This window comes from Ranitomeya variabilis, chromosome 1 (assembly GCF_051348905.1).
Source record: "Ranitomeya variabilis isolate aRanVar5 chromosome 1, aRanVar5.hap1, whole genome shotgun sequence".
Taxonomy (NCBI): domain Eukaryota; kingdom Metazoa; phylum Chordata; class Amphibia; order Anura; family Dendrobatidae; genus Ranitomeya; species Ranitomeya variabilis.
The window spans coordinates 942783469-942927647 of NC_135232.1; the positions used below are offsets into that span (position 1 = coordinate 942783469).

At 45.6% G+C, this 144179-nt stretch overlaps 3 protein-coding genes across 4 annotated transcripts in view; all 3 read right to left on the reverse strand.

Moving 5' to 3' along the window:
- Positions 1–11681: 11681 nt before the first annotated feature.
- Positions 11682–75517, reverse strand: LOC143790899 (uncharacterized). The gene is made up of 4 exons (XM_077279188.1): positions 74271–75517; positions 23838–24020; positions 18739–18787; positions 11682–12439 (listed from the first exon to the last, which is right to left on the reverse strand). Exons 1-3 carry the CDS (start codon positions 75253–75255, stop codon positions 18741–18743), a joined length of 1215 nt encoding a protein of 404 aa, XP_077135303.1. The 5' UTR covers positions 75256–75517; the 3' UTR covers positions 11682–12439; positions 18739–18740.
- A 14711-nt stretch (positions 75518–90228) lies between these two features.
- On the reverse strand, positions 90229–104961 carry MGARP (mitochondria localized glutamic acid rich protein). 2 transcript variants are annotated; one of them, XM_077279189.1, is made up of 4 exons: positions 104756–104961; positions 98386–98486; positions 93523–93613; positions 90229–91164 (listed from the first exon to the last, which is right to left on the reverse strand). In XM_077279189.1, the coding sequence occupies exons 1-4, from the start codon at positions 104829–104831 to the stop codon at positions 91148–91150; spliced, it is 285 nt and encodes a 94-aa protein (XP_077135304.1). In that variant the 5' UTR covers positions 104832–104961; the 3' UTR covers positions 90229–91147. The 2 variants fall into 2 exon arrangements, with proteins under 2 accessions (XP_077135304.1, XP_077135305.1); XM_077279190.1 differs by lacking the exon at positions 90229–91164 and adding an exon at positions 93255–93277.
- Positions 104962–143814: 38853 nt separating this feature from the next.
- The window catches only part of LOC143799621 (uncharacterized), a 6523-nt gene continuing 6158 nt past the window's right edge, over positions 143815–144179 (reverse strand). Inside the window, exon 3 of the mRNA XM_077281156.1 lies at positions 143815–143934. Coding sequence (XP_077137271.1) covers positions 143815–143934 — 120 coding nt within the window. The remainder of the gene's footprint in view (positions 143935–144179) is intronic.

Sequence of the window (144179 nt, forward strand, 5' to 3'; positions counted from 1 at the left end):
AAATATTTTTCTACCTACTGGCTAACACGGTACCAAGATATATATCTTTGCTGTATCAATACAGTAGATGGATTCACTGCTGTTCAGAAATTTTACCACTAGGTGGAAGTATGCTGCTAGTTTCTTTTACAACATTCACCCTAAGGCCGCCATCACACATGCGTGTTTTACGGACGTAAGAGCGCAGAAACTACGTCCGTAAAACTCGCATAACATACGGCACAATTATTCTCAATGGGGCTGCTCCTATCAGCCGTATATTACGGATCCGTAATATACGGCTTTCTACGGCCGTACAAAATCGCAGCATGCTGCGTTTGTCAGCGTATTGCGCAAAAAAATCGCCAATGAAAGTCTATGGGGGCGAGAAAAATACGGATTCCACACGGACCAGCAGTGTGAATTGCGAGAAATACACAGCGGTGTTAGTGAAAAGTCGGTAATTCAATTGCCGGCTTTTCATTTCTCCTGCACATACCCGACAGGATATGAGACATGGTTTACATATAGTAAACCATCTCATATCCCCATTTTTTTGCATATTCCACACTACTAATGTTAGTAGTGTGTATGTGCAAAATTTCAGCGCTGTAGCTGCTAAAATAAAGGGTTAAATGGCGGAAAAAATTGGCGTGGGCTCCCGCGCAATTTTCTCCGCCAGAGTGGTAAAGCCAGTGACTGAGGGCAGATATTAATAGCCAGGAGAGGGTCCATGGTTATTGGCCCCCCCATGGCTAAAAACATCTGCCCCCAGCCACCCCAGAAAAGGCACATCTGGAAGATGCGCCTATTCTGGCACTTGGCCACTCTCTTCCCACTCCCTGCGCAGGTTTTAGGGTGCCAACCTGCGCTGGCAGGTAGGAACAGTACAGCTTTTGGATAGGTACAGGCACCTCCTGGTTTTCATCACTTTTTAATTGTGGTAGTGGTCTCTTTTTGTATCACTAATTTTTTGCGTTAAGGCATTAATAAAAATTATATTTATGAGTACAGTATTTTTCACTCGGTGATTCAATTGTTTCAGTCTATCTGTACAAAGAATAATTTTAGCTGTGATTCATTTCGTTTGATTTTCTATATCGCAGGCTTTCTCACAGACCCAATTAATAGGGACACATGGACACTAGATGCTATTGATGTATTTGGTGAAAGAGTCATAGCAGCCAAACCTCTGACGGATATGTCTAGGAAGAGGAAGGACTTTTCCAAGTGGTCCAGTCCAGTCAGGGAGGCATTCGATACCTTGAAGAAGTGTTTTGCATCTGCGCCGATCCTCATACAGCCTGACATCACTCAGCCTTTTATCGTCGAGGATGATGCGTCTGAGGTGGTGTTGGGGTCTGTATTGTCGCACAATAGTAAATGGCGTCCATGTGCATATTTTTCGAAAAAAACAGTCATCTGCAGAGAAAAATGATGAAATAGGTAAAAGTGAACTCTTGGCAATCAAGTGGGCCTTTGAAAAGTGGCATCATTTTTTGGAGGGAACAGTTCATCTGGTTACGGTAATTACGACTCGACAGGCAATATGGGCATTGTTCTTCTCCAGGTTTAACTTTTTTGTCACCTATTGGCCGTGGAACAAAAACATTAAGGCAGATTTCTAATCTTGTTGTTTTCCTGGGGGTGAAAATAATTGTGAACTGGTAGCTATTTTACAAAAAAGGGTCGTTATGGCATCTATATGCTCCGATATTGAAAGAGAGGTGGTTAATGCTCAGGGGGGCTCCCCTGCTGCCTGTCCGTTAGGTAAACTGTTTGTGCCTGTGAATCTTCGTCTGAGAGTCTTTAGCGAATATGACGATTCAGTCTTGGCCGGACATCCTGGTAATAAAGCCATCAGGTGTTCATCAGGATGTCTGCAAGTATATAGCCGAATGCAGTGTCTGTTCGCATTCTAAGACCTCTCATACTTGTCCGTCGGGGTCTATCCAACCATTGGAGATTCCCAGTAGACCTTGGAATCACTTGTCAGTCGATTTTATCACGGATCTACCCGTGTCAGCCGGGGAATACTGTAATTTTGAGGTGGATAGATTCAGTAAGATTCATTTTCTTGCATTACCAGCTTTAAATAAGGCGCTTTAAATAAGGCCAAGACCTTTGCACAAATTTTCATCTGGGAAATTGTAAAATGACATGAGATCCTGACCGATATTGTTTCTTACCGGGGGTGCGGTTTATTTCCAAGTTTTGGAGGCGTTTTGCACCCGTTTGGGATCCATCTGCCGTTCCTTCTGTATTTCACCCGCAGTCTAATGGGCAAACTAAACAGGTTAACTAGAATCCGGAGACTTAGGTGTTTTGTGTCTGAGAATCAGAAGGATTGGGTTACCTACTTACCGCCAGATAAATTCACATTAAATAATCTTTGTTATGAGTCTACTGGTAAGTCCCTGTTCTTCGGGGCGTATGGGTTTCATTCCCAGCTCAGCTTATTTAATAAGAATCGTTCTTCTGAATTACCTGAAGTAGAACGGTTTTCATCATCTATTATGTTCTTGTGGCAGGGGGTCATTGATAATTTGAGGAAGATGGTGTCCAAATATAAGAGTGTGGTTGATCGGAGATGTTTGGTGGGCCCGGACCTGTGTGTTGCTGACTTGGTGTGGTTGTCCTGTAGGAACATTAAGTTGAAGTAGTGATGAGCGAGTGTGAGCGTTACTTGAGTTTCTTTGAGCATACTCGAGTGGTCTCCCAGTATTTCGTTGTGCTCGGAGATTTAGTTTGTGTCGACACGCAGCTGCATGATTTGCGGCTGCTAGACAGCTTGAATATGTGTGGGGATTTTCTAACAAACAGGCAACCCCCACATGTATTCAAGCTGTCTAGCAGCCGCAAATCATGCAGCTGCCTCGACATAAACTAAATCTCCAAGCACAAGGAAATACTTGGAGACCACCCGAGCATGCTCAGAGAAACCCGAGTAAAGAGCATACTCACTCATCACTAAGTTGAAGGTTCCATCTTGGAAACTGGGTCTCAGGTTTATCGGTCCTTAGAAAATTGTAGCTGTCATTAATCCCATAGCATTTCACCTTGCTTTGCCACCTACCTATGGGATCTATAATGTGTTTCATTGATCTCTCCTCAAAAAATATGTTGCATCATCTGTACCATCACCGCTACCACCAGTTCCTGTCATTGTGGATGGAAACTTAGAATTTCAGATAGCAAAAACTATGAATTCTCATTAGTTCGTTGGTTGCCTCAGTATCTGGTATATTGGAAGGGATACGGACCTGATGAGAGGATGTGGGTACCAGCATCTGACGTCCATGCAGCCAGACCGATCCAGTCTTTTCACGTGCCACACCCTGATAAACTCAGTTCTGAGGTTCCGGAGATCTCTTATAGAAGGGGCGGTAATGTCACGGGGTTACCGTGACAGAGAGGAGTCAGATGATTGCAGCATCTGGCTGGATGGGAGGGTAGCAGTTGGTGGTTATAATTCCCTTTCCTTCTCCTACTTTGGTTTTACTTCATCCTCCACTTCCCCATGCATACCTCTGTTATATGTGACTGAATATTTGTATGCCTGGTATTTTCCCTGTTCGTGTTACCTTGTTCGTCTGGTTGATGTGCTATGGTGCACAACTACACCCCTCTTCCATGGGTGTGAGAAGGGTATTGACAAAGAGCGGATTCAGGAGATAAGGCAAGGTACGTGGCCCCGGCATTTTCACCTTCAAAAGTAACCCTGGGAACAGGGTGAGCTAGGGCGCCCCCTAGTGTTAGGGATAGGGAAGGAGCCCCTGGTCCCGGGTCACCCAACAACAGATTTTTGACAGCAGGCCGGCACCTTCAAGGAATGAAGGGTAAGCTCAGGACATGTGTCCAATTTGGAGACCCAGAGGCTAAATGGGGCAGACCCTTCACTCAGTATGTGGAGATGTGTGGCCACATACTCTTCCACCATGTTACTGAAATGCTGTCTCTTGTTAACATGGAAAAATATTAGATGGTGGTGTTGGATGTTGTGGTATGCTGAGAAAGGTTTTCCACATTTCGGCCAGGCAAAGTGATCACTCCCTTCAGAGATAGTACCATTGGCAACTTCCTCCTCCTCTGCCTTGTGCTTCCAATGAGCTACCACTGTCAGGTGCGTCTATCAACCTATGGTTGTATTCCCACATTTTCCGATCATGCTCCAGTAACAGTAGTAAGGATAGCACTTTGTCCTTGATCCAGTAGGGTGGCCACCTAGTAATCAGCACTGGTAACAATCCGACCAACTTGTCGATCATTACACAGGCACTGCAGCATGTATTCACTCATATCTGCCTGGCTGTCCAGAGGCAATGACAAGCTATCTGGGGGAGAAGTATATCACCTGTTTTCTGTATCCCCCCAGCCACGCTCCAGTGATGCCCGTGAGCTGCTTTGAATGCCACCATACTGTGAGCACGGTTCCTCCTCATCCTCCAAAACTGTTACCTGGCTGGACAGTTGTATACGTGGCTGATGTTGGTACAGGAACCCACCCTCCGAGCCATGTGTGGACGATTGGCATGATAATGGTCTAAATGGTCTCTGTTCCTCCTCTTTTTCCTCCTGTGCCACTGCCTCCACCGCAACATCGCCTGAAGTATTTATCAAAAAGGCAAGTGGGATAGTTACTCTGATCATGGTATCATCAGCGCTGGCCATGTTCGTGGAGTAGTCAAAGCAGCGTAGCAAGGCACATACATCCCTCATGGAGGCTCACTCATTGGTCGTGAAGTGGTGTTGCTTGCAGAGCGAAACTCCACTATTGCCTGCTGCTGCTCAAACAGTCTCTCCTGCATATGCAAGGAGGAGGCAGAGAGCGGGAAGCCAGAAGTGGCGCAGACAGGCGAGCAGCAGCAGGGTGAGAACGCCGTAAGAGCGCACCGACGGACGGCACTTTCTGCAGCAGTTCTGATATCTCTGGGTAATTTTTAAGGAAGCTCTGCACCAATAAATTCAGCATATGTACCAAACAAGGGATGTGCATCAAACTGACTAGGCCCAGAGCTATTCCGAGAGTTTTCCCGTTATCACACACCACCAGGCCAAGCTTGAGGTTCACCAACCACTCATCGGTCTGTTGTTTGATCCCTGTTCACAACTCCTTGTTTCTTGTTTAAACACATCTTGTTTAAAAGACACCCTCCCTAATAGGTGAGGTGGTCTCCCAGTGAGTTATGAGGTCCCCTGGTCCTGGTGTGGCCTGTGCCATGAACCCATAGTCCCTGGTCTTTGTGTCGCCAGTCCCGAACCCGAAATCCCTGGTCCTTGTGCGGCCAGTGCCTGAATCTCATCCTCCACTCTGTGTGTGGCCAGAGAGACAGTATCCACGACCTGTAATACTGAACATGGGCCTATCCAAGTACCCCGTATATCCAGACAGCTACAACCAGTCTCTGAGTCGGTCCTGTCTGAGTCTGTGTGACAGTAACAGTTCTACCCATGCATCCTGAACCTATTAGTCTGAATGGAGCCTGAGTCCATTTCAGTATCCGTTCTACCGAAGTGTCATGTCGGACGCTATTCACACTAGGGCGTCCAAGAGACAGCGGTAATTCCACATTCGTCCACTATACGTTCTGTGGCGCCGGCTAGACTTTATCCAGGTTGTCTGGGGTTAATCTAGCTGGTAATCGGGTTGGAGGCTGGGTCACGCCCGTGGCCTTTAAATAGTCATTCTGGACTTTGGGCGTCGCCGATTATAGCTTGTGTCTTGTGCCTGGTGATCTCGGTCTGGAGTGGTGGTCTAGGAGAAGAAATATCGTATCTGGTGGTGTATTATCCTTTGTCATATTTCTCCTTCCTATATTTGTATTTGTTTTGCCCTGTGCACATTTTAGTATTTTCCTGTGTGTCTGCGGCGTGGTGCGTTTTTAGTTTTCCCTGTCTGTGCTTTCTGTAGGGGTTGGTGTGTGGTCTAATCACTGGGTGGCAGGTGGAGGTTTCAGCATAGGACTGAAACAGGAGTCAGCGTCAGGCCTGGCGGCCCAGACAAGCACACCATCAGTGTAAATTCTGGGAGAGGGACAGACAGGGTTTTCCCTAGTCTGAGGGATATCGCAGGGGCCCGGGTAATCAGCTGTAGTCTACCCAGTACCCGCATGACACGAAGATCCAGAATCTAGTAGTCTGAATGGAGTCCTAGTCCTATCTATGTATGCGTATCTGACCTTGGGGTCAGCAGCTGTAGTCCCAGGGGCTGCCTAGGAGTGGTACCTGGCAGCTACCTGCAGCCAAGCTTGACTCCACCATCAGGAGCTCCAGTGAACACCTGGTAGCCGCCTAGGTACGGCCCTCCTAGGTAAGCCCAGCTGTGTGGCACAGTGGGTTTACTAAACCTGCATGCATAACACCTTGACTTCCCCTGCTTGTCTGCAGTCTCCTGATGCCTTCCGCCCACCTGCGGTTTCCTACGCTTCGCCTGCCTACATCCTCCTGGATCTTCTATCTGCCTGCGGTCTCTTGGATGTCTTCCACCTGACTGTGGTTTCCGTCATTCCACCTACCTGCGGTTTCCTGGATGTCTTTCGCCTGCCTGGGGTTTCTTCCATTACACCTCCCTGTCTGTGGACTTCTGTCCCTTGACTATCCTTGTCCCGTGTGCCCCACCTATGTGTTGCACAGACACCCGTCTGCCCACCCTGACCTTGGGCTTGGAGGATGCACATCACCTTTTAAGTCTAACCTATTATAGACATCAGATAGGTATTAGTGATATTATCTTAATCTATTTTACTTTTTTTTTGTAGTGGCATGAATTTGGTACCTTCCATAGAGATGAGAGCTCACCCTTTTTAGAATGTGTGCTGAACAATAAAGAAACAACAAAACAAAAAGTTACAAAAAATCATACCATGCAGATAAATAGATAAAGAGGCATTTATTTTCCAGTTTGAGTTCCATAGTGGTTTGGTAGAGAAAATATACAGAAGACTAGTGTAACATATAGCACAAACACTGAACCATCCTACAGCTTCTATCCAGGGCGTGTATATCTGTAGTGCTCACATAGAAACGTAACATGGAATGATGTGTAGTGTGGTGAGGTAGGAGACGGTACATTGCCATTCACAGTGGGTTAGGGTCACTAATACTATTGCTTGGTGCACTGGTGACATTGTCAGTGAAAGAGGTTTGCAGCATAAGACCAGAATAATAAAGCACCAATTCCAGTATACAAATCCCATTAAATAGACTCAATCACATTCATTCTTACATCGATGAACAATCATTCAACTAAAATTCTGACAGATAACGGGCTTATCACTGGTACCTTAAGCGAAAAATTAGTAAAATGTAATAAGGTGTATTCTACATCTGGATACTTATAAATCATTAAGAATGACATTTACATCTCGGCTGCTATCATCTGTTCAAACCATCAACCATTATTGTCTCTTAGGTACGGGCTAAACGTGGGACCTAGATCAAGGGTTAACAAGTTATCTCCAAAGTTAAATGAGAGTCGGAAGGTATTGAGTCGCACACGTGTTTATAACCACAGTCACTTCGAAAAAGAAAAGTGTTTCCAACTCCTTCAAGAATGATATTGGTTGACCAATAGGCATACACGTTCCAAGGGAATCAATTACCAATGTCCACAATGTTGAATTGAGGAAAATCTAGTTTATTTAGTAAACAACAACAGAAAATACGTTTCGGAGCGCAGTTGGGGTCTCAAGGCCAGAGATTAAGCTGCTTAGTCTCTGTGCTTAAGAAAGGCGTGCTCGCTCCAAGGCATGTTGGCATTGAAGATCTTGTTCACTAAATAAACTGGATTTCCCTTAATTCAACATTGTGGACATTTGGCATTTTTTGGTAAGTGTTCCTCCATCTATTTTTCCACTAATCATTGATCCACCATGCCTTATTACATAGCCTAAGAGTACTGGGAGCATGAACCTGTCAAAATATTGGTTAGATATGGCATATATTTCTCCACAAATGCTGAGTCTTGTAGAAATAGAACAAATTGTGTGAAACATGTTGTATATAATATAATTGATTAATGATCATAAACTTCCTATATTCTGTCCTTATTTGTATATATTACTTTATATGTACATGTATGTGGTTTTTATGTATGTATATCTATAATATAGATATACAGTGGGTACAGAAAGTATTCAGACCTCTTTAAACTTTTCACTCTTTGTTTCATTGCAGCCATTTGGTAAATTCAAAAAAGTTAATTTTTTTCTCATTAATGTACACTCTACACCCCGTCTTGACTAAAAAACAAACAGAAATGTAGAAATTTTTGCAAATTTATTACAAAATAAAAACTGAAATATCACGTGGTCATAAGTATTCAGACCCTTTGCTCAGTATTGAGTAGAAGCACCCTTTTGAGATAGTACAGCCATGAGTCTTCTTGGGAATGATGCAGCAAGTTTTTCACACCTGGATTTGGGGATCCTCTGCCATTCTTCATTGCAGATGCTCTCCACCTCCGTCAGGTTGGATGGTGAACATTGGTGGACAGCCATTTTCAGGTCTTTCCAGAGATGCCTAATTGGGTTTAGGTCAGGGCTCTGGCTGGGCCAGTCAATAACTCCTTTGTTATTTTAGCTGTGTGCTTAGGGTCATTGTCTTGTTGAAAGGTGAACCTTCGGCCAAGTCTGAGGTCCAGAGCACTCTGGAAGAGGTTTTTCATTCAGGATATCTCTGTACTTGGCCGCATTCATGTTTCCTTCAATGACAACCAGTCATCCTGTCCCTGCAGGTGAAAAATACCCCCATAGCATCATGCTGCCACCACCATGTTTCACTGTTGGGATTGCATTGGGCAGGTGATGAGCAGTGCCTGGTTTTCTCCTCACATACCGCTTAGAATTATCACCTAAAAGATCTATCTTCATTTCATCAGACCAGATAATCTTATTTCTCATAGTCTGGGAGTCCTTCATGTGTGTTTTTTTAACTCTATGGGAACTTTCACAAGTCTTGCACTGAGGAGAGGCTTCCGTCAGGCCACACTGCCATAAAGGCCCGACTGGTGGAGGGCTGCAGTGATATTTGACTTGGTGGAACTTTCTCCCATCTCTCTATTGCATCTCTGGAGCTCAGCCACAGTGATCTTCGGGTTCTTCTTTACTTCTCTCACCAAGGCTCTTCTCCCACGATTGCTCAGTTTGGCTGGATAGCCAGGTCTAGGAAGACTTCAGGTGGTCCCAAACTTCTTCCATTTAAGGATTATGGAGGCCACTGTGCTTTTAGGAACCTTGAGTACTGCAGAAATTCTGTTGTAACCTTGGCCAGATCTGTGCCTTGCCACAATTCTGTCTCTGAGCTCCTTGGCCTTTTCATTTGACCTCATGATTCTCATTTGGTCTGACATGCACTGTGAGCTGTGAGATCTTATATAGACAGTGTGTGCCTTTCCAAATCAAGTCCTATCAGTTTAATTAAACACAGCTAGTCTCCAATGGAGGAGTATAACCACGTCAAGAAGGATCACAAGGAAATGGACAGCACGTGACTTAAATATGAGTGTCTGAGCAAAGGGTCTGAATACTTATGACCATGTGATATTTCTTTTTTATTACATTTGCAAAAATTACTACATTTCTGAGGTTTTTTTTAGTAAACATGGGGTGAAGAGTGTACATTAATGTGAAAAAAATCAACTTTTGTGAATTTACCAAATGGCTACAATGAAACAAAGAGTAAAAAATTTAAAGGGATCTGAATAGTTTCCGAACCCACTGTATATATATACTTTTATCACGATGGCTTAAAGTCCATCCATGACCACAAAGTGAATGCCAATCAGTGCATGAAAGGGATTTTCTGCTTTCGAGTTCCTTCAGCCATAGGATTGCGGATATTGAAAATAACAAGTGCAGTAATACTCCCCCTTCCCAAGTGTAGAGATGCTTTTCTGCCACCAGTTTTTGTTGACAGGCTGCAGGGGTGACATCATGACTACTGCGCATGTGACTGCTGCAGCTAATCATTAAACTCAGCTGCTCTGCCAATGTAGACAACACTAGCCGGTGAGGTGCGCTGTAACCTAGACACCACCTCTGGAGATTGTCAACAAAGACTGGTGGCACAGAGTCATCTTTAGACCTGAGGAGGACAAGTATTGCTGTATTTGTTACTTTCAATAGCCCCAAACCAATGGGCTGAAAAAAGTTGAAACAGGAAAATCCATTTAACTTACTGTCACACCCTGAGCGATCCGTGCACCATGTTTACACACCCACAATATTTCCATCTGCATTATGCCATCACGGTTACAGCAAGTGGTTGACATGCACTGATACACATCTATGTAGTTCATCACAATACCATCGCAGATGCTTCAAGCAGCAAGCAAAGGATTGCAGATATTAAATGGTATGTGAAAACCTGTTTGAAGAGGTGTCCTCAAGTTATTACAATACTTTAGCTAATTACACAGCATGAAAATAAATAAGTTTGCAATTGACTTGCGTTTTCTGTCTACTGTCCTTCTCGTGCTGTGGGAGATTTTATTTTGCGTGGTGTACAGCTGGTTTCCATGAAGCTCTAGTGCTTCCCAAGGCGAGTGTACACATCAGTTACATTGCAGAAGAGGGGTTAACTCCTAACATGCCAGCCATTTCTCTCCAGCTATTGATGCTGCTTTTACAAATCTTGCAAATTCACCAGCCCGCAGCAGTAGCAACTCGAGGTACATTGCAAATAAAACCATTGATACCTGAATGTGTTAGAGCAGAACTTGTGCTGGGATTTATAGTTTCACTAATACTACCAGAACTATCACTCAAGGAGGAGTGCCCACCATGCCAGAAACCAGAAAGTAAGCAGCTCTGAGCTGCTCAAGACACAAGTTGAGTATAACCCTTTAAGGTTACGTCCACATTAGCAGAGATTCCTTTAAACAATACAATGGAGACGTTGTGATCTGATTCCGTCACGTTTCCTTTTTTTTTTCTTATGAGGCAAAATAGCACAGAACGCTCCAGAAAAGAATGAATGGAAATGTGAACAGAACCTGACATGAGGCAATGATCACTTTAGGCATCTGTCACCAGGCAATGATTATTCCATAATGGGTTTCAGCAGGGTGGCCTTATGTACTATTTAGGGTGCTTTCACACTGTGTTTTGGAACCTGTTCGCTGGTAGCGGTGGGGCTCATGTCCGAAACTCCCCCCGGGATTCGGGCGTATGTGCTGATGAGGTCATAGACTATAATGGTGCCGACACAGCGCGTCTACTCTGATACTCAGAGGCAGTCTACTACGCCTGGGCATCTGCCTCCGGTAGGAGTACATGCCTGAAATTAATGCATGGCATAGCTTAAGTTCAGTTGGCAACATTATAGTCTATAGCCTTGTCAGATCATATGCCTGAATCACGTTTTGCAGGGGCGGGAAGGGGTTTCGGATGTAAGCCTGGACAGGACCATCAAACTGGTGCCAAAACGCAGTGTGAAAGCACCCATACAAGCAACACTTAGGTATGAGCCACATCTTTTGTTTCCTTTTTCAGATTGTCAAGCAATAGCAGCATGTTTAGAGCTGGTAGGATTCACTTTACGAGTTTCTCTGAGTCTAAGGCCGGGGTCCCACTTGCGAGTGTGATGCTAGAAACTCGCGTCGGTCTCTCACATCAACACCCGGCACTGCCGCTGGCACTCGGGACTGGAGTGTGCGGCTGCATGTAGTTATATGCAGCTGAACGCTCCGGTCCCGAGTGCCGGCGGCAGTGCCGGGTATTGAGGCGAGAGACCTGCTCGAGTTTCTCACATTACACTCGCAAGTGGGACCCCGGCCTAAGGCTTTATTCACACACGTGTGTCACAGTCCATAATCCACAGAATGGCCGTGTGTCTCCAGATCCAAAATCAATAGACTCCGAGGCTGTAAAGTTGGGATCAGGAGAACCATGGCCAGTACATATGGTCCTTAGTCAGAACACGGCATATGGATGTGGGAATCGGGCCCCAGTAGGCTATGCAGTGTTTGATGCTGAGTGGCCCATCCCGTAGCCAGATCCCCCTATTACAGGGAAGAGTCACTGCGTGAAGCTCAATTTGTAATATACCTAGATAATACATGCACATGGCTCACTGTGTTCATGTGTTATACTCAAAGTAAACGTGACTTTATGAAATGTGCATATCTGAATAATGACAGGAGACATTTCTGAAAACCAGCACACACCAAAATGTCCAAACAAAGACATCATAGAATCAGATTTCATAAATCTCCCCCTTATGTTCTGTCCCAGCCTGAAATCCTCACTTTCCCACTGGCCAGCTCGCAATTCTAAGGAGTGAAATCTTCCATTAGGACACAGTATAAATGAACAGTAATGCTTTGTAGAATAGCAGGTGAGCACTGTTTGGCGGTTCCATTAGCAGAAGCAGGATCTCTGGGATCTGGGATTAGTACAATGTCAGGAGTACTAATGCTTGTGAAGGAAGATATGAGACTCGTCTGATGATCATTCAATGCCTGCAGAAAAGAGAAGGATTTTATTACAAAGCATGCAGCATTCTTAATATTTGACAGAATAAAAGCAGCCAAGATTGAAGAGCAGTTTTTAGGAACTTTAACATTGTTTACCTATCCTTAGGATTAGGATACTACTGCAATGTCTTGCACATGAGGTAAGCGACATAGGTTATCAGGAGAACTATACTACATTTCTTTTCGGAGGTATTTGCTAATATTATTATTATTACACCTACCTCATATTGGATTTGAATCTTGGAGATGGGAATACCCCTTTAACAATAAACCCATTCGCTACCCAGACTACCAGTGAAGTTAACTTTAAAGGGAATCTGTCATCAGATTTTTGCCACCTAATTTGAGAGCAGCATCAGAGACCCTGATTCCAGAGATGTGTCACCTACCGGACTGCTTGCTGCAGTTTTGCTAAAATTATGGTTTTATCAACAGGAGATTATCACTAGAAGACTAGTAAACCTGCTCCAGGTAGCCCTCCATATTCATGATCTCTGTGTAACACCTCCACCACCAATGATTGGCAGCTTTATGCCTATGCACAGTTTACACAAAAAGCTGCCAATCAGTGGTGTGGATGGGGTTATACAGCTCAGCATTCAGAGAACTGCTAGATCAGCAGCAGATAAAACAGTGATTTTATCAAAACTTCCGTAAGCAGCCCAGTAAGTGACGTATCGCTGGAATCAGGGTTTCTGACACCATATCATGCTGCTCTCAGATGGGATAGCAAAAATCTAGTGACAGATTCCCTTTAACTTTTTCACTTGCACTAGATCACAATAGATATTATGATTTTCCACTTTACTTTGCTAGACTATGAAAGATTTCATTTAAAGAGGTGCTACTAGGACTGGACAATTAATTAAATTAATTTGATTAATTTGCTTTCACATGATAGTCATGAAATACGGCTGGAGTCACACTAGCATATAAAAAATCGGTCCAGTGTTGATCCAGGAAAGTAGGACGAGTGTCATGAGAGTACAATGCAATCCTTCTAAACTGGCATCTGTATGAAATCCGTATGGCATGGGTATGAAATCCGTATGCAATGCGCTTTTAAAGGGAACCTGTCAGCAGGATTGTGCATAGTAACCTACAGACAGTGTCAGGTCAACACCGTTATACTGATTAAAATGATAACTTGAGTGATGAAATCCATCTTGTGGTTCGGTAATCTTTATTTTCAGTTTGTAGTTAATGATATTCTCGTGCCCTAAGGGGGGGTTCCTGTATGTGGTGCTCTGATTAAATATTCATATTGCAGACTGCTGACAGGTCACTGATCCATCACTAACCTGCCCCCTAATTTTCATAATGAATATCCAACATACTGAAGAAAGACACACAAACGCCTCTGCAGGCGTTTAGTGTGGCAGTAACACATTTCCCGTGACTACCTCTTGAAGCTCATCAAGAGAATGCCAAGAGTGTGCAAAGCAGTCATCAAAGCAAAAGGTGGCTACTTTGAAGAACCTAGAATATAAGACATATTTTCAGTTGTTTCACACTTTTTTGTTAAGTATATAATTCCACACGTGTTAATTCATAGTTTTGATGCCTTCAGTGTGAATGTACAGTTTTCATAGCCATGAAAATACAGAAAAATCTGTAAATGAGAAGGTGTGTCCAAACTTTTGGTCTGTACTGTATATCCTCCATCCCATAGTCCAGTGCCCATATACCCATCACACATCCTTCATCCCATAGTCCTGTGCCCATATACCCATCTTATATATCCTCCATCCCATAGTCCCATACCCATATACCCATCACACATCCTCCATCCCATATTCCCGAGCTGGGTGGCGCTGAGCAGGGAGTTCCTGGAGATGTGCTGTTATGTAACTTGGCAGTGCGGCTCTGTGTGCGGCCGCTGATGATGCAATTTTCTACGGTGGTAACAATAGAGCGTGGCAGTCTGAGGGGCAGACAATGGCTGGGAGCTTATGTTCCTGGGGATGATAGATTTCTCCCACCCGCTCAGTGTCTGCTGAGGTGTTGTGGAGTGGGAAAACTGGTGCTCATAACAACCATTCACAGCTCAGCTTTGGTGAAATTAAAGCTGCTTAGTGATTGGTTGGGGCTATGTGGAGTGGGCGTGGCTGATACACACACACATACACTCTATTAGGATTCGGAAGAGAGAAACCCGAGAAGTGGACCTCTGGGTCACGGCTACAGAGCCTCCGAGGACTAGCGGACCAGATAGAGCCACCCCCTATACAGGGAGTGTTTGGAACAGGCCCAAGGAGGATGAAGCCGCAACTGCTGGAGCCAAAGGGGCGACTAAGGACTAGACTAAGGGAGAGGAGTAGACGGGATGAAGTCAGGGCCTCAAAGGTGACAGAAACAGCAGAGACACAGGACCGACAGGGATGGCAGAGAACACAGAGGTGGCAGGAGAAGGAAGAGACACTGGACTGGCTGGGACGGCAGAGACACTGGACTGGCAGGGACGGCAGAGACACAGGACTGGCAGGGACGGCAGAGACACTGGACTGGCAGGGACGGCAGAGACACAGGACTGGCAGGGACAGCAGAGACACTGGACTGGCAGGGATAGCAGAGACACTGGACTGGCAGGGACGGCAGAGACACAGGACTGGCAGGGATGGCAGGGACACAGGACTGGCAGGGATGGTCAGAAACACAGGACTGGCAGGGATGTCAGAGACACAGGACTGGCAGGGACGGCAGAGACACAGGACTGGCAGGGACAGCAGAACACTGGACTGGCAGGGATGTCAGAGACACAGGACTGGCAGGGACAGCAGAGACACTTTAGAAGTAACATGGGGCCACTCCCGGTCATGTCTCACACTTGATGATGTTAGTAACTCAGTAGTGTCATTGTGCTTGAGAAATAATTGTGAGTAACCTATGAAGCGTTGTTCTCAGAACAATGCTCCATAGGTTGCGTGGCTGATACACACACACATACACTCTATTAGGATTTGGAAGAGAGAAACCCGAGAAGTGGACCTCTGGGTCACGGCTACAGAGCCTCCGAGGACTAGCGGACCAGATAGAGCCACCCCCTATACAGGAAGTGTTTGGAACAGGCCCAAGGAGGATGAAGCTGCAACTGCTGGAGCCAAAGGGGTGACTAAGGACTAGACTAAGGGAGAGGAGTAGACGGGATGAAGTCAGGGCCTCAAAGGTGACAGAAACAGCAGAGACACAGAACCGACAGGGATGGCAGAGAACACAGAGGTGGCAGGAGAAGGAAGAGACACTGGACTGGCAGGGATGGCAGAGACACAGGACTGGCAGGGACGGCAGAGACACAGGACTGGCAGGGACAACAGAGACACTGGACTGGCAGGGACAGCAGAGACACTGGACTGGCAGGGATGGCAGAGACAGGACTGGCAGGGACGGCAGAGACACAGGACTGGCAGGGATGGCAGGGACACAGGACTGGCAGGGACAGCAGAGACACTGGACTGGCAGGGACGGCAGAGACACAGGACTGGCAGGGACGGCAGAGACACATGACTGGCAGGGACAGCAGAGACACTGGACTGGCAGGGATGTCAGAGACACAGGACTGGCAGGGACAGCAGACACTTTAGAAGTAACATGGGGCCACTCCCGGTCATGTCTCACGCTTGATGATGTTAGTAACTCAGTAGCGTCATTGTGCTTGAGAAATAATTGTGAGTAACCTATGAAGCGTTGTTCTCAGAACAATGCTCCATAGGTTGCAGTAGACATTCAAAGTTGCCAGCTCCCTCCAGGCTCTGAGCAGCGGTGACATCAGTAATAACGACACCAATCATCAGAGTCGCCGAATCTCATAGAGGCCAGAGAGACTCAGTGACTCTGATGAGTTGATGAGTGGTGTAGTTAATCATGTCACCACTGTACAGAGCAGCCAGGTCTTGCAGGAGCTGGCAGCTCTGATTCTATACTGCAACCATAGGTCACTCCCAGTCATGTCTCACGAGCGATGACGTTACTGAGTTACTGACCTCATCACTAATGATACATGACCAGAAGCGACCTATGAAGCATCATTTTCAGAACAATGCTCTGTAAGCTGGAGTGGACATCGTGATAACGCCATGGATTATGTCGGAGCTGCGCTTGATGCCAGTGAACATTTTAAAGTTGACATCAATCCCATAAACCATTACCTCAATTGCCACCACATCAGGAAAATTAGAAAAAGCCACGCCATGCACCAGAATTGGCACACCTCATGTGATGCCCCAATTCTGGGGTGGCTGCGGGCTTGTATTTTTAGGCTGGGAAGGGTACAATAAACAGGGACCTTCCCAGCATGAAAATATCAGCCAACGGCTGTCTGATTTACCTTGGCTGGTTATCAAAAATAGGGGGGACTCTACATTTTTTAAATTATTTTTTAATTTAATTTAAGTTATATAAGGCTAAAAAACACTCTTAGAGACACATGAAAGGCACTAAAGGGTCGTAATAAAATATGTAGGGGGCTTGTGACATTAAATATCTACAGGATATCTATCTATTGTACAGATCTATTCTTTCTCTCTATTCTATCTGTTTATCTATTCTATATATTATATTCTATTTATATAATCTGTCAATCTTCATATATTATATCTATCTATTCCATCTAGTCTACTCTGATAGTTCAGGCTGTGAATTTACTGTACTTGGCTGATGAAATGTCAGGTTTCCTTTGAGATGTGTGCTTAACAATCGGATGGCACATGCATGGTCCGTGTGCCATCTGATTTTTTCTCTTGCACCCATTGACTTGTATTGGCGAGTGCTATCCGATTACTGCACCCACTCGCAGCATGATGCAGTTTTTTTCCTCAGTCCCATTACATCTGAGGAAAAACTCACAGATGAGCGCTGACTCATTTATTAACATTGGTCAGAGTGCGATGTTACATTTTGGCACAACTTGTAGTTACACAAAAAGTGTGAGACTTTTGGTGTTTTTATACAAGTCCTGAGCAGCTTTGGCAACATCCTAAGGGCTGTCCTACACGTCCAGATAATTCCGGTACCGGAATAAATCGGTACCGGAGATATCCGTGTCCGTGTGCCTGGGAACTCACGTAGGCCATACGTGCGGCACACGTGTGCCGCCCGTATGGCGAGTGGGTACCACACGGAGCATGTGGTACCCACGCGTGTGGTACCCTGCATCGTGCTGAAGCCGCGATTCATATGTTCCCTGCAGCAGCGTTTGCTGCAGAGAAAATATGAATAACAGTGTTTAAAATAAAGATCTATGTGTCCGCCGCCCTTCCACCCCCTGTGCGCCCCCCCGCTGTTCTGAAAATACTTACCTGCCTCCCTCGCTGCTTCCTGGTCTGGCCGCGGCTTCTAGTGTATGCGGTCACGTGGGGCCGATCATTTACAGTCATGAATATGTGGCTCCACCTCCCATAGGGGCGGAGCCGACTATTCATGATTGTAAATGAGCGGCCCCACGTGACCGCATACAGTAGGAGGCGCGGGGCAGAGAGGAAGGAGTGACAGCCAACGTGGGAGCGGGTGAGTATTTTCAGGACAGCGCGGGGGCGCACAGGGGGTGGGGGGGCGGCGGACACATAGATCTTTATTTTAAACACTATTATTCATATTTTCTCTGTAGCAAACGCTGCTGCAGGGAACATATGAATCGCGGCTTCAGCACCATGTGGGGGGGACAGCGCTTACTGTAGCGCTGTCTCCTGCACGCACACGGACCCCAGACGGAGAACGTCCGTGTGAGGTCCGTGTTTTACACGGACCCATTGACTCTATTGGGTCCATGTAATACGTGCGCTCCCACGAACACTGACATATCTCCGTGTTTGGCACACGGAGACACGGTCCGCAAAAAATCAATGACATCTGCACAGATGCATTGATTTTTATGGGTCTACGTGTGTCAGTGTCTCCGGTACGTGAGGAAACTGTCACCTCACGTACCGGAGCCACTGACGTGTGAAACCGGCCTAACAGCGGGAGGAGCCTCACCTTGAGGGGCATACAAGAGTGCGTCCAGAAAAGTCATCATAATTTATGCCACAAAAATGGCATAGTATACGAATATAATGCATGTACTCTAGTCTCTGACTGGAGTACATTTTTTTCTGGCGCCACACAGTAGCTGAAAGTTATTTTTCAGCCTCATAATGAATTTGACAAATCTTACTCCAGTGATTGTTCATCAACACTGAAAACACCGACTTGGGTCAATCAGTCCTGAACCTTTTGTTAAACCTATGTAGTAATGTAGTGAAAACTATGGAGATTTGCAGTAAACAGGTTAAAATAAGGGTGGGATGTACCTTTAGGAGCTTGCTGATGATAGCTCAGATACCACGGCCTCTTCACTATCTAAAATGAAGACAAAAAAACTCATATACTGCTTCAATGTATAAATATTAAAGGGATCATTTAAGGAAACTTAGTGTGCCTTGATATTGTTGTTACATAACTGTTATTGTAGTGCCCTTTACTAGTCTCTTGTTCATCTCAGAATGTCGGCCTAGCGTGACCAGTGTCAGAGATCGTACACACTCCAGCAGCCGTTCCTGTTCTTGTACATGCCAACAAGAATCCAAGCACTAGAGGCGGCATCTTTTCACCAGGACTGGCCGCATTAGGTGGGCACTCTGAGAGGGAAGCAAAAGAACACTAGAGGATGCCATAACAAGAATTTTACAGCAGTCTTTAGAACAATGGAGAATTATTTCTAAATGAATCCTAATGAAAACTTGCTATGTTTTGCTACTTAAGGCTTCTTTCACACTTCAGTTGTTTGGCGTCAGTCTGCTTCGACATAGTGACGGATCGACGGATCCGTCACAATTGTTGAGAAAACGATTCTAACGGATCCGGTTTTTTGACGGATCCGTTATTTGGGGGTTGTCTGGGAAAAGTATTTACTTTTTGGAGCATGCGCAATTGAAAAAGCGGATTGGGGCGACGGATCCGCCGAAATGACGGTCGCGACAGATCCGTCGCCCATAGGCGCCCATTCTATGGAATGGCGGACGCGACGGATCCGTCACGAACCGCCATTTCGGCGCAGACAAAAAACGTTATAATGTCCGTCTATGTGTAGATGACGTCCGCCCAATTTCGACGGATCCGTCACATGGCGGATGGAACGGACGACCATCCGTCACAATCCGTCGCTAATGCAAGTCTATGGGAAAATAGCGGATCCGACAAAAAAAAATGGCGGATCCGCTATTTGATGAAAACGGCGGATTCAAACTGACGCCAAACAACTGAAGTGTGAAAGAAGCCTTAGTAGTTGAAAGCATTTTTAATAATATAACAATTGTGGGGCACCTTTCCTACAACTCTGCATTGTGCCATTTCTCTATTATTGCTCTTCGAAATGTTTGAATACATTGAAAACTGGGTGTTACCAATTTGTGGTGTGTCCATACCCAAAGTCTGACACTGTCCCATCAATGCTGCCAGTGCTGGACTGTGTGGGGTCGCGCCTCTTTGACAAGACAATGGTACCTCCCAGTTGTCAATTTACATTCAGCAGGAATAACAGAGGAATGGAACAACATAGATTAATGATAAAAAAAAATATTCTAGAATAGTACCGTAAGTCCTTGGATATATCATGTTCTCTTTAATATCACAAACAAGATTCTACCAGATAGCTTTTCTTTAAGGGTATGTGCACACATTGCATTTTGGCGCAGTTTTTTCGGAGCTGTCTTGGCATAAAACCTGAAGGTTATCCTAGACCCAGAAAAGTGAATGACATTCTTGAAGTCTCAAGCACACATTGCTTATTTTTTTCTTGCAGATTTAAAGCACCACTCCAGTCCTCTGCCCCGTCTGATACTCACCTTCCGGTGTTTCCATCTGTTTTCACCACCGCTCTCATTGGTCCCCAGTCGAAAAGTGACCTGCCTGCAGATCCAGTGTTTCATGGAGCTGAGCGGAGGACACTTTTCAATACAAGTGAACCTCGTCCTGGCCTCGTTCTGGATCTCATACAGTAGGATTGAGAATCTGTGACGTAGATTCTGACTTCGGGCCAGCCATCAGCTACTGTCACCAGATGGCAGGGGGCGGGAGCGGGCAGGGGGGATCAGGGGGCTTACATTTAAACTGCTACTCCGGGGGTGTAAAAATAAACAATACTAGAGTGGTGATTTAAATCTGCACAATTCAGTGTTTTTACTGCAAATTTCACCCATTTTATGAAGGGAAAAATACAAGCATCCAAAATACATACAAAAAAGTGTAATAAACGCATGTATTTTAGGCCGGTTTCACACGTCAGTGGCTCCGGTACGTGAGGTGACAGTTTCCTCCCGTACCGGAGACACTGACACACGTAGACCCATAAAAATCAATGCATCTGTTCAGATGTCATTGATTTTGTGCGGACCGTGTGCGGACCGTGTCTCCGTGTGCCAAACACGGAGACATGTCAGTGTTCGTGGGAGCGCACGGATTACACGGACCCAATAGAGTCAATGGGTCCGTGTAAAACACGGACCTCACACGGACATTCTCCGTCTGGGGTCCGTGTGGCGTGCCGGAGACAGCGCTACAGTAAGCGCTGTCCCCCCCCACATGGTGCTGAAGCCGCCATTCATATGTTCCCTGTAGCAGCGTTTGCTACAGAGAAAATATGAATGATAGTGTTTAAAATAAAGATCCATGTGTCCGCCGCCCCCCCACCCCCTGTGCGCCCCCCCCGCTGGTCAGAAAATACTCACCCGGATCCCCCGTCGGCAGTCGCTCCTTCCTGGTCTGGCCGCGGCTTCTCTACTGTATGCGGCCGATTACACTCATGAATATGTGGCTCCACCTCCAATAGGGGCGGAGCCGCCTATTCATGAGTGTAAATGAGCGGCCCCACGTGACCGCATACAGTAAGCCGCGGCCAGACCAGGAAGGAGCGACTGCCGACGGGGGATCCGGGTGAGTATTTTCTGACCAGCGGGGGGGGCGCACAGGGGGTGGGGGGGCGGCGGACACATGGATCTTTATTTTAAACACTATTCTTCATATTTTCCCTGCAGCAAACGTTGCTGCAGGGATGATATGAATCGCAGCTTCAGCACCATGCAGAGTGGGTACCACACGCTCCGTGTGGTACCCACTCGCCATACGGGCGGCACACGTGTGCCGCAGGTATGGCCTCCGTGAGTTCCCAGGCACACGGACACGGATAACTCCGGTACCGATTTATTCCGGTACCGGAATTATCTGGACGTGTGGGACAGCCAAGGGCTGTCCCACACGTCCAGATAATTCCGGTACCGGAATAAATCGGTACCGGAGTTATCCGTGTCCGTGTGCCTGGGAACTCACGGAGGCCATACCTGCGGCACACGTGTGCCGCCCGTATGGCGAGTGGGTACCACACGGAGCGTGTGGTACCCACACTGCATGGTGCTGAAGCTGCGATTCATATCATCCCTGCAGCAACGTTTGCTGCAGGGAAAATATGAAGAATAGTGTTTAAAATAAAGATCCATGTGTCCGCCGCCCCCCCACCCCCTGTGCGCCCCCCCCGCTGGTCAGAAAATACTCACCCGGATCCCCCGTCGGCAGTCGCTCCTTCCTGGTCTGGCCGCGGCTTACTGTATGCGGTCACGTGGGGCCGCTCATTTACACTCATGAATAGGCGGCTCCGCCCCTATTGGAGGTGGAGCCACATATTCATGAGTGTAATCGGCCGCATACAGTAGAGAAGCCGCGGCCAGACCAGGAAGGAGCGACTGCCGACGGGGGATCCGGGTGAGTATTTTCTGACCAGCGGGGGGGGCGCACAGGGGGTGGGGGGGCGGCGGACACATGGATCTTTATTTTAAACACTATTCTTCATATTTTCTCTGTAGCAAACGCTGCTACAGGGAACATATGAATGGCGGCTTCAGCACCATGTGGGGGGGACAGCGCTTACTGTAGCGCTGTCTCCGGCACGCCACACGGACCCCAGACGGAGAATGTCCGTGTGAGGTGCGTGTTTTACACGGACCCATTGACTCTATTGGGTCCGTGTAATCCGTGCGCTCCCACGAACACTGACATGTCTCCGTGTTTGGCACACGGAGACACGGTCCGCACACGGTCCGCACAAAATCAATGACATCTGAACAGATGCATTGATTTTTATGGGTCTACGTGTGTCAGTGTCTCCGGTACGGGAGGAAACTGTCACCTCACGTACCGGAGCCACTGACGTGTGAAACCGGCCTTATTCTGTGTTTTTGCTGTTTTTCTACCAGATATTCAGCATATTTTTCTGCTGCAAAAACTGAACATGTGCACATAAAGTGCAACTATCAGCATAAAATGACTTATTGTATAAATCATGTTTTTACATGTATTTTGCTTAAACTTTTGGACAATGGTTTTTTTTTTCATATCCCTATTTTATTTACTTAAAAAAATAATTAGTAATCTTGCAATTTTCACCCTAGCCACTTGTGCTTTTTTGGGTATGTGCACACGTATTCTTGAGGTCTGCGGATTTCACAAATCCGCAGGTAAAAGGCACTGCGTTTTATCTGCAGATTTACTACGGATTTACAGCGGATTTTATGCGGATTTTGTGTGGATTCCACCTGCAGTTTTACTCCTGCGGATTCCTATTATGGAGCAGGTGTAAACCATGCAGAATCCGCACAAAGAGTTGACATGCTGCGGAATGTAAACCGCTACGTTTCTGTGCATTTTTTTCCGCAGCATGGGCACAGCGGTTTCTGTTTTCCATAGGTTTACATGGTACTGTAAACTCATGGAAAACTGCTGCGGATCCGCAGCAAAATCCGCAGCGTGTGCACATAGCCTTAGACTCTTGCAGCAAGAGTGTTCAGCAGGATTGTCATCAGCAGAGGAAGGATCACAATGGCAGGTAACACCTCTATACACATCTGCTAACACAAGATCCACCAATCACAATAGAAGAGGTCACTGCTGACCCTGTTTCAGCCTCTTCCGTCACACGCTCATTAGATGTTTCAATACAGGAGATAGTTCATTGCAGTTAATGTACATGTGATTTTCCTGAAACAACAGGAAATTAGGGGCTAAGAAATGCCCCAGTGATCAGTGTAAAAATTGCAAGATTTCTATATTTATTTATTTTTTTCATTTTTTTAATAGTTTGGTATGTGAAAAAAAATTACCAAAAATTGAAAAAAATAAATATACATTTAACACTAAAACTTGATTTAAGTCATTTTCTAATGACACATAAGGGCCTGTAACCCTACGTGTCTGTAACCATTCTACATTAAGGTCTGCAAATCTAAAAAGTCTATTAAGTAGGGTATTCTGACATTTCAATATCAATAAGCTAAATGGCAGAAATAGGTACATGGAAGCATTATTGATAGTTGTAGCCAGAAATGTGATGTCACTGACTGGGCACACATGTAAGGGTGCACACCTTGAGCTGCAGGCGCACTCTCTGCCTCCGCCTCAGCCTCCTCTGGTTGTCTGGCTGTTAGCTCAGACCAGTCTTCTGCTGCTGATGCCAGCTCCTCAGTAATGTTGTCTGAACTTGCTTCAAGCACAGGAGATGTCTCTTCCAAAGTTTCTCCGACAGATTCAATATTCTCAGGTTCCTCCGCTGGAGAGGTATAAGGTAGATGAACAATTAATATATATCACTATGTACTCATAACACTACAGTAAGATCATCCAACTTATGACAGCAATTGCACAGTCTTGGTATTTTATGATGACTTTTAAATATTTTTGCATGTAACTACCGTAAATATATATTAAGCATCTTAGCAAACATTCTTGGTTATAATTACTTTGGGGCTTTTTCACGTATTGCATGTTTGTCAAGTTTTTCAAGCTTTTTTTTTTCGCAGCATGGAAAGGTTAAGCATGTAGGGGACAAGATGGAGACTAGCAGTTTGTAGGGGAAAGTATGGAGAGGAGGAAGCATATGGAGGACAGTACAGACAGGGGAAGCATGTGAGGGCAAGTGTGGAGAGGGGCAGCATGGGTTGACAATGAACATTTAGGCAGTATGGAGGCCATAGTTCATAAGACAGACAGTGTGATAGTTAAAGTTCTTAAGGGCAGACAATGTGGAAGTTACAGTTCATAAGGAGGAGAGTTGTAGTAAATAAGGGCAGAAAGTGTGGAAGTTATAGTTCATAAGGAGAAGAGGTGTAGTAAATAAGGGCAGACAGTTTGGAAGTTATAGTTCATAATGAGGACAGTTGTAGTAAATAAGGGCAGATAGTGTGGAAGTTTTAGTTCATAATGAGGACAGTTGCAGTAAATAAGGGCAGACAGTGTGGAAGTTGTAGCTCATAAGGATGACATTTGTAGTAAATAAAGGCAGACAGTGTGGAAGTTATAGTTTATAAGGAGAATTGTAGCAAATAAGGGCAGACATTGTGGAAGTTATAGTTCATAAAGAGGAGAGTTGCAGTAAATAAGGGCAGACAGTGTGGAAGTTATAGTTCATAATGAGGACAGTTGTAGTAAATAAGGGCAGATAGTGTGGAAGTTTTAGTTCATAAGGAGGAGAATTGTAGTAAATAAGGGCAGACATTGTGGAAGTTATAGTTCATAATGAGGACAGTTGCAGTAAATAAGGGCAGACAGTGTGGAAGTTGTAGCTCATAAGGATGACATTTGTAGTAAATAAAGGCAGACAGTGTGGAAGTTATAGTTCATAAGGAGGAGAGTTGTAGTAAATAAGGGCAGATAGTCTGGAAGTTTTAGTTCATAATGAGGACAGTTGCAGTAAATAAGGGCAGACAGTGTGGAAGTTATAGTTCATAAGGAGGAGAGTTGTAGTAAATAAGGGCAGATAGTGTGGAAGTTATAGTTCATATGGAGGACAGTTGTAGTAAATAAGAGCAGACAGTGTGGAAGTTATAGTTCATATGGAGGACAGTTGTAGTAAATAAGAACAGACAGTTTGGAAGTTATAGTTCATAAGGAGGACAGTTGTAGTAAATAAGGGCAGTCAGTGTGTCAGTCAGGCTATGTTCCCAGTCAGGAAATAGCAGCATTTTGGATGCAGCATATTTTCTCTTCGTCCAATATGCTACTTTCTAACCATACAGACAGTTAAGTCCGCGCATGTCCATTGAACCATATGGATTTACAGCATCTATTGAATGCCTATTGGTGAAACTATGCAGCGGAGACCAGATAATTGACATGTTGTGGCTCGTAACGCTGTGAGTTTACATAGCGTTAAATAGAAGCACAGTGGGCATGGGTTTTCTGTAAATCCCATGGGTTTTCTGAAAATCCCATCCACTGTGCTTCTAATGTCCAAAATGCTGCTCTTCCTGATCGTGAGCATGCACCCTTATAGCTAATAAGGGTGAACAGTGTGGCGATTATAGCTCAAGGACAAACAGTGTGGAGGTTATAGCTTTTGAGGGGGCCAGGTAAAGACAATAAGATCAGACAGTCTGACAGTTACAGCATGAGTTTGTACATGTGTATATGCTATGACAAAATCTGATATTAGTATGTATGTATTAGCAAATGTTGGAAAAGTTGAAAATAAGGCTAATAATACATGTTTAAAGGTTTAGTTAAACCGAAGTTAAGTTTTGTTATACATATGTTTTATGTGATTCCTACTTATGTATTTGGAAGAAATGGTGCTCACAAGACAAAAGACGCATAGATTCTTTAGTTTCTTTTCCTTGTCTTTATTTTTATGTATCTTATAGTAAAACAAATAACATAAATTACTCAACAACATGCTGTAATCAAAATGTTTTATTTGCTGTGATTTACTTTTGTTTGAAACCTACTGCCTGTAGGTTACTCAGCACAATCCTGCTGACAGGTGCAAAATGATTGCGATCACGGACGGTGGGACCACGATCGGACCTGTGCTGGAGCACATACAGTACTTCTGCTGGATGTGCGTCGTTGCATTGAAATACACGCCGCTGGCCAATCAGAGGCCAGCAGCCACCGACTTTACCGTCACAGGCTGCGTATGGCAGTGACATCATACACTGCCCTTTGCTTGTACGTTGAAGCCAGCTTAAGAGGACGCCATGTGGCGTGGGAGCAGTGGAAAATTAACAAAGGCAGAATGTGGGACAGATATACCAGGATGGACAACATATACAACATATATACCAGGTTGGGCCCACGATGGGGGTATATACCAGGATGGGCTTAGGTTGGGTCATATATACACCAGAATGGGAGACATATATATCACAATGGGCCCAGGTTAGGACACATAAATACCAGGATGGGAGACATATATACTAGGATGGGACCAGATGGGGAGCATATATAACAGGATGGGCCAAGAATGGGAGACATATGTACCCGGAAGAGCCCATGTGGGAGACATATATACCAGGATGGGCTCAGATGGGGGACATATATGCATATGTACCAGGATGGGTCCTATATATCAGGATAGGGCCAGTTGAGAGTAATATATACCAGGATGGGCTCAGATGGGGGTCATATATGCATCTGTACCAGGATGGGTCCTATATATCAGGATAGGGCCAGTTGGGAGACATATATACTAGGATTGGCACAGAATGGGAGACATATGTACCAGGAAGAACCCACATGGGAGACATATATACCAAACTGGGACAGGGTAGAGGACGTATATACCAGGATAGGTCCAAGATAGGCAACATGTATACCAGAAGGGGCCCAGATGAAGAACATACAGTACAGACCAAAAAGTATGGACACACCTCATTTAAAGATTTTTCTGTATTTTCATGACTAGTACATTCACATTGAAGGCATCAAAACTATGAATAAACACATGTGGAATTATATAAGTAACAAAAAAGTGTTAAACAACTGAAATTATGTCTTACATTCTAGGTTCTTCAAAGTAGCCACCTTTTGCTTTGATGACTGCTTTGCACACTCTTGGCATTCTCTTGATGAGCTTCAAGAGGTAGTCACCGGGAATGGTTTTCAATTCACAGGTGTGCCTTGTCAGGTTTAATAAGTGGGATTTCATGCCTTATAAATGGTGTTGGGATCATCAGTTGTGTTGTGCAGAAGTCTGGTGGATACATAGCTGATAGTCCTTCTGAATAGACTGTTAGAATTTGTATTATGGCAAGAAAAAGCAGCTAAGTAAAGAAAAACGAGTGGCCATCATTACTTTAAGAAATGAAGGTCAGTCAGTCCGAAAAATTGGGAAAACTTTGAAAGCGTCCCCAAGTGCAGTGGCAAAAACCATCAAGCGCTACAAAGAACCGGGCTCACATGAGGACTGCCCTAGGAAAGAAAGCCCAAGAGTCACCTCTGCTTCTGAGGATAAGTTTATCCGAGTCACCAGCCTCAGAAATCGCAGGTTAACAGCAGCTCAGATTAGAGACCAGGTCAATGCCACACAGAGATCTAGCAGCAGACACATCTCTACAACAACTGTTAAAAGGAGAATTTGTGTAGCAGGCCTTCATGGTAAAATAGCTGCTAGGAAACAACTGCTAAGGACAGGCAACAAGCAGAAGAGACTTGTTTGGGCTAAAGAACACAAGGAATGGACAACAGACCAGTGGAAATCTGCACTTTGGTCTGATGAGTCCAAATTTGAGATCTTTGTTTCCAACCACTGTGTCTTTGTGCGACGCAGAAAAGGTGAACGGATGGACTCTACATGCCTGGTTCCCACCGTGAAGCATGGAGGAGAAGGAGGTGTGATGGTGTGGGGGTGTGTTATGGTTTCCAATGGCAAGGAAACATCAGAAGCATAGAATAAACGGACAAGCTCTCGGGTGATGGAAACTAGAGCTGACCGCGATGCTAAACCTAACACCACACTAGAAGTAGCCAGGGGGCATTCCTGCGTTGTCTCTAGATGCCGCGCGCCAGCCGGAGAACTAACTACCCCTGGTAGAAGAAAACACAGTCCTGGCTTGCCTCCAGAGAATGTCCCCACAGGAGATAGCAGCCCCCCACATATAATAACGGTGAGAGCAGATGAAAAGACACACGTAGTATGAAAGCAGATTTAGCACAGAGAGGCCCGCTAACTAAATAGCAGAAAGATACAACAGAGGACTTCGCGGTCAGCTGCAAAACCCTTCAAAACACCATCCTGAAATTACCTTAACTCATGTGACAACTCATGCCACTGGAGTGGTAATTTCAGCCCAACAAGAGCTTCCAGCTGCAGAGATTCACATAAGTGCAAACTGGACAAAACATACAAAAATAGACTTAAGGACTAAAGTGTCCAACTTAGCTGAGCAGAAAACTGGGAGCAGGAACATGCAACAGAATCACTCTGGATACATTGATGGCCAGCATTAGAATGACTGAGGAGCAAGGTTAAATAGGATACTCCCACATCCTGATAGGAACAGGTGAACTGAGAAGGCAAAGCTTGCAGGACACCAGTACCACAAGAGACCACCGGGGGAGCCCACGAACCGAATCACAACAGTACCCCCCCCTTAAGGAGGGGGCACCGAACCCTCACAAGAACCACCAGGGCGATCTGGATGAGCCCTATGAAAGGCACGGACCAAATCAGAAGCATGAACATCAGAAGCTGTAACCCAAGAATTATCCTCTTGACCATAGCCCTTCCATTTCACCAGATACTGAAGTCTCCGTCTGGAAACACGGGAGTCCAAGATTTTCTCCACCACGTACTCCAATTCACCCTCAACCAGCACAGGAGCAGGAGGCTCAACAAAAGGCACAAGTGGTACCTCATACCTCCGCAATAATGACCGATGGAAGACATTATGGATAGCAAAGGATGCTGGGAGGTCCAAACGAAAAGACACAGGGTTAAGAATTTCCAAAATCTTATAAGGACCGATGAACCGAGGCTTAAACTTAGGAGAAGAGACCCTCATAGGGACAAAACGGGAGGACAACCACACCAAGTCCCCAACACGAAGACGAGGACCAACACGACGATGGCGATTAGCAAAACGTTGAGTCTTCTCCTGGGACAACTCCAAATTGTCCACCACCTGCCCCCAAATACGATGCAACCTATCCACCATGGTATCCACTCCAGGACAATCCGAAGACTCCACCTGACCAGATGAAAAACGAGGATGGAACCCTGAATTGCAAAAGAAAGGGGAGACCAAAGTGGCAGAACTGGCCCGATTATTAAGGGCAAACTCAGCCAACGGCAAAAAGGAGACCCAGTCATCCTGATCAGCAGACACGAAACACCTCAAATAAGTCTCCAAGGTCTGATTAGTACGTTCCGTCTGGCCATTTGTCTGGGGATGAAATGCAGACGAAAAAGACAAATCAATGCCCATCCTGGCACAAAACGCCCGCCAAAATCTGGACACAAACTGGGATCCCCTGTCGGAAACGATATTCTCCGGAATACCATGCAGCCGAACCACATTCTGAAAAAACAGGGGCACCAACTCAGATGAGGAAGGCAGCTTGGGCAAGGGCACCAAATGAACCATCTTAGAAAAGTGGTCACACACCACCCAAATGACGGACATCTTCTGAGAAACAGGGAGATCAGAAATAAAATCCATAGAGATGTGTGTCCAAGGCCTCTTAGGAACAGGCAAGGGCAACAACAACCCACTAGCCCGAGAACAACAAGGCTTGGCCCGAGCACAAACATTGCAAGACTGCACAAAAGTACGCACGTCCCGAGACAGGGAAGGCCACCAGAAGGACCTAGCTACCAAATCTCTGGTACCAAAAATTCCCGGATGACCTGCCAACGCAGAAGAATGAACCTCCGAGATGACTCTATTGGTCCACTCATCCGGCACAAACAATCTACCAGGCGGACAACGATCAGGCCGATCCGCCTGAAACTCTTGTAAAGCACGTCGCAGGTCTGGGAAGACAGCAGCCCCCCACATATAATAACGGTGAGAGCAGATGAAAAGACACACGTAGTATGAAAGCAGATTTAGCACAGAGAGGCCCGCTAACTAAATAGCAGAAAGATACAACAGAGGACTTCGCGGTCAGCTGCAAAACCCTTCAAAACACCATCCTGAAATTACCTTAACTCATGTGACAACTCATGCCACTGGAGTGGTAATTTCAGCCCAACAAGAGCTTCCAGCTGCAGAGATTCACATAAGTGCAAACTGGACAAAACATACAAAACACCGGATTACGTACCGGTAATGCTCTTTTATAGAGCCACGACAGCACCCACTGAGAGAGGGGATCCGCCCCTAGGAACAGGAAACCCTACGGAGAGATAAAAGGGGCGGTCCCCCTCGCTCCCACAGTTTGGGTTACAGAGATTGCGAGGAACCGCCCACAAGTTTTAGTAGGTCATTCTATATTAACATTTCATCTTTGACTTAATCACGTATATTTACAAGAACCAATCACCCTTATCAGTGCTCATATGTAAACTAATATATAAGGGAGGGAAGTGAAGGGGTGCTGTCGTGGCTCTATAAAAGAGCATTACCGGTACGTAATCCGGTGTTTTCTCTTCGCCACGACAGCACCCACTGAGAGACTTTCAGAGATAGCTATTTAGGGGGGATTATCGTGTTAAGAACTGATCTACCGAAACACAAATCAGTGGAAGCAGATAGATCTAATCTATAGTGACTATAGAAGGTAATAGGCGAAGACCAGGTTGCGGCCTTACATATGAGTTCTATTGGAACCTCTGCTCGCTCTGCCCAGGATGATGCTATTGCCCGGGTTGAGTGTGCCTTTACAGTCTCGGGTGGATCTTCCCCTTTAGATGAATAGGCCAGGTATATCGTCTCCCGAATCCATCGAGATAATGTGCCTTTTGTGACACCAGCTCCTTTCCTTTGACCCTGGAAGGAAACAAAGAGAGCCCTGCTCTTCCTCCAGGCGCTAGTCCTGTCTAAGTAAGTCATTACAGCCCTTTTCACATCTAAGGTATGGTATTTCTCCTCTTCCTGATTTGTAGGATTATCATAAAAAGTAGGAAGAAGAATTTCTTGAGATCTATGAAACTTAGTACATCTCTTAGGTAGGTAGGAAGGGTCTGTTTTCAGGACGATTCTATCTGGAAATATTGACAGAAAGGGAGGATCCACTGATAGTGCCTGCATGTCACTTACCCTTCTTGCCGATACTAATGCGACAAGAAGAGTAGTTTTGAGAGTAACGTGTTTAATGTGAGCTGAGTGTAGTGGCTCAAATGGGTGACCTGTCAAGGCCTCAAGGACTAGATTAACATCCCAAGGCGGTATGCGGGGAATCTGAACTGGTTCTGACCTCTGGCAGGCTGAAATAAATCTAGTTATCCACCTATCACCCGCTACATTGTGACTATACAATGCCCCTAGAGCAGAGACTTGTACTTTTAAGGTATTAACTGAAAGACCTAAAGGTACCGTCACATTAAGCGACGCTGCAGCGATAGCGACAGCGATGCCGATCGCTGCAGCGTCGCTGTTTGGTCGCTGGAGAGCTGTCACACAGACCGCTCTCCAGCGACCAACGATGCCGAGATCCCCGGGTAACCAGGGTAAGCATCGGGTTGCTAAGCGCAGGGCCGCGCTTAGTAACCCGATGTTTACCCTGGTTACCAGCGTAAAAGTTAAAAAAACAAACAGCACATACTCACCAGCGCGTCCCCCAGCCTCTGCTTCCTGACACTGACTGAGCTCCGGCCCTAACAGCAGAGCGGTGACGTCACCGCTGTGCTTTCACTTTCAGTTTAGGGCCGGCGCTCAGTCAGTGTCAGGAAGCAGAGGCTGGGGGACGCGCTGGTGAGTATGTGCTGTTTGTTTTTTTAACTTTTACGCTGGTAACCAGGGTAAACATCGGGTTACTAAGCGCGGCCCTGCGCTTAGTAACCCGATGTTTACCCTGGTTACCAGTGTAAAATATCGCTGGTATCCTTGCTTTTGCTGTCAAACACGGCGATACACGGCGACCTAGCGACCAAATAAAGTGCAGACCTTCTAGCAGCGACCAGCAATTTCACAGCGGGATCCAGATCGCTGCTGCGTGTCAAATACAGCGATATCGCTATCCAGGTCGCTGCAACGTCACGGATCGCTGGCGATATCGCCTAGTGTGACGGTACCTTAAGTCACGTCCTTTCTGGAGAAATTCTAAAATGTTAAGTATAGGAATTTCGTTTGACAAGGCCAATGGATAAAGACTTAGAAACTTCCTCCATACTCTTACATATATAGAAGTAGTGGATCTTTTCCTACTTAATAATAGAGTATTAATTACTTGATCAGAGAAACCCCTTAATTTCAACAATTGCCTCTCAAATTCCAGGCTGTCAACCGTAGACCCTTCACATGAGGGTGGTTGAATGGCCCCTGGAAAAGAAGATCCTGATCCTCTGGGAGAATCCATGGATCTGCGATGGACATAGCTCTGAGCAGGGAGAACCATGGTCTCTTTGGCCAAAATGGGGCAATCAAGATTATATTGGCTTTGTCCTCTCTTATCTTCCTGTTTACTGTTGGTAGAAGTATCAGAGGAGGAAAGGCATACGCTTTCTGAAATGTCCAGGGTACCTGGAGAGCATCGAGAAAATCGGGTTTGTCGGATTGGAACATTGAAGCGAACTTTTTTAATTGCCTGTTGTCTCTTGTAGCGAAGAGATCTACCTCTGGTAAACCCCATTTTACGGTTATCATTTTGAAGATTCGATGATTTAAAACCCACTCCCCTTGGTGGAGGGTATGGCGACTGAGGAAGTCCGCTTTTGAATTGTTCACTCCTCTGACATGTAGTGCTGATAGAGACCGTAGATGTTTCTCGGCTATAGTTAGGATGTCTTCGGCTATAGACATGAGTGTTCCTGATCTTGTTCCTCCTTGATGATTGATATACGCTACTGATGTCATGTTGTCTGACAGAATCCTTGTATGTGTTCCGTGTAGCTGCGGAAGGAATTCACAAAGAGCGTGATGGATAGCTTTCAGCTCTCTTATATTAGACGAGTCGTCTGACTCCGTAACCGACCATAGACCTTGGGCTACCTGATCTCTCATATGTGCTCCCCAACCACTAGGACTGGCATCCGTGAATATTGTGTTTGAAGGTTTAACTACCCAGGGGACCCCACTAACCAAGTGATCTGGTTCTAGCCACCAGGATAGAGATTTAATTACGTCTTCAGAAAGGGAAATTTTACCGTCTAGATGACCTTGTAATTTTATTTCCTCATGTAAAATTGCATATTGTAAACACCTTGAATGAAATTGGGCCCATGGTACTGCTGGGATACATGACGTGAAGGAGCCAAGGAGGGACATGCCTTGTCTTAAAGATATTAGAGGTTTATCTATTACCGACTGTACCTTATTTCTTATTGTCAATTGCTTGGATTGTGGTAAGAAACATTTTTGGCTTATGGAGTCTATTATAATCCCCAAGAATGTTTGTCGAGTAGTTGGAAGAAGTCTAGACTTTTCCCAATTCACCAACCACCCTAGCCTCTGCAGGGACGAGACCATATTACACAATCGTTGGTGACATTGTGACGGGGAACTTCCTACCACTAAAAGATCATCAAGGTACGGAATTATGAGGGTATCTTTTACTCTTAGGTATGACATTACTTCCGACATTAACTTAGTGAATACCCTTGGAGCTATTGATAGTCCAAAGGGCATTGCTGTATACTGAAAGTGTCGTATACGTCCATTCAACACAATCGCCACGCGGAGATATTGTTGATGTTCTATAAAAATTGGCAGATGGTAATACGCATCTTTTAGGTCGAGTACCGTCATAAAACAATGGGGAGACAACAGTTTTATGGTGGATCGGATAGACTCCATTTTAAAGGTTTGATTCTGCAAAAAGGTGTTCAATTTTTTAAGGTTCAATATGGTTCTGAAAGATCCATCTGGCTTTGGGATTAAAAATAGAGGGGAATAGAACCCCTTTTTTTGCTGAAGAAATGGGACTTCCACCAAAACCCCTTTGGCTAGAAGGTTCAATACCTCCTGCTCCAAAGCCTCCTGCTGTAACTGGGTTTTTAAAGAAGTCAATAGAAATGAGTCCGGCGGGACTCGGGAAAATTTTAATTTTAGGCCGAAGGCGATGATACTATTTGCCCAAATGTTCGAAGTTATTTTCTGCCATTGATCTGAGAAGGAAGACAATCTACCTCCGACAGGCAGATCTGTTCTAACGGGGTTTTTCCTCAGTTTTGTAAGGGCGCTTCCCAAAAAGTGCTCCTCTCTGTCTGGTGTCTCTAGTGGCCCAGCGATCTTGGCTCTTGAAATCCTTCCTCTTGTTAAACATGGGCTTTCGGAACGCCCTCCTATAAGATGGAAGGTAATTATTATTAGGGAAGCCCTTTTTCCTCTCCCCTGCTTTGGTCAGGATCTCGTCCAGCTTAGTACCAAATAGGTACTCACCCTGACATGGAAGACCACACAATTTGGATTTTGTCTGGGGATCGCCTTTCCAGCCCTTAAGCCACAGGGCTCTACGTGCTGCATTAGTCAGCCCCGCCGACTTGGCCGCTAATCGTATTGAGTCAGCAGATGAGTCTGCCAGGAAGGCTGTAGCACCCCTAATTAAAGGTATAGAGGCTCTCAACTTGTCTCTAGAGAGACCGTTTTTAAGTCCTTCTTCCAAGTCATTTAGCCAGACTAGCATGGACCTAGCGGTGCATGTAGCTGACACAGCCGGTTTTAGGGCTCCCACACAAGATTCCCACGCTCTTTTAAGGAGAGAGTTGGCTTTGCGGTCCAAAGGATCTTGTAGTGAACCTGAATCCTCCACAGGTCGAGAATTCCTCATCATTAAAGGGATAACGTCTCTTTGAAGATGGTGGTAGTCCCCTCTGCCCCTGGCTTTCCCACTCTTTTTTAATTAAATTTTTAACTGCTGCTATTACCGGAAAGGAGGGTCTTTTCCTTTCGGACAGCCCAGCGAACATTATGTCCTGCTGTGTTTTAGGGGTCTTAGAATCCTCGATGCCCATAGTGTTACAGACGGATTTCACCAGGTTATCTATACTGTCGGTGGGGAAGCACGTATCTTGATCCTCATCCGAGGAAACATAATCCCTAGAAACATCCGAATCTGCATTCTCTAATTCGGAAGATTGGTCAGATATGGGTGAAACATACTCTCTTGTCCCCTTAGGACGCGTTTCTTTTCCCGAACTATGCAGGGCTTGTAGTTCTTCTCTAATCAACACTCTAATGTCCTCAGATTTAACCGAGGCCTCTTCCCGTAAGGTGGAATCAATGCATGGTTTACAAAGTTTCTTTGTGTAACTATCCGGAAGGGGCTGAAGACATATCGCACACTGTTTGTGTTTCGTTTTTTCAGTACATTTTGCCTAGAGTGTTAGAGAAGAGGGGACAGCAATCAGCTTAATAGGGTAGATGTACACTCACCCCAGTGAAGCGTCTGTGAAGGTACCGGCTGACGGGGAGGAGACTGCAGAGGCTTGCTCTTTTTAGAAGATCCACTCCGCTTGGAGCGGCTGCTGCTGCTGGCATGGCTGCGAGGAGTAGTTGCGGTGGCCTCAATAGAAGACATCGCAGGGTCCTGTGCCGAATCCATATTGGACGCCGGAGCGTTACCGCCGGCGTCCTTTTCACATGAGGGCCGCCATCTTCTTCCTGTTGAACCCGGAAGTGCTAATCACTTCCGGGTCGCGGCCATATTCCATATGCCCGCGCTGTCACCGGCACCAGCGCCGGCGCCGTCTCCTCCCTCTCCTCGGAAGCTTTTCAGCTTATACTTCCGGGGGGCATACTGGGGCTCCACGCCGTATAAGCGCTCGCCGAGGACGGCGCAGCGTTCCCCATTACAGCGCTAACTCCCCGCAGACGTTCCGGATGACTTTCTGTGAGCCAGCCACCTTCCAGCCCTGGCCTCACAGCGTCTGCCAGCAGAGGGGGGAAGCTGACACCAGGACCCCCGACGCTGCTTCCAGCTCTGGAGCCCTTGCCGTCCTCACAGGTAAACCGCGCAAGCGGCATCCAGGCTAGGCATCCTCTTCTCCGTGGATTTCCCATAGGAACAGGAAACCAAACTGTGGGAGCGAGGGGGACCGCCCCTTTTATCTCTCCGTAGGGTTTCCTGTTCCTAGGGGCGGATCCCCTCTCTCAGTGGGTGCTGTCGTGGCGAAGAGAAAAATAGACTTAAGGACTAAAGTGTCCAACTTAGCTGAGCAGAAAACTGGGAGCAGGAACATGCAACAGAATCACTCTGGATACATTGATGGCCAGCATTAGAATGACTGAGGAGCAAGGTTAAATAGGATACTCCCACATCCTGATAGGAACAGGTGAACTGAGAAGGCAAAGCTTGCAGGACACCAGTACCACAAGAGACCACCGGGGGAGCCCACGAACCAAATCACAACAGGGGTGCTTTGCTGGTGACACTGTTGGGGATTTATTCAAAATTGAAGGCATACTGAACCAGCATGGCTACCACAGCATCTTGCAGCAGCATGCTATTCCATCCGGTTTGCGTTTAGTTGGACCATCATTTATTTTTGAAAAAGACAATGACCCCAAACACACCTCCAGGCTGTGTAAGGGCTATTTGACCAAGGTGAGTGATGGGGTGCTACGCCAGATGACCTGGCCTCCAGAGTCACTAGACCTGAACCCAATCGAGATGGTTTGGGGTTAGCTGGACCGCAGAGTGAAGGCAAAAGGGCCAACAAGTGCTAAGCATCTCTGGGAACTCCTTCAAGATTGTTGGTTGACCATTCCCGGTGACTACCTCTTGAAGCTCATCATGAGAATGCCAAGAGTGTGCAAAGCAGTCATCAAAGCAAAAGGTGGCTACTTTGAAGAATCTAGAAGATAAGACATAATTTCAGTTGTTTCACACTTTTGTGTTAAGTATATAATTCCACATGTGTTAATTCATAGTTTTGATGCCTTCAGTGTGAATGTACTAGTCATGAAAATACAGAAAAATCTTTAAATGAGAAGGTGTGTCCAAACTTTTGGTCTGTACTGTATATACCAGGATGGGCTCAGATAGGGGACATATATACCAGGATTATACCATGATGGGAAACTTATATATCAATATGGGCCCAAGATGGGAGACATATATACCAGGATGGGACCAGGAAGCAAAACATATATTTCTGGATCGGCAATATTAATATCAGGATGGGCACAGGATGGAGGACATGTACACCAGGATGGGCCCAGAATGGGAGACTTATAAACCAGAATGTGCTCAGGATAGGAGACATATATACCAGGATGAACCCAGGATAGTAACATAGCAACATAGTAACATAGTTAGGAAGGCTGAAAAAAGACATTTGTCCTTCCAGTTCAGCCTATATTCCGTCAGAATAAATCCCTTGATCTACGTCCTTCTAAAGAACCTAATCACTGTAAGATACAATATTGCTATGCTCCAGGAAGACATCCAGGCCTCTCTTGAACCCCTCGTCTGAGTTCGCAATCACCATCTCCTCAGGCAAAGAATTCCAGATTCTCACTGGCCTAGCAGTAAAGAATCCTCTTCTATGCTGGTGGAAAAACCTTCTCTCCTCCAGACACAGAGAATGCCCCCTTGTGACTGTCACCTTCCTTGGTATAAACAGATCCTCGGAGCGATATTTGTATTGTCCCCTTATATAGTTATACATGGTTATTAGGTCGCCCCTCAGTCGTCTTTTTTCTAGACTAAATAATCCTAATTTTGCTAATTTCTCTGGGTATCGCCTTTACTAATTTTGTTGCCCTCCTTTGTACTCGTTCTAGTTCTATTATACCCTTCCTGAGCACCGGTGCTCAGGAAGGATATAATGGATGGGATGGGAGACATATATACGAGGATGGGCCCAGAATGAGTGACATATATACCAGGATGGGAGACTTATTTAGCAGGATGTGAGATATATATACCAGGATGGGTCTAGGCTGGGAGACATATATACCAAGATCGACCCAGATGGGGGACATGTATACAAGGTTGGGAGACATATATACCAGGATGGGCCCAGGATGGGAGACATATATACAGTACCAGGATGGGCCCAGGATGGCAGACATATATACAGTACCAGACCAAAAGTTTGGACACACCTTCTCATTTAAAGATTTTTCTGTATTTTCATGACTAGTACATTCACACTGAAGGCATCAAAACTATGAATTAACACATGTGGAATTATATACTTAATAAAAAAGTGTGAAACAACTGAAATTATGTCTTATCTTCTAGGTTCTTCAAAGTAGCCACCTTTTACTTTTATGACAGCTTTGCACACTCTTGGCATTCTCTTGATGAGCTTCAAGAGGTAGTCACCGGGAATGATCTTCCAACAATCTTGAAGGAGTTCCCAGAGATGTTTAGCACTTGTTGGCCCTTTTGCCTTCACTCTGCGGTCCAGCTCACCCCAAACCATCTCGATTGGGTTCAGGTCTGGTGACTGTGGAGGCCAAGTCATCTGGCGCAGCACCCCATCACTCTCCTTCTTGGTCAAATAGCCCTTACACAGCCTGGAGGTGTGTTTGGGGTCATTGTTCTGTTGAAAAATAAATGATGGTCCAACTAAACGCAAACCGGATGGAATAGCATGCCACTGCAAGATGCTGTGGTAGCCATGCTGGTTCAGTATGCTTTCAATTTTGAATAAATCCCCAACAGTGTCACCAGAAAAGCACCCCCACACCATCACACCTCCTCCATGCTTCCCGGTGGGAACCAGGCACGTAGAGTCCATCCATTCACCTTTTCTGCATCGCACAAAGGCACGGTGGTTGGAACCAAAGATCTCAAATTTTGACTCATCAGACCAAAGCACAGATTTCCACTGGTCTGTTGTCCATTCCTTGTGTTCTTTAGCCCAAACAAGTCTCTTCTGCTTGTTGCCTGTCCTTAGCAGTGGTTTCCTAGCAGCTATTTTACCATGACGGCCTGCTGCACAAAGTCTCCTCTTAACAGTTGTTGTAGAGATGTGTCTGCTGCTAGAACTCTGTGTGGCATTGACCTGGTCTCTAATTTGAGCTACTGTTAACCTGCGATTTCTGAGGCTGGTGACTCAGATAAACTTATCCTCAGAAGCAGAGGTGACTCTTGGTCTTCCTTTCCTGGGGCGGTCCTCATGTGAGCCAGTTTCTTTGTAGCGCTAGATGGTTTTTGCCACTGCACTTGAGGACACTTTCAAAGATTGCCTAATTTTTCGGACTGACTGACCTTCATTTCTTAAAGTAAGGATGGCCACTCGTTTTTCTAAACTTAGCTGCTTTTTTCTTGCCATAATACAAATTCTAACAGTCTATTCAGAAGGACTATCAGCTGTGTATCCACCAGACTTCTTCACAACACAACTGATGGTCCCAACCCCATTTATAAGGCAAGAAATCCCACTTATTAAACCTGACAGGGCACTCCTGTGAATTGAAAACGATTCCCGGTGATTACCTCTTGCAGCTCATCAAGAGAATGCCAAGAGTGTGCAAAGCAGTCATCAAAGCAAAAGGTGGCTACTTTGAAGAACCTAGAATATAAGACATAATTTCAGTTGTTTCACACTTTTTTGTTAAGTATATAATTCCACATGTGTTAATTCATAGTTTTGATGCCTTTAGTGTGAATGTACAATTTTCATAGTCATGAAAATACAGAAAAATCTTTAAATGAGGTGTGTCCAAACTTTTGGTCTGTACTGTATATACCAGGATAGGCCCAAATAGAGGACATCTATACAATGATGGGAGACATACTGTATAACAGGCTGGGCCCAGGATGAGAGTCATATATACTAGAATTATAGTCATATATACAAGGAGGGAGTCATATATACCAGGATGGGGGAGATCAATACTTGGATGGGCACAGATGGGGGACATATATACCTTGATGGGTCTAGGATGGGAAACTTATATACCAGATTGGGAGTCACATGCACCAGGAGAGGTGACATATATATTAAGCTGGGGACCAGGTGTGGGAGCTATATACCAGGATGGAGACATATATACCATTATGGGCCCAGATAGGGGACATATATACCAGAATGGGAGACATATATACCAGGAAGGGAGGAATATGTACTAGGATGGGCCCAGATGGGGGATATACAGTCATGGCCGAAAGTTTTGGCATCCTTGAAATTGTTCTAGAAAATGAAATATTTCTCCCAGAAAATTATTGCAATTACACATGTTTTGTTATATATATCTAATATATAAAGCTGAATGTGTGTGTGTGTGTGTGTGTGTGTGTGTGTGTGTGTGTGTGTGTGTGTGTGTGTGTGTGTGTGTGTGTGTGTGTGTGTGTGTGTGTGTGTGTGTGTGTGTGTGTGTGTCCGGGATTGGCATCTGCACCGTCGCAGCTACAGCCACAAAATTTTGCACAGTCACACATCTGGACCCCGAGAGCGTCATAGGCTGTGTTGTGAGGCGAAATTTTAACCCCGCGCTTTGCAATTCACCAAACAATTTTGCCCCTATCTACATAATGGGGAAAAAGTGAAAGGAAAAGTGTTGGAGGCAAATTGACAGCTGCCAGATGTGAACAAGGGGGACTTAAAGAGTGAGAGCGATGGCGCCAAAGAGTATATACCATACAGTTGCTAAGGTGGGGCTGTACTACACCTGTCACATGCAACTCGACACAGAAAAAGTTGCTACACGCATGTCGCCACACAAAACTCATCTCACAAAAGTCGATACATGCATGTCGCCACACTTAACTCAACACACACAACTTGACACATGAAACTCGCCCTAAAACACACACAAGTCTGGTATTTTCCTTCAAAAATAAAAATCCGATTAATAAGCAGCAAACTACAAGAACAACAAATGTACCATATAAGAAATCCGGCAGCTGTCAGTCACATGACCTGTCTATTATGTGTATGTGTGAGCTAATATATACTGCCAGGGGGTGGGCTTACTGTTGGCTGGGGATTTTTCAGGCTGCCAATTTAGCTTACAAATACTGAGGTAAAAATACGGACCAAATAACGTGTGAACGAGGTCTAATACAGGAGGAGATGACATACAGATATATACTATATACAGGGGAGATGACACACAGGTATATACTATATACAGGAGCAGATGATACACAGGTATATACTATATACAGGAGGAGATAACTTACAGGTATATACTATATACAGGAGATGACATACAGGTATATACTATATATAGGAGGAGATGACATACAGGTATATACTATATACAGGAGGAGATGACACACGTATATACTATATACAGGAGGAGATGACATACAGGTATATACTATATAAAAAAGGAGATGACACATAGGTATATAGAGGAGGAGATGACATACAGCTGGTATATACTATATACAGGGGAGATGACATACAGGTATATACTATATACAGGAGATGACATACAGGTATATACTATATATAGGAGTTGACATACAGGTATATACTATATACAGAAGAGATGACATACAGGTATATACTATATACAGGAGATGACACATAGGTATATACAATATACAGGAGGAGATGACATACAGCAGGTGTATACTATTTACTATTTACAGGGGAGATGACATACAGGTATATACTATATACAGGGGAGATGACATACAGGTACAGTTATATGAAAAAGTTTGGGCACCCCTATTAATCTTAAGCTTAATGTTTTATAAAAAATAGTTTTTTTTGCAACAGCTATTTCAGTTTCATATATCTAATAACTGTTGGACACAGTAATGTTTCTGCCTTGAAATGAGGTTTATTGTACTAACAGAAAATGTGCAATCTGCATTCAAACAAAATTTGACAGGTGCATAAGTATGGGCACCTCACCAGAAAAGTGACATTAATATTTAGTAGATGCTCCTTTTGCAAAAATAACAGCCTCTAGTCGCTTCCTGTAGCTTTTAATGAGTTCCTGGATCCTGGAAGAAGGTATTTTTGACCATTCCTCTTTACAAAACAATTCCAGTTCAGTTAAGTTTGATGGTCGCCGAGCATGGACAGCCCTCTTCAAATGATCCCACAGATGTTCAATGATATTCAGGTCTGGGGACTGGGATGGCCATTCCAGAACAGTGTAATTGTTCCTCTGCATGAATGCCTAAGTAGATTTGGAGCGGTGTTTTGGATCATTGTCTTGCTGAAAGATCCATCCCCTGCGTAACTTCAACTTTGTCACTGATTCATGAACATTATTGTCAAGAATCTGCTGATACTGAGAGGAATCCATGCGTCCCTCAACTTTAACAAGATTCCCAGTGCCGGCATTGGCCACACAGCCCCAAAGCATGATGGAACCTCCACCAAATTTTACTGTTGGTAGCAAGTGTTTTTCTTGGAATGCTGTGTTTTTTTGCCGCCATGCATAACGCCTTTTTGTATGACCAAACAACTCAATCTTGGTTTCATCAGTCCACAGGACCTTCTTCCAAAAAGAAATTGGCTTCTCCAAATGTGCTTTTGCATACCTCAGCCGACTGTTTGTGGCGTGCTTGCAGAAATGGCTTCTTTCGCATCACTCTCCCATACAGCTTCTCCTTGTGCAAAGTGCGTTGTATAGTTGACCGATGCACAGTGACACCATCTGCAGCAAGTTGATGCTGCAGCTCTCTGGAGGTGGTCTGAGGATTGTCCTTGACTGATCTCACCATTCTTCTTCTCTGCCTTTCGGATGTTTTTCTTGGCCTGCCACTTCTGGCCTTAACAGGAACTGTACCTGTGTTCTTCCATTTCCTTATTATGTTCCTCACAGTGGAAACTGACAGGTTAAATCTCTGAGACAGCTTTTTGTATCCTTCCCTTGAACAACTATGTTGAATAATCTTTGTTTTCAGATCATTTGACAGTTGTTTTGAGGAGCCCATGATGCCACTCTTCAGAGGAGATTCAAACAGGAGAACAACTTGCAAGTGGCCACTTTAAGTAGCTTTTCTCATGATTGCATATACCTTGCTATGAAGTTCAAAGCTCAATGAGGTTACAAAACCAAAAAAAGTGCTTTAGTAAAAAGTAGGTAGGAGTATTTAAAACAAGAAAATGATAAGGGTGCCCATACTTATGCACCTGTCAAATTTTGTTTGAATGCAGATTGCACATTTTCTGTTAGTACAATAAACCTCATTTCAAGGCAGAAACATTACTGTGTCCAACAGTTATTAGATATATGAAACTGAAATAGCTGTTGCAAAAAAAAACAATTTTTATAGAACATTAAGCTTAAGATCAATAGGGGTGCCCAAACTTTTTCATATAACTGTATATACTATATACAGGAGATGACATAAAGGTGTATACTATTTATAATGGAGATGACAAACATGTATATACAGAGGGAAAAATGAGAGCTGTGAGGTGAAAATGAGAGGTGTGAGGTGAAAATGAAAAGGTGTGAGTGCAAAATGAGAGGAGTGAGGGAAAATAGTGGAGTGATCGGAAAATGACAGATGTGAGGTCGAAATGACAAGTGTTAGGGGGGAATGAGAGGAGTGAGGGGGAAAATAAGAGGAGTGAGGGGGAAAATAAGAGGAGTGAGGGGGAAAATGAGAGGTGTGAGGGAGAAAATGAGAGATGTGAGGGGGAAAATGAAAGATGTGAGGGGGAAAATGAGAGGCGTGATGGGAAAATAAGAGAAGTGAGGTGCTATAACTAACCACAGATATTTACTATGCCCAGGCAATGCCAGACTCTTCAGCTAGTATATATATGTAAATATATATATATATATATATATATATATATATATATATATACATACACACACTGCTCAAAAAATGAAGGGAACACTAAAATCCCACATCCTAGATATCACTGAATGAAATATTCCAGTTGTAAATCTTTATTCATTACATAGTGGAATGTGTTGAGAACAATAAAACCTAAAAATTATCAATGTAAATCACAACTAATATCCCATGGAGGTCTGGAGTTGGAATAATGCTCAAAATCAAAGTGGAAAATGAAGTTACAGGCTGATCGAACTTCAGTGGAAATGCCTCAAGACAAGGAAATGATGGTCAGTGGTGTGTGTGGCCTTCACGTGCCTGTAAGACCTCCCTACAATGCCTGAGCATGCCCCTGAAGAGGCGGCGGATAGTCTCCTGAGGGATCTCCTCCCAGACCTGGACTAAAGCATCCGCCAACTCCTGGACAGTCTGTGGTGCAACGTGACGTTGGTGGATGGTGCGAGACATGATGTCCCAGATGTGTTCAATCGGATTCAGGTCTGGGCAGCGGGCGGGCCAGTCCATAGCTTCAATGCCTTCATCTTGCAGGAACTGCTGACACACTCCAGCCACATGAGGTCTGGCATTGTCCTGCATTAGGAGGAACCCAGGGCCAACCGCACCAGCATATGGTCTCACAAGGGGTCTGAGGATCTCTTCTCGGTACCTAATGGCAGTCAGGCTACCTCTGGCGAGCACATGGAGGGCTATGCGGCCCTCCAAAGAAATGACACCCCACACCATTGCTGATCCACTGCCAAACCGGTCATGCTGAAGGATGTTGCAGGCAGCAGATCGCTCTCCACGGCGTCTCCAGGCTCTGCCACGTCTGTCACTGTGCTCAGTATGAACCTTCTTTCCTCTGTGAAGAGCACAGGGCGCCAGTGGCGAATTTGCCAATCCTAGTGTTCTGTGGCAAATGCCAAGCGTCCTGCTTGGTGTTGGGCTGTGAACACAACCCCCATCTGTGGACGTCGGGCACTCAGACCATCCTCATGGAGTCGGTTTCTAACTGTGCAGACACATGCACATTTGTGGCCTACTGGAGGTCATTTTGCAGGGTTCTACCAGTGCTCCTCCTGTTCCTCCTTGCACAAAGGCTGAAGTAGCGGTCCTGCTGCTGGGTTGTTGCCCTCCTACGGCCCCCTCCACGTCTCCTGGTGTAATGGCCTGTCTCCTGGTAGCGCCTCCAGCCTCTGGACACTACACTGATAGACACAGCAAACCTTCTTGCCACAGCTCGCAATGATGTGCCATCCTGGATGAGCTGCACTACCTGAGCCACTTGTGTGGGTTGTAGAGTCCGTCTCATGCTACCACGAGTGTGAAAGTACAATCAACATTCAAAAGTGATCAAAACATCAGCCAGAAAGCATTGGTACTGAGATGTGGTCTGTGGTCCCCACCTGCAGAACCACTCCTTTATTGAATGTGTCTTGATAATTGCCAATAATTTCCATCTGTTGTCTATTCCATTTGCACAACAGCATGTGAAATTGATTGTCAAACAGTGCTGCTTCCTAAGTGAATAGTTTGATTTCACAGAAGTTTGATTTACTTGGAGTTATATTCTGTTGTTTAAGTGTTCCCTTTATTTTTTAAGTATTTATATATATATATATATATATATATATATATATATATACATATATATATATATATATATATATATATATATATATATATATATATATATATATATATATACTAGATGGTGGCCCGATTCTAATGCATCGGGTATTCTAGAATATGCATGACCACGTAGTATATTGCCCAGCCACGCAGTATATTGCCCAACCACGTAGTACAGGTCCTTCTCAAAAAATTAGCATATAGTGTTAAATTTCATTATTTACCATAATGTAATGATTACAATTAAACTTTCATATATTATAGATTCATTATCCACCAACTGAAATTTGTCAGGTCATTTATTGTTTTAATACTGATGATTTTGGCCTACAACTCCTGATAACCCAAAAAACCTGTCTCAATAAATTAGCATATCAAGAAAAGGTTCTCTAAACGACCTATTACCCTAATCTTCTGAATCAACTAATTAACTCTAAACACATGCAAAAGATACCTGAGGCTTTTAAAAACTCCCTGCCTGGTTCATTACTCAAAACCCCCATCATGGGTAAGACTAGCGACCTGACAGATGTCAAGGCCATCATTGACACCCTCAAGCAAGAGGGTAAGACCCAGAAAGAAATTTCTCAACAAATAGGCTGTTCCCAGAGTGCTGTATCAAGGCACCTCAATGGTAAGTCTGTTGGAAGGAAACAATGTGGCAGAAAACGCTGTACAACGAGAAGAGGTGACCGGACCCTGAGGAAGATTGTGGAGAAGGACCGATTCCAGACCTTGGGGAACCTGAGGAAGCAGTGGACTGAGTCTGGTGTGGAAACATCCAGAGCCACCGTGCACAGGCGTGTGCAGGAAATGGGCTACAGGTGCCGCATTCCCCAGGTAAAGCCACTTTTGAACCATAAACAGCGGCAGAAGCGCCTGACCTGGGCTACAGAGAAGCAGCACTGGACTGTTGCTAAGTGGTCCCAAGTACTTTTTTCTGATGAAAGCAAATTTTGCATGTCATTCGGAAATCAAGGTGCCAGAGTCTGGAGGAAGACTGGGGAGAAGGAAATGCCAAAATGCCTGAAGTCCAGTGTCAAGTACCCAGTCAGTGATGGTGTGGGGTGCCATGTCAGCTGCTGGTGTTGGTCCACTGTGTTTCATCAAGGGCAGGGTCAATGCAGCTAGCTATCAGGAGATTTTGGAGCACTTCATGCTTCCTGGCACCTGCTCACAGTGCCAAAACCACTGGTAAATGGTTTACTGACCATGGTATTACTGTGCTCAATTGGCCTGCCAACTCTCCTGACCTGAACCCCATAGAGAATCTGTGGGATATTGTGAAGAGAAAGTTGAGAGACGCAAGACCCAACACTCTGGATGAGCTTAAGGCCGCTATTGAAGCATCCTGGGCCTCCATAACATCTCAGCAGTGTCACAGGCTGATTGCCTCCATGCCACGCCGCATTGAAGCAGTCATTTCTGCCAAAGGATTCCCGACCAAGTATTGAGTGCATAACTGAACATTATTATTTGATGGTTTTTTTGTTTGTTATTAAAAAACACTTTTATTTGATTGGACGGTTGAAATATGCTAATTTATTGAGACAGGTTTTTTGGGTTATCAGGAGTTGTAGGCCAAAATCATCAGTATTAAAACAATAAAAGACCTGACAAATTTCAGTTGGTGGATAATGAATCTATAATATATGAAAGTTTAATTGTAATCATTACATTATGGTAAATAATGAAATTTAACACTATATGCTATTTTTTTGAGAAGGACCTGTATATTGCCCAGCCACATAGTATATTGCCCAGCCACGTAGTATATTGCCCAGCCACATAGTATAATGCCCAGTCACATAGTATACAGCACAGACACGTAGTATACAGCACAGACACGTAGTATATTGCCTAGCCACTTAGTATATTGCCCAGCCACGTTGTATATTTCCCAGCCATGTAGTATATTGCCCAGCCACGTAGTATATTGCTCAGCCACGTAGTATATTGCCCAGCCACGTAGTATATTGCCCAGCCACATAGTATATTGCCCAGCCACGTAGTATATTGCCCAGCCACATAGTATATTGCCCAGCCACGTAGTATATTGCCCAGCCACGTAGTATATTGCCCAGTCACATAGTATATTGCCCAGCCACATAGTATATTGCCCAGCCACATAGTATATTGCCCAGTCACGTAGTATACAGCACAGAGCCACGTAGTATACTGCCCAGTCACATAGTATATTGGCCAGTCACGTAGTATGCACCATATCCCTGTTAAAAAAAAGAATTAAAATAAAAAATAGTTACATACTCACCCCCCGGATCGAAGCGGCCACTTACCGATGCTCCTCACGCGCTCCGGTCTGAAGAGTGCATTGCAGTCTCGCGAGATGATGACGTAGCGGTCTCGCGAGACCGCACGTCATCATGTCGCGAGACCGCAATGCATGGAGCGGTCACCAGGGCGTCGCGAGGAGCGTCGGTAACCGGCCGCTTCGATCCGGGGGGTGAGTATGTAACTATTTTTTTTATTTTTAACATTAGATCTTTTTACTATTCATGCTGCATAGGCAGCATGAATAGTAAAAATTTGGTCACACAGGGTTAATAGCAGCGTTAACTGAGTGCGATACACCGCGGTTAACGCTGCCATTAACCCTGTGTGAGCGCTGACTGGAGGGGAGTACGGAGCGGGCACTGACTGCGGGGAGGAAGGAGCGTCCATTTTTCCGCCGGACTGTGCCCGTCGCTGATTGGTCGTGGCTGTTTTGCCACGACCAATCAGCGACTTGGATTTCCATGACAGAGGCCGCGACCAATGAATATCCGTGACAGACAGACAGACAGACAGACGGAAGTGACCCTTAGACAATTATATATATACTAGACTGTGGCCCGATTCTAATGCATCGGGTCCCTAAGCAGGACTTAGTCCCAGAAAAGCCTGTTCGCCGTAGATCAGTGCAGGGTACAATAGCAGAGCCTGGAGAGGCAGCAATAACCCTCTGCATTGAATCAGACTCAGTGAGACGCTGGGACCGACGTCTCCGCTGAGCAGGCTCCACTGCGGCCGATGGAGAATGGGAGACCGCAGCAGACACGGATCGAGATTCCCCCTGTGCAGCAGACGAAACTCGACTCCTAACAGTAATATTATTAAATGTTAAGTGGGCATTTATTGTTATAGGGGCACTCAGGTTATTCTAACTGTCAAATGGGTACACAGAGGGCAAAATGTGGGCAATGTTTTCCAGGGCATTAATATATTCTAGAGATTTGTTTTACCATCTAGAGGGCACACAGTACCACTCTAGGTGGAGTAATAGGGACACATACGGCAGCAGCGGCTCAGCATTGGGGTATTAGCAGGATAAGGAGCTTTTGCAGGTTGGGGAAAGATGGGGATGGTGCTGGAAATGTGAGAAGCCAATTGTGTCTTTACTGTTATCTCTGCAGTCGAGTCGTGGCTGGAGAAGTTGTCATGTCGGTGTGTGCCAGATGAAAAACACGGGAAACATGAATGACTCAATCAGAAAGAACATAAGCTGTAAGTTACTATTTATAACTGTACTGTAATCTCCTATATGTTCCGCAGGACTGGTATCTACAATTGTATGGTCACTATATGGCCGTAACCAGTGTTGGCCTATGTATAGAGATATTTAGTAGTAACAGTGTGGTTATCTGCTGAGTTTTTCCTACATCCACTATTAGGGTGCACCACCATAGTTGTAATCAGGGTTACCTGGTTAGAGGCCCACTCAGAAGTTTTGCCTCCCCTGAACCAAAACCCTAGCTACGCCTCTGTGTGAAATCATCGATCTATACTATCTCACAACCCCATCCAGAATATCACATTGTATGATGTCTACATAATTAATTTGCATTTTATTGCATGAAATTTGTATTTGCTACAATAGAAAAACAGAACTTAATATTTGGTACAGAAACCTTTGTTTGCAATTACAGAGGTCAAATTTCCTTTAGTTCTTGACCAAGTTTACACAAACCACAGCAAGTAATTTGGCCCACTCCTACATACAGATCTTTTCCAGATCTTTCAGGTTTCGGGACTGTCACTGGGCAACATTGGGTTTCAGCTCCCTCCTAAGACTTTCTATTAGGTTCAGGTCTAGCGACTGGCTATTCAACTCCAGGACCTTGAAATGCTTCTTATGGAGCCTCTTCTTAGTTTCCCTGGCTGTGTGTTTTGGGTCATTGTCATGCTGGAAGACCCAGCCACGACCCATCTTCAATACTCTTACTGAGGGAAGGAGGTTGTTGGCCAAAACCTTACATGACCTCATCTATTCTCCCTTCAATACGGTACAGTTGTCCTGTCCCCTTTGCATAAAAACACCTCCAAAGTATGATGTTTACCCCACCATGCTTCACAGCTGTGATGGTGTTCTTTGGGTTGTACTCATCCTTCTTCCTCCAAACACGGCAAGTGGATTTTATACCAAAAACTTCTATTTTGGTCCCATCTGACCACATGACCTTCTCCCATACCTCCTCTGGATCATCAAGATAGTCATTGGCGAACTTCAAATGGGTCTGGACATGTTCTGGTGTGAGCAGGGGGATCTTGCGTGTAACTATTATAAAAATTACACACCACTCCATTCTTTGTAGGTGGGAAAAAGTATCAAATACTTATTTTCCCCACCCATTGTATGAGAGGACACAGCAGGACATACATAGGTTAAATCATAGTTAAGGATCATAGTTAAGGAAGCATATTCAAGCACGACGCCAGGAGGACGCCACTGCTTACACAGAGACATAAAAACGCTAGAGCGTAGTTTGCCAAAATCCTTCTGGAAAAGTGCCTTATGGACAGATGAGACCAAGATAGAGTTTTTTGGTGCCCAATGTCAGAAAGCTGGGTTTGCGTCCTAGTTCATGGGTGTTCCAGCAGGACAATGACCCCAAACATACTTCAAAAAGCACCAGAAATGGATGGAAAAGCTCTGGAGAGTTCTGATTTGACCAGCAATGAATCTGGCCACTTAAATCCCATTGAACACCTGTGGAGAGATCTTAAAATTGCTGTTGGGAGAAGGCACCCTTACAATATGAGAGACCTGGAGGAGTTTGCAAGAGAAGAGTGGTCCAAAATTCCAGTTGAGAGGTGTAAGACGCTTGGATGGAGGACATACATATAACAGGATGGGCCCAGATAGGGGATATATATATCCGGAATGGGAGACACATACCAGGATAGACCCAGGATGACAGTCTTATATATCAGGATGGGAGTCATATATACCAGGATGAGACCAGGATGGGAGACATATATACCAGGATTGTAGATACAGTATCTATACAAGGATGGAATGAATGCATGTATTTCTTATGGATTTGGCTGGCGATTTCACGCTATTCTATTTTAAAATATTGAACAACATAAAATCATAAAGGAAAATCAGCACAAGAATCGGCATGCTGCAGATATGAAATCCGAACCATGCCCTCTTTTTTGCTGATAATTTTTTCCCCAAAATATGGGAATGGCAGTTTGAAACCCCCATTTACTTGTAATGCACTGTTAACGGCCGCTTATTTGCATTTCAGAATCCACACTAAATCCCAAATGTGTGAACTGAGCCTTAGGCTCTGTTTCCATGTCCTTTAAAATAAGTGACGACAGTAAGTGTGGACACACTGCACTGCCGGCCGGGCTTACCCTGGATGGGCATGATTAAGTGACTACCTAGTCTTTACTAGAGTTTCTGATTGTGAGGATTGGCTTGGGCCGTTAGGGTAGTCACCAGGTGCCACTCCAGGGCAGTCCCCGGATCTGCAGGAGAAGACCAACAGGTCAAGATAGGGATATGAGGCACAGAGGATGAAGGCAGAGATGAGGTAAGACAGTCCGATAGCAGGGCTGCCAGGACAGGTTCAGAATACATAGATGGGATCAGGACCAGAGACATTAGAGACAACAGGTAGACCAGCCAGGTTGGTGACAGGACAGTCAAACAGAAATGCACCTTGGCTCAGAACTAGAGGCAAACTGCTAAACAGAACAAAGCTCAGGCAGGGAGGAGCTTCCTGATATATTCACTGCTGGCAGGGCACAGACCAGGGAGGCCAAACTTTGCAACACAGAGTTGCTATTAATTCCTGCAGACTCTTACACTGCCTCCCTATAGCTGGGTGGGGATGCTCTATCAGTAACTCCAGAAGTATTTACAAAGGCAGCTCACCTAGATGGTCAGTGAGCAGGATGATGCTGAGGAGGCGTGAGAGTTACTAGAGTGACAGTACCCTTCCCCCTTACTCCCTTTCCTTTTTTGCCAGACAAAGAGAAACCTCTCAAGTATAGTAGGGATGCAGGTTCCCAATATCAATCCTCAGGACCAAACCCCTTCCAATCAACCAAATATAAAGTCCTTCCCTGAACTTTCTTAGAATCCTTCACTTCAAACACGCTCGAGGGACCCTCAGGATCAGAAGAAGAGGCAGGAGCATGGTTTTTAGAGAAGCGATTCAGGACCACCAGCTTCAGGAGCGAGACATGGAACGAATTTGGAAACTGTAAAATCACCAGGAAATGAAGACTGTAGGTCGCCGGTTTGATTTGTCTGAGGACTTTGAATAGCTCAAGGTACCAAGGAGTTAATTTATAATAAGGCATCTTGAGCCTAATATTTCGGGAAAATAACCAGACTTTATCTCCAGGTCGGTAGTGAGGCTGAGAAGTTTTTTTCTTGTCTGCATGAGACTTCATCCAAGACGTGGCCTTAAGGAGGAAGTCCTGAGTTTGCGGCCATATCTGGAAGAACTTGCCATAAGAGGAATTAGTTGCTGATACCCCAGATAAAGCAGACTTAGGAAAGGGCACTTGAGGATGCTGGGATTATTCAACGAAAAATGAAGATGCTCTGGAAGACTCTCCAATGTGGTTGTTGTAGGAAAACTCTGACAGGAAAGTAATTGCACCCATTCATCCTAGCGGACAGAGATAAAGTGGCATGATTAATTCTCGAGAACCTGACTGACCCGCTCCACTTGCCCATTTGTCTGAGGATGGTACGGGGAGGAGTAATCCAGCTGGACATTCAGCAGCTTGCAAAGAGCTCTCGAAAGTGCAATGTGAACTGGACCTCATGATCAGAGACAATGCGTAGAGGAACAATTACTGAAAGAATTGCAGTGCGGCCCTCTAGCTGGATGAAGGATCTCCAGCAACAGCAAAGCAGGAAGTGTTTGCAAAGGCAGCTCGGCGAGATGGTCATATACTGGGAGAAGCAGAGCGCCGCACACAGTGAGTAAGACGGTGCTGAGGAGGCATGTGAGTTACTGATGTGACAAACTATTCTAAATAGAACAGACAAACACAATTAGCATCCTGTGCAATTCTGTTTCAATTGGAAGCCAGGAGTCTCCATTAATTTTTATAGAGCCCATCTAATTTCCATTTGTTGTTTATTTTTGCAAATTGCCTCTTCAGAGAGAAAGAGGACTTAAACTCTAGTGCCACCTATTGAAAGTAGCTATTATAAAAGTCAATATCGATCCTTTAAAGAGCCTTGCCCTCTGACTTAGGATAAAATCCAAAACCATAATCTCAATTTGCAAACACGTGTTTCGAGGTGTTGTCGCTCCTCAGTTCAAAGCATCAGATCTGTTCTGGCTGTTTCTAAGGATTAATGTCTCTCCTTGTGGAGAGTGACATGCCTGACTTGGCAGTATAAGAAGTCTAATAGTCTAATTTAATTATTGTATTGTTAACGTTGTTACTTATGACTGTTGTGTTTGAAACTGTTAAACTGTAAAGAGCTGTGGAATATGTTGGCGGTATATAAATAAAGATTATTATTACTAGGCTCTGCAATACTCCTCTGATAAATTAAATTGCTTCTTGATAGAGGAAGAGTACTTGAACACTAGTGCCATCTATTAGAAGTAGCAATCCTAAAAGTTTATTTTCGGGAAAGAAGAAAAAGTTCTGCATTCAGGATTGTTTTCCATTCTAAAAACTGCCACTAAACAGAAACTCACCCCAAATAAATGAATGTGGCCCCTCTGATTTTGTATGAAACAGAACTACATAAAATGCTAATTCCATTTGATGGTTCTAAATGCAATAGAAAAATTGAACAGTTAAATGGAAATTTGAATAGAGTCTATAGCACGTACCAAACGCCAAAGGGCACCATGCCAAAACTCTGAAATATACATCCCAATTGACCCATAAGCACATGAAAAGCGTTTCCAATATGTTTCAAACCATATACAGAGGCATGTAAAATTTGGGTACAGTCAAGCAAGGTGAAGATGAAATGACCTCTAAAAGGCCTAAAGTTAAAGATGACACATTTACTTTGTATTTTTTTCCCCAAAAATATATATTTTTGACAGTTTTTCATTTTAAAAATAACAAAAAGGGAAATAGGCCAATGCAAAAGTTTGGGCACCCTTGGATATTTGTGTGCTCAGATAACTTTGACCAAGGTTTCAGATCTTAATTAACCTGTTAGGGTTGCGGCTTGTTCACTATCATTGTTAGGAAAGGCCAGGTGATGCAAATTTCCCAGCTTTATAAAAAAACAGCCTCCTCTAACCTTGTGCCAAAAAACTGCAGCCATGGGTTCGTCTAAGCAGCTGCGTAGAACACTGAAAGTGAAAATGGTGGAGGCCCATACAGCAGGAGAAGGCTATAAGAAGATAGCAAAGCGTTTTCAAGTTCAACTTTCCACAGTTCGAAATGTAGTTAAGAAATGGCAGTTAACAGGAACAGTGGAGGTCAAGATAAGGTCTGGAAGACTAAGCAAAATTTCAGTTAGAGCTGCTCATAGGATTGCTAGAGAGACAAATCAGGACCACTTGACTGCAAAAGACTTTCAAAAAGATTTAGCAGACTCTTGAGTTGTGGTACATTGTTCTACTGTTCAGAGACATCTTCACAATTATGGCCTTCACAGAAAAGTCATCAGAAGAAAACCTCTCATACGTCCTCATCAAAAAACTCAGGGTATGTATGAAAAAGAACATCTAAACAAGTCCTGTGGACCGATGAGGTTAAAATAAAACCCTTTAGCGAGGGGCGTGGCCTAGGTGCAAACAGGAGAGGTCGCATCTTGAATGAGCTACTGCTCTAGGGTCTAAAAAAGCTAATTTTCAGACTTTTAAGTCAAATCTAGCCACTCTAGCTCTCTTGCTGAGTTCCCCTGCTTGCAGGAGGAGTGAGAAGAAACCTGCTGTGACACTTGCAGTGGAGCAGAGGAGAAGTGGAGGACCAACAACATCTGGGGCCCACAGGAGACAGACAGACATTGCGGTCCCTGCATATCTATTCATTAAAGAGGAGAAGGCACCCTGGGACTGAACACAGGAGAGGAGGTAGGGGATTCCCAGCTACAGGAGCTGCACAGTAACCTCTGGGAAAGCCCCCTCAGCCTGCTTAAAGCTAACACAGGTAATCTGTAAACTACCAATGTCCTCTCTCGTTCAGCATCTATTATCATGCTTTATTTTTGTTGCTGGTGGAGGCAGGGCCGTATTTGCCACTAGGCACTTGAGGGCACGTGCCTAGGGCGGGGACAATGCAGGGGGCGGCACCTGAGCAAGGTTTGTTGTTGTTTTTTTTTTTTCCTGGGTCACCTCCCGACCGACCATGGGCCATGCATACAGGGGGGGAAAATGAGCCATGCATTCAGGGGGGGAATATGAGCCATGCATTCAGGGGGGGAATATGAGTCATGCATTCAGGGGGGGAATATGAGCCATGCATTCGGGGGGGGAATATGAGCCATGCATTCGGGGGGGGGGGGAATATGAGCCATGCATTCAGGGGGGGAATATGAGCCATGCATTCAGGGGGGGAATATGAGCCATGCATTCAGGGGGGGAATATGAGCCATGCATTCAGGGGGGGAATATGAGCCATGCATTCGGGGGGGGGGGAATATGAGCCATGCATTCAGGGGGGGAATATGAGCCATGCATTCAGGGGGGGGAATATGAGCCATGCATACGGGGGAGGGAATATGAGCCATGCATACGGGGGGGGGAATATGAGCCATGCATACGGGGGGGGGGGGGAATATGAGCCATGCATTCAGGGGGGAATGAGCCATGCATTCAGGGGGGGGGAATATGAGCCATGCATTCAGGGGGGAATATGAGCCATGCATTCAGGGGGGGAGGAATATGAGCTATGCATTCAAGGGGAAAATATGAGCCATACATTCAGGGGGGGGAATGTGAGCCAAGCACTCAGGGGGGGGATATGAGCCATGCATTCAGTGGGGAATATGAGCCATGCATACAGGAGGGGAAATATGAGCCATGCATACAGGAGGGGGAATATGAGCCATGCATACAGGGGGGGGGGAATATGAGCCATGCATACAGGGGGGGGAATATGAGCCATGCATAGAGGAGGGGGAATATGAGCCATGCATACAGGAGGGGGGGATATCAGCCATGTATATGGGATGGGAGGGAGATGAGCCATGCATACAGGAGGGGGGGTCATTATACAGTATTGAGCATCATGTGAGATCATTATACAGTATGGAGAACTGTGTGTGGCCATTATACAGTATTGAGCATCATGTGTGGCCGTTATACAGTATGGAGCATCATGTGTGGCTAATGGCCATTATACAGTATGGAGCATCATGTGTGGTCATTATACAGTATGGAGCATCATGTGTGGCCATTATACAGAATTGAGCATCATGTGGGATCATTATACAGTATGGAGAACTGTGTGTGGCCGTTATACAGTATGGAGCACTGTGTGGCCATTATACACTATGGAGCATCATGTGTGGCCATTATACACTATGGAGCATCATGTGTGGCCATTATACAGTATTGAGCATCATGTGGGATCATTATACAGTATGGAGAACTGTGTGTGGCCATTATACAGTATGGAGCACTGTGTGGCCATTATACACTATGGAGCATCATGTGTGGCCATTATACACTATGGAGCATCATGTGTGGCCATTATACAGTATTGAGCTTCATGTGTGGCCATTATACAGTATGGAGCACTGTGTGGCCATTATACAGTATGGAGAACTGTGTGTGGCCATTATACAGTATGGAGCATCATGTGTGGCCATTACACAGTATGGAGCATCATGTGTGGCCATTATACAGTATGGAGGACTGTGTGTGGCCATTATACAGTATGGAGGACTGTGTGTGGCCATTATACAGTATTGAGCATCATGTGTGGCCATTATACAGTATGGAGCATCATGTGTGGCCATTATACAGTATGGAGCACTGTGTGGCCATATTTTTTGTTTATAATTATTGTATATAAAACAGTGTGATCAGCAGTGCTAAATGGCTGTGGTTGCGACGTGGATATGGGTGTGACTAGTTGTGAAATGGGTGTGGTCAGAGGCGTGGCCTAAAATTTGCCACGGGCACTACGTCCGTCGCAAACTTTATACCTTCCCTTCTTCAAAAGTTGGGAGGTATGATACCGCATTTGCCAGATCATGCAAGTGCCGCAAATCCCATAGGGAATGAATGAGGCCGAACGCAGTGTTGCCGTAAGTGATCTGTTACGCGGCACATGCAGAAAAACTGCCGGATCTGCTGCAAAAGGTGACTTTCACATCAGCGATTCTTGCTAAAGTCACTGCCGATAGTGTCATACTCACCAAAGGGGGAGGCAGCACTAAATGTGCCTAGGGCAGCAGAAACTCTAAATACGGCCCTGGGTGGAGGCACATCTTCCATACCTGTTTTGGCACCAAAATCCACCATTTTGTTAAACACTGGAAGTGACTGCTGCACTGGTCCCTGCAGCTCCCCCTCCCACACTTTTCTATCTTACTGCCTATTTTGACCCTGATTCAACATGTTTTAGCACTAAAAAACCACAGTGCTCTGCAAAGTCTTTACTTCAACAAAGCATTAGTTTTGCTACTTTGCTAAATTTTGGTGCCATTTTGAGAGGAAGCACAGCTTGTAATACCTATAATTTCATTTCTCAAAGGAATTTACTTGTTCATATATTAATAACACATCAGAGACTATAAGTGTAAATCTTACACCAGACATTTGGGATATAAATTTCCTGTAATAGTCTCATTCTTTACTCGCCATTGCCACCTGCTGGTCATCTGATCTCACTGGAAATGAATATATTAATGACACTGGAACTCGCTCTTTTATGATTCATATTGACATACTGGTAAACATCAATCATTTACTGTGTTGGTTCAGGAGAGAGAGAAAGAGAGAGAGCGAGAGCGAGAGAGAGAGAGAGACCAGACTGGAAAATTCATGATTTCAATGGAAAATGCATGATTTGTGTGAAAAAAAACCAAGATTCGGCCCCCGGATTCAATCATTTCACCTCACATTTCATACGTTTTCTGCCGGATCCATCGCTGGCTGTTTTTTTGCCGGACAGAAAAACCATTCCTATGTTCATTTTCTCCGGCCGCCGGAAAAAGAATTTTCTACGGATCCGGCAAAAAACGGATGAAACGTGAGGCCATCCGTCGCAATCCGGCACTAATACAAGTCTATGAGAAAAAAAACAGATCCGGTGGCAACTTTTGCCGGATCCATTTTTTTCAAAATTCGCCAGATTGTGCCTGACGGCAAAAAACTGATGTGTGAAAGTAGCCTAAGATGCCAATTTAAAACTAAAATATGAAAAGGTGGCGATATTATTTCTCACTCCCTCATAATTGATATTTCAAAATGGTTAAAACAAATAAGGAGCTTGTTAAAGATCCTGAGAGCACTCTAGTTCCTTGCAAACAAGGTGAACTCGACAAGTTTCTAAAAAAAGAAGTTGTCTACTCCTCAAAAGTCTTCCCAGAAAACGGCTTCCCAGCAGTCAACTCAAGCCTCAGCAGCTGACACGGATTCTAATAATGTTGACTCAGATTCAGACTCCCACTTATCAGTCCCTGCACCGATTTCCAGATCGTTCTTAAAAAAACATTGGCGCAGGCAACCACTACTGCAGGAATTGGATAGACTTAGGTCAGATCTAAAACAAGTGGGTTACAGGGTTGAAACCCTCGCATCTGTGCAAACTGACCTACTAGACTTTTCGGAAACCTTGGAAGACCAAATGGACAAATAAAGACACCAACTGAACTCTGCTATGCTGGCAAAGACGATCAGGAGAGTAGGAGCAGGCGCAAAAATCTAAGATTAAAAGGGGTCCCAGAATCATATGCTCCAGATACTCTAAAGAAAATCACTACTGAAATATTCTCCTCCATAGTGGGTCCTGGAAGGGCTGAAAATATTATCATCGAAACAGTACATAGAGTCCTGAGGCCAAAACCTCAGACCCTCCAAGAGACATAGTATGTGATCTTCTGAGCTACGTGGACACCTCAGCCATTCTAACTAAAATGAGAGAAATTTCCCCAATATCTTACGACATTAATCCGATGCAGATTTTCCAAGACATAGCACCCTCCACTCTGGCGAAAAGGAGGAAAATCAAGCCGCTCCTGGATGCCTAGTGTGCAAACAAGCTGATGTATAGATTGCTCTATCCATTTGGCCTTGCAGTTACGAAAGAAGGCAAGCAAATCTTCAAACACACCCCAGAGGACCTCCAAGCGTCATGGGATTTACTAAGATTTCAACAAATTGATGTTTCTTCCTGGATGCCATTAGATGTCAACCTCACCTTTCCTCAACTACAGAAACCTGAAAAATGGTCATTGTAGGGAAAGAGAACTTCAACCAAGGCCAGAAGACAACTGCCAAGAAACCTCCCTCCATGAGAACCAGAGATTCCAAACCATTCTTCTCCTTGGGTCCTTAGCTAAGGACTAGTCCTGTTTTCCACTGAAGAACCTTGTTTTTCTGTTTGATAATTGTTCTCCCAAAGTTTCCCATGACAGTAATCTCTTATATCCGAGAAAACTTTGGTAGCAGGTTATATTAACCTTTATATATTTGTTTTGCTGTCTCTCACTTTTTCATTTATTGAAGGTATTAACACCTGGACTGACTTGTTTGCTACTATTTGGGATGATTCCCCTCACCCTGCTGCAGATAACTTATATATTGTTAATATTGATATGCTTGACATGCTGTTTTTGTACCTAGACTGATTGACATATATTCGTAGGACTTTTTCTTTCAAAAAAATTATATGGCTGGAAAAAACACTTTTGACTAGTGATGAGCAAGTGTACTTATTGCTCTGGTTTTCCCGAGCACGCTCGAGTGACCTCCGAGTATTTGTTATTGCTCGGAGATATACCGTATTTTTCGGACTATAAGACGCACTTTTTCCCCAAAAAAATTGTGAGGAAAATGGGGGGGTGCGTCTTATAGTTCGAATGCAGGCTTACCAGCAGTGGTGTTGCGGCGGCAGAGGTGTGGGGATGATGAGGCGCGGTAAGCGGTATGGCGTGAGCAGAGTCCCTTCCACAGGTGAAGTGACGCCGCTGCCCGGTATCCAAGGAGAGCAGCAGAGTCGGGTGAGTCACGGTTTTCTCAGTGGAGCCGGCCATCTTCCTGAGGCCGCACGTGCGCAGATTGAGTTCTCTGCTTCCCGGGGCTTCAGGAAAATGGCCGCGCGTGTGCAGATTTAGATCGCGGCAGCCATTTTCCTGAAGCCGAGTTCACAGATTTTGATCTCGGCTTCAGGAAAATGGCCGCCGCGATCTCCATCTGAGCACGCGCGGCCTCCCGCAGCCATTTTCCTGAAGCAGAGCACTCAATGTGCACACGCGCGGTCTCAGGAAGATGGCCGTCTGCCACCGAGAAACCGATGATTAACACAGCTCTGCTGCTCACCTTGGATACCGGGCCACGGCGTCACCTCACCTGAGGTGACCGCACGTCTGCCGCCGCCACAGCACTGCCTTAACCCCCCAATGGACACCAGGCCATGGCATCGCCCACCTAAGCAGGAAGGGACCCTGCTCAGGTGCACGCCGTACCGCCCACCGCGCCTCAGCATCACCGCACCTCTGCCGACACCATGCCTCCTGTGACCCTGCTCTGCCACCGCCAGCCCTCAGGTAGGATACCGCACCTTAAATTTGGACAATAAGACGGACCCCCATCTTATAAAAAAATCTTTTTTTCTGCAATTTTCACCCCTAATTTGGGGTGCGTCTTATGGTCCGGTGCGTCTTATAATCCGAAAAATACGGTAGTTTTCATCGCCTCAGTTGCATGATTTACGGCTTCCAGATATGCTGAATACATGTGAGGAATGCCTGTTTGTTAAGGGTATTTTTTGACAAGGAGAGAAAAGTTTTTAAAGATGGTCAACAATACCTGGCCAGTCAAACCGGTGTACTCTCTAATTCCTCTGCAACTTTCAACTATTAGGTCTCAAAGCTGGACAACGGCATGGGCACCTCCTCTTTGCCTTGGAGGTGTTGTGCTGCCTTGCTGCTAGCATCTTGTCTAAGCAGGATTTTAATGCCGCTGGGGGAGTCATAACATACAGGTACTTTTGCCTGTCAGTAGACACTCTCACTCTCATAAAAATGAACAAAGTATTAGCCCACACTTTTTAACACCTCCAGATGACAGCAGCACATAAAGTATTTGTAATATTCAATATTTTAATGAGACCCACCATATGTTGCCTTTCAGGGGTCTATGGATGACCTTCCTAATAATTTCTGTCTGGCTTTGCACTTTCTGCAAAGCCTTTATAATATCAACTACACTTTCAAAATATTTTAGTTCAATTTTTTTATGGATTCAATGATTCATACATACAGTTTAACATCGTTATTGTTGCATTACGGCGGCATGTAAAACTTACAAAAATAGAATAGAAAAATATTTCAGGATTAGATTATTCATCCATAGAGTATTACATGCTTTCTGTCTCATTTTGATGGTATATAACAGTACAAAAAAGCATTTGAAAATGTTGCTTGCTTGTTCACATTTCTTATCCATACACTTTGTGTGCTGGGATACATTTTTGTGAAATATAACACACAAAACAAAGTTTAAAATTTTTGCTGAGTTACATTTCTCAGCCATATAGTATTACGTGTTCATGAAGTACATTTCCTTGGTGTATAACCCTCAAAAAGCTTGTATTATACTGCTTATCCCTTGGGTGTTACATCTTTTGGGGTACATTTTGTTGCTATATAATCCTCAAACAACTTGTTCATAAATTTATTGGTATTATATTGCTCATCCTTAGACTATTCTATGGTTTGGAGTACATTTCGTTGATATACAACCCTCAAAAAACTTGTTCAAAAATTTATCTGTATTATATTGCTCATCCATAGACTATTCCGTGGTCTGGAGTACATTTCATTGGTATATAACCGTTAAAAAACTTGACAAAAAATTTAGGCTGTGTGCACGTTGCAGATTTGGTGCGTTTTTGTCACTTTTTTCTGTTTGGATTTGTGACAAAATCTGATGCCAACAAAGTGAACGGAAACCTGACATGTCATGCACACGTTGAATTCTTTTGACTTGCAGATTTGGTGCAGAAATCAATCTGCTGCATGTCAATTCTCTGTGGGTTTTTTACCATTGACTTCAATCAAAAACACAGGACAAAAAAACACCACCTGCCAAGAGATGAGGAAATGATGCAGAAATTTTACTTATCTTGTGCATATACCCTTATCTGTATTATATTGCTCACCCATAGACTATTCCATGGTCTGGAGAACATTTCCTTGGTATATAACCCGTAAAAGTGCATAGCCTTTATGAGTCTAGGAGACCAATACATGACAATTTGAACAGAATGTGTATGGTGCCCTCCTTTATGTCTAATACTAGGTGGATGTGAGTCCTTCATTTTTGGCGGTTCTTGATTCCTTCATAAATTACACTGAAATTTCCTATTTCTTTATTTAAAAACTGAATTTCAGTTTATGTAAATTATTATTTTTTTTACATCATTTTTTAAATTTTGCCTTATATACAAGAAAAATGTTTCTTAACATTTTTTTCCCCCTGTAAAACGCAATTTCTCATCGGTTTGGAATGTTTTATTGTCACTCCTTAAAGTGGAGTAAAAGTGTGACACCGTTGTTCTCAGCAGCGATCTGGGAGTTAAAGATGCTTCCAGGGGTCTTCCCCATTTTGCTCTCTTTCCATTCAGTACTTTTATTATCCATTTCAACATTTTCACTGCCCCCCAGACCTCTTTGTAGGGTCTGCCGGAAAAAAAACTCGGGTTTTCCATTGACTTCCATTATACTCGTTAATCAAAATAAGCATGCGAGTATTAGAATTGCTCGGTTCGAGCAGCGAGCACACGAGTATTTTAGTGTTCGCTAATCTCTACACAGAATTTCAGGAAAAGAACATCTCACCAATTATTAATCATGGGGGTGGATCAATCATGCTTTGGGATTGTATTGCAGCCAATGGCACAGAGAACATTTCACGGGTAGAGGGAAGAATGGATTCAATTCAATGAAATTTCAACAAATTCTTGATGCAAACACAAAACCATCTGTAAAAAAAAGCTGAAGCTGAACAGAGGATGGCTGCTACAAATGGATAATGATCCTAAATACCTGTCAAAATCCAAAATAGACGACCTCAAAAGGCGCAAGCTGAAGGTTTTACAATGGCCCTCACAATGCCCTGATCTGAACATCATCTCCACAGCATCTTTCTAGTCTCTGCAAGAGAAATTGACAAGCTGTGGTCCTAAAAGACGCGCCGCATGTCAATGTCTGCAGGTGATCGATTCACAGAGGCACGCATAGTGGACATGGGATTTACAGAAATCCCATCCATTATGCTGTAACATCTGGCTGCTGTGGTTTTGACGCTGTATAAATACGCAGCGCCAAAACCGCAGCAATTCTCGAAAGTGGGAATATACCCTCATGGTCCAGGCTTACTCACCACCTTTTTGTCTCATCTGTGTTTTTTCTCTTTTAATACATATACAATTATACTTTGATTTTAACTTGATTGTTTAAATAAAGTTTTGCAATTTTATTCTGGCCTCACAGTTAATTGCTCTACTTCACTATTTGCATTTCGTCTATGGCATAACTCATGGGATAACTTATGTAGGTGTATTTATATTTCTCCTTTCGGCTAAATGCACATAGTGTATATTTAGTATTTTTTTTATTTTTTGTGAGGGTTTGTGTGCAGAAAATCCACATTGTAATACAGTACCAGCAAAGTTAATCAGATTTTTTAAATCTCAACTACACTTTGCACAAATATTTGGCATATAAATTAGCTTGTGCGGATTTTAAAATTCACAGCATGTCAATTCTTTGTGCATAATACATTGCGAGCTTCTCCATTGCAATGCACTGGTTGAAATTCTCACCAAAATAGTATCCTTAGGTAACACATGCACATATTGATGCAGAAACACAGCAGAAATGTAGGGAAAAATCAGCATCAAATCCACAATGTGGATATGTTTTTTTCACTGACATGCTTTAGCGCTTCAGAGAAAATATAGGTTAAAGTGCTGCTCCCCATACCACTCTAGTTGATTAACAGGTATTTCCCATGTGTGGACCCGTAGAAGCGCTTGTGCGCGAAACGGCCGTCGTCCCGTCTCTTCACACTCCCGCTCCCTCGTTCATTCCTACCGATGCCGCGTAATGTCTGTGATGGCTTAAGTGCTAAATAAAGGACACATTTTAGCTGAAGACAGAGGGTGAGTGCTGCATTTCTTTCTTCTACCTGCATTATTTCCCATTTGTGTACCTGTCAATCACCTGGAGCGGAGCAAGGAGAAGCTGGCTAGGGACAACGTTGGATTAGTCACATCTGGTCCCCGGCCCAGCTCTTCAAACTATATTTACCTGGTGGCAATCTGTCAACCAGCCTCTGAGTCATACTGCTCATGGTTTGGGCAGCACCAACTGAGTGCCAGCTTCCCTTTAAAGTATGCTTGTTCATAGAACAGAGAGAAAGCACTTTTATAGGAGAACCTAACATACAATGTTTATGGGGATCCTGTCTGGTTCAGTAAATACTCATGGCATTTAATTGGGATATTTTTGTTCTGCCATATTGTACTACCATAGAGGAGAATTGTTCTACAATGGAGGAAAGATGTACGGTCATAGAGGAGAGATGTACGGTCATGGAGGGATGTTTTGCTATGGAGGAGAGTTTACAGTACTGCCATGGAGGAGAGTTGTATGCCCATAAAGGAGAGTTGTACTGCCTTGGATAAGAATTGTACTACAATGGAGGAGAGTTGTATGGCCATAGAGGAGAGTTGTACTACCATGGAAGAGAGTTGTATTACAATGGAGAAGGGTTGTACTGCCATGGAGAAGGGTTGTACTGCCATGGAGGAGGGTTGTACTGCCATGGAGGAGGGTTGTACTGCCATGGAGGAGAGTTGTACTACCATGGAGGAGAGTTGTATTACCATGGAGGAGAGTTGTATTACCATGGAGGAGTTGTATGGCCATGGAAGAGGGTTGTGCTGCCATGGAGGAGGGTTGTACTGCCATGGAGGAGAGTTGCTTTACCATGGAGGAGGGTTGTACTGCCATAGAGGAGAGTTGTACTACCATGGAGGAGCATTGTATTACCATGGAGGAGAGTTGTGCTGCCATGGAAGATCATTGAGAGGATAGGTATGTGATGTAAAAACGGACCAAAGGAAGATAATGCAGCAAACTCTTTATTCAGCCTGTATCATGATAAAGCATTGCAATCAACACGTACACTACCGTTCAAAAATTTAGGGTCACTTAGAAATGTCCTTATTTTTGAAAGAAAAGCACAGTTTTTTCCAATTAAGCCAACATTAAATGATACAGAAATACACTCTATACATTGTTAATGTGGTAAGTGACTATTTTAGCTGCAAATGTCTGGTTTGTAATGCAATATCTTCATAGGTGCATAGAGGCCCATTTCCAACAACCATCTCTCGTGTGTTCTTATGGTACTTTGTGTTTGCTAACTGTGTAAGAAGGCTAATGGATGGTTAGAATACCCTTGAAAACCCTTGTGCAAGTATGTTAGCACAGCTGAAAACAGTTTTGATGATTAGAGCACCTATAAATCTGGCCTTCTTTGAGCTAGTTGAGAATCTGGAGCATTACATTTGTTGGTTCCATTAAACTCTCAAAATGGCCAGAAAAAAAACTTGACAGTCTAGTCTTGTTCTGAGAAATGAAGGCTATTCCATGCGAGAAATTGCCAAGAAACTGAAGATTTCCTACAACGGTGTGTACTACTCCCTTCAGAGAAGAGCACAAACAGGCTCTAACCAGAGTAGAAAGAGAAGTGGGAGGCACTGCTGCACAACTGAGCAACAAGACAAGTACAATAGAGTCTGTAGTTAGAGAAATCGACGCCTCACAGGTCCTCAACTGGCAGCTTCATTAAATAGTACATGCAAAAGGCCAGTGTCAACGTCTACAGTGAAGAGGCGACTCCGGGATGCTGGCCTTCAGGGCAGAGTGGCAAAGAAAAAGCCATATCTGAGACTGGCTAATAAAAGGAAAAGATTAATATGGGCAAAATAACACAGACATTGGACAGAGGAAGATTGGAAAGAAAGTGTTATGGACAGACGAATCCAAGTTTGAGGTGTTTGGACCACACAGAAGAACATTTGTGAGATGCAGAACAACTGAAAAGATGTTGGAAGAGTGCCTGACGCCATCTGTCAAGCATGGTGGAGGTAATGTGATTATCTGGGGTTGCTTTGGTGCTGGTAAAGTGGGAGATTTGTACAAGGTAAAAGGGATATTGAATAAGGAAGGCTATCACTCCATTTTGCAATGCCATGCCATACCCTGTGGACAGCGCTTGATTGGAGCCAATTTCATCCTACAACAGGACAATGACCCAAAGCACACCCCCAATTTATGCAAGAACTATTTAGGGAAGAAGCAGGCAGCTGGTATTCTATCTGTAATAAAGTGGCCAGCGCAGTCACCAGATCTCAACCTCATTGAGCTGTTGTGGGAGCAGCTTGACGGTATGGTATGCAAAAAGTGCCCATCAAGCCAAACCAACTTGTGGGAGGGGCTTCTGGAAGCATGGGGTGAAATTTCTCCAGATTATGTCAGCAAAATAACTGCTAGAATGCCGAAGATGCCGCAATTGCTGCAAAGGGAGCATTCTTTGATGAAAGCAAAGTTTGAAGGAAAAAAATTATTTCAAATAAAAATCTTTTTTTCGAACCTTGTCAATATCTGGACTAGATTTTCAATTCATTTGGTAACTCATTTGATTAATAAAAGTATGAGTTTTCATGGAAAACACAAAATTGTCTGGGTGACCCCAAACTTTTGAACAGTAGTGTATTTCACTGTTATTTACTGCTGCAATAGTATTGTTAGGTCACTGTATGTCAGTATTATTCCGTCATGGTATGGCATAAGGCATAATGCTTAGCTATGATTATAAAATGTTCTATGGTTTATAGCTAGTAATATTGTATGGAGGGATAATAAAGTCATATTTACATTGTGTCATATATTATATAAGAACTACATATACTAATTAAGGCATTTGGGGACTGTTGTATTCGGGGAATAAGTGCTGAAGAAAGAAAGCCTTGATTGTTTTTAGAGCATCTTACAAATCGCTAGCAACATAGTACATGTACATTTACTACTGTTTTGTGGGCACTTCTTATTTATGGAGGAACAGACGTTGCCACTGCTTTGGAGGTGTCAAAATGTAAAGTGAAATATATATACCGGAATATCTGCAAGAAAATTCAATTTTGGCTCATTCACACTGGCTTATAGGTCTGGGATATGATTTCCTGTAAACTGTACTAATGACATCTTCATAAATCCCTTAGAACTTCAAAACACTGTCAGAGCCACCATACTATATAAAAGAAAAGATTTGGTATAAGTGATGAATATTATTTCAGTATAAATGACTTCAAACGGTAATTGGTGCAATGGTAACTGAGGATTTATGCTAGAAATCACATCACACCCCGATTCCTGCAGACAATGGGCTAGGACCTGTTAGCCTGCCAGAGGCAGATATTTAACTAATGCATGTTGTCGTGTCCAAAAGCTGACACAGGAAAGCTAAATGAAGCTGATATAATGTAATATGTTCGGTAATACTAGTGGAATGTTCCAGTAGTTGTTAGTCGTAACCCGACATTCTGACAACTGCTTATAAAGTAGCTGTGTGGTTATATATTTTTTTTCTATAATTTACCTTGTCACTAGCCCCCAATCTAATATGTAAAGCTGAATGTGTGTATGTATGTATGTCCGGGATTGGCATCTGAACCGTCGCAGCTACAGCCACAAAATTTTGCACAGTCACACGTCTGGACCCCGAGAGCGTCATAGGCTATGTTGTGAGGTGAAATTTTAACCCCGCGCTTTCCAATTCACCAAACAATTTTGCCCCTATCTACATAATGGGGAAAAAATGAAAGGAAAAGTGTTGGAGGCAAATTAACAGCTGCCAGATGTGAACAAGGGGGACTTAAAGAATGAGAGCGATGGCGCCAAAGAGTATATACTGTACAGTTGCTAAGGTGGGGCCCCGACATGGGATAATCACCACACCACCACGGGGATATGAACACACACACAAAATGCGCCACACACTACCACGTGCTCGAACACATATACCACCCTCAGCGCACATTTCACCACACATACACCAACCTCGCCACATAAAAGTCAAAACACAAAAGTCGCCGCTCAAAACTCGCCACGCGCAAAACTCTCCACATGCAAAACTCGCCACACGTGCAAAACTCACCTCATGGAAAACTCGCCACACGCAAAACTTGCACACGCGGAAAAATTGCCACATGCACAAAAGTTGCAACACATGCAAAAGTTGCCTCACACAAAACTTGCACATACTCAAAAGGCACCACACATAAAACTCGCCACGCGCAAAACTCGCCATGCGCAAAACTTGCTGCACACAACTTGCTACACTAACCTGTCACATGCAACTCGACACACAAAAAGTTGCTACACGCATGTCACCACACAAAACTCATCTCACAAAAGTCGCTACATGCATGTCGCCACACGCAACTCAACACACACAACTTGACACACGAAACTCGCCCTAAAACACACACAAGTCTGGTATTATCCTTCAAAAATAAAAATCTGATTAATAAGCAGACAAACTACAAGAGCAACAAATGTACCATATAGGAATCCGGCAGCTGTCAGTCACATGACCAGTCTATTATGTGTATGTGTGAGCTAATATATACTGCCAGGGGGTGGGCTTACTGTTGGCTGGGGATTTATCAGGCTGCCAATTTAGCTTACAAATACTGAGGTAAAAATACTGACCAAATAACGTGTGAATGAGGTCTAATACAAGAGGAGATGACATACAGATATATACTATATACAGGAGGAGATGACACACAGGTATATACTATTTACAGGAGGAGATGACATACAGGTATATACTATATACAGGAGGAGATGACACACAGGTATATACTATATACAGGAGCAGATTACCTACAGGTATATAGTATATACAGGAGGAGATGACATACAGGTATATGCTATGTATAGGAGGAGATGACATACAGGTATATACTATATACAGGAGGAGATGACACACAGATATATACTATATATAGGTGAGATGACACAGGTATATACTATATACAGGAGGAGATTACATACAGGTATATACTATATATAGGAGATGACATACAGGTATATACTATATACAGGGGAGATGACACACAGCAGGTATATACTATATACAGGGGAGATGACATACAGGTATATACTATATACAGGAGATGACATACAGGTGTATACTATATATAAGGGAGATGACAAACATGTATATACTGAGGTGAAAATGAGAGGTGTGAGGTGAAAATGAAAAGGTGTGAGTGCAAAATGAGAGGAGTGAGGGAAAATAGTGGAGTGATCGGAAAATGACAGATGTGAGGTCGAAATGACAAGTGTTAGGGGGGAATGAGAGGAGTGAGGGGGAAAATGAGAGGTGTGAGGGAGAAAATGAGAGATGTGAGGGGGAAAATGAAAGATGTGATGGGGAAAATGAGAGGCGTGATGGGAAAATAAGAGAAGTGAGGTGCTATAACTAACCACAGATATTTACTACGCCCAGGCAACGCCGGGCTCTTCAGCTAGTATATATATAATTCTGCCAGCATTACATTATTTGATTCTTTCTAGCTAAAACTAATTTGCTTGAGAAATGGCTGTACCCAGGACCGAAACGTCGCCACATGGGCTATTAAAAAGCAATTTATAACTTTGGATTTGGTGTGCTGCCTCAACTTTGTTGGAAAAGTATTTACTAGGACTGGTATGTACCTGTGAGGCGTCTGCACCCTACCTCTTAACTGTGCTGTTTTTTTCTATTTTTTTTTTTAAACTATGGTAATTGGCTACTTCTTATAGCTACCTCCTAGGAATTCATACATTTATGTTCTCTGAAGTGGGGAAACAAGAGGACCACCTCAAAAAAACAGAGTAGGAAGGGAAAAGGGCACCCTTGTAAAACCCTGTGCCGCGGAGGTTGGCACCCTAAAAATTACGTAATGGCGCCCCTGCTCAACCTAGGTCAAGCCCTACTATTCCAAAATAATACACTTAAAGGGAACCTGTCACCCCCAAAATTGAAGGTGAGCTAAGCCCACGGGCATCAGGGGCTTATCTACAGCATTCTGTAATGCTGTAGATAAGCCCCCGATGTATCCTGAAAGATGAGAAAAAGAGGTTAGATTATACTCACCCAGGGGTGGTCCAGTCCGATGGGCGTCGCGGTCCGGTTCGGGGCCTCCCATCTTCTTACGGTGACGTCCTCTTGTCTTCACGCTGCGGCTCCGGTGCAGGCGTACTTTTTCTGCCCTGGTGAGGGCAGAGCAAAGTACTGCAGTGCGCAGGTGCTGGGCCTCTCTGACCTTTCCCGGCGCCTGCACACTGCAGTACTTTGCTCTGCCCTCAACAGGGCAGAAAAAGTACGCCTGCACCGGAGCGTGAAGACAAGAAGAGGACATCATCGTAAGAAGATGGGAGGCCCCGGACCGGACCGCGACGCCCATCGGACCGGACCACCCCTGGGTGAGTATAATCTAACCTCTTTTTCTCATCTTTCAGGTTACATCGGGGGCTTATCTACAGCATTCCAGAATGCTGTAGATAAGCCCCTGATGCTGGTGGCTTAGCTCACCTTCGATTTTGGGGATGACAGGTTCCTTTTAAAGGCTAGAAAAGACAAAATAGCAATAAACATTTTCTAAGCCTATTGATAATGTTATGATAATAGCAAACAGGACAGTGTACAGTATAAAATGGAATATACCTCCAGAATATAAAAAGAAGTATTTTTCCAAAACCATGTTACCACCTCAATGCGTTTCCCCTGTGAGATATCAGGTTCATCAGGAGACCAAGAGATAAGTCTTCAGTCCTATATAGGACGATGTAGAGGGACGCCATATGAGAGGTTACCATATTATATTGATCAGGGGTTCCACTAGGCAAATTTTAGGGTGCCAACCTCCACGGATCAGATAGGGTCAACTAAGTATTAGGGTCTTACAGGGATACTGTAGATGTCCTCTCCTCTTTCCTATCTAGTTATATTTTGAGTGATCCTCTTGTTCCCTCTCTTTATATGTATAGTTTTCTGATGTTGTTTGGGTATTTTTAACCAGGTCATCTAATAAAGATTTACTAATTTTAAAAGGGGTAATCTTTCCGGTGCTATATATGTTTTTGATACCCTTATATCATTTATCTTATTTTCTCTGTGGATTTTTGTTCTCTGAAGCTGGGACAACCATCTTTGTTACTAAAACTGCCTGTATGAAGGCTGGTTTCACACTTGCATTGGGAAGAGTTGCGGAGGGCTGCGTAGTTCCTCCATTAAGCCCCACCCACTGTCGCACATCTCCAATTCAGCTCCGCCTACGTTGGCATGCGTCCTGCGTACCTATCTTTAACATTGGGTACGCAGGCCATGCGAATGTATGCTGATGCCTCCGCATGTGTCGTTTTGACGCTGCACCGACTGCAACAAAATGCAACATGTTGCGTTCGGCGCAGCGTCAAAATGACGCATGCGGAGGCATCAGCATACATTCGCATGGCCTGCGTACCCAATGTTAAAGATAGATACGCAAAATGCATGCCGACATAGGCGGAGCTGAATGGAAGAGGTGCAGCAGTGGGCGGGGCTTAACGGAGGAACTACACAGCCCTCCACAACTCTGCCCAATGTAAGTGTGAAACCAGCCGAAGACATTGCATCTACAGTGGGTAGTGGGGAGCTCCTATCACAGTTACTGATGATGAGTACACGGTGCCTGTCACACAGTTATAAGGATAATGACAATTCAACCTCCTGATAGTAAACTTAATCTTTAAGCTTCTTTCAAATATATAGAGAAGAATATCATACTGTTGCCACAGCAAATAGAGATAGTACTGACTTTAGCTGACCTTTTAAAGCTGTATTGACACATCATTGGACTGACAGCAGAGCATAGAGCAATACACTGCAGGATGAAATCTGGGAATTAACATGAGGGATGAAGAGAAAAAAGAGAAGGCTGAACTGTGTGGCTGTAAGTAGCCCATGTATAAGGCTGCCGTCACACTATCAGTATTTTGTCAGTATTTTACATCAGTATTTGTAAGCCAAAACCAGGAGTGGAACAATTAGAGAAAAAGTATAATAGAAAAACGTCACCACTTCTGCATTTATCACCCACTCCTGGTTTTGGCTTACAAATACTGATGTAAAATACTGACCAAATACTGCTAGTGTGGCAGCAGCCTAAAGGCCCCGTCACACTTAGTGACGCTGCAGCGATACAGACAACGATGCCGATCACTGCAGCGTCGCGGTGTGGTCGCTGGGGAGCTGTCACACAGACAGCTCTCCAGCGGCCAACGATGCCGAGGTCCCCGGGTAACCAGGGTAAACATCGGGTTGCTAAGCGCAGGGCCGCGCTTAGTAACCCGATGTTTACCCTGGTTACCAGTGTAAAATGTAAAAAAACAAACATTACATACTCACCTTCGCGTCCCCCGGCGTCCACTTCCTGCACTGACTGAGTGCCGGCCCTAACAGCAGAGCGGTGACGTCACCGCTGTGCTCTGCTTTCACTTTCCGGCCGGCAGTCAGTCAGTGCGGGAAGCAGACGGCAAGGGACCTGACGGACACCGGAATGTGAGTATGTAGTGTTTTTTTTTTTTTACATTTACGATGGTAACCAGGGTAAACATCAGGTTACTAAGCGCGGCCCTGCGCTTAGTAACCCGATGTTTACCCTGGTTACCAGTGAAGACATCGCTGAATCCGTGTCACACACACCGATTCAGCGATGTCAGCAAGACCTCAACGATCAAAAAAAGGTCCAGGCCATTCCGACACGAAACTTGTGACTCAGCAGCGATCTCGCTAGCGACCTCGCTAAGTGTGACGGGGGCTTAAGGTAAATGCAAAATGTGATAAACAATTGGTATCAGGGAGCTTTGTAAGAACTGACTTATATAGGACAATCTGTTAAAGGGAACCTGTCAACAGAAAAAGCTATATTAACCTGCAGATATGGGGTTAATCTGCAGGTTAATAGCGTTATTAACCTGCCCGGTGCCTGCACTTACCTGAACGCTGCGAGGTGAAAGTGAACTGTATTCTCCCCGCTAGCATTCCAGTTTTGGTGACCGCTCTGAGAATACAGAGCGGCGCTGTAACCGTGCCCCCGGCACTGACTGACAGCTGGACCCAATGCAGAGGGAGTGTCAGGGCCAGGGGCACATTTATTGTGGCCCATGCTACTGAACTCGTGCTGGCACTGCCCCAGTGACTGAAATCGAACCGCTGCTAGGAAGAATAGAGTTCATTTTCTCCCCACAGTGTTTGGGTAAGTGCTGTCACAGGGCAGGTTATTAACGCTGTTACCCTGCGATTAACCCCATATCTGCAGGTTAATAGCATTTTTTCTAGTGACAAGTTCTCTTTAAGATGTAATTTACTTTTTTAAAAAGGACATTTTTACTTTCTTACCCAGTATAGTATTGAACTTTGTTCACGCGCTCAGTTTTTGGTCAGTATTTTACCTCAGTATCTGTAAGCCAAAAGCAGGAGTGGAACAATCTGAGAAAAAGTATAATAGAAACATATGCACCACTTCTGTATTTATCACCCACTCCGGGTTTTGGCTTACAATTACTGATGTAAAATACTAACCAAATACTGACCGTGTGAATGGTGCCTTACGGTGAGTGTTTAATACGGAATCTTACATATCTATGGAAACCACGTGTAATTTTGGCATTTGTCCAGTTGTTATACGTTGGTGTGGCTTCTTTTTGCTGCACGAAATGGAGCAGTTTATACAGGAAACCTGTGTAACTATGCATCCGGCGACACGACACCGCTCATTGTGAAAGCATCCTAATTTATATGTTACTGCATAATTCCACTCTTTTATCAGTTAATTAGACATAATGCTTGCTGTAAGAAAAAAATATTGACCTACCTATAGCATTATTTTGGTATATACATTTGCCAATAAATTTTAACTAAAATCAATAGAAATCGAGGCTGTCAGCATTTCTACACTTTATAGGTATAATTTATGCTTACAAAAAATGCAGACTTTGAATGTGCCTTACTTTCTAAATATACTACTGTAATCTGCATCTACATTGTAGTAATTTTTCATATCGGAACATGATTAAAAACATTATTGCAGAAATGTTTGCTTTAACCTTGTTCTGTACCTGGCGCTGGCTCCTGTTCTGTTGGCGCTGATGTAACTTCATCTCCTGCTTGCTCTTGTTCCACAGTTGGGAAGGGGGTTGTCTCTTGCTCCACAGTTGCTGACTCTTGCTCTAGAGCTGCGGCCTGGGCTGACTCCTGCTCCAGAGCTGCGGCGGGGGCTGACTCTTGCTCTAGAGCTGCGGCGGGGGCTGACTCTTGCTCTAGAGCTGCGGCAGGGGCTGACTCTTGCTCTAGAGCTGCGGCGGGGGCTGACTCTTGCTCTAGAGCTGCGGCGGGGGCTGACTCCTGCTCCAGAGCCGGTTTGGGGGTTGACTCCTGCTCCAGAGCTGCGGCGGGGGCTGACTCTTGCTCTAGAGCTGCGGCGGGGGCTGACTCTTGCTCTAGAGCTGCGGCGGGGGCTGACTCTTGCTCCAGAGCTGCGGCGGGGGCTGACTCTTGCTCTAGAGCTGCGGCGGGGGCTGACTCCTTCTCCAGAGCTGAGTTAGGGGCTGACTCCTGCTCCAGAGCTGAGTTGGGGGCTGTCTCCTGTTCCAGAGCTGCGGCGGAGGCCGACTCCTGCTCCAGAGCCGGGTCGGGGGTTGACTCCTGCTCCAGAGCTGCGGCGGGGGCGGACTCCTGCTCCAGAGCTGAGTTGGGGGCTGTCTCCTGTTCCAGAGTTGCGGCGGAGGCTGACTCCTGCTCCAGAGCCGGGTTGGGGGTTGACTCCTGCTCCAGAGCTGTGTCGGGGGTTGACTCCTGCTCCAGAGCTGCAGCAGGGGCTGACTCCTGCTCAGAGACCTCTTCTGCAGCAACTTCCTCAATGCCTGCTTCTACAGCTTCTTTAATGGTTTCATGCACTGCATTGGCTTCCACTTTATCACCTTTCAAAGGAGGCGAGTAAAGATGACACAGCTCCAAGATCAGACAATTTATATAGGGGCACTCACACGCACTTATGCAAAATGAAGAAATGGTACGCATACTCGTGCTGGGTTGTGTATGCATAGGACTTGGATGGTTTCTCTACATTATACCTTTGGTTGCTGCAAGAATGACACTATGGCAGTATCCGTCATAACAATGGTGAATCTAGGGCCATTCTAGCTGCACAGATTATGGACATAAGCAATGAGCACTATTTGGTCACACTGCAAATATTCAGGGGTGTAACTACAACAGGTGCAGGGGTTGCAATCGCACCCGGGCCCTGGAGCCTAGAGGGCCCTAAAAGTCCCTTTGGCCTATAGAAAAAGACTATTGCTATTAAGCTATTAAAGATTTAAAATATTTGGGGGGCCCCCGTTGGAGCTTTCGCATCGGAGCCCAAGAGTTTCAAGTTACGCCACTGCAAATATTATAATATTCCCTATTACCTTGTGATTTATTTCAACCAATTTATTATTAAAAATTCCCACTGAATTCACTTTACTTGTCAGTAAAATAAAAAAAGGGCTATGTACCTGTAACTATAGAGGTAATCTGCAATTCAGTAATGCCATTGGCAATTTTTTTTATAATCTATATAAGAAAGTGCACCAGGAACTTTCCTATTAAGAGGGCTACTTAAAAAAAAAATCAAACCTGAAAAACAAGAAAGTATTTCATGTGATGTATAGAATTTGACAATGGGACCCTTATGGGCGACAGGAAATCTTCTGGGTGTATAACACCTGTAAAGGATCAGAAGTAATGTGCACTGCACCCTTCACTACTTTCTACTGTAGACATTAGAAATCACATTTTTAAATAATCTATTAGGGAAATCTGCAGTTATCAAGGTTGGTCACTGGTCTTGGATTCTAATTTATTTGCCAGAGCTGAAACGCTATTGCAAACAGCGAGTCTGTCTTCTAAATCGTTATCACGCATAACATGGACTGCTCAATAAGAGCGGAGGTGCAGTTCTCGCCAATAGCTTCATACACGGTTTACATTTGGCAACTATCGGTGCTATAGAAGCTGATCGTGGGGATCCGGTTGTTGGATCCCAACTAATCTGATATTGAAGACCTGTCCTTATTATAGTTCATCATTATCAGAGTAGTGGACAACACCTTAAAATAGAAAACTGTGCATAATGTATTGTAGGGTATCGCTATGAGTTTCCCATAGATTACAGCTGATCAGCAGGGACTCGGCCGATGGGAAATCCAGTGACTAGGTATAGTCAAGGGAATTTTCCAATGCAATAAAAACTCATAAAAAATATGATACTGTGTGTACAGCTTCTATGCAGTCCGACCCATTTCCATAGTAACAGACTACAATGAACCCTGTGCAGTCTGATCATGAAGTACCCATTTTTACTTATGGTATTTCTTGGTAATTTAAAGTTGTATGTTAGCAAGAAGAGGACAGATGGAAGTTATGATGGCTACATGATGAGTTTTTTGTGTTCTAGTCCAATTGAGAGCTAGATCTGCAGTTATGTTATAGAGGTTATTCCTGTGAGATTATGGCCTACTCAAAAGGTCAGGCATAAAGTGTACCTATGGAATAATTGTTCTACAGATGTCTCGTGAGAGGGTGCAGTATGCTTCAGACATACCCAGACATATCAAAAGCTCTTTCTGATGTGGCTCCTTACAATCCAATCTACAAATCCGTTCACATCTGTGTCTTTTACAGATGTCAAGATGCTCTGTTGGATCCATTGTGAAAATATCAAATGCCACTCCCTAACAGATGACATGTACTATGACAAGGTCAGTTGTTCCAATGGTCAACGCAGTCCTGGGAGGCTATTCAATGTGAATGTGCTACTATTTACCACATGTATTTTATTATATTTCACACTCGCATAACTTTTGGGGCTAATTACTTGTCACTAGTCTCGTACCATTCTATTCGTTCTCACTATATTAATTATAGATATATAATGGAATCTGATCAGATCTTTGTCACATTCTGTGAGGAGCTCACGTGGCAGGCTCCCAAATTATAGTTTATCAATATTTCACATATTATTTGTTCTACTCATATCCCATCTAAGTTAGTTAGAAGTTACACTCTCCGTCAATGTTTTAAATGTTTGTTTTTTTTAAATTCAGGACCTTTGCCATGATTTCTGCCATGCTCCAGTGGTGCGCTAGCCATAGGAGGGTGGCCTTTTTATGTAGTGACTGACTCGCTACTTTACCCAGAAAAATCATTGTAAGGGTATGTTTCCACTGTCAGGATGGCCGGCGGTATCGCCGCAGCGGCGAAGCCGCTCGGCGCTAAGCCCCGCCCCCTTTCTGGGACGCGATAATGCCGGATGTGTTAACTCTTCACATCCGGGATGATCGCTCTGTCCCATAGGGCCCTGTGATATGCCTTGCGGGGACGCTGCGTCCCCGCAAGGTGTACGGACATGCTGCGATCTGAAAAGACGCGCAGCATGTCCGTAGTCGCAGGGCCGCCGCGTGCGGGTTTCCACGCATAGTGGAGACGGGATTTCATAAAATCCCCTCCACTATGCTGGAACATCTGGACGCTGCTTGTTTGACGCTGCAGCTCTGCGCAGCGTCAAACAAGCAGCGTTTCCTGACCGTGGAAACATACCCTAACATCTAAAAGAGAAGATGTATCATTCTGAAATTTGGACTGTACGTGAGAATTTCTGTCATGAGAAATTAATGTTTTAAAGCAGGTGTTGAAAATGTCCACTACTCGCATCCAAGCATGTGTCATTCCATACTTCCCAGCCCTCCACCTCCAAAACCAACTTCTCCACCATTACAGAAGATCAACTCTCCACTCTACTCTCAAGATCGCATCTCACCACCTGTGCACTTGACCCGCTCCCATCTCACTTCATCCCAAACCTCACCATAGTCTTCATCCCAACCCTAACCCATCTCTTCAACCTATCAACCTATCACTAACAACTGGTGTTTTCCCCTCAAGCTTTAAACATGCCTCCATCACACCTATCCTCAAAAAAGCCTTCTCTTGACCCATCCTCTGTATCTAGCTATCACCCTATATCACTTCTCCCCTATGCCTCCAAACTACTGGAACAACACGTCTACCTTGAACTGTCCTCCCGTCTCTCTTCTTGCTCCCTCTTTGACAGCTTACAATCTGGCTTCCGGTCACACCATTCCACTGAAACTGCCCTAACTCTAAGGTCACCAATGACTTCTTAACCGCCAAGAGCAAGGGACACTACTCTGTCCTCCTCGACCTGTCGGCTGCCTTTGACACAGTGGACCATTCCCTATTATTACAGACCCTCTCATCCCTTGGCATCACAGACTTGGCCCTATCCTGGATCTCATTATACCTAACAGACCGGACATTCAGCGTCTCCCACTCACACACCACCTCCTCACCTCGACCCCTATCTGTCGGAGACCCGCAAGGTTCAGTTCTAGGGCCCCTGCTCTTCTCCATTTACACTTTTGGCCTGGGACAGCTCATAGAATCTCATGGCTTTCAGTATCACCTCTATGCTGATGACACACAGATCTACATCTCTAGACCAGATATCACCTCCCTACTAACCAGAATCCCTCAATGTCTATCCGCTATTTCATCCTTCTTCTCTGCTAGATTTCTGAAACTTAACATGGACAAAACAGAATTCATCATCTTTCCCCCATCTCACGCGACCCCCCCCAACAAACCTATCCATTACAGTAAATGGCTGCCCACTCTCCCCAGTCCCACAAGCTCACTGCCTCGGGGTAATCCTTGACGCAGATCTCTCATTCAAACCACATATCCAAGCCCTTTCCACTTCCTGCCGACCAACTCAAAAATATTTCACGAATCCGTATATTCCTCAACCAAGAATCTGCAAAAACCCTAGTCCATGCCCTCATCATCTCTCGCCTTGACTACTGCAACCTCCTGCTCTGTGGCCTCCCCTCTAACACTCTCGCACCCCTCCAATCTATTCTAAACTCTGCTGCCCGACTAATCCACCTGTCCCCCTGCTATTCCCCAGCCTCTCCCCTCTGTCAATCCCTTCACTGGCTCCATATTGCCCAGAGACTCCAGTACAAAACCCTAACCATGACGTACAAAGCCATCCACAACCTGTTTCCTCCATACATCTGTGAGCTCGTCTCCAGATACTTACCTACACGCAACCTCCGATCCTCACAAGATCTCCTTCTCTACTGCCCCCTCTTATCTCCTCTTCCCACAATCGTATACAAGATTTCTCTCACGTATCACCCCTACTCTGGAACCCTCTACCACAACACATCAGACTCTCGCCTACCATCGAAACCTTCAAAAAGAGCCTGAAGACCCACCTCATCCGACAAGCCTACAACCTGCAGTAACCACCGATCGACCAAACCCCTGCATGACCAGCTCTATCCTCACCTACTGTATCCTCACCCATCCCTTGTAGATTGTGAGCCCTCGCGGGCAGGGTCCTCTCTCCTCCTGTACCAGTTATGACTTGTATGGTTTAAGATTATTGTACTTGTTTTTATTATGTATACCCCTCCTTACATGTAAAGCGCCATGGAATAAATGGCGCTATAACAATAAATAATAATTCCATATTGTTGAATGTATTCCGCAGGATGTCTGGAGTTATAGCCTGAATTTCTCACTGTATGTTTTCTCAGAGCGCCTGTAATGTTCATGGCTTGTTACTGTACACCCGAACTTCCAAATGGCCACAAAGGAAAAAGTTAGACAGTGTTAAATCAGGCGATCTTAGTGGCCACAGTCCCTTGGAGACTACCTTGTCATTTTTCAGGATGAAGCGCAAGTGGGTTGTCAGCTGCCTAAATAGTTGTTTTGCGAATTGACGTAGCCACCTATGTGAAACTAGTTTCATCAGTGTACCACGTATAATCCAACATGTTTTCTTTTTCTTTAATGAAGGTCTGGAACCACGGACAATAACAAATCCTTTTCTCTTGATCAGGCCCTTTAAATTCTTGAACGACAGTGACAGGCAGTGACTCTGTACAGGCAAACATAACCTTCCTTGGCCGCTCATAGACAGGCTTGTCTCACAATGCAGGCACACTCGTCCAATCTGTAGCTATACATTGATAACAAAAGAAGGAATTTGGCAGGAGATAAATGCAAGCACCACACAAACTACTGATGCAAGCAGAAAGGCGTGCAACAAGTCTCTTGTAGTAGAGACCACTAAGCACCAGGATGTTGATCATTGCTGTCGCTGAGGTTCATTGCACTCACTTCTCATGTACCAAAGTACACTGCTCAAAAAAATAAAAGGAACACTAAGAGTACCGTCTCACAGTGGCACTTTTGTCGCTACGACGGCACGATCCGTGACGTTCCAGCGATATCCATATGATATCGCTGTGTCTGACACGCAGCAGCGATCAGGGACCCCGCTGAGAATCGTACGTCGTAGCAGATCGTTTGGAACTTTATTTCGTCGCTGGATCTCCCGCTGTCATCGCTGGATCGGTGTGTGTGACACCGATCCAGTGATGCGTTCGCTTGTAACCAGGGTAAACATCGGGTTACTAAGCGCAGGGCCGCGCTTAGTAACCTGATGTTTACCCTGGTTACCATCGTAAATGTAAAAAAAAAACCAAACAGTACATACTCGCATTCCGGTGTCCGTCAGGTCCCTCGCCGTCTGCTTCCCACACTGACTGCGAGTGCCGGCCGGAAAGCAGGGCACAGCGGTGACGTCACCGCTGTGCTCTGCTTTCACTTTACGGCCAGCACTCAGTCAGTGCGGGAAGCAGACGGCGAGGGACCTGACGGACACCGGAATGTGAGTATGTACTGTTGTTTTTTTTTACATTTACGATGGTAACCAGGGTAAACATCGGGTTACTAAGCGCGGCCCTGCGCTTAGTAACCCGATGTTTACCCTGGTTACCCGGGGACTTCGGCATCATTGGTCGCTGGAGAGCTGTCTGTGTGACAGCTCTCCAGCGACCACACAACGACTTACCAAAGATCACGGCCAGGTCGTATCGCTGGTCGTGATCGTTGGTAAATCGTTTTGTGTAACGGTACCCTAAAATACCACATCCTAGATATCACTGAATGAAAGATTTAATTTGCACATATTTATTCATTGCATATTGGAATGTGTTAAGAACAATAAAACATAAAAATGATCAATGTAAATCAAAATGAATATCCCACGGAGGTCTGGATTTGGAATGAATCAAAATCAAAGTGGAAAATCAAATTAGAGTCTGATCCACCTTCAGTGGAAACGTCTCAAGATCTCCCTACAACACCGGAGCATGCTCCTGATGAGGCAGCTGATGGTCTCCTGAGGGATCTCCTCCCAGAGCTGGACTAAAGCATACGCCAACTCCTGGACAGTCTGTGGTGCAACGTGACATTGGTGGACGGTGCGAGACATGATGTCCCAGATGTGTTCAATCGGATTCAGGTCTGGGGAACGGGCGGGCCAGTCCATAGTTTCAATGCCTTCATCTTGCAGGAACTGCTGACACACTCCAGTCACATGAGGTCTGGCATTGTCCTGCATTATATTCCTGCACGGAATTATATATTGTCCTGCATTAGGAGGAACCAGGGCCAACCGCACCAGCATATGGTCTCACAAGGGGTCTGAGGATCTCATCTCGGTACCTAATGGCAGTCAGGGTACCTCTGGCAAGCACATGGAGGGTGGTGCAGCCCTCTAAAGAAATGCCACCCCACACCATTACTGACCCACTGCCAAACCGGTCATGCTGAAGGATGTTGCAGGCAGCAGATCGCTCTCCAGGGTGACTCTGTCACGTCTGTCACATGTGCTCAGTGTGAACCTGCTCTCATCTGTGTAGAGCACAGGGCGCCAATGACAAATTTGCCAATCCTGGTGTTCTGTGGCAAATGCCAAGCATCCTGCTTGGTGTTGGGCTGTGAGCACAACCGCCATCTGTGGATGTCAGGCACTCAGATCATCCTAATGGAGTCGGTTTCTAACCGTTTGTGCAGAGACATGCACAATTGTGGCCTACTGGAGGTCATTTTGCAGGGTTCTGGCAGTGTTTTTCCTTGCACAAAGGCTGAGGTAGCGGTCCTGCTGCTGGGTTGTTGCTCTCCTACAGCCCCCTCCACTGGTGTACTGGCCTGTCTCCTGGTAGCGCCTCCAGCCTCTAGATACTATGCTGACAGACACAGCAAACCTTCTTGCCACAGCTGCATTGATGTGCCATCCTGGATGAGCTGCACTACCTGAGCCACTTGTGTGGGTTGTGGAGTCTGTCTCATGCTACCACGAGTGTGAAAGCACAACCAACATTTAAAAGTGACTAAAACATCAGCCAGAAAGCACTGGTACTAAGATGTGGTCTGTGGTCCCCACCTGCAGCACCACTCTTTTATGGAGTGTGTCTTGATAATTGCCAATAATTTCCATCTGTTGTCTATTCCATTTGCACAACAGCATGTGAAATTGACTGTCAAACAGTGTTGCTTCCTAAGTGGACGGTTTAATTTCACAGCTGGACAGGACATTCAATTACACAGTACGTGCAATCATGCATGCTGGGAGAGAAGTCACTGCCAGACACCTCTGGATTAGGCATTTAGGTTACACGTGCCTGCTCCTTCTCTCCTCTGATGCCAGTAGTCAGAGCTGGGAAGGCACCACACACACATTACATGGTTGGCCGGCCCAGGCAATTTCTACGGGTTTATTCAACTTTTATATAAGGACCCTAAAATGGTGTTCAAGAGAATGCCTACTACATAAAGGGAACCCATCATGTTTTAAAACAGGCTCTGATTTGCAGGCAGGATGAGGTGATCAGGTTGGGGGTCCTATTCAATGATTCACAGTCTTCCTTTTATGACTGTGCAGGCAGAGATAGCCGTCAGTCACTGAATAGGATCACCCAATAAAAATAAAATACAAGTTATAGATTTGTTGGAAAAGATTCAGTATAAATTATTCTGCTCATTTGTTTTTATCTGCAACTGCTTGTACAAAATGACAGGTGCCTTTTAATACACTCAACATCGAAATTGCAACATCAAGAAAAGGTAGTGAAAATTAGTAAATCACAAGATTGACAGATATGTTTAAGATACAAAAACAATATTTTCAAAACATCTTGACTTATTAGTATTGAGTATGTATCCTGCATGCAGAAATACATGAACTTACATGCCTTGGCACTCATCAAAACCCCTGCTGGCAGCTCCTTTTGCAATTGCTGACCAATGACGTCACAGATCTGCTCGATGGGAGACAAGTCCATGGTAGCACATTTAGACCTGACATTGTTGTGTTGAAAAACTGCTCAGGGGTCACTTTGGAGAAATGGCTGTTCCACTGGTTCCATGACCACAGCAATCGTATATTATTTCACACCATAATCTCAGGAGTAGGACTTTTGTGACATTCCCTCATGAAGGACTCTCTATTGCATTGGTAAAGTTGTCTCAAGGTCGACCTTCTGTTATCATAGAACCCAAGACTAAAGTGGGACTGATTGCTGAGGAAAATAGATTTCCATTCCAGTATTGCTGTGCACGATTCAACATGACAGCTCCAGGCTACATGTTGCTCGTGCTACTGTGAGCAGCCTGTATGTCCTAAACCTGCTACCATGGCCTGAGGTATCTCAAGACTTCTCTCTCAGCGAGCACATCTGGGACGTCAGTGGCTGGCAATTGCAAAGGGAGCTGCCAGCATCGGATGTTGATGATTTGTGTGCCCAGGTCCATTCAGTGTTGCAGCAAATTCCTCAGATAACCATTAATAACCTGATTGATACATGCCTAAGCATGCCAAGTGCTTATATTTCTACACGTGCCGCTCATACTTGATACTGAATAAATCTAGATGTTTTGAACATTTTAATATCCATTTTTTTCATCATTTGCATTTCAATAAATTATTGATCCAGTGATCATCATCATTCCAAGATTTTTCTTTATAGGTGTTGCAATTTCATTTTTGGAGTTGTGTATAGAAGGGTTTTGAATACATTAAATACCACAAAAGTAGATTAGAAAAAAAAAAAGTAAAATAGAGACACATGTAATTCCAGTAAATATTCTCCTGATTCTATCATCCTCTTAGGGTCAAATTCCTATATCCTTGGATGAATAGTAAAAACAGAGAATTGGAGTTTGGCCACTGCCTCGCAATTTAATTTTGGGTCACAAAACAAATTCTCTTATGTTATTCTATAGACTGGAATCTAGAGAAATACGTACGCTACTTACCTGGTAGCAGTGTTTTTTTCAGGAGCCCATGACAGCACGAGAGAGGGGATCCGCCCTTCAGGGACAGGAAACCTACAGACATAAAAGGGCGGTACCTCTCCCTCGCATCAGTTGGTTCCAGAGCGTGAGAGGACCACCTTGGTTAGTAACACAGATGCAGCATACAATTATGTACATTTTATTATGTGAGTGAACATGGAAATTTAAAGGAAAAACGAAAAGGTGTTGAATCATCCAAGAAAAGAATAGGGTAGGGAATATAAGGGTGCTGTCATGGGCTCCTGAAAAAACACTGCTACCAGGTAAGTAGCGTACGTATTTATTCAGTCGCCATGACAGCACAACGAGAGACTTTCAGAGAAGGAAGATTAGGGGGGGGGGATAACAGCCTCAAGTACCCTTCTCCCAAACGTGAGGTCTGAACTACCCAGATCTAATCTGTAGTGCCTAAGAAAGATAGATGGAGAAGACCATGTGGCTGTCTTACATATGTCTTCGATCGACACATCTGATCTCTCCGCCCAGGAAGATGCTACGGCCCGCGTGGAGTGTGCATTTATACCTTCTGGGACCTCCATGCCACCTGCTGTATAAGCGAGAGAAATCGCCTCCCTGATCCATCTAGCTAGAGTGTTTTTAGATACTCTAAGACCCTTCCTCACTCCTTGATAAGCTATAAATAGAGAGTTATCTTTTTTCCACGCATCTGAAACTGAAATATATTTAAGGAGGCATCTTCTTACATCTAAGGAATGAAACTTACGTTCCATATTATTAGTGGGATTAGAACAAAACGAAGGTAGGACTACCTCTTGTAACCTATGGAATTTTGAAGCAACTTTTGGAAGATAAAGGGGATCAGGTTTCACGATTACTCTATCCTCCCTAAATTGCATGTATGGTGGATGTCTAGAAAGTGCCTGCAGATCACTAACCCTTCTTGCGGACGTGAGTGCAACTAAGAGGGCTGTTTTAATTGATAGGAACTTTATTGGGATATTATCAATAGGTTCGAATGGGGCTTGCGTTAAGGCTGAGAGTACAAGATTTAGGTCCCATGGAACTAACCATTGTCTAAAGATTGGTCTGGATCTAGTGACTGCCTTGAAAAACCTGGATATCCAGTGATTGCTGGCTAAGTTAAGATTGTATAGCGCCCCCAGAGCTGACACTTGAACTCTGAGAGTACTTGTGGCCCAGCCCATCTCTAGACCCTTTTGTAAAAATTCTAGAATCTGATTTATACATGGTATCTGGTCAATCTGAGCCCCTGAACTTGATAAAATAAATTTCCAAACCCTAACATAGATGTTTGTTGTAGAGGGTTTTCTACTTTTTAGGAGTGTATTTATTAAATCCCGAGAGAATCCCTTCCCCCTTAGTAAAGACCTCTCAAATTCCACGCCGCTAGGTGTAAGTTGGCTACTCGTGGATGGAAGATTGGGCCTTGGGAGAGCAGATCTGGTACTTCTGGAAGGATCCATGGTTGGCTGATAGACATCTTCCTCAGCCAAGGAAACCATGATCTCTTGGGCCAGAATGGGGCTATCAAGATCACCCGGGCCCTGTCCTCGCGAATCTTCCTCAGAACTATTGGAATTAGGTTTAGAGGGGGAAAGGCATATGCGAGACTGAAGTGCCATGAAATTAGAAAAGCGTCCACTGCATATGGGTTGTCTCTTGGATTTAGGGAACAGAACTGGTGTAATTTTTACCTCTTCTCCTGCTGCTGTCGTATCTGGTAGATTCTCTGTTTGAATCTCTGTTTGGCCTTCTGCGGTTAGACCATTCTCTATTGTAAACTCGTCTGTAAAAGGGTTTTCCTAAGAAAGGGAAGCGTTTCTTATTATCCCCTGCCTTTTCCAATAGCTCATCTAGGACAGGTCCGAATAAATGAGCCCCTTCGCAGGGAATGCTGCATAGTTTTGTTCTGGCCTGTAAGTCTCCCGGCCAACATTTTATCCACAGCGCTCTCCGGGCTGCGTTAAAGCCGAGGACCTGGCGGCCAATTTGACAGAGTCCGCTGATGCGTCTGAAAGGAAGGCTGCCGCATCCTGGATTATGGGTAAAGAGGCTAATATCTCATTTCTAGGGATCTTATCCCTGAGCTGATCTTCTAGGTGACCTAACCACACCATCAAGGACCGAGCTGTGCAGGTGGCTGCTATTGCTGGTCTCAGGGATCCAGCCGAAGTCTCCCAGGCCCCTTTAAGGAAGATATCAGCTTTACTATCTAACGGGTCCTTCAGGTTCCCTAAATCCTCAAAGGGAAGCGACGTTCTTTTGCATGCTTTGGCCACTGCCGCATCCAGTTTCGGGACCTTATCCCATGATGATGCTTCCTCTTCAAAGGGATACCTTCTTTTAAACGCAGGCGGAAGTGACCCCTTCCTCTCGGGTTTCTTCCACTCCCTTGAAATCAGTGATTTTATTTTATCTACTACTGGAAAGACCCTTAGGGATTTCCGATCAATACCTTTGAACATGATGTCCTGAATGGAGCATTCTGATTGGGTCTCTTCTATCCCCATCGTATTGTTAACCGCTTTGACCAGATGGTTAATTTTATCAAGTGATACACAGGTCCGACTAGACTCCATATCCTCAGCGGAGGAAGAAGACGGGAGGGATCCTGAGCTTAGTTCACCCGAGTCTGAAACCACATCTGATACAGGGGATGTTATATCAACCCTCTTTTTAGCTTTCGTTTTATGAGACCAGGACGGCAGCAGCCCCCCTGACCGGCGCGGACACCCACCGCAAAGCACAGACAGACCCCAGAGGCCCCGGCGGACGCGGCACCAAGCAAACAGACCCATACTCACCAGGTACAGCTGCGGACACCATAGAAGCCAGCCTGTTCACCTAAGGCTGCTTCCTCCTGCTGCCACCTACACAAGCAGTCCCCCTGCCGTGTGGTGCTTCCAGCCCCCTGATCAGGCCGAGGTAGGGGACCCCCGCTACCTGCATCGGCCTGTCAGGAGTGGGACATCTTATCTTCGACCTTCTTCACAAGGCCTGTCTTAAGAGGTTCCGCTGTCAGGGACAGGAAACCAACTGATGCGGGAGAGAGGTACCGCCCTTTTATGTCTGTAGGTTTCCTGTCCCTGAAGAGCGGATCCCCTCTCTCGTTGTGCTGTCATGGCGACCGAATAAATGATTCACTTACCTATAGAAAACCTCTTTACGAAGTTTCTAAGCAGCTCTATGGTAATACTGGGACGCTCGCCATTCATATACTAACCAAGATTACGACCAAGTAATATTTCAGCAAAAACTAATCAGGGGAAGTTTGTATTTCTTTTTTGAAAACCCTTTTATGGAATGGAGGTCTATGAAGTAATGTCACTAAGCAGCAGTGTTAGTTGTAGCCTCGCAGACAGCCCCAATATGCCTACAGACGCCATTTTGCATAAGTGCATTAATATATTTGCAACTGCAAAGGGTAAACATTATACAGGTGAGAAACAGGGTGAAGAACAGCAGGTGAGAAGACAACATTCTGGTTGTAACCCTTCAGTGCATGGTGTGAAATAGTTGGGCTATTGTAAACCATAAATGTGGGCAAACCTTGGCAGCCAACAGGGATGACACGCAGCCTGCTCATCGGCATCATGCAGTCAGTTGTGAGTCAGATAGGATTAGGCATGCACAAGTGTCTAAGAACATCAGTATATTGCAAGACATCTGCAGAAGGGTTGAGGTGGTGACAATCTGGGTTATGGCAGCAAACTTATTGCCTTTTACATTAGACTCCTTTCTTTAAATGTGTTTTTGCAGGCATTATATTGCCTGGTATGTTATGGGTAAAGATTTTGTAATATTCACCCATTCTAAAGGTTTTCATGTTTGCTTGCCTGATCAACAACTTGTTTTTGCTAGGGTATGTACACATGGCAACTCTCTTATGAGAAAATCAGTACAAAAGTTTAATCAGTTTTTCTCGGATGAGAAAAAAGAAAGTTTCTCCACCTTCGAGTACAGACCTGCTTTTTTTATTAAGCCAAATTTCCATAGCCCAGTTTGATCTGACACTCAGATTAACAGCACGTTCCCTGCGATTTTGCACTAAAACACTAATACTCCAATCAAAAAAAAAAAAAATCTGCCGTGTGCACGTTTAGTATTTGTAGCAGATTTTTCTGCACCAAAAGCCAGAGTGTTGTAAGGAAAATCGCTGAGTAAAATAGGTTTTTTTACACATTTTTGTGTGAACAAGCCCTTACATGCAGCTTTATTCTCACGATTGATAGATAAAACCATATGGTCTAAGTGTAAAATGGACTTTTGTCTATGCAGTCTTATCTTTACATGTGATCCTCCAATCAAAGTGAGTTGAATGATGGAGAATGGACAAAAAGTATTGAGAATAGTGTTAAACAACTTAATTCTTCATTAGAAAGAGCTCCTTGTAGCAATTTTAGTCAATTATATATTGACGGTATCAGACTTAGTAAATTTGTCTACATGACCAAAAAGTATGATCTCTGGACTATCATTGTCACCATTCTAAATGTTCACAATGTGGTGGAAAACAAAACAATTAAGTTTTTTCCACACTAAACTACGCCCCTACACGTTTTTAAAAGGAGGAGCTTTCATAGAGAAGCAGAAAAGAACCTTAATTCATTCTGCCTAAACCCCAGGCAGCATGAATCAGAGACTATCTGCATGGTTGCAGATAGGTATGTTTTTCTCTGCAACACACTAGCATATATAGCTTGACGACCCAGCCGAAGGCGATAAGGACAAACAAGACTGGTCTGATCATATCCCAGGCCAGATTCTCCTCGCATCCCTCAAGTTGATTGACAGGTCTCTCCTTATGTACACAAATGGGAGAAACCAGTCAAACTCTGAAGCTGGCCGGGAGTGAAGCCTGACCAGTCTGCTCTGTCCCCATTCAGCTCTTCAAGCTATGTTTTTTGTGAAAACACATGGCCTTGCAGAGAAAAACATACCTGGCTGCAATAGAGCAACTAGGCTCTGAATCATGCGGCCCATGGTTTGGGTAACATGAATCAACTGAAAGATTTCCTAAACTAGAAATAATGGGACCTGAACTAAAAATCTAAAGCAGTCCTATATTACCAAACTTTACATGAAGTAAGAAATCTCATGGCATGTACCAAACCGCTATTCTCCACTGATGTGTCAAATGTATCTTACAACACTCCAAATTTTGCTGCTAATGGTGTGGTCCTCAAGGACCAAGCATTTTTGGATCTCCAGATTTGTAATCTTTTTTCCCCCCTCAATGGTCTTTGGCAGGAGCTTACTTCCCCATCCTACTGAGATCACAAACATAGTAGGCAAGACTGTCACGAAAAAGAGCTTTTGGCCAATTGTTCAAAAAGTAAACTGCATTGCCACCTTAAAACAACTCTAAAAGAGTCATTGGCCTCTTTTGCATGACCGGTCATACCGCTAAGAATGTTGGGTGTCCTCAGTGGTTTTCCTTCTACTGGCTAACAGTACAAACACATTTTTCCTGTAACGCTAGGTGTGGCTGATAGAAGGAATGTCCACCATAGTTTTGGTCATGGAATGAATATATATTGCCAGACACAAGTCATATAATTTCCTTAAGGAGACTGTCAGTGCTACAAAAGGTCTCATGAAGAATTTGCACCTTATGATTTTGCTGCAAACTTTACTAAATCTAGAAAAGATCAAGCCTTGTGCATCAAGTCAAAGCGAAGCAAACATTAGTCACGAGCACACATAGGCCACACTTTCCCAGTTAGTTTTATTCTAGGAAATGTTTAGTCACCTCAAAAGGAAACTACTAGCCAGAAACCCCGGACAGAGAAAAATAAAGGACAATCAGTCAAAACACAACATTCAGTGTGGTCTTTTTATTGGACAGTCATTTACACACAGATAATCAGAGCGGTCAGCCATAACCAAGTCCAATGGACTTAACAGATTTCACAAACCGGTTTTTAACAAATCGTAACCGAATCCAACCCCTCATTCACCAAACGAGATCTGCACATAGATTATTAAAACGAGATTAGGTAAAAACGAAACGTTAAATTAAAGTCTGGGTGTTTTTAAAGGGCTGGCGTGTCTATAATCATCGCTAGTTAGGCTGCACGGCAAGATGGACTGTCCCTTTTTTTGCTCCTATAGCTTCAAGTTTGGGCAGATATCCCCATGGACTTTATTCTGGAAATTGTAAGAAGCAAAAGTGACAATTAGAGAAAACTAAAATTCACATGAGCCAAAAATAAAACGCTTTGCTCATGCTATTTTTCACTTTTTTTCTTCTTTTTTTTTTTACAGTGAAATTTTGTATTCAAACACTAAACCAGAATTAGCAGACGCAACAAAAACTTCCATACACGGTCACAGAGACAAGGACCCAACCTGCGCCCCGTTGTGAACAAGGATATAATACAATTAATAATATAATTTTCACTCACATTTACATAGAGAAATATATTCTGTATGTACATTAACATATGAAGATTTTTTAAATTTTAGACACCAAGAAAGCTCAAAGTGGAAAAGGAGCCACAAAATAATCCTTGTTCAGAAGAGAGACCCGGTTTTCTCGTCATACATACTGCGTGGCCTGGGTGCCCACTGTATATCATGCACAATATACAAGTTACACTACAGACTTCTGTACATTTGTAGGAACCTTTACTCGTGATTCAGGGGGGCTGATCAGACCAAGCAGTAAGTTATGCAAGTATTAGGAGTAGATAAAAGGAAAAGCACATATAGGAAAGGAGATTAAAATAAAAATCTACTTACTTTTGCTCTCTGGGGAGGAAAAAAAAATGAAATACAATTAACAAGCTTATTACACCTTCACAGTAAGAAGAATAAATTAAAAAAAAACAAACAAACATACAAAAACAACTGTATTCATAGTACAAGGAACAAAGTCTGACTATCCGCCTTGGTACCTTTGAAAATTAAAAATGTGCCTGAAAATAACTAGCAATGGTAATATACATTCAAGTTTGCATTTCTTTTTTGTAATTTAAATTTCTTTTGGTGCCTCTTAGATGCTTTTGGCTAAAAAAGAAAATGCAGTCAAACATAATATGAAGGGAACAGAAAATCCGCTGCTTATTAGGCTATGTGCATGGGTTTTTGTTTTTTTTCCCAGGAGTTTTCAGAGCAGAAAATCTCCATTTAGAGTTTTTAGAGAGTTTCTAAGCCAAAAACTCCTACAAAAAAAAGCCAGGAGTGCGGCAGATGACATTTTAAGATGTCTCGCCCACATGTGCGGTGAAACATCCCCTCCCCCATAGTAACTCACTCCGCACCGCGGATAGAAAATCTGCAGCAGATGAATTTATGCTTCAGATATTGGTGCGTATTTCACAATGAGATGTGTAACTTACAGCCATCATTTCCTCAACAATATTGCTGTGGATTTCACTCATCATCTACAGCGAAACCTCCAGTGTGAATAGGATAAGAGATAAAGGACTAATGGTACCGTCACATTAAGCGACGCTGCAGCGATAGCGACGCCGATCGCTGCAGCGTCGCTGTTTGGTCGCTGGAGAGCTGTCACACAGACCGCTCTCCAGCGACCAACGATGCCGAGGTCCCCGGGTAACCAGGGTAAGCATCGGGTTGCTAAGCGCAGGGCCGCGCTTAGTAACCCGATGTTTACCCTGGTTACCAGCGTAAAAGTTAAAAAAACAAACAGCACATACTCACCAGCGCGTCCCCCAGCCTCTGCTTCCTGACACTGACTGAGCTCCGGCCCTAACAGCACAGCGGTGACGTCACCGCTGTGCTTTCACTTTCAGTTTAGGGCCGGCGCTCAGTCAGTGTCAGGAAGCAGAGGCTGTGGGACGCGCTGGTGAGTATGTGCTGTTTGTTTTTTTAACTTTTACGCTGGTAACCAGGGTAAACATCGGGTTACTAAGCGCGGCCCTGCGCTTAGTAACCCGATGTTTACCCTGGTTACCAGTGTAAAATATCGCTGGTATGGTTGCTTTTGCTGTCAAACACGGCGATACACGGCGACCTAGCGACCAAATAATGTGCAGACCTTCTAGCAGCGACCAGCAATTTCACAGCGGGATTCTGATCGCTGCTGCGTGTCAAATACAGCGATATCGCTCCCTAGGACGCTGCAACGTCACAGATCGCTGGCGACGTTGCTTAGTGTGACGGTACCTTAACTGCTGGGAAGCCAACAATCACTAGAATGGAGGTAGGGGGTCCCTACTTGAACACAGCAAGTTGTTCAGTAAGGAGAAGGGGCTGTTAATCACTGAGGATCCCAGGGGGTGGAGAGTTGCCGAGTGTCAATTATGGGAACTTCCCTTTAATGATGTTATCTCCACCCTATAGATTTATGTGATCATCACGATAAATACATTCACCTGGTGTCTCTTGAGCAAAGTGTAGCGTGTGTCATAGTAACATTTAAGGAGGAACCCTTTAAACGAGTTGGTGGCCCTTATAGCACTTTCTGAATGTATGTATCGGCTACCTGACAAGTCGGCGTGTACCATAGGATTGCAGAGGCCCCCAGTTTTATTCAAACTGAACAGATTGAGTAATATCACAATCTCAGATTTAAAGAAGTCCTTCTCCTCCCATCAAAGGTTTTATCCTCTTAATATATTTTGCAATCATCATATTATACAGCACTGTGTACTTACAATTGCTCATTTGGTCTTTCTACCCAGCTAATTCTTCTCTTTCCTCTGCTCTATGTAGAAACAGAACGTCTCGTGTCTACATTTATCATTTCCTTCTTCATCTCCTGACCCAGCTGCTCTTATCCTCCCTGTCAGGAACTTTTGCAGTGACTCATGAGTCATGATGGGACAACTGACCTCGTTTCTACATAAAGCTTAGAAGGATACAGCTCATCAATTTTTTGTCATATGATGTCATAGATCTAATGGAAAAAGAGAAGAATTAGAAGGGCAAAATGAGCAAGTGTAAGTGCACAGAGCCATATAGTAGGACTTCAATATATGAAGAGGATCATTTTGATGGGAGGAGGAGAGCTTCACCAAGTGAAAGTTAATTACTCTTGAGAAGATGGCTTGTCGAAAAGTAGAATGTTACCCATGGCTGGCCTAATGACGTTAACCACATACAGAGGCAGAGTGCCACTTTATCATGGATGAATAATCTTACCATAATCGTCAAATGCAGGTTTCAGTTGTGTATTGATGTATTCATGGCGCTCATTGAAACGTGCTCTATCTCTGCTTACGGTCCGGTAAGCCTGAAATGACATGAGGAGATCAGGAAGAGTCTAGCAAAGGAACAGTCAAAAATAGAATCTACATTCACCGTCCCGTCTCCCCATTAAACCCTCAGGCAGCAGAAAGTACTGGAAACCAGGGACAACATTCTTTTGACCTTGGCTTCTCCGGAAATTAATGTTTCTGACTGCGAGATATTTATGATAGCACAGTCCTAACCACGGACAGCTGCTCCTTGCCCACAAAAAACAGGCGGCAGGTCCAAAGCTGACTTATGTAGTCAGAGTAGTTCTGATGTGATTAATTCTTGGTACATTTCCTAAAGAAAGAATACTGGGCCATAGAGTCATAAAGGGTTATTTGTCAGCAAGAGAAGTGGTTCAAATTATAGATTGTCTGCAAACAAATAATGGTTTATTGAGTTACCGGCCACCTCTGCAGTTTATCAAAGGTGGTCAGGCTCCTAAGAAAGGAGTGCGTTGATTACAAGCGGTTTGCTATAGATGAGGCAGGACTATGCTAAAGCTGGTTGGTTCACTTCAGTCCCTCTGAGCTCCTCCGAGACAAAACTGCTTGAGCTTGCAATATCAACAAATGGCGACTTTCGGCCAGAAGAGCAGCCATGCTACTGACCCAAACTGTCAATCAAGGGCGCGTCACCTTGGAAAAGCAGGAAGGCAGGGAGCACTGCGCTCCTGAAGAACAATGTTAGGAACAAGCCATTTCATTGGTTTTTATAGCATTTTGTGTCAACGTTTGTGCGTGTTATCATTTGTCATAGTAAGAGACATCCATGTGCTATAGAAAACAGTATAGAAAAACCACCACAACACTAAAGCTGAAGCAAGTCGAGTTTTGCATAAAAATGCCAAAGACAACCCATGTCTCCATCCGTTAAGCTGGTGATGTGCCTCAACAAGAGACTATTTTTCATTTATTTTGCAGGGTGGATAAAAATCAATGTTTTTTTAAAAAAATCAAAAAAAATCGGATTTTTTTGATTTAAATCGGATTTTTTTGATTTAAATCGGATTTTTTTCAATAAACTGCTTTTTGAGGAAAATATTTTACCATCCAAAGGTTCTTCCATCATGAGATAAAGCTGAGTTGTTTAACTCAGTAGAATAAAGGCTGTATATGTGTAACATTCACAATGCCATGCTCTTCGAGAGGTTTCTGTAGGATGCTGACTATCCAACAAGTTTGGGCATGTCAACTGAATGGAAAAAGAAACTAAACCAAAAGTGAAACCAAGCTAGAAGTGTGGAATTAAAGGGGCAGTATGAACAAAATGTGGAGGCTATTAATAGTTTATACAATTAAGACATGCTGCTTTTAAACACCTACCTATTGCCATATAGTAAAACAAAAAAGATTTTTACTTACTTTGGGGTCCCCCCCTCACCCTGGCGTTAGATCGTTGCCCCTAGTTTCGTCCGTGTAACTATGGGCGCACATGCGCACTGCTCTCACTTCTCATTTTAATCGTGATTTATATTAAAAAAAACCTTTTGATTTAAATCAGTGATTTAAATCATGATTAAAATCATGATTTAAATCGATCCGATTTAAATAGAAAAAAATCTTTTGATTTAAATCGTGATTTAAATCATGATTTAAATCGGCGTGATTTAAATCAATCCACCCTGTTATTTTGGGATCGTTCTCTGATCAAACCACTAAGGACGAAGATCTAGTCTCTCAATAAACAAGTCTTCGGTATAGGTGTTCCTTTAGATCCTCAATTTTCCTACTAAATATTTTCCCACAGACCAGATCTAAGAGCCACCAGATAGTGTCTACATATATTGATGGTAGCCAGCTGTTGAATAGTTCATCATTGGAAGCAAATGTCTCCTTTTCTGGTTGACCTATACACTCGCATCAAAGACATCAGGAATGCTGAAGATTGTGCTGCTCTGAACGACAATATTGTAGAGAGGTTTCATCTTACTTGGTCCCATGAAACACCTTCTGGGCTCTTCTGGCCATTTAATATTTAAGAGGCTACTACAAAGGGTCATTCAATTATCTCTAGTTTTCCCCTCTTTCTCCTTCTAGTCTATGAGTATATGCAAGTTTGCTGTTAAGCTCCTCTCCATATCATAAAACATCTGATTAATTGATTGGTAAAATATCATAAATCTGGTTTATTGCTTCATAACAGATATAAGACTTAAAATATCAAATTCTTTGCTTCCTGTTAAAAATTTTAAAAAAATCAATTAAAAATTACAATTAAAAAAAAAAAAACTTTAAAAATGCCACAAAACAAAATGCATTGTCTGTAGTGCAGCGTATGTAGACTTTCAAGTAAGATCTGGATATGATAAAAGAAGGTCAGTAAAAATGCTGTTTTTTTTTAGAAAAACTTGCTGGGTGGGAATAGAACAAATTAGCTCTACAATTCCACTCCATAACCTTCCCTGGATCAGCCCTAAAAGTAGAGGTCAATTCAGTTCTGAAGCTGACCTCATTAAAGATACACTTAGAGGATGGGATCTGGAGACCCGCAGAGGCTCTCTGTCCTTAGGCAGTGGACCGCTTACGCCTCTCTTCTCTAATCTGGAGTGTGCCCCCTGGGGGTGGAGAGGGATCATTTTCTTGGGTGGGAGAGAGGGGACAATACCAGATGCTTTCAGGTCCTCAAGGGTTCGGCCATGCCCGCTTTCGTATCAGTGCAGCCGTTAGAGGGAGGGGGCCCTTCTGATTGGTTGGAATACCTCCAACTAAAATCCTTCTCGTCTCCAGAGGGCGCAGGCTCATACTCCTCCCTTCCTACGCCGTTTGACAAGCTTTTCCTGTTGGGGTCGCCGCCTGCACATGCTGACTCCTTAATATATGCTCTTTTGAACCAAAATACCAAAGACAAGTTCCCCAAGTATGTGGAGAGGTGGCGGGATGAGTTGGGAGTTGCTATATCGGAGGCAGAGTGGAGGAAGGCGTTCGTATATTCACATAAATTCTCTATTGCCTGTGCCACACAGGAAAAGAATTACAAAATTCTCACCAGGTGGTATCGCTGTCCTGAGGTCTTACATGCCGCTTTTCCCTCCGTCTCCGATAGGTGCTGGCGTTGTGGAGTAGAGAGAGGTACCATGCTACACATTTGGTGGGGATGTAAGCTTATTAAGCCATTTTGGGATTCTGTCTTTTCCGCTTATCAAGCCATTAGCGGTCATTTGGTGACCAACTCCCCCCAGGTGGCTTTAGTAACTATCCTCCCAGGCTCGTTCCCCTTCCAGAAAAAGGGGCTCCTAAGATTCTGCTTAACTGCTGCGTGCACTGTGATCCCGAGACATTGGAAATCCTCCCAATCTCATAATGTGTCTGAATGGGTCAAGGAGATGACCAGCCTTCAAAGTATGGAGGAATTGTCCGCTGAGGTTAACGGTTCAATGGAGAAATATCTGCAGGTCTGGAGTCCTTGGATTTTGTTTATGGACTCTCAGGACTTTCAATCCCTCTTTCCTAAGCCATAAGGAAGATAGATTGAACAATACGGGTTAGATGGACGTCACTATAGGGGTGCAAGTTGCCCCCCTTCTATATCAGACTCCCCCTCCCCCCTTTTTTTTCATCCTCTCTCCTCCCCCATATTCCTCTTCTTAGTCTCATTCTTTCCGTTCGTGTTTATACCATTATTACTTGGAGTGACCTAGCTCCTCGTTTGGGTCGCTCTCTTTCAGAGGTTACCTCTTATGTATCACCAAAGGTCCTACAGTCTCCCTGGATAGGGGATACCTACATCCGCCATGGATTTTTTTTTTTTTCTTTTCAGATCTTGTTGGACTTGATTGAAAATTATTTTGACCTGAAAGTTACACTATTTCGGGACTTGTTGGTTACAGGTCTTGATATACAGTTGTATATGAGATTTCTTTTTGTACTCAATACTTTTTATGTTGTTGAATCCTTTGTTCCTTGTATGTTTTGAAGTTCTTTTCAATAAAAACCAGATTAAACATAAAAACTTGCTGAACCCGAGCCCAGCATAACAAATAGACACCAGACTGAGCAGGGAGAAAGTGAGGACAGTAATATCTGTGGAAAAGCTGCACAACATTATAGCCTAAATTGTAAGCCACAGAGAGCACCCAAGGACAAGAAACGACGACATGAATCACCAAGAAGTGCAATAAACTGGTGAATTCTAAGGAATCTCTGAAAAAGGCAATATACGGTATTCTCTAACACTCTGAGCCTAAACGCCCACAAGGGTCACGGACAAGTGGCATTGGGAACCCATCTTTAAAGCTTTGGCTGATATTCTGTATTTTTGCCCTAGTGCCTTATGGTGCATTTACTGAACGACCAGTGTTCTGAATGGACAGGGATCAGCTACTTGTTTGCTGATCAGTGGCCGTTTAACAGATAGCTCGAGTGATGGGCAACGCACAGCCAGCAATAGATTACTCAGTGTGCATAGGCTGTCGTTGTTCTCGGCAGCACGACACCCGGTTATACAGGACAATGTGCTAGCGACAATGATCTTCTGTGCACAAGAAAAGATAATTTCACCTGACGAATGATCATTTTGGTAGACAGCCCGTTTACAGTACACGATTATTGTGAATGAGGTACTTCTTGCGATAATTGCTTACTTGAGGTCCATAGACCACAGGAGATGCCATATCTACATGCCATCTCGGCTCTTTCATTTGTGGTACTATGTAGGATGTAAAATTTTGCTGTCACAAATGATGTGATGGAAGGTTTTGTTTAGGACAATGTATAATGCTAAAAAAAAAAAGTGACAGGACAAAACTCCACGTGAACGTCAGATACTTACGTAAAATCCACCACCAGCCAGAGCAACGCCAACTAACAGGTAATAAGGGAGAGCTTCTCCAGAAGATCCAGGCACGCTGCTGGACATCTGCCGGGCAGAAGCTACAGAAAGAAAAAGCGCACAATAACCACCGCACATAATCCAGGCTACACATGAATTTCTACACCAGACGGACACCTGAGAGCAGACTTCTTGCCTCACACAAAGCTGCTAACAATGGCGCTTATATGTAGACGTTCTGCAACAGGACACCCCGATTGTCTGTGACACCTCATGTGAACTAATTCAATTTTACGCACACGGAGGGTTTCTATATCACCATGGACACGTTCGGAATCTGAGACAAGAAAACTACAAAGAAATTGTGGCACTCTCTAACAGGTATTTTCCAATGAACGCGCCTATTCACACAGCGCTTCATGGAGGAATCACATGGTGGGGTACAGGCTGCCCACGAGTCCTTACAGACCTGTAGGAACTTTTCACCATCAGGAAGAACAAGATGGCTTTGCAGTGTAGATGGGGTATAATTTCCCCATCACTGAGGGTCTCCAGTAGGTGATAACCTCCAAACATCCCTTTAATATGTAGTATTGGGGTGTAACCATTGGGTGCAGGTTTTGCAGGCACCGCTGGGTTGCGGAGCCTATGGAGGAAGTGGGGGGACAAAAACAATCCATGTTTCCCTAATGTGAAGACTAACTTAAAACTTGTTATAGTTTGGGGCCATGTTGGAGATTTTTTACTGGGGCCCACAAGCATCAGGTTACGCCACTGCAAAGTATGCAGCTAGTTGACCAATCGTAATGCTGTCACATTTCAATCCATACAGCCAGTTATAGCCAGCACTGATCCCGCGACTGGTCTCCCAGGGCTCCTGTAACGTTGTCATGTCATGTGGGCCCTGCAGCCAATCAGCCGCCACTTCACTCACTTCCGTGGGAGAAAACAGACATTCTGAGGAAATCAGAGAGCAGCAGCCTTCACTTCCTTTGGACAAAACTGACAACCGGAAGTGTGAGTGCAGCATCGGCTGATTGGTTGCAGGGATCACGTGACAATGTCACACAAGCCCTGGGAGACCCATCGCAGAAGTCATTGGAACATCACCAACATCGGAGAGGAGGAGTATAAAAGGTTTTTTTAATTCTAATATTGTACTTGAGATGGGATTGTCCGAGTAGTGGACAACGCCTTTAAAAGTTGTGATCTAATAAATGAGGGTCTTGGTTTAAATCGTTCATTTTTACTAACTTTAATCTAATGGGGTCTTTAGGTGGAATATAGAAAGCACGTCTCTCCGTCATCAGTTTTGGCTGTTTGCAGTCACCCCCAACATCTGCTATAGGAGGTCCCAATGTACACAGATCCTATGCGTGTATGACCCACATCCCTATACAGCAGCATTTGACAGACGCACAGATGTATCGCCTCTGCAAGCTTAAAGGAAATGGTCTGCTGGGTAAGATCACAAGTCAGCTCATGCTTAGTGCGCACCAGAGTGTGTAGGGTTAAGTGTCTGAATGGACGGGCACTAGGTCACTGACAGATGGCTGAGCCGATTTCCATACAACAGTCTGTCAAGGCAAATACAGTCACAGCTCCCAAAGCCTCAATTACCCCCAATAAGTGACTATTAGGCCTCAGTCAGACATCCAGGAATCACGCAGCAGTGCTTTTTCATGAATAGACCATGTACCCATTGTAATCCATGGAGCTGTTAACCCCTAGTTGTTTGTGAACCGTGTGTCTGTGTTAAAGAGGCTGTCTACTACTTTTTCCATCGATGACCAGGTCATCAGTGTCTGATTGGTCCAGGGTCCAACACCCGGCACCACCACTGATCAGCTTCTCAGAAGTACTTGCAGACCTCCTCCGTCTTCTGATAGTGGCCCCCTGCAGGGTACTGCAAATAGGAAGCACACGTGTAGTTCCCAGCCCCGGTCATGATCAGAAGATGGCCAGTTCTTAGGTGAGTACTTCTGCACGCCAACCATGATAACAGCTGATCGAGAGGGGGTCCCAGGTGTCAGATCCCGACCAATCAGACACTGATGACCTATCCTAATCCACGATTAACACATTGTAATAGACAGGAGAAAGAATGTAATTTATACATAGAGTTTATACAGGGTTTTTGTTTTTTTACAATCAAATCAAATACAATGGCGATACTCAGACCATTTTTTTGCACGTCAGAAAAATCAATGATGTCTGAATGAGACTTAATCATACACTTGTAAAAGAAGGGCCACTCCTGATAAGATAAAAACATTGGCGCACCTTTTCTTGTGCAGTTTCTCTTTTACTCCTACTAGAAAAAGGTATTAATAAATTGACAACTGGGTGGCACAAATATTTTTCTGATAAAGGGGCGTGTCCCTGAGCAGTACAGTGCAGTCAGCTGATTGGACAATGTCAGACTGTAGCCACACGCCCCCTGCTGATCATCGTATGTCATACAATTCGAGGAGTAACAGAGGAACGGCACAAGACAGAAGTAGAAGAAAAGATGCTCCACTATTGTTATTTCAGGAAGAAGACAATTACTAAACCAAACATGTCTGGAGAGAGGACAGCTCTCTAAATGGCAAATGTACTCGCATATCCCATCATAACCAGCCCGCCATGCACAGTACGGACAGCTGGCAATCATTCTGAGCACAGGCCTCATTTTTAGCCATTAATGTCTAAGAATTTTGTATCCTTCAAAAACCCAACGTCAAACACGACCACTATATTATCGCTTGCCCCGGGAGAACAGGACCAATACACACGGCACATACAATGCAGGTCCCCAGCAGACGTGAATAATTCAGCAAAACCATCCAGCCAGGACACCGAGGTGGAAATTAAACTGGCGATCTGCAAATTAAGCTGCACTAGTCAGCAGCCAGGAGACAGAATCCAGACGCAGAACAGCCAGGCGGAAGGACAACTACTCTGTTACATGGTGGAACGATGCACATTATACAGTAGAGACAGATAATAAGTCACTGCCGCAGATACTTCCTCCATAGGCAGGAGAGGAAGATCACTGATCCTCATTACCGTCATGTGACCTTCAGGTCTCCTCTTAGGTCACACACTGCCTTCCTGTAGTGCAGTGTGACGCAATGTGTACAGGGCTCTATCCTGCAGTAAGGGCAGTGGTGGTACACACAGCAGTCAGCCCTGGAGGGGATCACTGAGCCCCCTACCTATAAGGGCAGTGGTGGTACACACAGCAGTCAGCCCTGTAGGGGATCACTGAGCCCCCTACCTATAAGGGCAGTGGTGGTACACACAGCAGTCAGCCCTGGAGGGGATCACTGAGCCCCCTATCTATAAGGGCAGTGGTGGTACACACAGCAGTCAGCCCTGATGGGGATCACTGAGCCACCTACCTATTAGGGCAGTGGTGGTACACACAGCAGTCAGCCCTGATGGGGATTACTGAGCCACCTACCTATAAGGGCAGTGGTGGTACACACAGCAGTCAGCCCTGGTGGGGATCACTGAGCCCCCTACCTATAAGGGCAGTGGTGGTACACACAGCAGTCAGCCCTGGTGGGGATCACTGAGCCCCCTACCTATAAGGGCAGTGGTGGTACACACAGCAGTCAGCCCTGGTGGGGATCACTGAGCCCCCTACATATAAGGGCAGTGGTGGTACACACAGCAGTCAGCCCTGGAGGGGATCACTGAGCCCCCTACATATAAGGGCAGTGGTGGTACACACAGCAGTCAGCCCTGGAGGGGATCACTGAGCCCCCTACCTATAAGGGCAGTGGTGGTACACACAGCAGTCAGCCCTGGTGGGGATCACTGAGCCCCCTACCTATAAGGGCAGTGGTGGTACACACAGCAGTCAGCCCTGGTGGGGATCACTGAGCCCCCTACATATAAGGGCAGTGGTGGTACACACAGCAGTCAGCCCTGGAGGGGATCACTGAGCCCCCTACCTATAAGGGCAGTGGTGGTACACACAGCAGTCAGCCCTGGAGGGGATCACTGAGCCACCTACCTATTAGGGCAGTGGTGGTACACACAGCAGTCAGCCCTGATGGGGATCACTGAGCCCCCTACCTATAAGGGCAGTGGTGGTACACACAGCAGTCAGCCCTGGTGGGGATCACTGAGCCCCCTACCTATAAGGGCAGTGGTGGTACACACACAGCAGTCAGCCCTGATGGGGATCACTAAGCCCCCCCCCCCCCCCTATAAGGGCAGTGGTGGTACACACAGCAGTCAGCCCTGGAGGGGATCACTGAGCCCCCCACCTATAAGGGCAGTGGTGGTACACACAGCAGTCAGCCCTGGAGGGGATCACTGAGCCCCCTACATATAAGGGCAGTGGTGGTACACACAGCAGTCAGCCCTGGAGGGGATCACTGAGCCCCCTACCTATAAGGGCAGTGGTGGTACACACAGCAGTCAGCCCTGGTGGGGGATCACTGAGCCCCCTACCTATAAGGGCAGTGGTGGTACACACAGCAGTCAGCCCTGGTGGGGGATCACTGAGCCCCCTACATATAAGGGCAGTGGTGGTACACACAGCAGTCAGCCCTGGAGGGGATCACTGAGCCCCCTACCTATAAGGGCAGTGGTGGTACACACAGCAGTCAGCCCTGGAGGGGATCACTGAGCCACCTACCTATTAGGGAAGTGGTGGTACACACAGCAGTCAGCCCTGATGGGGATCACTGAGCCCCCTACCTATAAGGGCAGTGGTGGTACACACAGCAGTCAGCCCTGGTGGGGATCACTGAGCCCCCTACCTATAAGGGCAGTGGTGGTACACACACAGCAGTCAGCCCTGATGGGGATCACTAAGCCCCCCCCCCCCCCTATAAGGGCAGTGGTGGTACACACAGCAGTCAGCCCTGGTGGGGATCACTGAGCCCCCTACCTATAAGGGCAGTGGTGGTACACATAGCAGTCAGCCCTGGTGGGGATCACTGAGCCCCCTACCTATAAGGGCAGTGGTGGTACACACAGCAGTCAGCCCTGGAGGGGATCACTGAGCCCCCTACCTATAAGGGCAGTGGTGGTACACATAGCAGTCAGCCCTGGTGGGGATCACTGAGCCCCCTACCTATAAGGGCAGTGGTGGTAAACACAGCAGTCAGCCCTGGAGGGGATCACTGAGCCCCCTACCTATAAGGGCAGTGGTGGTACACACAGCAGTCAGCCCTGGTGGGGATCACTGAGCCCCCTACATATAAGGGCAGTGGTGGTACACACAGCAGTCAGCCCTGGTGGGGATCACCAAGCCCCCCACCTATAAGGGCAGTGGTGGTACACACAGCAGTCAGCCCTGATGGGGATCACTAAGCCCCCCACCTATAAGGGCAGTGGTGGTACACACAGCAGTCAGCCCTGGAGGGGATCACTGAGCCCCCTATCTATAAGGGCAGTGGTGGTACACACAGCAGTCAGCCCTGATGGGGATCACTGAGCCACCTACCTATTAGGGCAGTGGTGGTACACACAGCAGTCAGCCCTGATGGGGATTACTGAGCCACCTACCTATAAGGGCAGTGGTGGTACACACAGCAGTCAGCCCTGGAGGGGATCACTGAGCCCCCTACCTATAAGGGCAGTGGTGGTACACACAGCAGTCAGCCCTGTAGGGGATCACTGAGCCCCCTACCTATAAGGGCAGTGGTGGTACACACAGCAGTCAGCCCTGGTGGGGATCACTGAGCCCCCTACCTATAAGGGCAGTGGTGGTACACACAGCAGTCAGCCCTGGAGGGGATCACTGAGCCCCCTACCTATAAGGGCAGTGGTGGTACACACAGCAGTCAGCCCTGGAGGGGATCACTGAGCCCCCTACCTATAAGGGCAGTGGTGGTACACATAGCAGTCAGCCCTGGAGGGGATCACTGAGCCCCCTACCTATAAGGGCAGTGGTGGTACACACAGCAGTCAGCCCTGATGGGGATCACTGAGCCACCTATATATAAGGGCAGTGGTGGTACACACAGCAGTCAGCCCTGAAGGGGATCACTGAGCCCCCCACCTATAAGGGCAGTGGTGGTACACACAGCAGTCAGCCCTGATGGGGGATCACTAATCACCACTGTGAGATGAGAAACCATGAGCATGTGGGCTGAGATCCTGCACAACCCCCAGAATGACCTCTAAATAAGCCCACAGGGGGCTCACACTACCACTACACCACCATGGCAGACACAGCTGCACAGTCCAGTATATGTTCCAATGACCAAGTGAGTAAGAGCGCCAGCCAGGACTGCACCAACACTGCAGAACGTGCCTGCAGCACGGTGATGGCAGCACGCTGCCGGTGACCTTACAAGACACAATGGCGACTACCATGACCCGACAGCAGAATACCACGCTAGGGACATCTAGGTTTGCTCACCAGTGCGGAGAAGAGCGGCCGCTCCCCGCTGTGTCAGGGGGGCCAGTTTCTGCCAAGCGTTCCGGCACAGATGCATGGCGGACAGTACGGTGCGATCACTGCACGGGGAGGACGACGGAGTGCAGAGGATGACAGGGTGGGAGGAGCCGGGAAACGGGCAAGGACAGGTGACGTAACGGGGCGTGGTCTATGTCATTCCCCCTTCTCAGGTGACATAGAATTGGCTGCATTCCCGTACTGGGCGAGAAGCTAGTGGGTGTACGCATTAGTGATGGGAAATCTAGTTCATTTTGGTGATTAGTTCACCATGAACTAGTTCACTGAAAAGATTAGTTCAAAAGATTAGTTCATTTAGTTCATTTAGTTCAGTAGTGCTCTGGATTCTGCTGAGAAGAGATGGATCAGTTCTAGTTCGTTACACAGAAGCTGTGGCTCCTAGGATGAGTTATAGTTTTGTTAAAATGATCAGAAATAGTTAATACATCTGATCATTAAATAACAAACTCTTGTTAAAGGGGTACTCAGTCTGGAGAAAAAAAATTCTAAAGTTATTTATTCAAGTTAGTAATTTCTTTTTTTTTCTTTGTGAAATATTCAAGCCTCCCAGTGCGCAGTGTGTTATCTGCACACATTATGGTCACTTGCAGTGTCTCTGGTATTCAGCACTGAGCAGACAGTATTCATTTCACACTACTGCAATAGGTTACAAAAGGAAGAGATGTGGTGAAACTACACAGAACTACAGATTTACCAAGCTGCCTTAGGGTATGTGCACACGTTCAGGTTTTTTCGCATTTTTTTCGCGTTTTTTCACAATAAAAACGCTATAAAAACTCATTAAAAACGCATACATTATGCATTCTATCATTTAGAATGCATTCTGCGTGTTTTGTGCACATGGTGCGTTTTTTTCCGCGGAAAAAACGCATCGCGGTAAAAAAAGCAGCATGTTCATTAATTTTGCGGTTTTTTTGCGTTTTTCCAGCTATTCTATGCATTGGGAAAAAACGCACAAAAAACACGTCAAAATCGCGGTAAAAACGCATGCAGATTTCTGGCAGAAATGTCCGGTTTTTGTCAGGAAAATTTCTGCCAGAAATCCTGATGTGTGCACATACCCTTACAGTAAATGGATCTTTTGCTGCCCATAGCAACCAATCACAGCTCAGATTTCACTTGCCAGAGCACTGCACTACTGCAGTATCAGAAAGCTGACCTGTGATTGGTTGCTATGGGGCAAAGAAAATCTTCCTATTAGACAGCCTGATAATTCTCCACCCTAGCTCCTGTGAGGAGCTGATAGGAAATGCATCATGTCATGTGACCTGTGAACTAAATGAACTGCTGAACTAGATGTTCTGTTGAGAATGACTCAGGACAGCCTAGTTCAACGTGATGCATCTCACTGAGCCCAGCAGCCATTCCCCCTGTATTAGTGTAGAGTACTGACTCCTAATGATTGTGTATGAGGGAGCTGAGAAGCCGTTCAGCATCCTGAGAACAGAACAGGAGCCAGTGGTAAAGATTTTAGCAAGGCTGATCCTCTACAGGAGGCTGATCCTCTACAGGAGGCTGATCTTATCATAAAGACTGGTGAGGGGCATGAACCACACCACAGAATCACTCTCATACACACATGAGCTGGGTCTGTCTACTGTACAATTTCAGTTTTTATTATTACTATTATATTTGTATTTGATGTGTGGTATAGTGTTTTACTACCTTCTTTTCCAGCATCAGGAGCTATAAAGAGCAAGTGTGAGACCAGGGATCTTCAGTGTGAGGAGCTGTATGAGGGATCACTCTCTGTCTCCTCCCACTTGCTGTTTAGTTCATAATGAACTAATCTCTGTCAGGATGGTGAACTAGATGAACTAGTTCACTCTGAAGATTAGTTCATTTTGAACTACTCACTCACGAACTACCCATCACTAGTACGCATGCGCATTCTGTAGAAGACTTACTGTAGTAGCGTTAGTGTCACGTGATGCTCGCCTGGTTGTGAGCCCTAATGTGCAGTAGTAATATGAGGACAGGTCACACCCGGCGGCCCGAGACTGTGGGGACGAGCTCTGCGCAATGTAGAACAGCAGAGCTTGTGGTCATGCAGTGTTCTGCATAGAAACTGTGACGGACCAATTCTCCATTCTGTAGCCAACCTCCTGTGGAATGTGATTATCATTAGTCTGGCTGACATAATGGGCCACGTTCACATGGTCAGTTTTTTACCTCAGGACTCGGAGCTGTAAGCCAAAACCAGGAGAGGAACAGAGGAGAAGTATACCAGAAACAGGTCACCACTTCTGTATGTATCACCCGCTCCTGGTTTGGGCTTACAAACACTGAGGTAAAATGCTGACCGTGTGAACGTGGTCTTAACCTATCACTTGCCAGCACGCCCTAAAAAAAAAAAAAGAGACCGTCTTCACAAACTGAAATCTGCACTTTTTTCCTTTAAAGGGTAAGTTCACACTGGGCATTTTTGCTGCATATTTTTATGGTAATTTTCAGCTGCTTTTTACAGTACCAGCAATGCCTTTCAGAAATCTCATGCACACACACTGTTTTTTTTGTCATCAGGATTTTGTGCTTTGCAGCGATTTTTTTGTCCTAGAACATGTCACTTCTTTCAGCGTTTTTCACCCATTGACTTGATGGTGAAAAAACGCTGCAAATACGCAGGTTGATTTTTCTTGCAGCGTATTTGTTGCAGAAAAGTCAAGGACAGCCGGATGTGACGTCACACTCGGCTCTGCTACATCTAGATGGCAGAATGCATGATGCGTCCATACAGCCTGTCATCCAGCAGAGCGGACCCGAATCCCATTGACTTGAATTGGGGGCCCGACAATACAGTGTTTGACACGCTGTCATATACATGACAGCACGGCAAACACCACTTCTGATCGGTGGGGAAATCATCGCCCGTCAGAGAGTCAGAAGACATCGGGAAGCGTTCAGCTGTGATCGGAGGTATAAAAGCTTTACCTCCGGTCATTGGTGTCAGCTGATGGGACTACTGATCCCATCATCTGACACCTACAGCCGCTAATTACAGTGAGAGCAGGAGCGGCGAATGGGAGTATTCTTCTGCTGCTCATACACTGTAAATAAATAAAAAAAAAAAAAGGTGTGGTTTCCCCCACATTTTTGATAACCTGCCAGACAAAACTCAGCTGTGGGCTGCAACCCTTAGCTGTCAGCTTCAGCAAGGTTGGTTATGAAGAATAGACGGGTCCTCACGCTTTTTTAAAATGATTTAGATAAATGATTATAAAAAACGGCGTGGGGCCCCCCCCATTTTTTACAACCAGCCTTGCTAAAGCTCACAGCTGGGGGCTGGTTATTCTCAGGCTGGTAAGGGGCCATGGATATTGGCCCCCCCAGCCTAAAAAATAGCAGCCTGCTGCTGCCCAGAAAAGGAACATCTGTTAGGCCGGCGTCACACTGGCGAGTTTTACGGACGTATGAGCGCAGAAAATACACCCGTAAAATACGCATAACACGCGGCCCAATGATTCCCTATGGCCCAGCTCCTATCAGCCGTATTTTACGGATCCGTATTATACGGTCTTCTACAGCCGTTCAAAATCGCAGCATGCTGCGTTTGTCACCGTATTGCGCAAAAAAATCGCCAATGAAAGTCTATGGGGGCGAGAAAAATACGGATTACACACGGACCAGCAGTGTGACTTGCGAGAAATACGCAGCAGTGTTCTATAGAAAAGCCGGTAATTCAATTGCCAGCTTTTCATTTCTCCTTCACAAACCCGACAGGATATGAGACATGGTTTACATACAGTAAACTGTAGCGCCCCCACCGCCGCAGGGCCGAGGGGTACCCGGTACCGGGCCTCTGAAGTCTCTGCTCTGGGGTCGTCACGGTGGCTAGGCCCGATCCGTGACCCTGCCGAGGGGCGCACAGTGAACGATGGGTGTGTATGATGTAGATGGGGGGGTGAGGCTGTAGTGGTGCGGTGCAGTAAATAACGAGGACACCAGGTTGCAGTCTCTTTACCTCTTTACTGAAGATCTCTGGGTCCTCAGTCCGGAACACGGTTCACCAGGCTGCGCAAGTCCGGCCGGTCCAATGGCACCTCCAGAGTCCTCCTCACAGGTGGAAATCGGTGCCTTCCTTCTAGCGCTATGTGTTGTGGTCCTTCCCTGCTGTGCTTACGGAAAGTCCCCCACAACTGTTGTGTCTGTTTCTTAAGTTCCCTCACAACTCGATTAAATGATGTTCTTCTAATCCTCCGTCCCTCCCTGATGTTCTGGTTGGGACGGCACCCGTTTGACGGGTAGGCTCGGAGCTCTTCCGGGACCCTAGAGTCGCCCCTCTCCACAAGTTGCCCCCCAAGACTGCATAGGTGATTTGAGTTAGACAGCCCGCCTTAGACTGACTGTCCTGCCGCTGTTTAGAGTATTGCTTGAAGCTGAATGTTATGATACTCCCTCGGCGTTCCGGCCACCGGTAGTGCGCCTCAGTAGGGTGTTGCTCCGGTCTTACAGCACGACCCCTACTGGTATTTCTCCTTTTGCTTGATCTCGTTTCTCACTCAGCACAATCTATCTCGCTTCTAATCCTTCCTTGGGCACCGCCGCTATCCTGAGCAGGCACGGTCCCGTTACGTTCGTTCAAGTTGCCAAGCCTCTGTCAGGATCCCACCCCTGACAGAGACCCTACTGTATCTTCCCCCACAACACCCTCTGCCACAAGGTGTTGCCTGGTTCCAACCCAGTCAGCTTTCTGATCTAACTTCCTGCCTGACCCCCAGTTTACCCACTATGGTGGGGAGTGGCCTAGTGAATAGAACCCCTAGCTCCCCCCGGAGGCCCGACTGTGAAATGTATTGGTGTCTGTGATACCTGATCAGATGAACTCCTTCAGTGCCATCAGACGCACCATAGCTCCCCATAGTGGCGGAGCCACAGTACTGCAACGACCAAGACTCTGGGGCGCTGCACTCCCCCCTGGTTAAACACAGTACTCCGGGACTGGGAAGAAAACAACAATACAAGTTAGCAAAAAGACATACAGTTTCGTTGAGTGTAATAACAATAAGTATACTTGAACAGGCTTCCCTTTATGGGAGGTGAGGATACTTGAACGTTACAAACATGGTTAACATTATAAATTACAGGCTATAAATAACTCCTGTTACCCAACCGGGTATTCTACTAAGTGCAAAATTGTTGGACAATAATTTAACATTGCCTTTAAGGACTTACACTCTAAATCCACTAAAGACCTTCCTATAATCACATTATAAGGTAATTTAACTTTCTCATTCTCCTTCTTTAAATCTGCAGGACCGCCTGTCCTATCGGCACCAGACCTACTGCCTCTCCTTTCTTACAGGACCGCTCCTTTCAGCCCGAGCCTTCTGTCTTTTCAACTACTATACATAGTATAGAACATAACATTACTTTCAGTTTAAGAGCACTGAGCCATCTCTATATGGCTCCTAGGAGGACTCAGGGTTCACCTTCTATCCTCGTTGTCTATCAACATTATCAACATTTTCTATATAACATTAAACCTTCTCATTATCTTCTTACTGACATGTATGCTGGACACTACGTCTACCCCTACGGGCCTACTGCATCCTTCTTCTAGCTCTTACTTTCTTTCAGGGAACATTATCAGCATTTCTTTACAATTAACTAGTTGGATACATATAACTTTCTCATGTAAACATTATCATCACTTTCTTTCATCAAAACATTATTGCCACCTGTCTTAAAGCAATATCACCATATAAGTGCAACAAATGAACATCCCCTTTAAGAGGGGACCAAGTCTCTATGAGGTAGCATATCTTCTCAAGCTACCAGTCCATACTCAGCAAAGGTTCCAGTGTGGTATCTTCACAAAGAGTCCTTTTTGAAGTAAAACCAGTAGGGAGCACCTTTAATAAGGTGCAAACTATTTACAAAAAGTTTGTATCATGCACTGTTCATGATTGCGGCAGTTCTGGATAACAATGGGGAAACAGGAAACAAAAGCAAAAGCAGAGGAAGGGATCCCGGGTAAACAAAGGGATCCCTTTAAGAGTTAACCCTAGTCGGGTTTAAAGCAGCAAAAAGCAGGGAAACAAACAGTTAACTATGTACAGTTTCAGGTTTCCGAGGTTTAGTTGGACGGCTTCCAGGGCTGCACCTGGCACTTAACCCTTCTTGGCCTGGGCAAAGTGAGGTCCAGGGTTACACCCAGTGCTGGACAAACGCCGTTAATCCGTCTTTCATGTACGGTTAGGTCATGCACAGCGATGGAGGTCTGCGCAGCTTGAGTATGGGCATTTGCTGCAGCAGAGGTAGCGGCTGCTGCAAGATCAGTCACTGGAACGGAGTCAGCAGCTGTGGCACTAGCAGTCGCTGGAGGGGTGTCAGTTGTCAGGGCAGGGTCGTCCTTCATACCTGCTTCAGATGCGGTTCCTCCGGTGCCGGTCTGCTCTGCCTCCGCTGGGTTCTGGAATGCTGGCTGCAGGACCTTGCGCTGCGGCGTTGTCATCTCCGTTTGCAGCATCTCGCTTTCCGGCAGGGCCTTGCTTTCTGGCTTCGGAGCGCTGGAACTTCCTTCTTGCTCCGGACCAGACGAGGCTGCCGACAGTTGTCTGGTGAGGCTCCCGATGATGATCTTCTTCCACCCGGCCTCGGTCTTCTTCCACCCGGCCTCAGTGCTCAGCTGCGTCTGCGGGAGTTGGTGGATCAGCTCGTCCGCTCCGGTCTGCAGGAGGTCAGCATCAACTATGGAGGTCTGGCTGCGGTGCCTCTCCGGGTAGCTGGGGGAGTCCTCGGCTCCGACCCCACGCTCCGGCTCCGGGCGGCTGGCCATGGCGTCCTCCATGTCGCTCACTTCCTCTTCCTGGTCCTTTTCCCGCTCTCTCCTTCGTGGGCGGTTTCGCTTTCGTTGTCTCCGCCCCCCATTGAGGATCAGTAGGCGGATCTCGGCTGCTGACGGACACGTCCTCAAGGGGCAGAAATATTCAGACTGGGCGGCCATTGTCTTTCGCGCTCTCCAGCTTGTTCACGCCCACTTCCACGCCCTTCGTCTTCTCCTGCGCTCTCCTTAGCGCTGTAATGGCGGCGGTTTTGGCGGGAACTTTTGGCGGCAAGTGGCAATCCACAGTCTTTGCAATAAGTCACAGTTCAAGCAAAATAAATCACAATTCCAAGGCACACATGACCCGATTCCTCAGGCTTAAATAGATCCTGTTCGTGACGCCAAGTTGTAGCGCCCCCACCGCCGCAGGGCCTAGGGGTACCCGGTACCGGGCCTCTGAAGTCTCTGCTCTGGGGTCGTCACGGTGGCTAGGCCCGATCCGTGACCCTGCCGAGGGGCGCACAGTGAACAATGGGTGTGTATGATGTAGATGGGGGGGTGAGGCTGTAGTGGTGCGGTGCAGTAAATAACGAGGACACCAGGTTGCAGTCTCTTTACCTCTTTACTGAAGATCTCTGGGTCCTCAGTCCGGAACACGGTTCACCAGGCTGCGCAAGTCCGGCCGGTCCAATGGCACCTCCAGAGTCCTCCTCACAGGTGGAAATCGGTGCCTTCCTTCTAGCGCTATGTGTTGTGGTCAGTGGCGTAACTACAAAGTTATGGGCCCCGGTGCGAACTTCCAAATGGGGCCCCCCCCCCCTACCTCCGTGACGCCCCCCCCACCCCCTTCCCCTAGATACGCCTCGGACTGTTGCAGGAATCTCCTGCACTGCAACATGGTGTTGGGTGCCAGCACAGCCCGCACAGTGGTATATCCAGCACAGCCCGCACAGTGGTATATCCAGCACAGCCCGCACAGTGGTATATCCAGCACAGCCCGCACAGTGGTATATCCAGCACAGCCCGCACACTGGTATATCCAGCACAGCCCGCACAGTGGTATATCCAGCACAGCCCGCACAGTGGTATATCCAGCACAGCCCGCACAGTGGTATATACAGCACAGCCCGCACAGTGGTATGTACAGCACAGCCCGCACAGGGGTAAATACAGCACAGCCCGCACAGGGGTATATACAGCACAGCCCGCACAGGGGTATATACAGCACAGCCCGCACAGGGGTATATACAGCACAGCCCGCACAGGGGTATATACAGCACAGCCCGCACAGGGGTATATACAGCACAGCCCGCACAGGGGTATATACAGCACAGCCCGCACAGGGGTATATCCAGCACAGCCCACACAGGGGTATATCCAGCACAGCCCGCACAGGGGTATATACAGCACAGCCCGCACAGGGGTATATACAGCAGAGCCCGCACAGTGGTATATACAGCACAGCCCGCAGTGGTATATACAGCACAGCCCGCACAGTGGTATATCCAGCACAGCCCGCACAGGGGTATATACAGCACAGCCCGCACAGGGGTATATAGAGCACAGCCCACACAGGGGTATATACAGCACAGCCCGCACAGGGGTATATCCAGCACAGCCCACACAGGGGTATATACAGCACAGCCCGCACAGGGGTATATACAGCACAGCCCGCACAGGGGTATATAGAGCACAGCCCGCACAGGGGTATATAGAGCACAGCCCGCACAGGGGTATATACAGCAGAGCCCACACAGGGGTATATACAGCAGAGCCCACACAGGGGTATATACAGCAGAGCCCACACAGGGGTATATACAGCAGAGCCCGCACAGGGGTATATGCAGCACAGCCAGCACAGGGGTATATAGAGCACAGCCAGCACAGGGGTATATAGAGCACAGCCAGCACAGGGGTATATAGAGCACAGCCCGCACAGGGGTATATAGAGCATAGCCCGCACAGGGGTATATACAGCAGAGCCCACACAGGGGTATATACAGCAGAGCCCGCACAGGGGTATATGCAGCACAGCCAGCACAGGGGTATATAGAGCACAGCCAGCACAGGGGTATATAGAGCACAGCCAGCACAGGGGTATATAGAGCACAGCCCGCACAGGGGTATATAGAGCACAGCCCGCACAGGGGTATATACAGCAGAGCCCACACAGGGGTATATACAGCAGAGCCCGCACAGGGGTATATGCAGCACAGCCAGCACAGGGGTATATAGAGCACAGCCAGCACAGGGGTATATAGAGCACAGCCAGCACAGGGGTATATAGAGCACAGCCCGCACAGGGGTATATAGAGCACAGCCCGCACAGGGGTATATAGAGCACAGCCCGCACAGGGGTATATACAGCAGAGCCCACACAGGGGTATATACAGCAGAGCCCGCACAGGGGTATATGCAGCACAGCCAGCACAGGGGTATATAGAGCACAGCCAGCACAGGGGTATATAGAGCACAGCCAGCACAGGGGTATATAGAGCACAGCCCGCACAGGGGTATATAGAGCACAGCCAGCACAGGGGTATATAGAGCACAGCCAGCACAGGGGTATATAGAGCACAGCCCGCACAGGGGTATATAGAGCACAGCCCGCACAGGGGTATATACAGCAGAGCCCACACAGGGGTATATACAGCAGAGCCCGCACAGGGGTATATGCAGCACAGCCAGCACAGGGGTATATAGAGCACAGCCAGCACAGGGGTATATAGAGCACAGCCAGCACAGGGGTATATAGAGCACAGCCCGCATCTCATCTCCCCCCCCCCCCCCCGATAATGGCCCCACAGTCCGGTGAAAAAGAAAAAAAAAAACTCTCCTCACCTTTCCTTTTGCCCGCGCTGCTCCTGGTGGCTGCAGTCTGCCCAGGACACTGCAGGTGCGCGATGATATGACATCATCGCGCACCCGCAGTGTACTGTCAGAGGCAGAGCGGGGAATGATGGGAGAGGGAGCGTCAGGTGACGCTCTCCTCCATCATTGCATTGAACTATACCGGTGTCATAGACGCCGGTATAGTTAAATGCGGCGGCGGCGGCGGCGGCGGGGGGGGCGGGAACAGTGCAGCGGCCCACTACTGGCATCGGCTCTTCTGGCATTTGCCAGAAGTGCCCGATGTCCAGCCCGGCCCTGCCCTGACCTGCCGGCCCGGGGCCCCTGACCTGCGGGGCCCGGTCGCAATGGCGACCGCTGCGACCGCGGTCGTTACGCCCCTGGTTGTGGTCCTTCCCTGCTGTGCTTACGGAAAGTCCCCCACAACTGTTGTGTCTGTTTCTTAAGTTCCCTCACAACTCGATTAAATGATGTTCTTCTAATCCTCCGTCCCTCCCTGATGTTCTGGTTGGGACGGCACCCGTTTGACGGGTAGGCTCGGAGCTCTTCCGGGACCCTAGAGTCGCCCCTCTCCACAAGTTGCCCCCCAAGACTGCATAGGTGATTTGAGTTAGACAGCCCACCTTAGACTGACTGTCCTGCCGCTGTTTAGAGTATTGCTTGAAGCTGAATGTTATGATACTCCCTCGGCGTTCCGGCCACCGGTAGTGCGCCTCAGTAGGGTGTTGCTCCGGTCTTACAGCACGACCCCTACTGGTATTTCTCCTTTTGCTTGATCTCGTTTCTCACTCAGCACAATCTATCTCGCTTCTAGTCCTTCCTTGGGCACCGCCGCTATCCTGAGCAGGCACGGTCCCGTTACGTTCGTTCAAGTTGCCAAGCCTCTGTCAGGATCCCACCCCTGACAGAGACCCTACTGTATCTTCCCCCACAACACCCTCTGCCACAAGGTGTTGCCTGGTTCCAACCCAGTCAGCTTTCTGATCTAACTTCCTGCCTGACCCCCAGTTTACCCACTATGGTGGGGAGTGGCCTAGTGAATAGAACCCTTAGCTCCCCCCGGAGGCCCGACTGTGAAATGTATTGGTGTCTGTGATACCTGATCAGATGAACTCCTTCAGTGCCATCAGACGCACCATAGCTCCCCATAGTGGCGGAGCCACAGTACTGCAACGACCAAGACTCTGGGGCGCTGCACTACCATCTCATATTCCTTTTTTTTTTGCATATTCCACACTACTAATGTTAGTAGTGTGTATGTGCAAAATGTGGGCACTGTAGCTTGTAAAATAAAGGGTTAAATCGCGGAAAAAATTGGCGTGGGCTCCCACGCAATTTTCTCCGCCAGAGTGGTAAAGCCAGTGACTGAGGGCAGATATTAATAGCCTAGAGAGGGTCCATGGTTATTGGCCCCCCCTGGCTAAAAACATCTGCCCCCAGCCACCCCAGAAAAGGCACATCTGGAAGATGCGCCTATTCTGGCACTTGGCCACTCTCTTCCCACTCCCGTGTAGCGGTGGGATATGGGGTAATGAAGGGTTAATGTCACCTTGCTATTGTAAGGTGACATTAAGCCAGGTTAATAATGGAGAGGCGTCAATTATGACACCTATCCATTATTAATCCAATAGTACGAAATGGTTAATAAAACACACACACATTATTTACGTATTTTAATGAAATAAAGACACAGGTTGTTGTAATATTTTATTATACTGGTAATCCACCTGAAGACCCTCGTTCTGTAACAAAGGAAAAATAAAAAAACAACAATATCTCATACCTTCCGACGCTCAGGTCAAGTCCCACGAAGTAAATCCATCTGAAGGGGTTAAATCATTTTACAGCCAGGAGCTGTGCTAAAGCAGTGCTCATGGCTGTAAAACCCCCGGGAATGAATGGATTGCAGAGGAATGACCTGTAGTTACCTTGAGTTGCGGTGAGGCGTCCTCTGCTGGATGTCCTCATATGAACTCGAGCGTGGGAACTTTTACCAGGCTCCAGTTCATGAGGACATCCAGCATAGGGCGCATCACCGCGACTCAAGGTAACTACAGGTCATTCCCCTGCAATCCATTCATTCCCGGGGGTTTTACAGCCACGAGCACTGCTTTAGCACAGCTCCTGGCTGTAAAATGATTTAACCCCTTCAGATGGATTTACTTCGTGGGACTTGACCTGAGCGTCGGAAGGTATGAGATATTGTTGAGTTTTTATTTTTCCTTTGTTACAGGACGAGGGTCATCAGGTGGATTACCAGTATAATAAAATATTACAACAACCTGTGTCTTTATTTCATTAAAATACTTGTAAAAAATGTGTGTGTGTTTTCTTAACCATTTCGTACTATTGGATTAATAATGGATAGGTGTCATAATTGACACCTCTCCATTATTAATCTGGCTTAATGTCACCTTACAATAGCAAGGTGACATTAACCCTTCATTACCCCATATCCCACCGCTACACGGGAGTGGGAAGAGAGTGGCCAAGTGCCAGAATAGGCGCATATTCCAGATGTGCCTTTTCTGGGGTGGCTGGGGGCAGATGTTTTTAGCCAGGGGGGCCAATAACCATGGACCCTCTCTAGGCTATTAATATCTGCCCTCAGTCACTGGCTTTACCACTCTGGTGGAGAAAATTGCACGGGAGCCCACACCAATTTTTTCCGCCATTTAACCTCTTATTTTACAAGCTAGAGTGCCCACATTTTGCACATACACACTACTAACATTAGTAGTGTGGAATATGTAAATAAAAAAAGGGATATGAGATGGTTTACTGTATGTAAACCATGTCTCATATCCTGTCGGGTTTGGGAAGGAGAAATGAAAAGCCGGCAATTGAATTACCGGCTTTTCACATATCTCGCCCTGAATTAAATATAAATACAGAATATATATATATATATATATATATATATATATATATATATATATATATATATATATATATATATGTGTCTCAATGACATATATATAAACATACTGTATATATGTTTTAACGAACATTTGAGCACATAAATCCATTAGATGTCGGTTTTGCAAGCCTGCGAGAAAATATCGCCGTACGGATGCCATACGGATTACATACGGAGGATGCCATGCGCAAAATATGCTGACACACCCTGCCTACGGATGACATACGGATCACTATTTTTGGAACATTTCTGCGTATTACGGCCGTAAAATACGGACAGTATTTTCATACTCTGGGTGTGACGCTGGCCTTAGATGCACCAATTCTGGCGCTTTGTCCGGCTCTTCCCACTTGCCCTGTAGCGGTGGCAAGTGGGGTAATATTTGTGGGGTTGATGTCACCTTTCAGGTGACATCAAGCCCACAGCTTAGTAATGGAGAGGGGTCTATAAGACTCCTATCCATTACTAATCCTATAGTTATATGTTAAATAAAGACACAGCCAGAATAAAATCCTTTATTTTAAATAAGACTAAACACAGTTTTCCATTTTTATTTAAACGCCTAATCCAAGCGAAGCCCAGGCCCTCTATCTCCTGTAATAAAAGTACAATAACTAACTAACAATATACCATACCTGTCTGTCGTTGTGTCCCACGCCCCATGGTCCAGAGGTCACCGCAGTTCAGGCTGTGGGAGACCACAGCTTCAGTGACATCACCGCTAGTCACTGAAGCTCTGCTCCCAGCATCTCATTCACCAGTGGTTTTCAGCTGGGATGGTCACATCTTAGCACCATCCAGGTTGAAAACTGTATATCCCCCAGATATGGATTACTGCGTCGGACACATCAATGGACAGGTATGGTATATGGTTGGTTTATTATTTTACTTTTATTACGGGAGATCGAGGGCATCGGGGAATTAGGTGTGGCAGTAAGTATGGTTTAATTTAGAACATTAAAGGAGTCTGTGTCTTTATTTCAATTAAAGGATTTTTCACTGGGTGTTTGTGTATTCTTAACAATTTGACTATGGGGTAAGTAATAGGGGCATCTTATTGACGTCTCTCTATTACTACCCTCGGGGCTTGATGTCACAAAGGTGACATCAACCCCCACAACTATTACCCCACTTGCCACCGCTACAGGGCAAGTGGGAAGAGCGAAGCTAAATGCCAGAATTGGCGCATCTTAAACATGCGTCTTTTCTGGGGCAGCTGAGAGCTGATGTTTTTAGCCAGGGGGGCCAATATCCATGGCCCCTTCCTAGGCTATTAATATCAGCCTGCAGTTGTCTGCATAGCCTTTGCTGGTTATTAATTATAGGGGGACCTCACGTCATTTTTTGGGGGGTCCCCCATTTTAATAGCCAGTAAAGGCTAAGTATACAGCTGTCAGCTGATATTAATAGCCTGGGAAGCTCCATGGGTATTACCCCCTTCCCAGGCTATAAACATATGCCCCCAGTCGCTGGGTTTCCCTCTGCTGATTTTGAAAATTGCACGGGAGCCCACGCCATTTTTTTCCAATAAATAATCGTTTATTAAATACATGTCCAGTAATTTGCACACACTGTACTAATTGTATTTGTCACTGACATCTATATATCTACCTATTCTATATGTAGTTACTGTATGTAATCCATCTCGTCTATCCTGTCCGCTCCTGCAGTGATTTTACAGAAGCCGGCAGATGTATTACCGGCTTTTCTTCTATCTCTCTGTGCAATATAAATACATATATACTGTATATATGTGTGTGTTACTGACATGTATATACAGTATATGTATTCTATGTGTATATATTCTATTCTAACCTGTCAGTGTGATTGTACTGTAGCGGCACATGAATTGCCGACTTTTCAAAGGAGGTACGGTTCTACGGGAAGTAGGTTTCTTTTTCTCTGGGGGCACTCGACTTTATTAGATAATAACAACAAAGAAAAAAGCTGTTGACCAATACCAGGGATCACCTTAAACAATACAAATATTTTATTGGTAAAGTACAAAAACAGACCAAAGTTATAAAAACATTTAAAAAGTCACTAACATGACATAATCACAGCACAGAAAATAGAATGCAGCTGTGATAATATTACCCGAGAGGCAGGGATACAAGCTTCCGGGATGCCGAGACGGGCGGCATAGGCTGCGTGTAGATACGTCATCAAGGTAGAGAGGAAAGTTCAAAACATAGATGTGCGCAAGCGCACAGAATGAACAAGTCGCGCCTGCGTATTGATGATTGCCGTAACCATGGCAAAAGGACGCACTTCCTGAATGCCCGGCGGCCGCACAAAACAAACCTTATTTGTGCAACCGTCTGAGTTCAGGAATTGCGTCTCTCTGTCACGATAATGGTGATGATTCTTGCGCAAGCGCTATGTGTCACTCTGTCTTTAATACTTTGGTGTGTACTTAATAATGTGATCTTTGTATTTGCATAATATTTTTGATTCTGTTTTGCAAAGGCCATAATTGTTTGTGCATTTTTGCTTCTTGCTATCTTAGAATTGACCGCCCGGCTGTCACCATAGTTACCGCTATAGTGTAGGCATTGTCCTGCACTTTGTACATGCGTAAACCAAACCTTGTTTTGTGCGGCCGCCGGGCATTCAGGAAGTGCGTCCTTTTGCCATGGTTACGGCAATCATCAATACGCAGGCGCGACTTGTTCATTCTGCGCGCTTGCGCACATCTATGTTTTGAACTTTCCTCTCTACCTTGATGACGTATCTACACGCAGCCTATGCCGCCCATCTCGGCGTCCCGGAAGCTTGTATCCCTGCCTCTCGGGTAATATTATCACAGCTGCATTCTATTTTCTGTGACTTATTTGTATATATAAAGGTTATCTAACAGACCAATAATTCAGCCCCTGACGAAGCCACCTAGCGGTGGCGACACGCGTCGGGCATCTCCACAGGCTCCTCTGCAGCGCCCCAGAGTCCTGGTCGTTGCAGTACTGTGGCTCCGCCACTAAGGGGAGCTATGGTACGTCTGATTGCACTAAAGGAGTTTCTCTGACCAGGTAACACTCACACTACACTTCACACTCCGGCCACCAGGGGGGGTGGTTCTATCTAGTAGGCCACTCCTCACACTCTGGTAAAACTGGGGGTTGGACAGGAAGACAGAGTGAGAAGTAACTGGGAAGAGCTAGTGAGAGGATCTGTCAGGGATGGGATCCTGGCAGACTCCTAAGAGCAGAACTAACCAGTGAACAACGGGAATACAGTAAAGAGGAATTAGGACCAGAAGGAGTCGTGCTGTTAGACCTAGGCAACATCCTTCTGAGGTGCAAACAGTCGGTGGCCGGAACGCCGAGCAAGTAAGAGACTCTAAGTACTACTGCAAACCACGGCAGGGCAGCCAATTATAGGTTGGCTGTCTCACACAAATCACCTAAGCAGACAACGGAGGCAGCTGTGGGAGAGGGGCGACTCTAGGGTCCCGGAAGAACTCCAGGCCTACCCCGTCATACGGGTGCGTCCTACCATATCACCTGGGGGACGGAGAGAACGAACATCAGAGACAGGCAGAATCAGTTGTGAGGACTATCCCGGGAGCTCAGCAGGGAAGAACTACAACACCCAGCGCTAGGAGGTAGACACTGATTCCCACCTGCAAAGGGAACTCCTGATGTGCCTTTGGACCGGCCGGTCTCTGACAGCCCTGTTGACAGCACTCTGGACTGAGGACTCTAAAACCTTCAGTAAAGAGGTAAAGAGACTGCAACCTGGTGTCCTCGTTATTTACTACGACCTACACTGCACCGCAACATTACCATCGCATCTATCATTGTGCGCCCCTCAGCAGGGTAACGGACCGGGTCTAGCCACCGTGACCACCCCAGAGCAGAGACTCAGAGGCCCGGTACCGGGTACCCCTCGGCCCTGCGACAGTGGGGGCGCTTCAACTTGGCATCACGAACAGGATCTACTTAAGCCTGAAAAATCAGGTCATGTGTGCCTTGGAACTGTGATTTATTGTGCTTGGACTGTGTATTGCCATTTACCGCCAAAATTCGCCATTGCCGCGCACGGAGGGAGGAGCCTTAGCTTTGTGGGCGGAACCGGCCAAAAGAAGCGCGGAACGGAAAGCGCGGTAAGGCGCCAATCCCGGAAGAGGAACTCCGACCTCCAGCAGGTTAGTGGGAGGAAGGGACAGCCATGTCCGAGTCAGGAGGAGAGGAGGTGGCGGCCGGAGCCGCGGACGCAGGGGCAGCTCCGGTCCCCGCAGCGGGCGAAGCCGCGGCCCTAATACCACCACCGGTTGCCGCAGAACCCGCAGTTCCCCTCAGCCACTCGGACACTGCCGTTAACACAAAAGCCATAATGCCCTTCTCTATGCCGTACCTGCCCGGAGCGGCCTGGCTCCCACGATACTCTGGGGAGTCGCATACATTCACTGACTTTAAGGAAGGGCTCTGCAGCCTGCTCGAGTTCTATCCCCTGACAGAGCCTCAGAAGGTTCATATGATAACCGGCCAACTCTTTGGGGCGGCTCTGAGAGAATTGAAGTCCTGGCCCGCCGAGGATAAGGGAACTGCACAGCAGATTTTTGCAAAGCTTAAAGCCACCTTTGATACTCGCACTGCTACAGAAATTAAACTGACTTTCTATGGATGCAAACAGAGACCGCAGGATAGCTTACGGGACTATGCCCTTAATCTCCAGGAGGCGATGCGGGCCATCAAGCAGAGTGACCCCGGCAGCATGCAGGATGAGGATAAACTCCTGAAGGAGCGGTTCATTGAGGGGCTCCTGTACAGTCACCAGCGGGGCCAATTGCACTTCCTGGCCATGCAAAATCCAGACTTGACTTTTGCGCAATTCAAAGATAAAGCTATCCAGGCATTGCAGGAGCGACAGCCCAGCCACGCAATACCACCCAGGCGCCCCGCTCTCACATACCACCAGGAGGTTGCATCGGATACCCCAGTTGCCGCGGAGGCCGACGCCCAGAGCTTCGAGGACGACTCCCCTGCAGGACTCCGTCTTCAGATGCAGGAGCTGACCAAGAGCGTTGCTGCCCTAGCCCGGACGGTGCAGTCCCTACAGGAGGCCCCCAAGGAAAAGATCCAGCTAGCCTCCAGACCAGAAGATGTCCCCTGGACGCGACAGAAGAGGACCCCACCGACCAGAGGCCGGGACAGCGATCGCTTCCATCAGGACGGACGACCCATTTGCCGCCGCTGTCACCAGGTGGGCCACCTTGCAAGGTACTGTCCTTTAAACGAGCAACCCCTGGGGCAAAGGGCCAACCCCCAGGAGTAGGACGGTCAGGCCCGCAGCATTGGAGAACCAATTATATTGGAGGACGACCAGTTCTCCCTGTAGTGGTTGATGGAATCCCCTTGAACACTTTGCTGGACACCGGTTCTCAGGTGACGACTATACCTTACGTGCTTTATAAACGGTATTGGGAGGACACTGATATTACTCGTGGCCCTGACGATGATTTCACCATAATAGCCAGTAATGGTCAGCCGTTGCCACAAGTGGGGTATAAGGAGGTCAACATCAAGGTGGGGCGGGTGGAATTGAAAGCCCAAGGGATTGTGATTGTTGATATTGATCGTTGAGAATGTAATCCCATGATGACTCTTGGTACTAATGTTAAAGAAAATTGTCTTGCAGAAGTTATTGTTTTGTTGCAACAGGTGGCAGAAACCGCTGGCCACAGTGAGCAACGTGCCCTGCAGAAGGAAATCAGAGCTCTGATGCAGAGACAGCAGGTAGAGCTGACTGGTGGTGAGATTGGTCGTGTCACTGTGAGTGATTCAAACCCCATCGCGATACCCCCCAGGAGTGAAATGTTAATATGGTGTCGGGCAGCCATAGGCCTCAGGGGAAAGGACTACCAGGCCTTGGTAGAACCCGTATATTCAGACAATAGGCCTACTATTCTGACAGCCCGGGGGGTGGTCGACGTTCGCCAGGGGAGAGTGCCCGTACGTGTCCTCAATTGTGGGGAGGAGGAGGTTCACCTCACCAAGTATGCCACGCTCGCCAAATTGTTCACTGTTAATAATAGTGTGATACAGACACCTGAACCCTTGGTCCCGTCAAACGTGGCGGAGGACAACGGTTCTGCAGAGCACTCGAAAGACTGGTGTCGGGAATTGCATGTGGGCACTGACTCTACCCCATCCCATCAAAAACAGGGGGCCTACAGGGTGGTACACGAGTACGAGCAGGTATTCAGCAAACACCCCTTAGATTTTGGGCAGGTGAAAGGGATCCAGCATCATATCCCCACGGGAGATCACCGACCCATAAAAGAGAGATATCGCCCTGTACCCCCAGCTCATTACCAGTGTGCCAAGGACATGTTGCGGGAAATGAAGGAGGCTGGGGTGGTGAGAGACAGCTGTAGCCCCTGGGCAGCTCCGTTAGTCCTTGTTAAAAAGAAAGATGGTACAATGAGAATGTGTGTTGATTACAGGCAGTTGAATCGCATTACACATAAGGACGCATACCCACTGCCCAGGATAGAGGAGGCTCTGGCTGCCTTAAAATCTGCTAACTACTTCTCTACCTTAGATCTCACCAGTGGGTACTGGCAGGTTCCTGTAGTGGAGGCGGACAAAGAGAAGACGGCCTTCACGACGCCAATGGGTCTCTGCGAATTCAATTACATGCCATTCGGATTGTGCAATGCTCCCGGGACGTTCCAGAGGATGATGGAGTGCTGCCTGGGGCACATGAACTTCGAAACCGTGCTGCTGTATTTGGATGATGTCATTGTCTTCTCTAAGACCTACGAAGATCATCTGAAGCACCTGGCCGAGGTGTTTAAAGCCCTGTCCAACTTTGGCTTAAAGGTGAAACCGTCCAAGTGTCATCTGCTGAAACCTAAAGTGCAATACCTGGGCCATGTGGTGAGCGCTGAAGGAGTGGCCCCAGACCCCGACAAGGTCACGGTGATCAAGGACTGGCCAAAGCCCAGTGACCTCCACGAAGTCCGGCAGTTCCTCGGGCTGGTAGGCTATTACCGGAGGTTCATTAAGGACTTCACCAGGAAGGCCGCACCCTTGCAAAACCTGTTGGTAGGCCAACCAAAGAAGACCAAGGGGAAGAACACCCCTTTTGATTGGAACGAGGAGCTGGAGGGATCCTTCACTTGTTTGAAGTCGGCACTGACGGGAGAAGAGGTACTGGCTTACCCCGAATACGACCAACCGTTTGTGTAGTACACAGATGCCAGCAATGTGGGATTAGGAGCCGTGCTGTCCCAGGTCCAGAAAGGCAAATAAAGGGTGATCGCTTACGCCAGCAGGAAACTCCGTCCCACGGAAAGGAACCCTGACAACTACAGTTCCTTTAAGCTGGAATTCCTTGCCATCGTCTGGGCAGTGACAGAGAGGTTCAAACACTACCTGGCCTCTGCGAAATTCACCGTCTTCACGGATAACAATCCGCTAACGCATCTGGATACTGCCAAACTCGGGGCCTTGGAACAGCGGTGGATGGCCCGGCTGTCCAACTACGATTTCACCATCCTGTACCGGGCAGGACACAAAAATGCCAATGCCGATGCCTTGTCCCGAATGCCCAATTTGCCAGAAACGGGAGAAGACCCGGAGGCACTTGAATAGGTGGAGCTGCCTGCGTTCCATCGCCCCAAAGCCACTCAGAACTCTCATCATGTGAAGAACAGGCACAGGAACCAACCGGATGCCACGCTGAATCCCCTGCCCCATCACGGGTGGGCGGAGACCCAGGATGGTGACCCCGCGGTCCGTCGGGTGAAAGAGCTCTTGACGCAGGCAGGGTTGCATCCCGGCCCAGATGATCCACAGGAAACCCAACAGCTGTGGAAGGGGAGAAGCAAACTGTTTATCCATGATGGCAAGCTGTGCAGGAGGAGCATCGACCCACGTACTCATTAATTGGTGTGGCAGATAGTGGTGCCAAGGCGAGATGCGCCCATGGTTCTGGGAGCCTACCACGATGGAGCCAGACACTTCGGATGGAGGAAGCTAGAGAGGCTACTCCGAGGGAGGTTCTATTGGATTGGCATGAAGAGAGCCATTGAGAAGTGGTGCCGGGAGTGCGGTCCATGTAGCCTACGCAGGAAGGACCGAGGCAGCCAACGGGCTCCCCTGCAGCCTATCATCACCAAACGGCCGCTCGAACTGGTCGCGCTGGATCATGTGAAGTTGACACCTAGCCGGTCAGGCTATATCTACGCTCTTACCATCGTAGATCACTACTCCAGATTTTTGGTGGTTGTACCTGTCAAGGATCTAACGGCCAGGACTGCCGCCAAGGCCTTCCAGCAGTACTTTTGTAGGCCCCATGGCTACCCGGAGAAGGTACTGACCGATCAGGGACCAGCATTCGAAGCCGAAGTGTTCCAAGAGTTCTGCCAACTGTACGGGTGTAAGAAGATCCGAACCACGCCGTACCATCCTCAAACCAATGGGATGTGCGAAAAGATGAACCAGGTGGTGATCGACTTATTGAAGACCTTGCCCGTAGAGGAACGGAACCTGTGGCCGACAAAGTTGCCTGATTTGGTGGATATCTACAATCACATCCCAGTAAATTCCACCAACTGTACTCCAGCGTACCTAATGAGGGGAAGGCCTAGCCAGTTACCCGTTGATCTGGACATGGGGGTCCTAGTCCCCGAAGATACCTCACCGGATGCGGATTGGGATGCAGAAAGGCAGCGAAGGTACCGCAAAGTACAGGAGTGCGTGGAAAGAAGTCTCGCTCAGGCTAGGCAAAAACAAGAAAGGGACTACAACCAGCACGCTCCTGCGATTCCCCTGTCACCTGGTGAGCAAGTACTTAAACGAAAGAGGAGACTACACAAGCTCGATGACCAATGGGAAGCGGAACCGTATACCATCCTGCCATCCGATTTCGGCAACACGAAGGTCTGTCTCATCAGCAAGGACAGAGGGGAGACCTCGACAGCGGTATCCAGGGATCACCTTAAGGTCTGCCCCGATAAGTTGAGAGAGAGGGACACGGCCCCAGGAATCTCCCCGCCGGTGGAAAAGGAGAAGATGATCCATACCGTCCTTGGTGACTTTCCCCAGTCCTGGACTCAGATAAATCAGGCCATCGTGGTACCTGTTCTAATGTTTCAGCAGCCGGACCCACCAGAAACAATGGTGGTACCAGATAATCCGGCCCCGCAACCTCAACAAGCCTTACCTGAAGATGCCATGCCAACCGTTGAACCGGCAAATCCTCCCTCTGCTAGCGGTGAATCTGCTGTACCCACTGTTGATAGCAGCAGCTCTGAGAACTCCAGCCTGCCAGTGCCACCCAGACTCACTAGAAGTGTAGCTAGAAGACAGTGCACTACACCAGTGGTAGCAAGCATAGTGGGCCCTGTTAGGCCAATAGCAACCCCTGCGCTGCGAAGGTCCACACGCAGCACTCAAAATCAAACTCCCCTCCGCTACAAAACTTGGAGGTATTGATAAGGGCTGCTATCTAGTTGAAAATGTTTGTGTACATATCTTTTGTTACAGGTTGTAAAATGGACAATAGAGTAATGGACGGTGAATTGCTCAAAAACTTTCCAAAGGTGGGACCCCTTTGTTTACCCGGGGTCCCCGCCGTTTCAACCACTGGACTGAGAGTCAAACTGTGCATGACCTAACTTTCGCAACGTTCAAGAGTCCTCACCTCCCATAAAGGGAAGCACTGTTATGTTTACTTGTTTATGCTATTTCGAAATTTTGTGTTTTCTGTTAACATGTATTATTGTTCTTGTTTTCCCAGTCCGGGAGTACTGGATTTAACCGGGGGGGAGTGCAGCGCCCCAGAGTCCTGGTCGTTGCAGTACTGTGGCTCCGCCACTAAGGGGAGCTATGGTACGTCTGATTGCACTAAAGGAGTTTCTCTGACCAGGTAACACTCACACTACACTTCACACTCCGGCCACCAGGGGGGGTGGTTCTATCTAGTAGGCCACTCCTCACACTCTGGTAAAACTGGGGGTTGGACAGGAAGACAGAGTGAGAAGTAACTGGGAAGAGCTAGTGAGAGGATCTGTCAGGGATGGGATCCTGGCAGACTCCTAAGAGCAGAACTAACCAGTAAACAACGGGAATACAGTAAAGAGGAATTAGGACCAGAAGGAGTCGTGCTGTTAGACCTAGGCAACATCCTTCTGAGGCGCAAACAGTCGGTGGCCGGAACGCCGAGCAAGTAAGAGACTCTAAGTACTACTGCAAACCATGGCAGGGCAGCCAATTATAGGTTGGCTGTCTCACACAAATCACCTAAGCAGACAACGGAGGCAGCTGTGGGAGAGGGGCGACTCTAGGGTCCCGGAAGAACTCCAGGCCTACCCCGTCATACGGGTGCGTCCTACCATATCACCTGGGGGACGGAGAGAACGAACATCAGAGACAGGCAGAATCAGTTGTGAGGACTATCCCGGGAGCTCAGCAGGGAAGAACTACAACACCCAGCGCTAGGAGGTAGACACTGATTCCCACCTGCAAAGGGAACTCCTGATGTGCCTTTGGGCCGGCCGGTCTCTGACAGCCCTGTTGACAGCACTCTGGACTGAGGACTCTAAAACCTTCAGTAAAGAGGTAAAGAGACTGCAACCTGGTGTTCTCGTTATTTACTACGACCTACACTGCACCGCAACATTACCATTGCATCTATCATTGTGCGCCCCTCAGCAGGGTCACGGACCGGGTCTAGCCACCGTGACCACCCCAGAGCAGAGACTCAGAGGCCCGGTACCGGGTACCCCTCGGCCCTGCGGCAGTGGGGGCGCTACACCTCCACCACATGGTTGTCTAAATTATCGCTATACCGGCTCCTTGTGTTTGTCTATGGGTATGCTTCCTCTGATATATTTTCCGTATCCTGCCCACTCTATACTATTAGCCGTTGTGGGCTAGGATCTTTTTTTAGGACTGTGCTTCATTTCAGCTCAAGGGTCTGTTTGTTATATTGAAGCCCCCATTATTTCTTTAGGCTTGCACTTTGTACTCTGGTATTCTCATCTTTATGTGGCTTATTTATATCTACATTGTTACATGATTATGTTTCTTATGTGCCATTTGACTGTGATTTCTATGTTCATGTCTGCCTGACTACAGGAACAGTAATCATCTACTTGCACTATTTAGTATGGTCTTTTGCATCATTCTTGTATACATTTTTGCATGACATTTTGTAGCCCTGTTTTGTATTTTGATACTTTGACACCCAGGGTGGGGGCCTTGTTTGGCTCTATTTTGTGCTGTGATTATGTCATGTTAGTGACTTTTTAAATGTTTTTATAACTTTGGTCTGTTTTTTGTACTTTACCAATAAAATATTTGTATTGTTTAAGGTGATCCCTGGTATTGGTCAACAGCTTTTTTCTTTGTTGTTATTATCTTGTATGCCTTGTGTTGACCACAGGTGTATCCCTGGTGTGGTGCCCTCCATAGACTTACTACGCCACTCGACTTTATTAGCATGCACAAAGAGGCCCAAATTAGCCCCCAAAAAGCATGGAAAAAAAAAACAACAAAAACATGCGTTTTTGCTGCAGCTTCTTTCCTGCCAAGAAATCAGGTTTTGCTGCAGAAAAAAGCAGCAAAAACGCCCAGTATGAACATACCCTAAAAAATCCAAATTTATTTGTGCAGTTTTTGCTGCAGAAGCACAAAAAAAAAATGCAACGAGACAATGGCAGGCCAGCGGTCCAACCTGCGGATTTAGGGCCCCCATTGTAATGGATGACTGGTGCTTTCTGCAGCAGAAATTGAGGTACTACAGATTTAATATCTTCATGTCCAGGTGACTTTTTTTGTTTTTGCCCTTTGTTTTTTTCTTCCACTTCTTCCAAGAGTCATAACTTTTTTATTTTTCTGACAAGTCATACATCTGAGGGTTTGCTTACTATGGGACAAGTTGCAGTTTTCCTCTATATCCAGTGCATGTTGTACCACTGGGCTCCTTCTCCTATGTGCGACAGCAATTTCCAACCGTCTCTGGATCCTTATACAGCCCAGTGACACCATATATATATATATATATATATATATATATATATATATATATATATATATATATATTGGTACAAATGGATTTTTTGCATTTTTGTTGTACAAGAAACACATTTCACACATACCCTATTCAAAGCCTGATGAGGGGTACAGTACCAGAAATGTTGCTATACTTCACTCTGTGGTGTAATAACTGTAATATGAGGGCAGAAAATTAAAAGCATGAAAAAAAAAAATCTGTCTTGTGCCTATTCTTGGTGTAATATTCCTTTACACAATATTCATTTTCTGATGAAACGAGAAATAATTTTGTCTTCTCCATTCTCTTCATTGCAACATAAAATGGAGGTTGTGTAACATGGTGTTGGGCGTTAGCTGTGGGTGAGGTACTCATCTATTGGGACCCGACATGTTACATGAAAGTGGGGTTCCTGGCTGGGTGTGAGGGCGCTACGACCGTGCAGGCCGCATGTTGCCACTGTTGTGGTCTTGCCAGGACCAGATGCTTCACATGTCAATGAGAGAGACCACTATTCAAAAATAAACTCTTTACTGAACGGTAACTTGATAAGAGCTATATACAAGGGATAGCGGGTACACAGACTTAGGATGGGCTCACTCTTGCGAGTGTGATGCGAGAAACTAGCGTGAGTCTCTCGCATCAATACCCGGCACGGTCACCGGCACTCGGGACCAGAGCGTTCAGCTGCATGTATTTCTATGCCGAGTGCTGGCAGCAGTGCTGGGTGTTGATGTGAGTTTCTCGCATCACACTCGCAAGTGTGACCCCGGCCTTAAAAACATTTCCTTTACAACGCAAATAATTTTCCACACAGTCTCCTTCCGTCGTAGTCTATAGTGTCCACTATGGCCATGGTTTCTCAATACTTCTCCACAATCCAGCTTTAAAAGGGTTGTCCACTACTAGGACAACCCCTTCTTGATCTAAATGTCTGGCCCCAATAAAATAAAAAAGCCTATATTCACCTCCCATGCTAGCACCGTTTCAGCAGTGTCGGCACTCGCGGTCCCAGGGCTATTGTGCGTTTGTTGTGACACGCAGGTACGGACTGGGTCTGAAATTCAGTCCTGGCATTTGAAATCACACAGGCCCATGTTGTCCCCGTCCCTATGAACCAGATAAAATATATTACTAATATTACCCTGGATGGAGGAAAGGAAGATTTTCTACAACACCAATATTTCTAATGATACCTGTGGCCTGCTGGGGTAAGTGACAGAGTCAGCAACTTTGTGCTCCATCACAACTCTTAACAGAACAGGTATCTTGAGAACACAGATTCTGTTAATAATGAAGCGATGGCCGGGGACCACCACGGTGCAGGAAGACTACTGTACACAAGATGAGGTGCAAACAACAAAGGGTAGATTTATTGGAAGGCAAGGAATGAAGGGAATGAGGAAGATGCAAACAGGGGTATACAATGGCAAAAGACAATTTACACGAGCTATAAACTTTATCTTTTCAGTAAAATAGCACAGTGCTCCAACTATTACAGACTCAAAATATGTCTAACAAGCAAATGTAAACAATAAACAAGTGATGATGCTACTCTACGTATAACCTCTCTGGCCTTTACTAAGCAGGCCACACGGCTCCCGTGTACTGACTATTGAAGCCTACACTAGGCCCTAACAGGTGCACCAAACAGGAACAAACTCACGGTGATGTTTGAGAATCAGCTCCAGTCCCAGGGGCCCCCAGCAGTCTAATATGGTGGTGCGCACGGCTTTCTGTCAGCTCTGTGAAGCGTGGTCTTCTCCTTGCTTCTGGATCCTAGGGATGCTCCTAGAAACTGTAAATCCCTTTCTCTGTATCTTCGTGGCTCTCTTGCAGCTATATCAGGACACAGTTCTTCTCTCTTTCAGCTATCAGCACAAAAAGTCATCTCTGCAGCAGCCTTAGCTCACACATGCTGCTCCAGCTCCACACCTGCACAACCATTATTGCAGGGGAGAAGCAGAACATTCCATCACGCCAGACAAGGGGGTGCAGCCTCTTAAAGTGACAGCGTGTTCCTTACTGTCCATAACAGCAACACCCTCTTACAATAACACAGCAGACAAAACAGCCCATGACCAGAGAGGTCCTTCTCGCATTTGCTGGAATTGCCAGATAGCCAGTCCGGCCCTGGTGACACGTGAACCAGGAACTCAATCAGCTCTGGCATCAATGTCTCCTCCTTCGTACGAATTGAACATGAAGAGGAAAGTCCAGACTGCAGCTGTTGTCTCACTTTTTATGTCCAATTTGTACAAAGGTGGGGAGCGCTGATTGGGAGCAGGGCTCACGTGTCACAATAACAGAACGGGAGTCCAGGGACCACGAGTGCCGACACTGCTGGAACGGGGCCGGCACTGGAGGTGATTATAAGTTTTTTTATTTTATTGGGGCCAAACATTTAGATCAAAAAGGGGTTGTCCTAGTAGTGGACAACCTCTTTAACATTACAGTCTGGTCCTCTGAGAGGAAATTGTCATTTTCCCTCTAACTCATCCCTTCCCACTCAGGGTTAGTCCCAAACATTAACGTAAGTATCCCTATGATCGAAATACACATGTTACTAACGCACATCACAGTTCACACCATATCACATTACATAACATTATATATTACTTTTCACATGACTGTTAACTTCTTTCTTCAGAGGGAAATGTGGGCAGCATGTCCATGTCCTTACTGTTGATCACCCACCTTTTCTCTATTGTGTCTTCTACTGTTTGTGAACTGTCGGATCACTCCAGTGTTAGCTGTGGGATCTGGAAGTCACTACTCAATGAAAGACCGCGGTCACACTAGCAGTATTTGGTCAGTGTTTTAATCAGTATCTGTAAGCCAAAACCAGGAGTGGAGCAATCAGAGGAAAAGTACAATAGAAACATATGCACCACTTCTGCATTTATCACCCACTCCTGGTTTTGGCTTACAAATACTGAGGTAATAAACTCACCAAATACTGAACGTGGCCTAAGGGTAAGACAGCCAGGATGAGGCTCTCATAGACTTACACTGAGAGCTTGTGATCATTAGCGCTAGCTTCTAGTCAGTCAGAAATTGTGGTCTCAAGATGGAGATGAGAGACCGGAGCGCCGCCTGGAAGAGCTCAAGATGCCAGCTGGTAAGTATAAGCCAAAGGGCAGAGGTCAACGATACCACTCCGGGGCTGAAAAAAAAAAAAAACACTGGAGTGGTGCTTTAAACAAAAAATAATAAGGAGGTGTGTGAGAGAAATAGGAAAAAAAAAGAACATTTAGAGAATTTTGCAACTTGAATAAAAAAATGCAAACAAAAAAGTGTGTCCTGAGTTTAGTAATTTCCTTTCAACAAACATCTGGCTGCAGGGTATTTTTTTATTTTTTTACTAAAAAGTGGCAAAGACTTAAACTCAATGAAAAAGTGTTTTTTATTCTTTTTAAAGTGTGTAAAGACATCCTTAGCCATATACCTGTCCCCAGGGACAAATGTCAGGAATGCTACTAATGCGCCCTCATAAGTCCCAGTCACGTGTCCTCTTGTGTTTGGAAAAATATATCTTTGTACTGTGTTAGCCAGTAGATAGAAAAATATTAAAATGTGAGAGACCTCAGTGGTTAATACCTTTTAATGGCTAACTGAAAAGATGGTAACAAATCTTTTTCAGTTAGCAATATGAGGCTGTCACACTCAGATAGGGAGAGGCACGGCCAGTCTGTGCATTGTGGTCCAAGACTGGACCGAGATCCATGGACATCTGCATGAACTCGAAGATAAAAAGGATGCTGGAAAGATATACACCTCTTCCTTGTTTTGGAGCCCTCCGGCTCTTGACTTACAAATAGGCTAAGTTCACACAAACGTAAAAAAAAATTGAGTTTCTCTAGAAAACCCATGCGATTTTCATCTCGTCATCCATATCACATCTGATTTTTTTTATTTTTTAGACATCAGCAGTTATTAAAATTTCCAAGACCAAATACAGTTTCCTATATTAATAATGGTGATGTATCCATAAAATTGGATGATATACAGCTGACATTTATGTGATCCAATTTTTTTTTGCCCATCTGTAGACTTAAATAGACCGAGTCTCATGTAACTCACAGAATAAACTAATGAATGCTGCAATTTTTTTTTCATGCTCTAATTTGGTCCCCGGTACAAAACGGCCATCTGCACTGCCCTATTGAATTACACTGGCACTTGCAATGGTTGATTTTTCGCAGACAAAATTAGGACCAAAAATAAAATTGTGTGAACTTGGCAATACTGAAGTAAAATACTGCACACAATACGGTCAAATACAAGAGGGCCGAATTATTCTACATGCATTAGATGGGTACTTATTTATGAGGGGGACACCATTTTTGCACATATTAAGTAAATTAGGTCACTTGCCTTTTTTCTTTACGTTTATGAGCGCATTATTTAAATGGGTTTTTATTGTGTTTTTTTTACCGCATTTTTTGTCTCTTATTGGTATATCGTGCTCTAAATAAAGCTGCTTTGTTTTTAATGCTTCCTGGTATTTGGCTTTGACAAAACTTCATTGATACAGTCATGTGCGGACTACATGAGATTTCCATATATTCGAGCTACATGGCTGGAACTAGTGAGGAGGCTGACTGAGCCAGCACCCTTCAGAGAATGATGGGAGTCAGCACCCCAGTGAGAGCCGCTTGCAGTCTCTGAATGGCTCTAAAAGGGGGTAAAATCAACGCGTTCCAATACCATGGTGGATGAAAACCCTTCCACTTGCCCCAGGAAATGCTCTGTTTTTGGCTGGTATCATGAGTTTCGACGGCATCAGACTACAGTAATTTTGCCATACTTATGTGTCACCCGTGAGTAAACACATATTAGTTGGGGATCCGTTTGAGATCCAAAAGAGCTGGTTCTTTTTGGTGCGTGGAGCCAAAGAATCCAGCTCACCAAAAAGAACTGGACTGCCCATCACTAGTTGGAACTGTGAGAAGCTGCGATTTTGAAGCAGCGATAATATGCAGCTTAAGGGTATGTGCACACGTTGCAGATTTCCTGCAGATCTGCAGCTTTTTTTTCCGTGCAGAAACGCTGCAGATCCGCAAGTGATTTAAGGCCCCGTCTCACTAAGCGATTTATCAACGATCACGACCAGCGATACGACCTGGCCGTGATCGTTGGTAAGTCGCTGTGTGGTCGCTGGGGAGCTGTCACACAGACCGCTCTCCCCAGCGACCAACGATCAGGGGAACGACTTCGGCATCGTTGAAACTGTCATCAACGATGCCGAAGTCCCCCTGCAGCACCCGGTAACCAGGGTAAACATCGGGTTACTAAGCGCAGGGCCGCGCTTAGTAACCCGATGTTTACCCTGGTTACCAAAAAAAACAAACACTACATACTCGCCTTTCGGTGTCCAGGTCCCTTGCCGTCTGCTTCCTGCTCTGACTGAGCCGCCGTACACTGAGAGCGCAGCGGTGACGTCACTGCTGTGCTCTCACTTCTCACTGTACGGCCGGCAGTCAGTGAGAGCAGGAAGCAGACGGCAAGGGACCTGACGGACATCAGAAGGCGAGTATGTACTGTTTGTTTTTTTTTACATTTACGCTGGTAACCAGGGTAAACATCGGGTTACTAAGCGCGGCCCTGCGCTTAGTAACCCGATGTTTACCCTGGTTACCAGTGAAGACATCGCTGGATCGGTGTCACACACACCGATTCAGCAATGTCAGCGGGGCCTCAACGACCAAAAAAAGGTCCAGGCCATTCCGACACGACCAGCGATCTCGCAGCAGGGGCCTGATCGCTGGTACGTGTCACACATAGCGAGATCGCTATGGAGGTCGCTGTTGCGTCACAAAACTTGTGACTCAGCAGCGATCTCGCTAGCGATCTCGCTATGTGAGACGGGGCCTTTACAGTACAATGTAAATCAATGGCAAAAAAAAAATGCTGTGCTAATGGTGCAGAAAAATCTGCACAGAATACACAACAGATTAAAAAAAGGACCATGTCAATTCTTTGTGCAGATCTGCTGCGTTTCTTCACCCATTCCATAATAGAAATCTGCAGGGGTAAAAAAAAGGAAGAAATCCGCACAAAAATCTGCAACGTGTGCACATACCAAAAAAAGGCGCAGATTCTGACCTGCGTTTTTCGCCAAGAATTGCAGAATCTGCACAGAAAATTCCACAGTCAAATCTGCAACGTGTGCACATAGCCTTAGAAGCTCATTGTGGGTATGACGAGAGCCGCTTGCAGCTTCCGAATGGCTCTCACTAAGGGAACAGTACACAATCTGCTTCCCCGGCCCGCAGATTTATTGAAAAATCCTCATCGGCCAGCTGCAGGTGAGCGAGGTTTCACATATGAGCTTAATAGGGATCCTATAGATCTGGCTCTGTATGGTGAGCAAAGCCAAATTATGTAGATCACCTTAACAGCCGGACTGCCCATCACTGTCAGCTATGGCTCTGAGCCTCCGATATTCGCCTAGTTCACTGTATACATACACACCATTCATTCAAGCAATCAGAAATGAGGAAGTCACGTGGTTAATAAGCAGTTTGACTTGCTGAGACTCGCCCAACAACAACCAAGGTCACCAGGGTGGTAGCAGGAGGCTGACATCGCGCTGTGCGGAGTCAGCACGCACAGTGCACACACACATTCCTGTGCAGTGTTCCCCCAGCACGTACACAGCCAGGCTGGGCGTGCATGTCATTGCAATGTCAGTAACTGCTTGTGCCGCTCTCATGTTATTAACAGCATGTGAGTGGCAATAGTCCACCATCATTTTCATATATGGGCATATTTCAGGCTGAATTTCTAAAGCATTAAGCATCATACTAAAGTCCTTCATGACCCAGCCTATTTTGACGTTAAAGGGAACCTGTCACCACGTTTTTGGAAGATGGGATAAAAATAGTGTTAAATAGGGGCAGAGGTGGGCGTTACATTAGTGTGTTTGTTATGCGTTTATTACCCACCTAAGTTGCCGAAATACCTTTGCAAAGTCTCCGTTTTCGCCTGTCAATCAGGCTGGTCTGGTCAAAAGGGCGTCTTGTCTTCCCCCAGATTTTGCGTAGTTTTCCGTTGGTGGCGTAGTGGTGTGCGCATGCCCAAGGTCCCGAATCCTCTGCCAGGGGATTTAAAAAAGCGCGCTGTTCGTGATTTCATTGGTGATCGGTGGGCGCGGCCATCTTCCTTTGGCCGCGCGTGCGCAGATGCGGCACTCTGCTGGCCGCGGCTTCAGGAAAATGGCCGCGGGATGCCGCGCGTGCGCAGATGGATATCGCGGCGGCCATTTTCCTGAAGCCGCGGCCAGCAGAGCGCCGCTTCTGCGCACGCGCGGCCAAAGGAAGATGGCCGCGCCCACCGATCACCAATGAAATAACGAACAGCGCGCTCTTTTAAATCCCCTGGCAGAGGATTCGGGACCTTGGGCATGCGCACACCACTACGCCACCAACGGAAAACTACGCAAAATCTGGGGGAAGACAACGCCCTTTTGACCAGACCAGCCTGATTGACAGGCGAAAACGGAGACTTTGCAAAGGTATTTCGGCAACTTAGGTGGGTAATAAACGCATAACAAACACACTAATGTAACGCCCACCTCTGCCCCTATTTAACGCTATTTTTATCCCATCTTCCAAAAACGTGGTGACAGGTTCCCTTTAATGACCTGGCCATTTTTTGCAATTCTGACCAGTGTCCCTTTATGAGGTAATAACTCAGGAACGCTTCAACGGATCCTAGCGATTCTGTTTTTTTCGTGACATATTGGGCTTCATGATGGTGGTAAATTTAGGTCGATAATTTTTGCGTTTATTTGTGAAAAAAATTGAAATTTGGCGAAAATTTTGAAAATTTCGCAATTTTCAAATTTTGAATTTTTATTCTGTTAAACCAGAGAGTTATGTGACACAAAATAGTTAATAAATAACATTTCCCACATGTCTACTTTACATCAGCACAATTTTGGAAACAATTTTTTTTTGCTAGGAAGTTATAAGGGTTAAAATTTGACCAGTGATTTCTCATTTTTACAACAAAATTTACATAATCATTTTTTTTAGGGACCACTTCACATTTGAAGTCAGTTTGAGGGGTCTATATGGCTGAAAATACCAAAAAGTGACACCATTCTAAAAACTGCATGCCTCAAGGTGCTCAATTTCACATTCAAGAAGTTTATTAACCCTTCAGGTGTTTCACAGCAGCAGAAGCAACATGGACGGAAAAAATGAACATTTACATTTTTAGTCACAAAAAATATCTTTTAGCAACAATTTTTTTATTTTCTCAAGGGTAAAAGGAGAAACTGGACCCCGAAAGTAGTTGTTCAATTTGTCCTGAGTACGCTGATACCCCATATGTGGGGGGGAACCACTGTCTGGGCGCACGGCAGGGCTCGGAAGGGAAGGAGCGCCATTTGACTTTTGAATGAAAAATTAGCTCCAATCGTTAACGGACACCATGTCGCGTTTGGAGAGCCACTGTGTGCCTAAACATTGGAGCTCCCCCAAAAGTGACCCCATTTTGGAAACTAGACCCCCCAATGAACTTATCTAGATGCATAGTGAGCACTTTAAACCCTCAGGTGCTTCACAAATTGAGCCGTAAAAATGAAAAAGTACTTTTTTTTTTTCACAAAAAAATTCTTTCAGCCTCAATTTTTTCATTTTCACATGGGCAACAGGATAAAATGGATCCTAATATTTGTTGGGCAATTTCTCCTGAGTACACTGATACCTCACATGTGGGGGTAAACCACTGTTTGGGCACACGGTAAGGCTCGGAAGGGAAGGAGCGCCATTTGACTTTTTGAATGAAAAATTAGCTCCAATCGTTAGCGGACACCATGTCACGTTTGGAGAGCCACTGTGTGCCTAAACATTGGAGCCCCCCACAAGTGACCCCATTTTGGAAACTAGACCCCCCCAAGGAACTAATCTAGATGTGTGGTGAGCACTTTGAACCCCCAAGTGCTTCACAGAAGTTTATAACGCAGAGCCGTGAAAATAAAAAATAATTTTTCTTTCCTCAAAAATGATTTTTTAGCCCGGATTTTTTTATTTTCCCAAGGGTAACAGGAGAAATTGGACCCCAAAAGTTATTGTCCAGTTTGTCCTCAGTACGCTGATACCACATATGTGGGGGTAAACCACTGTTTGGGCGCACGGCAGGGATCGGAAGGGAAGGAGCGCCATTTGACTTTTTGAATGAAAAATTAGCTCCAATCGTTAGCGGACACCATGTCGCGTTTGGAGAGCCCCTGTGTGCCTAAACATTGGAGCTCCCCCAAAAGTGATCCCATTTTGGAAACTAGACCCCCAAAGGAACTAATCTAGATGTGTGGTGAGCACTTTGAACCCCCAAGTGCTTCACAGAAGTTTATAACGCAGAGCCGTGAAAATAAAAAATAATTGTTCTTTCCTCAAAAATAATATTTTAGCCCAGAATTTTTTATTTTCCCAAAGGTAAAAGGAGAAATTTGACCCCATCCGTTGTTGTCCAGTTTCTCCTGAGTACGCTGATACCCCATATGTGGGGGTAAACTACTGTTTGGGCACACGTCTGGGCTCGGAAGGGAAGTAGTGACGTTTTGAAATGCAGACTTTGATGGAATGCTCTGCGGGCGTCACGTTGCGTTTGCAGAGACCCTGATGTGCCTAAACAGTAGAAACCCCCCACAAGTTACCCCATTTTGGAAACTAGACCCCCAAAGGAACTTATCTAGATGTGTGGCGAGCGCTTTGAACCCCCAATTGCTTCACAGACGTTTATAATGCAGAGCCATGAAAAGAAAAAATAATTTTTCTTTCCTCAAAAATAATTTTTTAGCCCGCAATTTTTTATTTTCCCAAGGGTTACAGGAGAAATTGGACCCCAAAAGTTGTTGTACAGTTTGTCCTGAGTATGCTGGTACCCCATATGTGGGGGTAAACCACTGTTTGGGCACACGTCGGGGCTCGGAAGGGAGAGAGCACCATTTGACTTTTTCAACGCAAGATTGGCTGGAATCAATGGTGGCGCCACGTCACGTTTGGAGACCCCCTGATGTGCCTAAGCAGTGGAAACCCCTCAATTCTAACTCCAACACCAACCCCAACACACCCTTAACCCTAATCCAAACTCTAACCATGACCCTAATCACAACACTAACCCCAACACACCCCTAACCCTAATCCCAACCCTAACCACAAGCCTAACCCTAATCTTAACCCTAATTCCAACCATAACCCCAACACACCCCTAATCCCAACCCTAACCACAACACACCCTTAACCCTAATCCCAACCCTAACCATAACCCTAACCACAAACCTAACCCTAACCCCAACACACCCCTAACCCTAATCTTAGCCCTAATTCCAACCCAATTCCAACCCTAACCCTAAGGCTATGTGCCCACGTTGCGGATTTGTGTGCGGATTTTTCCGCACCGGTATTGAAAAATCCGCAGGTAAAACGCACTGCGCTTAACCTGCAGATTTACCGCAGATTTCCAGTGTTTTTTGTGCGGATTTCACCTGCGAATTCCTATTATGGAGCAGGTGTAAAACGCTGCGGAATCCGCACAAAGAATTGACATGCTGCGGGAAATACAACGCAGCGTTTCTGCGAGGTATTTTCCGCACCATGGGCACTGCGGTTTTGATTTTCCATAGGTTTACGTGGTACTGTAAACGTGATGGAAAACTGCTACGAATCCGCAGCGACCAATCCGCTGCGGATCCCCAGCCAAATCCGCACCGTGTGCACATAGCCTTATTCTAACCCTAATTTTAACCCTAACCCTAAGTGCAACCCTAACCCTAATTCTAACCCTAACTGCAACCCCAACCATAATTGCAACCCTAACCCTAAGAGCAACCCTAACCCTAAGTGCAACCTTAACCCTAAGTGCAACCCTAACCGCAACCCTAACCCTAAGTGCAACCCTTAGTGCAACCCTAACCCTAAGTGCAACCCTAACCCCAAGTGCAACCCTAACCCCAAGTGCAACCCTAACCCCAAGTGCAACCCTAACCCCAAGTGCAACCCTAACCCCAAGTGCAACCCTAACCCCAAGTGCAACCCTAACCCCAAGTGCAACCCTAACCCCAAGTGCAACCCTAACCCCAAGTGCAACCCTAACCCCAAGTGCAGCCCTAGCCCCAAGTGCAACCCTAGCCCCAAGTGCAACCCTAACCCTAGTGGAAAAATAAAAATAAATATATTTTCTTTATTTTTTATGTTCTTTACCTATGGGGGTGATAAAGGGGGGTGTTTATTTACTATTTTTTTTTTATTTTGATCGCTGTGATAGAACCTATCACAGCGATCAAAATGTACCTGGAAAGAATCTGCCGGCCGGCCGATTCGGCGGGCGCACTGCGCATGCGTCCGCCATTTGGGAAGATGGCGGCGCCAATGGAGAAGACGGACGGACACCGGGAGGGACATCGGAGCTCGGTATGTATGGGGGGTAGGATCGGAGCACGGGGGGAGCAGACAGGAGGACGGGGGGGAGCAGACAGGAGGACGGAGGGGAGCAGGGGACATGACTGGACGGAGAGGAGATCGGTGGTGGTGGGGGGGGCAGATCGGGGTCTCCAGCCATGGCAGATGCTATTGCAGCATCGGCCATGGCTGGATTGTAATATTTCACCAATTTTCATAGGTGAAATATTACAGATTGCTCTGATTGGCTGTTGAAAGTGAAACAGCCAATCAGAGCGATCGTAGCCACGGGGGGGGGGGGGGGGGGTGAAGCCTCCCCCGCTGGGCTGAAGCACCACTCCCCCTGTCCCTGCAGATCGGGTGACATTGGAGTTAACCTTTCACCCCATCTGCAGGGATGCGATCCCTCCATGACGCCACATAGGCGTCATAGGTCGGATTGGCACCGACTTTCATGACGCCTACGTGGCGTTAAAGGTCGGCAAGGGGTTAAAGGGTAAATATAGAAAAACTGACTGAACAGCCATCTAGTCTGAACTGGTGCATAACCAAAAAGTCTTACATAGCAAATAGATAATGGCTGCACTCAAGTTTATTGTGCTAAAGCAAGGAAATGTGCAATACATGAAATGTGAACAGCATAAAGGCTTGTGAAATTTATGAAAAAACACATGAGATTTTTAGCACAAAATTTGGCCAAATGTTGTGAGCCCATTCACCAAACGTCAAGGTAATCTCAGATCGAATGGGTAACTAACCTGTCTGCCTAGTGTGAACACTTACCTATGGCTAATAAAATGGTAAAGCCTGTATTTATAGAGGAGGTTAGTTACCCATTCGATCTGAGATTACCTTGACGTTTGGTGAATGGGCTCACAACATTTGGCCAAATTGTGTGCTAAAAATCTCATGTGTTTTTTCATAAATTTCACAAGCCTTTATGCTGTTCACATTTCATGTATTGCACATTTCCTTGCTTTAGCACAATAAACTTGAGTGCAGCCATTATCTATTTGCTATGTAAGACTTTTTGGTTATGCACCAGTTCAGACTAGATGGCTGTTCAGTCAGTTTTTCTATATTTACTATGTATTGCTTTTTCTGACTTGAACGCCCCGCCCTTCACCATGCTGTGATTTTAATTACATCCAAACACAGTTGGTTCTAACCTCCTCTATAAATACAGGCTTTACCATTTTATTAGCCATAGGTAAGTGTTCACACTAGGCAGACAGGTTAGTTACCCATTCGATCTGAGATTACCTTGACGTTTGGTGAATGGGCTCACAACATTTGGCCAAATTTTGTGCTAAAAATCTCATGTGTTTTTTCATAAATTTCACAAGCCTTTATGCTGTTCACATTTCATGTATTGCACATTTCCTTGCTTTAGCAAAATAAACTTGAGTGCAGCCATTATCTATTTGCTATGTAAGACTTTTTGGTTATGCACCAGTTCAGACTAGATGGCTGTTCAGTCAGTTTTTCTATATTTACTATGTATTGCTTTTTCTGACTTGAACGCCCCGCCCTTCACCATGCTGTGATTTTAATTACATCCAAACACAGTTGGTTCTAACCTCCTCTATAAATACAGGCTTTACCATTTTATTAGCCATAGGTAAGTGTTCACACTAGGCAGACAGGTTAGTTACCCATTCGATCTGAGATTACCTTGACGTTTGGTGAAGGGGTTAAAGGGTGTTCATGTTTATCATGACAGTCTGCAGTCAATCGATGTGTCTGCAGTAATTTATATAAGCGGTGCACCCCTGCTAATCTCATGAAAATGGGGCATCAGGCATCTGGGTTCATTGTTCAGCGTTGGTATTGTCCTTGCTGGACACTTTTTTCCTCCGTTTCATCTTACTTACTATTATGTATTCATTAGGCTGCATTTGCACTACTTTGCACTCTAGATAATATAGGGTTGCCAGTGCACACCTGATTGAGGTTTTTTGCTTACAACCGAAGCCCAGACTAACATGCCAATACTGGTATTTCTATTATCCTGGGCAAACAGCATGCTCATTTAATACTTTACATTTCCATACTTAATATACTGAACTGCAGTAATTTCATCACTTGACTATCCGCCAGTGTATCAATATAAGTCAATGTATATCTCTGTTCAGTCCTTTATATTTTCATATGTTCATGCATGCTATATTGAGCCATTATCTGTATAGATAGGAGACATTGTGTATTTTTCTTGCATTTTATTGTTGTGTCTATGTTATTCCATGGCATATGTGCTTAGGGGTGGTGGTTCACGGTTCTGTATTCAGGCCTTTTTAAATGGTTTTATTGTATTTGTCTTTTTTGGAGGTGTAATAAACATTTTTGAGATTTTTTGTATACTTCATGGGTGTGCATACCGTTATTGGCCTAGTCTTTTTTCTCTGGTATTTCTAGTAATCGATGTGTCTGCAGACTTGTGCATCCACACATCATGCACAACGCGCGCTGTGAGCATTCTCCATTGCCTGCGCTGAGACCGAACAATGTGCATAGTCCCGGCCACATTCCAACTAGATGTGCGTGGTCCCGCTCAAGTCACTTATATTTCAGACTTACATGAAAGCCCTGGACAAGCCCTTTAAAGCATATGAACACCTTCTGGGGGGTAATGGTTTTACTTAAATGCATGAGATAAAAATAATTTGGCAATTGAATTTTATTTGCATTTAGCTAATAAAGGGGATGTCTCCGTTTAGAAAACTTTTGCATGCCGACTCAGTTTGTTGGAGAAAACAAAAACAAATTGCACTTTATTTACCTTCCGTAGGTCCAGAGCTGTGTGCTAGATGCTGCTTTGGTAATTGTGTACTGGCTGCAGCAGTGATGTTACATTGTCAGCTCTGCAGGCAATCACTGAGCTCCGCTGATGTAAACTCCCAAAGTTGTCTATATCCTTTAAGACTGTCTAGAAGTATGAGAAATCCACTTTTTTTCTCTTTAACTTGTTCAAGACTGACCCATTGGCCCTGTTGATAATCAGGTACATTTTCATATTTTATCGTAAATGAACTCTAAATTTTTCCCTTGTTTAGTTATTGTGAGGAACTGGCCACAAACGTTTTCCAGCATGAAGCACCGGTACATTGATCTTATTGTTGTGTTTATTAGAGACTTGCTTGCCCATCAGTTTAAGGTACCCAAATCTCTCCTGAAAAGTGTACAGCCTCACGAATCAATGTTACAATTCAGTGACAGTAAGCAGAAGACGACGTGCGGGCTGGATCTGATGTAAACATAAGGCCTACATAACCATTTCTGTCCTGAATCTGGTGGGGACATGTGTATCTTCATTCCTCACTGCAGGGGGCATATCTATTACACAACCCTGATCCCAGGAGAGGAAGTTTTGTGACGCAACAGCGACCTCAGTAGCGATCTCGCTATGTGTGACAC

What these genes read in the sequence shown, in the direction of transcription:
- MGARP (XM_077279189.1), bottom strand. Translation starts at nt 104,831, where the DNA reads ATGCATCTGTGCCGGAACGCTTGGCAGAAACTGGCCCCCCTGACACAG. An exon ending in GGCCGCTCTTCTCCGCACTG is followed by an intron (nt 98,487 to 104,755) that starts GTGAGCAAACCT and finishes TTCTTTCTGTAG; the next exon opens with CTTCTGCCCGGCAGATGTCC. An exon ending in TGGCTGGTGGTGGATTTTAC is followed by an intron (nt 93,614 to 98,385) that starts GTAAGTATCTGA and finishes ATGTCATTTCAG; the next exon opens with GCTTACCGGACCGTAAGCAG.
- LOC143790899 (XM_077279188.1), bottom strand. Translation starts at nt 75,255, where the DNA reads ATGCATACACAACCCAGCACGAGTATGCGTACCATTTCTTCATTTTGC. An exon ending in AGAACAGGAGCCAGCGCCAG is followed by an intron (nt 24,021 to 74,270) that starts GTACAGAACAAG and finishes ATACCTCTCCAG; the next exon opens with CGGAGGAACCTGAGAATATT. An exon ending in GAGTGCGCCTGCAGCTCAAG is followed by an intron (nt 18,788 to 23,837) that starts GTGTGCACCCTT and finishes TCTTCATTTTAG; the next exon opens with ATAGTGAAGAGGCCGTGGTA.